We start from the raw sequence: 144,179 nt of genomic DNA, 5'->3' as shown, positions 1-144,179 counted from the left end.
CCTATCCTTCATGTCCACGTATTTATGAAAGAGCCTTATATTGTTGCATTGATAGCCATGCAATACGACATGACAGTATTGTATAAGACAATCCATCTGCGATATCCTAGGGGATTACTATCACTGTTGTTATATCCACCCCTAGAATATGCCATTGCAAAACTAAAATTAGGTCAGGAGAGAGAAAAGGTGACCAATCACATGACGTCGTTTGAAGATTTACAGAGAGCGACGCCCAAATTCAAAGCCATAGGAAATCAGCCGTGTATCATTATTGGATTGTTGCGTTGTACATCAACTGACCCAACTATACCAGCTCAGTTGTTGTCGCAAACAGAGCCTTCACTTTTAGTTTTATTTGATGTATTCGAGGGGTGAATATACTAACACTGATAATAACCCTATAGGGACAAGCCAACATTACACACATAGGTATGAGGAATTTTTTTTATATCAAACTTGTAAACAAAACTAATTGTGTGCTTGCTTTCTGTGATTTATAGGTTTTAATACAATTATGCAAGAATATCATATCTATTCAAACATATTTTTATATAATTTGATCTTGAAAATGAAACGAGTATAACTGTGGTTATATAGCAAAATGTGTCGTTGCTGTTCAATATAAAATTTATTATACACGAGTGAGTTATTTTTTAAAAAAAAGTTACAGATCAAGCTTTTGTAACTATAAAAATAACTTATGACTGCGAAATTAATCTCCTTTCCAATAACCTCGAGTTATGTTGCATGCTTCTACCATTTCTAAATAATCTATAAAAAGGCCAGTTTGAACCAAACGTTATTTGCCGGCATATGCAAATAAGGGACATATTGATAATTTCTTAAGTAAATAGGCACTCATTCACATTAACAAAAACTTTTCTTGCACAAAGAATGTTAATTACGAACCACAATTTTGTGTATTCCTACATAAAAAACAACATCTTTTTGACTCTAAATTTCTATAAATATTTGAACAATTAACTACTCGTTGTGAACTACATTCGAGCATGTTTACGAAAAAGTAATCATCGTACCGCCAAATAAACATAAAACGATTGTAATCAAGTTCAAGTCCGGTTTAGGTGCATTAATGTGCCATAGATCATGACTTTTGTTACTTTTGAAAATAACTCACTTGTGTGAAATAAATTCCATATCCAACAACCAGTTGTTGTGTAGCCTCTGAATTTCAATTCATGTACTTCATTTGATGTTTTACCCTTACAACAGATATATACAAATGTACAACTACCGAATGTCATATTATTGCCTTTTATTGCTCATTGGAATATAACATTTAAAATAAGATTAGACAATAATTGAATCATCATTTCAGTATCAAGATAAAAAAACACGTCTGGTCAAAAAAATCCTTCCTCTTCAGTCCTATTATTGTAATTATGTTACCTTTGTAACCGACTTAGTTCTTTACTTATACAACCTAAAATATCTTCATATGTGATCTAGTGGCTAGAATGGTTTGTTTGTTTTTTTATTTGTCCATCACAGACCATTTCTACCGTTGTTGGACGATACATCATGGGTCAGATCAAGCTATAACCGAGATATGCCAAAACAACACAAATGTACTGCTACCACTGCTCGTATATAATGTACACATCGCACCAGTCAAAACATTGTCAGCGTTATAAAAAATCTAGGTTGTAGATATCACCTTGGTAGATCCTTATGGTTTTGTGAATGTAACATCTTACGGGTTGTCCGCTCTCTATATCGCTAACTTTACCTTACCACCAAATGAGAACTGTCAACCGTGACATTAATGTTATGCAGCACATGGAATTCAAAGTTAGGAATTCTAGTCTTTCTACACCCGAATTGTTTAAACAACTACGATGTCATTAATAACATTTGCTTCGTCAAGAGTTTTTGATAAAAAAAAAAAAAAACCAAGTCTATTAGTATGAAAATTCTAGTATTTCTTCAACCGGATCTTTAAACATCAACGTTGTCACTAATTACATTTGCTTTGTCATGGATGTTGAATTATAAATTAACAAAAAAACTAGCTTAATTAATACGAAAATCAAAATTTAAAGGTAACTTTATTGAATTATGAACTGCGATTTTACTTCGAAATATTCCACGTAGATAATTTACGTTTTTTGTCAATAAATAAGTCACAATTAGAAGAAAAAAGGTGTACTTAATCTAATTCATATTGCAGGCTATTAAAATATTTATATGAAATCCAACGTGACACCTTTGGTAATCATCAGACATGACACCTCGCAGAGGGAACAAATTAATCCATTTTCATAGATGTATGAGGTCTTAAGTTCAGGAATAAAATGGGATCTTCGAAATACTTAAAACACGACGTGACACGTTAATGCAATATTTGATCATTCTTATGGCAATAGGTGTAATCCATATATATATACAACATCAGAAGAATTTAACATGAAATAACATACAGTTTACTGTGTTCATTATATTTTCATGCTGCACAGAGAAGTGCTAACAAAATCTGTTTTTAGTGATACGCAGCAATCAATTCCATAATACATTCCAAGTAAATTAGTATTTGTCCAAAATAAACCTATAGTTGTAAAGCATTATAGTCTATATGGAAAATTTAATTACATTTGACAAAATTTCACAAATCAATATCTATGCATATAATCACTATTGCAATAGCAGTGTGCAACAATTTCAAGTTTAAAAAGAACTGCAAATAAATTAAAACTTACTGAAAGTGATCATCAGTGTATAAAGAAATCAAGGAATAGAATAATTCATTAACTAATGTGCCAAAACTTCCATTTTAAGATGAATAATGTTTTCCCTTCCACATGCCAGCAGATACAGCAGCCTTTTTGGATTGTTACTGTTTTGGCGGGAAATATATTAGGCGTCATGTGACTCATGTGTTCATGTGACAAGTCATGTGACTTCAGTGGATATTCATTAAAATTCATCAAAATGAATGAAATAACATGTCAAGAATCATTCATGAAGCTTTATGCATAACTGATATTCATGAAAATTCTAAAAAATCAATGAAACGTTTTCACTCATTTTGAAGAATTTTAATGAATATCAGTCATGCATAAAACTTCATGGATAATTCTTGACACATTGATCATGAAAAATCATGAATGTTTCATGGATTCATAAAACTTCATGAAGAGTTCATGATAGTCATTTGATAAATATTCATAAACTTTTTTCATGAAGCACAGCTGCTAATATTCTGGAAAATTCATGAATCATTCATAAATATCCATGATATCATGAATACCATCTCGCAGGGGACGGAAATACAAATAGAACACCTTCCTATAACACGTGGTGACACAACCTGATATTAATGCCGGTTGAAATCAAATCATCAATTTGTTTTCGGAAGAATATTTGTATAGTTAATTACATTTGTATTTAAAAAATGTCAATTAAAAAGGTCACTGTTACTAAAAATAGACTGTTTCACAAATTTTAGTTTCCGAATGATACCTTCACACATGATAACATAAGAGATAACATAGCTTGGGATTGATTTTTTATCAATATATTTCGGCGAGTCTATGATTACTTTTTTTACACAAACTAAGACCTAGGACAAAAATATTGATTAGTATAATGGATGAGACCATTTATAGTCAGAACGGGTTTCGAAGAAGAGACATTGCATATTTGTCAGGTGCTACATGGTTAAACTATCGGCAATCGACTCGATCCAGAACTGTAATTTCATTTAACTCGCGCTATCTTTAGTCTATTGGTTGCTCTGTAGTATCAGCTGACAATCCATTTTCAAACATGTTAACGATGCCATATTTCACTGCTAATGTTACCTCGTCTTGAATGGCTTTCGCTTCTGATGATGGCGTTTATGTTTTTATTTATACCAAGCGTTAATAATCATAGTAAATCATACCTGTAATACGCGTATACATTTTGAGTACATCCAAAATATAAACATTATTCAAACGGACAGCATAAGTCATACCGATGTTTTAATAAAATATTCGGAGCATTCCATTCAACTATTCATTAGTTCTTTAATTAATAACATTTATTCAAATTAGTATATGTACATACAGTATGAAAATCATCTTATCTATGTAGTTGTAAGTAATCAGAATACCACGAGAATAAGTTATATGGTGAAAATTCTTCTGTTTATTTGTATTTCCTAGATAATATACCACAATAAATTTGATTTTTAGTCATTGATCATTAGCGGTTTGGTACAACGATGGTTGCGTTTTTAAAAACTGTAAAGCTGATTTAAACTGAGTGCACGAACGCATGAGACAATTTACACGACGGAATGTGATTAATGACATTGAAGCCTGGGGTGCGGTAAAATCTAACGTATTTAGATTTGTACGACAGTATCGCAAAGTGGTACGTGCGGCGAAAGGCAGGATGCAAAGTCGTACAATTGTCTGATGAAATAGGAACTTAAGTAGTGATAGTATAGTATTTGTAGCGGAAATACGAGTAACAAGTGCATTCTAATTAGAAAAGGATTGGAAACAAAGGGAATTCATTGCGTCATCACCTACGGAACCTGTATTGTAATTATATTATTATAATTACGTAAAATATTTGTTTTAATTGGTGTCAGAAGAAATTATCGATGCTTTAATAGCTATGGATATGAATAGAAGCACAATGTCATATTATCAGGCTATTTATTATGTTGTATTGAGATAGTTACCATGAAAATGATGACCATTGAGTGGTGATTTTTGTGTAAAGAAATAACATGAATATTTGTTTAATATGTACATATAGGTAAGCTTATATGCATTTTTCATATGGGGATAGGAAGAATAGTAATATTCTACTAGACAGTCTTAAAACATAGTAATTTTCGAGACTTTCAACGGGAAGAATAGCCCAACCCTCTTATCCATGAAAAGGCAAGGGTTTTATATCTTAGTTTTCATTATATTTTGTACGAGAACAACTACTGTACATCAATTCTTCAAACACGAAAATTGAGAGATATTTCTAAAGTAAATACCACTGTTTCCGTCCTTTACAATACTACTAATATGTAATTGATATTTCACAATTATCTAAGAAAGCTACGTTTATGTTGACGTCATGAAGTCAAGACATTTTCTTTCATACCTGCGGAAGTAATATTGGTTAACCCCATGCAATATACAAATGTCGCCTGATGTATTACATAGCTATCCATGCAACATTTTTTATATAAAAATCAGGCTGCTTTTACTATAAAAGATGCAAAAACAGGAATTGTGTTAAACAAATACCACTATTTTAATGCATGAAAAATTTACTTGCATTCGCGATTATCTACAATTTTAATCAAAATGGTGGGATATCATAATTGTAAAAACAAACGTCGAGTTATGAGATAAAATAGAGATATTCTTCCCACGGGATTACAAAATGTTGTGAATTCGACAACTTTTTTGTGAAGAATAATCCTATCCTTCATGTCCACGTATTTATGAAAGAGCCTTATATTCTTTCATACCTATGGGTGTAATACTGGCTTGTCTAGGGCAATACACTCATGTCACCTGAGGCTGTATTGCATGGCTACCCATGCAATACAGCCTCGTGACGTCACGGCGTCAACAAAATTTCTATTTCCACGGTAAAACTTTAACATTTTTTTCACAAATTTGACTGGTTTAACTATAAAAGATGCAAACAATGGGTTTTTTGTTGAAAATATCACGTAATTTTTCATATATGGAAAATTGACTTCCAGTCGTGAATTTCTTCGAATTTTTATCAAAATGGGAGGATATTATAGTTGTAACATTGCAATACAACGTCGAGGTATGAAAGAAAAATACTCTTTCATAAGTGGATATGGAGGATAGGGATATTCTACCCTCGGGATCACAAAATGTTGCAAAACCCTCGGCAAGCCTCGGGTTTTACTATATTTTGTGACCCTCGGGTAGAATATCCTCCATAGCCACATATGAAAGAGTCTTATATTGTTGCATTGATAGCCATGCAATACGACATGACAGTATTGTATAAGACAATATATCTGCGATATCCTAGGGGATTACTATCACTGTTATTATATCCACCCCTAGAATATGCCATAGCAAAACTAAAATTAGGTCAGGAGAGAGAAAAAGTGACCAATCACATGACTTCGTTTGAAGATTTACAGAGAGCGACGCCCAAATTCAAACCTATAGGAAATCAGCAGTGTATCATTATTGGATTGTAGCGTTGTAAATCAACTGACCCAACTATACCTACTCAGTTGTTGTCGCAAACAGAGCGTTCAGTTTTGGTTTTTATTTGACATATTTGAGGGGTGAATATACCGACAGTGATAATAACCCTATGGAGACAATCCAACATACACACATTTTTTTATATATATATAATTTGAACTTGAAAATGAAACGAGTATAACTGTGGTTACGTAGCAATTACAAAATGTGTGTGTTATTTTTAAAAAAGTTAAAACTCAACCTTTTGTAACTATGAAAATAACTTACAATGTATGAGTGCGAAATGAATCCCCTTTTCAATAACCTCGATTTATCTGGCATGCTTCTACCATCCTTAAATAATCTATAAAAAGGCCAGATTGAACCAAATGTTATTTGCCGGCATATGAAAATAAGGTACACTTCGTAACCAAATATGCATTCATTAACATAAAAAACTTTTCTTGCATAAAGAATGTTAATTACGAACCACAATTTTGTGTATTCCTACAAAAACACATGTTTTTAACTCTAAATTTCTATAAATATTGGAACAGTAAACTACTCGTTGTGAACTACATTCGAGCATGTTTACGAAAAAGTGACATCTAAGTACCGCCAAATAATCATAAAGCGATTGTAATCAAGTTCAAGTCCGGTTAAGATGCATTAATTCGCCATAGCTCATGACTTTTGTTACTTTTGAAAATAATTCACTTGTGTGAAATAAATTCCATATCCAACAACCATTTGTTGTGTAGTCTCTGCATTTCAATTCATTTATTTTATTTTATGTTTTACCCTTACAACAGTTATATACACATGTACAACTACTGAATATCATATTATTGTCCTTTATTGCTCATTGGAATATTAGACATTAATTGCATCATCATTTCAGTATTAAGATAAAAAAACACGTCTGGGCAACAACGTTCCTTCCTCTTCAGTCATATTATTATAATTATGTTACTTTTGTAACTGACTTAGTTCTTTGCTTATACAACCCAAAAGAACTTTATATGTGACCTAGTGGCTAGAATGGTTTGTTTGTTTTTTATTTGTCCATCACAGACCATTTCTACCGTTGTTGGACGATACATCATTGGTCAGATCAAGCTATAACCCACATTTGCCAAAACAACAAAAATGTACTGCGACCACTGCTCGTATATAATGTACACATCGCACCAGTCAAAGCATTGTCAGCATTATCAGAAATCTAGGTTGTAGATATCACCTTGGTAGATCCTTATGGTTTTTTTGAATGTAACATCTTACAGGTTGTCCGCTCTCTATATCGCTAACTTTACCTTACCACCAAATGAGAACTGTCAACCGTGACATTAATGTTATGCAGCACATGTAATTCAAAGTTAGGAATTCTAATCTTTCTACACCCGGATCTTTTAAACAACCACGATGTCATTAATAGCATTTGGTTCGTCAAGAGTTTTTGATTAATAAAAACCCCAAAACCCCACGTTTATTAGCATGAAAATTCTTTTTTTTCTTCACCCGGATCTTTTAATTTCAACATTACCACTAATTATATTTGCTTTGTCATGAATGGTGAATTATAAATTAACAAAAAAAGCAAGCTTAATTAATACGAAAATCTAAATTTAAAGGTAACTTTATTGAATTATAAATTGCGATTTTACTTTGAAATATTCCACATAGATAATTGATGTTTTTTTTCACTACATAACAAGTAACAATTAGAAAAAGGTGTACTTAATCTAATTCATGATTGCAGGCTATTGAAATATTAATATGAAATCCAACGTGACACCTTGGATAACCATCAGAAATGACACCTCGCAGAGGGAGCAAATTATTCCATTTTCATAGATGTATGAGGTCTTAAGTTCAGGAATAAAATGGGATCTTCGAAATACTTAAAACACGACGTGACACGGTAAAAGTCATGAGGCTTGTTATTGTTATATTTATTATCATTAATTACTTCCGTAGTTCCATTAAGAAAGTGAATCTGCTCCTATCTTGTCTACTAAATCATACCTAATGTATTCGGCGATTTCAATTAAACATCAGCTTCAATGACTCTGAAGATGTATTTTAGATAATATCGGATACGTTAATGAAACAATACGCGTATTTAATAAATAATAACGAGGCTATTAAATGATTTCATTACATCAGGTGAGATTCATTAAAAACTAGTAATTACAATAAGAGGTATTATTTTGCGCAAATCTGAAGTACTTTAACGATGAACAGACTGATTCTTTCTGTTGTTAAAGCTGCGACAAACTAGGGTTGTGAGATAGATATCGTTTTCAGTATTTTATTACGTGAGAGGTTAGGTATAGAGTGCCTTTGACAATTAGTTGAAAGATCTACTATAAAATAATAAAATAAGAGAGAAAAAGAAATCACGTTCATCTACTTCAGCTGCAAAAACAGGCACTTCACACAAACAGTCAACGTTTAGTCAACAGTCGATGATCTGGTACAATTCAAGATTGAAATGAAAGACACGTGAACGTCAATTGCATATACAACAGAACTTACATTTGTTAGGCTGAGCTTTTTACCGAAAACACTTTATTAAGGTTTAAGTGCATAAATATAATGAAAATATGTTCATGTTGGCACTTGGAGTTTACTAATTTGTCTCGGTGTCAATCAAACCGAAATGAATATACATATTTGTGTAAGACATTGTGTCTTGTCAAAACACACATAATTACAACGCTACAATGACGGTGGGTTATGAGTAATTGTTTTTACCATTAAAATATATAAATAGCTGACAGTACATATTAGGAAGCCCGTCTTGAGGCAAAATAGAAGGTAAGAGTGTCAGCAACTAATGTGTTTGGTATAAATTTTGTCATTTTATGGAACAATACTGAAAACAATCTTAAATGATCATTAGTTATTTGTGATGACGTTCCATTTGTTAACATTCTAGATTGTACATAACAAAACAACTGTACACAACAGTTTACCACAATGAACTAATCAGCTGGAGTCCGGAGGAAAAAGATTGTTCAAACATAAACGTATATTTATTAGTAGTTTGCAAGTAATTATCATATTCATTTTCTTTAAAACATAAATAATATTTCGGAAATAAATCGGTAAGAGACGATTAACTTAAATGAATCATCTGAATTAGCTTTAAATATTACACGTAGTACGTAGTAAAATAAAATGTTTTGTTATCTATTGTTGACACATATATATGGACATTCCGATTAATTTCAATAAAAATAATTATCCTGCTTAACAATAGACACGTGGGTATATAATTAAGACACATTTTTTTACTAGATATTTCAATTTGATACTATACAAGTTAATACTTATATAAATGTCTACATGTACATCATTACCATAACAATTGTATCATGTCCTCAGGTTTTTGATAAAGAAGGTACATCTGTGACGTCAATGATGTCAACCATGTCCAAAAAATCACCAGTGCATTTAGTGCATTAACATATTGCAATTACCATCAATGCGTAACATCATTGTTGACTCAACCATGTAGGTGATAATCAAAGTGCAGTAATGACGCAGTAACGGCAAAAAGGTATTTGTTATTATGATGTTAGTAACAAGCAGTATTGTTCATAGTGTAAAAGCACTTACAAAGTGCACAAATCCCTATAAACATAGGTGTCTATGTATATGATCTCATTCATAGTAATGACAGCTTTGGTACGTCGTTCAATAAGACCCTTAACACAAAGCTCTATATGACGTCATCCCATGTTACGTTTGAAAAGAAATAATTAACAAAAACATGATTCAAAATTTAACGACCAATGTTGAGACGATGCAGCATGGTAAAAATTAATTATCAGCGATTACCATTAACTATTGAATTAATGCTAAAGATGCTTGGACCTATTTATTAAGTAGAAAGCTGACGTTGATTTAAAGTCGATTTAAGCGCCCTATTACAAGTAAAGATCCCTAGCATGCGAGATTTAATCAATAATGATAAGGTATGCTACTGTAGTTCACTAGCTGTAGATATGTATCCTGAATTCGATTGTTCAAGTCGACGCCTTTTAGGCAGTTTCAATTATCCGAATATGATTTGGCTTATCCAGAATATTGGTGTATTTTATCCTTATTACAGCTGAACATGTGGCTATTTCTGAATAAGTATTATCACTTTAAAACGTATATTTACAGCGACTCATTTTTCGGTTTCATTCTTCATATACGTAGGTTAGGAAAATGAAGTCTAGAACGATTTTAATCATTCGAATGCAAAGGGATATATTCTGTACTTGTTTTTAATCACACTTAAATCCTCTTGATTTTAATTGTATCCGACATTTATATTGTGTGTGAACTAAGCTCTAATTATTTTCTGTAATATTAAAGTACAATGGTCATACTATGTCAAACAATGTTACGTTTATCTTGTTTTTACATCAACCGGATTTTAAGTTTACAGAATGGGTTTACACCCATAGGAAACCAGAAAACAATGCCAACAATAGATACACAAGACTATCATTCATAGACCCGGTAACATATAGTGCAATGGATTTTCTCCTTGGATTATGTGACGTAATTATGAGTTATCGGGTAATAACTCTACTCTAATTAAGTGTTGGATTATCAATCAACTCACACTTGTGGCAGGAAGGCTCTAAACAAACCACAGTCTCTTCCTTCTGTTTAATAAATATTTCTGTGCTGACCCCGGGGATGTAAGTCTAATTTATTAACTGAAAACCCTGTTAAGTACAGGTTCATATCCGGTATATCCCCATTGTGGTAAGTCTGATATTATATTATTACACTTCACTTAAAATGTTCTGATTGGATTTAACTTGATCACGTGACATTGAATAGGTAAGATATTTCACCGGAATTGGAACGCGAGGGAAATAACCCTGAATCTGGTCTGGCGCCAAGTACCAGAGAGCTCAATCCCTGAACAGGGGACATTTCGCGGATATGATATATTTGCAATTTTGCGGATCATTTATTTTATCGGAAAAGTTACCTCTGGAAAAAAGCCGAAATGATGTTCTTATGTGCTCATAAAATACATAATAATCCATTAATGTTTCTCAAATATTACCGTTTCTCGGTCGAATATTGTGCACTATTTAACTTTAACGCAAATACTCAACTGCACGATAATTCTCACGTTCAATATACACTTGTAGGATCTAAATATGTTGTGATATGTAACTTATGTCTAAGAAGTACTTGTTAAATTTTTGCGAGCCTTAGCGAGCAAGAACTAAAACTTGGAGAGGAATTTCATAGATATCATATGAGATGAACACTACTACACCTACACACTATATTTTGTAGAATTTTACTATGAAAATCAAACCGTCACGTCGTTATTCCCTGAAGTCACTTATTGAAATTTGTCATGATATCACAATTGATTTTCTTCACTACAAGGTCCTTGAACATCGTTCAAGATTATATTACGTTAGTGACATATTAATTAATCCTACACGAGCGAAATCACTGCATTTCAGGTGTCTCACGCGCGTACAATTTATATCTATGCTTTCATTACACAAATTATAACTTCATTGTTGATATTGCTTCCTGTCATTAAAACATAACAAAATTTATTGTTATAAATAATATTTTGGTGTGATAAAAATGATTAAATTCCCTTTTTGAACTACTTTAGATGGCAATATGTAAATAAATGAAATAAAACCAGAAGTCTTTAATCGAAAATATGGTATGTTTATTTCAAATAACTATTGTCGATAACATGTTATTAACTTTGCAATATGAAAAAGGTTCATTAAAAATGGTTGAGTAGACTTTTTATGTCTATGCTACGCTATTGCAACGTTTTCAAACACATTTTGTGAAATTTCTAACGCTATACACACGATAGATAGAAAGTATACGCCCTGGCTAATACACGTTACGCAAGACCTGGCTATCAAATTGTCCCGGAATTATACAAATTATCATCGTAACGAGACAATGACAGACACACGCCAACAAAGATGCACATTAAAATATCAATCTGACACCGAATTAAATAATAATATATGTGGCAGCAAAGGTATGACTCACAAATAATCATGTATTCTGATTTCATGACAAAAAAGTGAGACAGGGGAATGTTTTAAGTAATTCAAATATTTCATGGCATCGCCGTTTTGAAATTGAAACCATAAAAAATAAAATTGATTGGAAAAATAGAAAATATATAGTTTAACGTACTAAGCATACGTTTAAAGAGTTTAAATTATTTTTGGTATGTCATACACTTGTGCAATCAGAGTTTGAAAACCAATTGACCGATCGCCAGGTAGTATATAGCCACGCCTCGTGCTTGCAAACGCACGTCTTTCCATGCAACGTCGGAGCAAAAATCGTAGCATACACAATAGAAAATTCAAAGCCACGAGCGGTTTTATTTACAGCTAGCGATCCATCCATTGCATAATGTGTGTATATGTGTATTCAAAAGTAATGATTGTACAAACAGATATATATATGTACAAGTTCGATTATTCGGTTACAGAATTGTACCCGGTTAGCTTCCATACTTCCATAGTGCCAGCCTTTTTTATTTTTGGAGCACTTACAGCAACAAAGAGCACTTAGAATATCACAACAATGAAACACCTCCTTTTAAATCAATTTCTAGTTGATGACCAATGGTATCTCCTGAAATGAAAATAATAATAAACGAAAATGAAATTTTGATAAAAAGAAAACATGACAAATCACATATACGTATACCAGTAGTAAAATCATCAGATATACTCCTGCATTGCAAAACAATTGATCATGTGAGACTTCTTTTCAGGCAGCAAAGCGTCTGTAAGATTCCGCTATTCTAAATCATTGCCTGTAATTACGTTAATTTATTACGTTACGTTATTTGTTTTCTTTTGTTTGGTATGACGGTCATTTAATAACGCTTCATGCTTAGGAGAAGGAGGAAATCTGGAGTACTCAAAGACAAATCATCGCGATCATGCAATTGAAGTCCTCGGCGGGGCAGCTAGACACTCGCCCATGTTGGTCCCTAATAGTGGTGAAATATTATTTTCAAACTATCACTGATGATATATTTTTTTTTAATTGTTGAAATAACAATATTGGGTAACAATTTTATACATCGTTCAGAATGTTGCATATATAATGTTTATGTTTATTCATAATCAATAATTAATGTAAAAACTATGATAATACAGTTGACGGAACGCTATAATTTGGTACATGTAGTAACTATTTATCTTTTTCACGTTGAGACCGCGACCTCATGGCCCCCTCCTTGTCTGGCCATTAGTAAGTGTTCTGTGGGTATTTAACGGTTCGTTACAGACGTCTGAGTACGTGACTCATCACTAAGACGCTGTAATTTGTGTGGTGGGGTTTTAATAGCATTTGACGTGAAACACCTTGATGCATATAAATATACTCATAAACTGAATTGTAATTCATATTTTGAGCTATGTTTTTTTTTCTTTTCTTTTTTTTGCTTTTTAACGAAGAAAAAATAAACCATAACCAACGTAGAAAAAGAAAGCTAGTAATTATAAAACTGTTTTTTTCCCCATTATATTTTATAATATTCGGGTACTTTCAACGATAAACTCTATTAGGCATTTTGGTGAAATTGAAAATGCCCATCACTTCTTCTTTTTATGTCCTTTTAACCTTTTACAAAGAAATATTTTGATTCAAAATCTCAGAAGTTTAAACCTTGTAGATATCAATTAATCGAATAAGAGTACATCGAGAAACAACCGTTAACAATCACAATGTTATTTCAATCTATTTAATTGATTAAATAATCTTTATGTATATTTCAGTTATAAGCACCAGCTAACTTTATATATTTTTATTTTGTATGTATGTTTGGAGAGGGTTTATTTATAAGTTGTAAGAACTTGTGCCCAATCCTCTATGTCAAATACCAAAAAAGGGCAAATAAAATATGTTTGAATCAAAAGTAACTTCATTGTATAGTAGGCAGCTGATGTAATAAAAAAGCATCATCTTCATTGTATGATGATAATAAAAAAACTTATTGATTAAACATTGATGTCACTAGTTTGTAAATTCCTAAAGGTAAAATAACATTGTTGGCAAACTGTGTGAACCTGTGTAACGGATTCTTAAAAAAAGATGCTTACGATTATTTTTCATGATGAAAATAAACAATATTAACACCAATGCACATAAGTATTGTAATCGTTTAGATTCTTTGTTAGAATAAAATACGTTTTGATTTAGGATTATATTGTTTTCTCAATGTCTTTTTTCCAGATTAATACGCAGCGGCAAGTCTCTATAGAGAAATTAAGCGCAATACGCTCTTTTTGTAGTGGAAAAAAAAACCTGGCAAACCAGAAGGTCAAACTTAGTATGACAAAAAAGAAAAGATAATCATATCTATGTAATTTAAAGAATCAATTATCCCAATACTCCCCTGCCAACTACTGGTACCCAACTGTTCCTACGCTGCTCATTTTATTGCCAATTGGACCTTAAGTTTAGTTTCATTCTTATTTATTTTTAATTCTATTTCAAACTTTATTTATAAATTAAAGTTAAACCATATCCGCATTACGGATATAATTTAAACTAAATAACCAGGTTTTGAGTGCTGCAGATTGTATGGAACTTTTCTACGAATCACATAAAATATGTTGCGCATTTATCATGCTATAGTTGGAATTAGAGCATGGTGTATTCACGGAGAACAATTCAGTATTAATGAAAAACCTAAGTTAAACGTTTCCTTTCTTTGAGAAACTGAAATCTTCTTATTTTCTCTGGGTCAAAAATGACGTCACACTGCGAGCACATGTCCTTAATCTGGCCTACGTGACATCATGATTATACTCGACACGTGGGAAACTAACTCACTAGGTCAATTTAAATGGCTTCCAGTAACTGATAAATAAACAGTGTAAAACAGCTGATGTCTCACTTATGCTCACGCCACCTTTGATGGCGGTAAACCTCGTGTACAATTGCCTGGCAGGCTCCGACAGAGAGGTCAGGGGCTATGTGGACATGCTATACAGGTGACTGGTCCAAAAATTTCACAAAACCACAATCATTTAGGCATGTGCGTGAAGTTAATTGTATAATTTCACTAAATTAAAATGAAATTGCAAAATTGGAATTGCAAAAAATGGAATATTATCAACTGCAAAAGATAAATGCAGTTAATATACATATTCACAACGCTTTTGACTTCCATATAAGGATAATTTGAATTCGCTGTAGAATTTATTTGGAATGCTTCCAGTAATGTATATTTTATATTACATGCAATCAGACAAAGGGGAGCCTTCCTTTCCGTGATGTAATATCACATCTTTTGACAGAGGTCAGAGTTTCCAGCAATATAATACATTGGGAATTACACTGAAATAAGGATATATAACTAAATCGGCAATAGCGTAACATGTGCACCGTGATTTTAAATGTTTTTATAAAGATATGACCTTCCCTAAACTTTGTCCTCAATGAAATTTTATTAATCCCTTAATTGTATCCTTTACTATAATGTTTTTTTTTTAATTTTTATACTTGAAATCATTTGCCAATCAGTTGTTTGAATGCATAAAGACATAATAATATGTAGGCTTTATCATTATCATTCAAACCGTATCGATTAATATCGTAGTTTTTTATCAATTCTCATACAAATGATCAATTGAATTTTAATAATGCCCGATGCTGTTTTCAGAATTCCTTGGACGTGTTTTAGTATGTTGATTTCGATGGTATATTTGCAACAAGTCAATCACATTGCTTTACCTGTGACAAAAGAAATATAAATACGCGAAAGTGATAATGGCCTTCGCGACCCTTTCATTGAAAGTCACAACATGCATTTAAAACATGATAGTTAAAGAAAGCATGGTTGCATGATTGTAATCATTTGCTGAAAACCATAACTGTAAGATGTTAAGCGATATTTGTTGTAATTCTGATGTTTAATGTGTGTATATGAAAAAAATAGTACATAATAAATGAAACTAAAATCGAGTGAGGTTACCGGTGTCTCAGAAAAAAGAAGTAAACTAAGATATGAAACGGGCACATGCATACATCTGTCAGTACTTTATTGGTCGCTTTGCGACAATAGAACTTAAGCGTCCATCAATTTCCATTTCAACACACACACACAATTTGAGGCTATGATTAATCAATACAGAACATTGAACTAAATATGTTGTTTGCAGTATGACCCACTGACCAAATCTAGATAGGCCTATATAGTTAATTTGTAGTAATAACACTTAGCGATGACATATTCCGTCAAATGTTTTTATATTCTTGTGATATATGGTACACTGCCCTCCAAATGTTCTCTTACACATGCATTTTTTTTTGCAAATATACAGAAAGTACGGAAAAATGTTAACCTCGTTATTATAGGCTTTCCGAGATTATTTTTACGACAAGTTGACAGCAAATTTGAACAAATGTGACAGAACTTTTGGAGGGCAGTTTATGTATCTACCTTTATTTTTTGTTTGATGTTTTATTTTACCGTCACATTCTACCATGCATATGACTATTGCGCGAGTGAAAAAAGAAACCCTTTTTTATGTTTGCTGCAACCAACTTTGCAAAAATAACGCGCTTTATAACAATAGTTCAAAGTACGTTATTTTTGCAAAGTGGGTTGCAACAAACATCAAAAAGTAAATATACCAAATATGCAACGCAAATTAAAACAAACATTTCAAACTGCGTTTACATGTGCGTTATCTTATAAAGTGGGTTGGATTTAACTTGACCTTGATTTGACCTTGATTTGACCTGGAAATGTAATAGGGGTCATCAGCGATGTCACATGAATGTTTTATCTAAATCCTGTGTACAGAGCTTTGTTAATGGGAATTGTCGTTTTTACAGTGGATGTCGTTTTTGTTTTTAATAAATGTTTTTTTTTTTTGGAATGCAAAGAAAACAATTAAATATCATTATTCTTTTCTTCGCGTTTTCATGTAATTATATTTCTATTCACATGGCGATCTGATGCTTGGGTTTAAATTGCTATTAACAAATACGTGCATAAGTGTACGAGGGAAAAAATCGAAAAGTCATCATTTATAAACCGCCTACTATAGCTTATTATAAAGACTATGACGCAAGGAATCAGAGAAAATAAATTAAAAAAAAAGAATAATATTGATAAAACCCAGCTAATTCACACGTCAACCTATAACTCAGGAAAAGTATTAACATGTTTGTACTAGTATAATGGTAATATACGTAGTAATGTACTCTAGAAGATAATTATCGATCGATAACGATAAGATTGTCTTCTCTTTGACTCAAGTCCATACTTATTGTCTCCAAACGTCAATCAAGTTATCTCCAGATAGAAGAGGAAACTTTTGTGACGGATATGGCCAGTCTCGGTGTGATGACGGAGAAAATATGTGCGGTGAAGAGAGGAGTGGCTATGATCTGTTCCTGTTCCGTGTATAACACCCCATCTTCATCACTTCACGTTGAAAATGCTGAGTAGAAAAAATATCTTTAATGTAACATATTTTTGTTGTTCTTCCAAAACTTATTGTTGACATTGTTGGCGTTCTTACAACTTCATAGAGGAAGGGCTTAAGAATTGTATATGGTGCCTGATCATGATAGTATGATAAAATATCTACTTAAGGACACTGTATGGTTTGGTCCCCGAATCCGTCTTTAAACCTGATATTTGGTGATCAAATTTTGCAATTTAAAACACATCGAGTACATCCCTGATGCAATTAGTATGATAGTTGTGTTTCATGGGGCAGATGTAGTTGCCATAGAAATACATTAAGCAAAAAAAAGTGGATAATGTTTTAGAAAATGTTCATCATATACATTGCATTGGGGATGATAGGCCTTTTGTTTTGTTCTTTCCTTGTCGTCTTAGTTTTCTTAGAAATACGCGCACGTCGGTATTATCCTTTTACGGCCTGCAATATTTAAAGGACAATTCACTCTGGCTAATTATTTACTAACAAGAAGCAAATCTTTCACCGTTCAAATTCCATAAGTAGCCATTGATCAATACAATTTTGCAGGTAAATAGTGTAAAAATAAATTTCGTTGTCCTGTCGTTATCGTCTCGTTAGTTTCATTGTTATCGTCTCATGTTTATGTTCATCGCCATGGCCTACTTAGAAGTGTAAATAAGATCTATAAATAACAAATCAGTGAGATGAAAAGCATTATTTTAAAGAACAAAACAGTAGAACAATTGTCATGTATATGGTAATCATAACTTTATTATCATTCACAGAATAAGTAAATGACAGTTCTGAAACGATAAGATGTTATTACAAAATAGATGATTCATATCTTAATTCCAATCTATGCAAATAATTCGACATTAACAGAGGTGTAAAAACTATAAATAGATTTATAAACTTCTCTATCATTTCAGCGCTTGTCACTTGTCATAAGTCACTGAAACGCTTGACTTGTCAACTGCCTTAACATGCTTGTGTATATATGCATCTGCCATTAGACACGACCACCGTCCATTGTGTGACATATCGTATACATATTAATCAACAATAACGGCGTTGCTATATATAGAAGTTCATATTTAGGTACGAAATTACATCCTACAGGCTTAACTTGTGAGTATATATCATGAAAGGTTACTATAGTTTAATGTAGCCCCGCCTAAATTTAATGTTCGTTTCGGTATTAATAATATCCTAAGCTATTACTTTTTAAACGTTTTGGAAATAAAACAACTTTTTTTTGCCTCCGATTAAATGTTTATCGCGGGAGAATAGGTATCGCGGGAGAATAGGTATCGCGGGGGAATAGCGGAAGAATAGGTATCGCGGGAGAATAGGTATCGCGGGAGCGGAGGAATAGGTATCGCGGGAGAATAGGTATCACGAAAGCATATCACAGCAAAAGGTTTTCAAACCGTACAGTAGATGGTTAGGGAATTAAACTGCAACGAAATAGTAGCAAAATAAAATCGTCATGAAAACAAGTAAGTTTACTGTAAAACTGTAATACTCAAAATTAGTTAATATTCAAAGCATCAATTTTGTTTACTCGTTTTGGACTTACTGATGAAAGGGGTTTACCTTGTGAAAATTAAGTGAACTGTGCAGACAAAAAAAACTTAACATGACTGTGATTTAGCAAGTGGAAAGTGGCGACTGGGACGAAATTCAACTCCCTATTTTGTATTTCTAATATATTTCCCTTTCCTGTCTATTGTTCACAGATAATCCATCCATATCCCCATGTCTTACACATCCTTGGTTAAATACCTTATTATACAGTATTATTCTCAACTTGGACTTATAATACCTGCGCCGGATATAGCAGTACCTGCAATAATGTACACAGGCGCTACTGTCAATTGTAACACTCGCAGAACAATAAAATTTGTATTCATTTGTGGTGATCAATGCCTTTCATATGCGGCACGCAAGCAATGGAATGCGTATATATGGTGATATTACGTATATCGATGATCTGGTGTCCGGTTGGTAGATGACAGATGTTGTTACGGTGAAAATGACAAATTGTGACATATTTTATGACAGTTGCGTATTGGGTAAGTTGTATAGTATATTCCATACTTCACACTAGCTATCCGAAACCGATTGTCCCTGTATGAGGTATTTTACCGCGTGGAGAATTTTACAATCTATGTCAAAGTAGCGATATGGTAAACCCTATTATTGAAGGAATACTCTTCAGACTAATCAAGTGAATTAATTGTTTTACCACATAGCTTATGTAAACAAAATATTTGAAAATACGAGACATTTATTAGTGAACTTTAATCGCTTCAAAGTTGAGTTAAACAACAACAAGAACTTGTGTTAGTCATAGCAATTAGCGTATGTGCAATAATATTGATTTGTTTTACGGTTACCACTATACTAACAGCCTACACACTTGCTGACCACCTGGTTAGGGGAACTTTGCGAATACTTGAATTGTCCGTTATCGCCGTGATTTGTCATGCACGTCCAGTAAGCATGACACCAGTGTGTCATCGGAGACTGGATAGAGGTAAAACGTGGTGACTAGACAATTTATTACCAAGCCGATGGACCGAGGACACCATGTCAACAAACCGCAGGCGCTGAAAGCAGCCCCAGCGACCTTCTTGTTTTCTTCTACAGTACATTGCTCCAGACTTGGCTCTCTTCTCTTAGTGTATCATACTTTTACAGGATAACAATACACATTTCACAATAGATACTGATATTTAAGACAGAAACTAGTCTTACTACATTTTTTTGCTATTTTTATTTTTGTAATCAAACAGAATTCAAAGGCATACTTTCGTAAGATCCTTAAATAGCTGCTGTGAAAAAGTTATTGTTTGCATTCGTCTCTTGCATTGTTATTCATACAAGTGTTTTATTGTATGCTTCGTATACGACGTCCTAGTGCATGTATACATACTGTTTGCGTAGATATTTTATTTTACAAGACTCTCTCTCAAAGTCACAATGTAAATGATATTTCAAAAAATAGTATGACTGAAGGCAAGGCCTTATAGGGCGCCGCCAGATGCTTTAGTAACCATGAATTATGCACTGTTAAAAAGTTCAATTGATGGAAATAACGGAGTCGTATTTTATTTTTATTTTTTATTCATATATTCACACTCTATCCTTGTCCAAAACCTAAATTTGAGAAGGAAATCCATATTCGGTCAGCTGATTATATTGGAAGGTGGTCTGCCTTTGAACGCTTGCAAATAAAGAGTAAAATAGTACTGAGCTTCTGCCGGATGAAGATTACGTTCGAAGGATCATAAAAGCGTTTGAACAGCTTTGATTACATAATGAGCTAACTTCAAACCATCACATTCACGTTAATGGGATTTTTTTACAATGGGTAAAAAATGGCGGCCGCAAACTAAAGCTGTCAGTGTGAAGGATTAAATTTTGAAGATTGATTTTTTTCTTATATGTTCATGTATGTGTTACCTTAGAATTTATCAATTAAGAATTCAATTAATCAAAGCTCGGCTCTTAAGTTGTATCTATCACATTTTAGAGTGTTTCTGTTACATTGGCTTTCCAAACTCATAGTTATTATAAGTAAATACATACAATCATTCACGGAATAAGTACATGCATACTATGGTAGACGATCTGTTAGGATTTAGAAGAAACAAAAACAACAGCAACATAACCGATATTTTGTCGTGAATGTCAAGGCTAGACGACCATAGGTCGGTCGCTGGCTACTTGTGATATAGATGTCATGCTATTTTGTTATTATAAGGTGTAAGAATTATCCGCGGGGGACAAGTATAAAAGGGGTTGAGAAAATGCTTCTCTTCGCCGGAGTACTTTTAGAATAGTCAGTTTAACAAACGGATCTGTCATAGCTCTTGTTTACTTCGCATTTAAAAAGCTTGATTAGCTAGTGGCTGTTTCCGCACTAGGTCCATTCTTTATACAGAACAATGCATGTAAACATCCAAAATAGATGAGCAGTTCTCTCACTGAAAATAAAGCAGCATCTGAATCAAGTCCTTGTAGAGAACATGATGCTTAACCAACTTAACTCGATATGGACAGCAATAAGTATTGAGGAAGTGAAATAGAATCGTTTTCAAGTAGACGTCATGCACATATGTATTTATTGTTTTGTTTTGTTTTGTTGATTCTATGATTTTAATTACAGTTGCTCTTTATTCCCAAATGACTAACATTATCTCAAAACCATGATGTTGGAATGATATATAATGAACACATTGATCCTTTGCCATAGAAGCCTTTATCACACCTTTGTACATAAATAATAAAATTGTAACTTTATAATACTTTTGATTTTGCATTGTCTCTAGTGTCTTCGCTATCAAGCCCGGAGTTGGCATATACCTCAAAGGCATGTTATTTAGTATCTGTTTCACCCATGTGTTACCGATAACAGCACAAAATCCAAACTTGTGTGTACAATCATGACCTGAGTGTATCCTGTTTAAGTATATATTCCGTGCAATAACCAATTGAAAATGAGACTTTCTAACATGTTCTATGTCTACAACTTTCAGCTAATATAGAAGCCGAAAATCTTCTCTATTTCCTGGTTAAGACTTCCAACCGTAATCCTACAAACCACCAAACTACACGTATAACAAAATGACTGATTGTTTTAATGGACTTCATTCAGACTGTACTTGATGTTAAGCACAATGCTATCCTAGTATCGGTTGGTGATTGATCCCGATATTTCTATATGTTCTTAAAGTAGTATTTTGTTTATATCATGTAATCGACTGAATTTTTAAGAAGTAATTGTTTTTGTTGTTGTTGCGAATGTATAAACCGCATGTTTCATCTGATTTTTTTCGTGATTTTGATGAAGTTTGAAAAACAAATCCTATTGTAAATCATACAGAGATAGGAATAAATCGAAGACAAGATGGGCGATAAGGATTCGGATATCAAAATCAAACAAATATTGAACATAGTGGATCCCACTTTCCAAACACGCATTGTAACGTCGTTGTCGAGAACACCATGTGACTACCGTAACTACATAACTCCGAACTCTTCCGAGAACGGGTAACTAACTTTGTACTTTTCGACGGGGTCGAATCTAACTTAACTTTTTGCTGCTAGGTACGTATAGTAGCGTATAGTGTGACTAACAAATATTCAAAGTCTAAATAATCATTAGCGTAAGTATAACGTTCATGTCATTTTCAACATAAAATCGTTTGTAATATTATATAGCAACTTACAACGGACATGTTTTGGTCTTTACATTGACATGACAGATGTACAACGGCCTCGGAATGGAACTAGAAAACACAGAGTCAAACATTACTATTATAGTACATTTTAATTTTTAACTGCAAATGCAACGTAATGGGATATTGCCACTCCTGCAAAAATCGGTTTCTAACCTGATTTCCTGTCTACTGCAGTATGCTGATGTATATTCTCGGTCCTTTGCACTGGTCCGATGTCCTTTTGAAATATTACTAACCATTAATCATTTGAATATTTTCTTAATTATTAATCAAGGGACGTAAGAAAATATATAGGATAATTCAGAGACATGATATGTTGCGCTAGTTCTTCAAATAATCCGACAAGTAGTGTGAAAGAGTACAATATCATTCTTTGCAATTATGCTACATGACAAAGATTTATTAAAGTTAACACTTATTCAATCTCCCGAATACAACTCACGAATTTCCTCATTTCACGAGATACTTTTTAAGGTTGACATGTGTGGATCATTGAGAAGCGACGTTTCAATGAATGACGTCATTGTTTTTACCGTATTCCGTTCAAAAGAAATAAAAATATACATATCTGGTTCTTTGCTTTTCCAAATTGTTGAATTTGATGAGCGTAGTTACTTATATATATATACTATTCGTATCGTGTGAAAACCACTTACGGTCCCTATTAAATAAATTATTTCAATTTTGCGGAACAATTAAACTTCTATTTGGTGACATATGGCTTCTTGACACTTTAATGATGAGCGCCTCTCGATACAAAAATTACTCCAGTCGCCAAATTTACAACCTGTAATGCACATTGAAATTCCAGTTCTACTACCAAACTCGGAATACCTGTACTGAGAGGATAGTACTCTCATGTAAACGCTTTGTGCTGCTGTGAATGTAAAATATTTTGATTGAATGATTACATTTGATAGCAGCATCATCATACGAATAGATTAAACGAATCTTTCCACCACAAAGAACACTATTGTCCATTAAAGTAACGATTTCGTCTACACCAGTCGCCAAAACACTTGTTTTAAAACTCTAGTTTATTTACAATGTATCGAATTTTCGTTTCACAAGTAAGTGTTAGTATTGATGACGTCACATATTCATCAAAAGCTTGCGTGTGACAGATGTTTCCTTTCCCTTAGCAGGTACGGGTAAAGCCTCTAGAATACAGAAGAGAAAAAATACCTTAAACGCAAAGAGTGATGTTTGTTTCTGTTTGATACATGTCAATTATCTTATATACACATCATAATATTGGAATACAAATATTTAAACCATTACGTTTTATGAGTTAAATAATCAAATTATTTTGCAATATATATTGAAAAGTAATATTGTAAGTCACACTTTTTCCACTATCATAGTTTTTATTTTTCAAATCAATGTACCAGCGCTAAAGAAATCGCTGACATATAATTAACTAATCGACCCTCGAACACACCTTCGAAGACATCCTGATCCAATTAACGTATTTATTAATATGATGATATATATCTCAGTCATTTTCATATATTATCATATCAGTTTCAGAGGATGTGATGTATTCGATTCATCACAATCAAATTACGTATGGCGAATTCTTTTTCTTCCTTATCAATTAAAGTGTTCTTCGCGGACATGATGGTTCATCCATCATGGCCTGCAAAGGAAGGCTTTGACGTAACACATCAGAGGCAGAAAGGACTAATTGGTGTTACGTACTGACGTGTTACAACATTACGGATTATTCAATCAACTTCATTATCTCTTGAATTTGTCGTTTAATTAACCACATAAGATAAATGAAACCACATCAGCATTTCATTATTCGAATTTAAGTCATCAATCATTATTTGATTTAAACTATTTTGCATGGGATACCCTGGTGCAGATTTCCATTAAATGTGATTTCAGCAATTGTCTTAGAGTGTTTTTGTTAAAGAAATGAATTATATAATTGATACAATGGACAGAAAAAAGAAACTCACAATAACACTAACATTACATTTACGTCATGTTCGAATAAATTTAAATGGACTAAAATATTTCACTACTTTTTTTTCACTGAGCAAGACGTTAAATGTCAGGAGATGAATAATGTCAAAAGAAAAGGTAAACGTAGCACTGAAATAAAAGAGTTTGCGTTTTTTATTTTTTATTATTATTATTTCTAAATCTTATTTATTTCGACAGCGATATTATGTATTAAATGATATGGTCAATAATTGGAATCAAGACATCAAGAAACACCTCTAAAACGCGTAAGCATACGAAATATGTAGTAAAATATTATAGTCTACTTTATGTCAAATGCGTAGCTTTAATGAGAAGAGGTGGTTGAGCTGTAAAATGTAAATTGTGATAATATTACACTTTGTGTGTTTTCTTGTTTTAATTTATCCGATATCCAGATCACCATAGCAAATGAACTATTGTTTTTATTTCAACAACATATCAGCAATAAATTTATCATTGCATTGAGTTTTTTATATTCTCTTCGAACAAATTCGAAAGACGAATGTTCAACGATTCGATTAAAGAACGTTAAAATAGCACAATAATTAAAAGTAGTCAAAAGAATTCTTTATCTGTAGGTTTACCTATTAGCAAAGTAAATTTAACTCGTACCAAAAGTTACTCGAACAAATACTTTTCTCTATTTACAAATCGATAAATGCTGTTATTCTATATTGGTTTCAAATGACCAAAGGTCAAAATTACCACAGTGGTACACCAACATGTACAAGTCCTTCCTTATTACACAGTACATAGTAGATTAGGGTTTTAACGCCTTCGCCAATTACGATGATGATGTGTATTTCCTAGTTTCGCGGTGCTTCACAGTGACATTCTGAGGTTAGTTATCTGAAATGAGACATATGCGGAAAGAAACCTTGCTAGGAAATTCTCTCACTCGCAAATAAGCCAGAGGAAGGGTGACGTATTGCACGACCGTCATTCTCCTGACAAGCCAAGTTTTTTATTCGTCAACTGGAGGTTCTGTGACAGGTGCTCTATGACAGGCGTATATAACTGGAGCCGTCAGTCCAGGCCTGTGTCCTGATGTAAGAGAGTTGTCCTGAGGAGAGGGCACAGGTAGGCAAAGTAAGCTCAAGCAGTAGGCTCATACACACTTCACAGTGTCTGGAGTCAGCAGGTTTTGGGCTGAGGAAGAACTTGTGATCTCGATACCTTCGAATTACATCACCTGAGTCGGACTTATATGGAAGTGTAAAAAATTACGAAATCTTCACTGTTGGTAAATTTTGCGCGTTTGGAACTGACATCGGAGAACGCTGGATTAATAATTTGTTTAATTACTTTTGATTGAATATTTCGCTTGTGAAACCAAACTTGAAAATGGATAGTTGAAAGAAAATTCAATTGACCCTCTTGAGAACATTATTGTTTTAGATGTGCTAACATTCTCTGGATTTTGATTACCCTTTTCGTAAAACTGGAATTGTAGAAAGATAAAAAAAATGAAAGCCAAAGCATCAGCAGAGAGTAATAACAATGCACTTCCTGGTCGTCGGAAGCCGAAACATCAGGGAAGGTAAGAGCAAAGAAGGATGTGGAGGGAGTAATTAACGACCAAGTCCCCTAGAACACGGAACTAAAGCTTACTTTATACACGTATATGGTTTGGTTGGCTCAGCACCAAAGATTAATTTCCTGTAATTTTGTTACATAAATTTATATTTGTCATTTCAATTCTGAACAATAAGGTATGAAATGTGTGAAATCTTTGATACTTTTCCGTTCTTTTTGATGCATCCGAAAATTATGATGTTTCGCTGCAATCATCGTAAATGATTCAATTTGGCGTTACATGTAATAATGTTGCGTGTTTTTTAAGTCGTAGGCAGCTGTACATTTTTCGACCGACTACTGAGTCATGCTATATCTGTGTTTTTGTGTCAGAGAATATGTAACGATAAAGGTGTATCTGGTGATCGTTTTAGAAGACACTGCCAAGATGTCTTCGCGTTACATGTGACAGGTAGTTTTTTGTGACATGTATATATCTGCAGTGTATAATTTCTACCTTTCAGTTATGGCGCATGTTTGTTGTATTGACTTTTCTTGGTGGTAACGGTGGGGTTTGTATACCTGAAGCGCAGGACAATGATTTTTGTATTTGTATGCATTTATGGGACAAGGAAGTAATTCCAACCTTGTGGACAAAACAAAAATGTCAAATTTTCGAGGCGATCTGCCTCTTTAACAAGACAAACAAAACGAACACGATTACATTATATGCATTTACATGTATTTATGCATCAATAAGGCTACGCGTGGCGATTTCCTGGTGTAAGTGTATTCTAATTCCATGTTTCAGAGATGGAATATGCAGGTAGTCATTTTCTGGGTTCTTAACGTTTAGAAAACAACTCAATATACATTTTTGCAGTTTTTGCTAGTTCTTCTTATAATGTGTTCTGAAATCTGTTGTACAATGAATGCATTTGTATTTATTTGCAGAGCCCTTATGAATATGTCCCGGTTGTCTTCTAATGAATCCTAGGTGATATTTCGTAATGTGCTGTCGGAAGTAATTTAATGAGAAGTTACAAATTTGGTCTTAGTGTTTTGTAATCATCCGTTGTTTACGAGAGGACAGTATTTTGGCAGCATACATTGTACTGGTCGGCATTTTCTTTTCTATGATGTACAGTAGTTTATTTATTGTCATTGGTATTTGTGGTGTGTCAGAATTTTCTTGCTGTAGCACAATTTTAGCAATTCATGGCTTAGTGGTCTGTTTGAAGTGGAAGGCAAACGAAATGTAAACTGCATATTTTCTCTCGGTTATGGTTCACGGTAAGCATATTAACATTGTTCCGTTGGTGTATGGTGGTATTGCCTTGTAAGGCATGTTTCGGGCGGTAATTTGTCAACGCTGTAAATGTGCAGTGGATTGTACTGTTAGACGGTCATTTGTGGCGCTTTGACATTAATTTATCTAGAATGTAGATACGTTGTCTTGTTGGCAGCATACCTGGAGTACTATAACTATGTAGAAGACAACATGGCGTCAAATTAACCAGAAGCATTTATTTTCTCCCCTGTGCATAGGGAAATTGTAACAACGCTTAGCTAGTGGGTCGTTTTAAAAGCAAATACAGATAAATTAGAAAGATAAATAGTCAACTACGCCTTGTATGAATGTGGCGTTTTTCTCATAGAAATTTTGTATATACAATGTGTACCAGTTATTAAACGACGAAATGACTCTCATACAACAGTTTTAGTGAACAATACGTCTTTGTAGTGTAGTGTTTTGATAATGTTGGACAGGCGTCATTTTATCGATCCTTTATGATAAATACAGATTTACGTCACCCGTGTTATGGTGGTAAGTGTTTAAGCGATTTACCTTTTCATCGATAATATTACTATATATAACTTGTTACTGATAGTGTTATGTAAGGAAAGTCATACACACTGTAAGACATTTGTTTTGTATAGGGTGCTTGAGTTCACCTTTTTTGTCCTTTCTGACGGTAATATCTCATCGATTTATTCTACAGTAAATTCTTTTCCATTTTGATGTGACATGTATTTTATCCCTATGACCTTAATTTACAGGTATTATTAAAATACACCTCTTTCAGTCGATTATTGATTTTCCGTATATATTAATTTCAAAATCAATTTCATCCATAGTTCACTATTGCACGCACTGCATAAATTTACAATAGCTAAAAACATTGAATTCATTCATGTATTTTTAGGCTTTCTCATAACCTTAAAATTTATCATCGAACTCAGTCTAAGAATAGGTTTAAACAGATGAATTTTCTTTTATTAAAATTGTATTGAACATTCAGATAACTCTGAGAATAAGCATTTTATGAAAACTGTATATAAGCAAATCTAAGCCTTTTTTGAAAATGCAGGTTCGAAAACATGACAAGTTTTTTATTCGTTTCATTTTGAAATAAATGAAATAAGTGCGACATAGTAAACATATTATTATTTATTCTAAAATAATTAAAACTACGTTCGTTATCTTCTGGATTACTTGTAATTTCTTAACTCTAGCCTTCGTTAATATTCTATTTGATTGCTTTTGAATAAATGTTTACATTAATTGAAAATATTTGACGTTTAGGCTTACGAATGCTCATTATATATGCATTTCAATTCTAAATGGGACAAACGAAATAGATATAAGTTAATTTAAATGAGGACATAAACAATTAAATGTTGATTAAATGTTAACGTGGCTTTTAATTAAAGAGCCCGTCTGGGCAGACGCCATATTTGTGTATTGCACACTGGAGTCGTATGCATGGTGTGCAGTGGTAGCTGCGGTTAGTTCATGCTTTAATGATAAATTAACTGTACACTATCATCAGAACTGACATATATGACACCCTGAATAGACACATCTAATTCATTATAACTAGTTAATGTACATACAGAAATGTGCAGGCCCACAGAATAAATTTCGTTCTGACAGCATATATACAATATTAAATTCCAACATTGAAACAGAAAAGGGGAAAAGAGAAAATATAATTTAATTCTGGGAGGAAAATTGTCCTAAGGTGCTTGCGTTAACATGCCTGGACACTTGGAAGGAAACGTTCATCACTTACTGCTATGAACTACTGTGTTCCAAGCAGCAAAGCGGTAGACACGTGAACCGCACGTAGACTATGTCAAATGAAATATGTAAACCTCTCTCTTGTCTTGTTAATTTCACAACTGAATGCGTCCATGATAATTTACTAGACATGATAAGGTATAACTGTCTCTGGCCTTAAAAGGTTTTGTTAAATTTATTATGTCCTTTTTTGAGGGTAAAAGTATTGAAGACCGTGATGACATTCCATTGATTATACATACTAAACCAGGAGACAAATGTAAGAAAGGAAGAAAATCTTAAGGACCTTAAACGTTCAGAAATTATATAATCATGTATATAGCGGAAGATAAAATGTTGTAACATAGCAGTAAGGACCGTAATGAGGAAAGCATATTAAAAGTTGTCTGTTAACAATGACGTACAAAAAGATATTAACGGACAAGCATCAAGCTCAACATAAAGCCTTAATTAAGAGACGAAGGTTTAAGTATTGGATATCTGGACTGTACGTTTCTATTTGTATATTAATAATCTATATTTGCCTTAATTTACCTGTTTGTTTTTCGAAGGAAGCACGCATTTTTCTGGTATAAGTGTATTTATAAATCCTAACACCTGGTTGGCTGCTTTATGTTTTTGAAGTGGATGTTGACCTGCCATAGTGAACTTTGGCCTGTAGTTGTTTTTATCTTTCGTATTGTTGATGCTTTGTGAACTTTGACCTGCAATGTCGTATGCCTTTGAAGTAGACTAAGGTCCATATATATATGCTGTATAATAATCAACTGTGACCTGAACTGTTTGTTGTAAATGCAAAATGAAGCTATGAAGGTGAATTTGACCAGTATTGTATGCACATTAAATAAAGTAAATGTTCCATGTTTTTGGCTAAACTAATTAATTAAATTTTGATCCGTAATTGCAGATTCAAGAAGCGCCTAGCTACTATCCTTCACACCCATGTAGCCCTTATTGTTCTGTGCACTCTGGCAGTTATGGACGCAGGTTGTGTCATCGGTCAAATTATCAGCGACATCTTAATCATGAAAGGTAATGTCAATCACAATTTCAGATCTCTATTTATTCCATGTATCCTGTACTCTGTCAGTTTTGCGAAGATGGTATTGTCATGATTTTTTGGAAATAATGAAATTGACACGGATATGATCCGTGTGATAATAGGGAACGGAATATCATCTGACGATTTTTGGTCAAACCGCAAAATTATAAACTTATTCAAGCTTTTTTGAAAACTTTATATTCAAATTCATGAAAACGTCGAGGTTCAAAATAAAAAAAAAAGTACAGTTTTAAACGAAGCAAATAATTCTTTCTAGAACTCTATGAGATATAAATCTAATATAACAAAACATATATATACATATATATGTCATATCAAAACAAAGTAGAGTAAAACGTAGTATTTGTAGTCATTAAATTACACGGAAGTTACTGGGCGATACCAGTCAGAAACAAGTGAACCAGACTTACCATTTATGTTATCGTTATAATACCGTCAATGATGAGGCCTCGTGGCCCAGATAATGTATATTAAGGTCAGGTTGAACGGCTTGTTCATGTGTATAATGTGGATAGCATGCTAATAACGACCTCACAATCACCCACATTACAATCAATCATCGTAAATATGCGTAAAATTGCCATACCGTTGTCATTGACACGTGCCGTCCCTACACTTCAATACGCCAATACGTAGTTCGATCTGCGAGCAAACCTGTCAGCATATTTCATGTGCCCTGTCACAAGTCTCAATAATGACTCCTATTGTTCTAACCACTGTTTAATGTGCTATTGATGACCCGGTAGGCCCTGTATATATTTGGCTGGCTTTTTTATTACTGGTGATCATGTCCGCGGTATCCGATCTGACGCGTTTATGCACATATATTGATCGGTAACCGAAAAGTTACACAATAGTAACACTACCTTTACATGTATCCGGTTATGTAAACCCCAGGTATGGTAGTGACACTGCCATTAAACGTTCATAATGCCACTGTCACTTCCTTCAGTGGAATGCAGTGTGTATCAGACATGATATCGTTATCTGATATTAATGATAGATAGCGATAAATGTCCTTGCATAAGCCTATAATCCATCATATCATCATTTATATGAAATAACTTAAGAAATCCTATTGATGATTGTTACAAATAACGTAGTCTTAGTAAAATCGAACTTAGTAAACATGTAGTGAATAAAAGCTGTACAGAGATACCGTCACCTCTTGCAATTTGATAGGAAATTGTGATAAAATCCAGCCCTTTTTATTTACGTTTATTCACCATATTCAATGCCATGAATATATATTATATAAGACACTACTTCATAGTAAATCATTTTTCTATAGTATCCACTACAATTATTTCCAAGTATATTTCAAAATCTAGATCTGAATCCCGAGCCTTTTTTATATATCACTTTCTATAATATACATGACTTATTGTGGTTTTAGACGAACTTCAGGAGAAACAGCAGCTGGAGGTGTATACGAAGGATGTCCTGCTAGACTTATTCCCAGTTCGACTCAACAAGACGAGCTGGGATAAAAAGCCGTTATCCGATATTCTCGTCATACTCAGGGAGTGTTTTGATGACGTAAAGGCGACCGACATCCAGGAGAAGAGATTAGCGCTGGAGAAACTGCTCTCCAATACTACTCCTCATTCCCTGCACCACCTGGAACATGTGAAGGGACGCCACAAGCGGGCCGCAGGAGGAAATCACCAACACTCCTTCCAGGACAAAAACAAATATATCCAGCACCACATTCTCCATGAACTTACACACGCCTTCCATCTAGGCAGTATGGTCATTCTAACCATTTTACTTATAGAGGTGATTACAAACTTTATAAAATTGTTTCACACCTGGCTAGGAAGCAGTAAGATATATCTCTCGTATTCTTATCAACGCGTATGCCTTATATTTAATGACATCATAAGACTTTATTCTTAAATGCCAAAATATATTTTCTTCAATGGTAAAATAAGTTTTAAAACAAGGTATTTTTGTAAAGCACAATAAATCATTCTGTATTATACATTTAACTGATCTTAATTATAAATAGTATGCATTTAAAATTCGGATCTGGAATTCCTGTAATGCTGCCAACAAATATTTCGAGAATGTTTTATGATAGTTCCCTAAAACCGTCAAGCTAACCATGCATGGTACAAAACAAACCTGCTTTGTATACATAACGGTGAATGGAATTATAATTGTAGACATGGATAGCATATATAAATGTAGGCGCTGGCCATAATTGCCATCATATGATTTATAACCACGCTCCACCTTTAACCGTAATTCGAACAAAAATGCATCTTAATAGAAAATGTATCAAAAATTATATCGAAAAGGTTAACTATAAAATAATATCAGAAGATAGGTCCATATAATAAATGAAGGAGAGGTAGGTCCTGAGGCTATAGTTACGGAAGCTTTTGGGCATATTTTGAATAAAGGTGTATATGTAAATGTGTTTTATGCATCTCCATTATCAAATATGCATGGGCTAAACATTCTCTACTTAGTCGCCATGCTAAATTTATTAATTATCTAATAAAGTTTGTTTGACCTTTCAGACCTTCTTTAAAGTTTTTGCGATGGGAAAGAAATTCCTCTCACATAAAGTTGAGGTAAGTTATTCTAGGTCAGGTATGAAGTAATCAAAACAATAATTCACGGGAAATACAAACAAAATTATGTATCTTATGATTTTTGTTTTAAATGAAGCTTTGTTACTAGTCCTTCATTTTTGTTTCGAGTTCATAGCAACACACACATGTTTCCTTTCTTTCTAATATTTTTTATTCGCATCAACCTGTTCTTTGGCAATAGATGATACTGATGTGTTTTTTTTTTTTTTTTTTTTTTTTTTTTTACTTTTAAAGGTATTCGATGCATTTGTCATCACTGTTTCGTGGGCTCTTGATGTTATTTTCTGGGAGGGACTATGGGCACATCCAGAGACAGAGGCTGCTCATATTATGATCTTTATCTTACCTTGGAGAGTTATAAGGATCGTTAACAGTAAGTATCATTTCTCTTATGGTTAAACACTATCAAACGACACATTTATTAGACGAAATGTTTCGCTCCATTGATAATGTCACATAATTACGTTTTGTATTTGTTGTTTAGAAAAAAGTATCATTGAGAATGTAACATAATTATTTTTTTTCTATTTTTTTTTTGTTCTGTGAAAAAAGTATTTTGCTACCATATATTTGCTTTATGATGATATTTATATGTCATCTTTCTATTTTACTAGGTTTCGTAATGGTCATTCAAGAAAAAGATCATTTACAATTGAAGATAGTTAAACAGCAATACAGGGGATCTGTAAAGAGAGCTAGTGATATGAAGATGAAAGTAGAGTTATATAGGGTAAGTTCTTAAGTACAACAATCAATCCCGTGGTTAAAACTTTTTGTTTGATAGAAATGTCACTGTTAACTATGTTTATCAAATATTTATCCTACCAATCAGACTTTTTAATGACCACTATATATAAGTTATTCTGTTCAAAGAGCATTAATGACAACAAACTAAACTGTAAATGCTTATTTGACATACGTTCAAAAACAATACGTAGAAGTAAATTAGAGATAATACAATCACTGTAGCTATAAAAAAACATCACAATTTCCCATGGGAATAATCGGATTATCAGCGTATAAAAACATTTACGTTGTAAAGACATAATAAACACATGTTAATATTAGTCTATATGGAGACCTACGTCTTTTACATCTGATCGTATGGGAGTAAAACAAATACAGCGAAATCTACTTTATATTACATTAACACGAATGTTTCTCTCCTGGTAAAAAGCTTGACCTCACAACGATGAGTAGGATAATCATGGTATTACTGTGTCATAAAAACATACATAAGCTATCCGTGCAAGGTGAAACCTATCGGGGCCTGGGGCAATATCACATTCTGTAATTTGGCGCTCATACAAAGTATCATTTGTCACTTATTTTAGTCATTGCACCTAAATAGCAATTAGGTAGCCGAGGGCGATGTTCTTGCGACAATCGATGACTGCAATAAAACGATAGACGAACTATATGAAATCGCCTTTTGTTGTTATCAATGCTCGTAAATTACAGTTCGGTAAGCTAGGTAATCGTCATAACTTCTCGGACATATGAGAGAAAAAACCCACAAATAATGCATTTGACAGAGGTATTATACAAAAAAATGTTATGTCTAGCTAACTAAATCCTATCACAACAGTCTTGACGGACTGATCTTTGAGATTTGTCTTCACTCTCTAATTAACACTAATATAATATGTATCAATTTATGTTAAAGATAAAAATCGTTATTAGGTGATGCAAGATCAATTATTTATTGAAAGCTACGTCTTCAAACATTTGGATTTGTCTCTAGGGAGTAATATTGATTCGAAATTTGAAACATTATGCTTTATATCTGGAAATATTTTGAGTCAGCTACTCATACAAATGTATTCGACTTGTTTACGTTTATCATTTACCTTAAATAATCATTTGATTCTCAGATTGAGTTGAGACAGCTCCAAAGTCTGTGCAGAAGACGAGGTGCCACAGACCGTGAAATCCAGCAGTGCGCGCCGGAAGGTATGTTACGACAGACATTTCTGACAATTTTACACAGGGCTCAACTGAAGGCTGACCGAACTAAATTGGTCCGTGTGAAAAACACAAGTGTGGGAATAAATCACTCATATCGCGGTGTCTGCTAAATATAAAGTTACATAGCCTAACGGTCTATCAACTTGGCCGTGTCTGTATTTCAACTAGCAATCACTGTGTCCTCACTTACAAACAAATATTCGTGATATCCATACTCTCAAGGAATCGTCATATCAATGTACATTTTTTAAACTTTAGAGTCATATAAAGAAGTTGATATACCAAAAAAATAATTACTGAATTAGTGTCATCAACTATTTTGTATCCGGTCGTATTGTATGGCTGAAGCATATTTTAGGAATCATAAAGGTCTATTTACAACTTGGTTTAAACAACATTTATTGATATATCGATATTTGTATGTGAAAAATATCATATTTGGGAATTGAAACTACACAAACTTACACAATTTCTTTACATTGATGTTCTTCACCGACATACGTTTGTATTAAAAACATTTGTCAACATCTTTAAATATCACTGAGTTCGTGTAATATTTTTATTTACTTTATCTCAAAATGATTATCATAAAATCGTCAATCAAATGCTATTGTCTTTTATTAGGTAAGAGAAGGAGAAGCAGTCTGTTACCCGTACTGACTAGATTAGCTTCAGTTGGTTTACTGGGATCCGTCAGCAGTTCTACAGATTTGACGAAAGACGCAGCCTCTAACGACACGTCGGACGAAGAGGATTCCGCTGTAGACCTGTCTAGCCGCCCCAACAGCAACTACAGCAATTTCAGTAGTGATTGTTTAAGTCTTGGCAGAACAATATCGACCGCTAGTAGCATTTCAGCTGTAGCGTATCCTAACACACAAATTAGCACGGAAAATCTAGTAAAAGATAATCCCGTATTTGCCTCCGATGAGGAACCGCCTAATTACAAGGAGGTGGCGGAGACGAAAGACAGCGAAGAGGTGAGATTATAGACTTACAACTTATCGTCTAGAATCTAGTCTATATCGTCCACCGCAACACTTTGAATTTCTCCAATGTACATTAAACAAAATGTTCTTTATGTAGACGAATCAATGCTTAATAAACATGTAAAAAAAGTTTAATTTAAAAAAGCCAATGCAAAACATGAAAAATGTGATTGCTTTACTTGTAAATATGTTGTTGAATGTGAAAATTCAATGGCCACCAAGTAATTTCTATGCAACACAATACGTGCCAAGTTCTCGCCATTTTGACATCTAACGATTATGTATTTCATATTTAGTAACATTGCAAACGTCAACGTTAGCGAAATATATTGAATACTATACAAGATACGTCGATAACGGACAATCATGTCATTTTCAGCTCTTGTACGATGTCAATAATTTGTGTATTTATAGATTTCGACATCATATCATAAAGAAATTCATTTGTTCGTCCACAATCATTCTAAATGTATGCGTCTCAACATAGTTATCATTAATCGTTGGTTAACATTGAGATGTCTCATTTATTTATACTCATGCTTATCTCTATGTGTCTGCTTTCAGAGCTTTTTCACCAAGCTTTGAGGAATGCTTTTTGACCAATCTGGGAAAATCTTGCTTACCGCAGAAAATAGTGCTAAAGTCAAATGGCAATGGAAAGACGATCAGAGCTCGCTCTTTGAACTTGCTTAAATAGTTTTGGGCAAAACACCATAGCGGTGATACTCGCAATACCAGTATAATTTCGAGAGCTTGGGTGTTTTCGTCATCATTCAAGAGGGATGGAGTTTCTGTTGTGTGAAAATTCGTCAAGAACACTGCGTGTATAGAGTATGTGGACACATATGTGTTTAAAATTAATGCACACGATGTTTGCACACATTATTTACTAACACACATCAGTGGTAGAGGGTCCGTAGCCACGGCTTGTGCCTAACACACTTACTGTGTGGCTTCTTTCTGTTGCCCTAGCAGTTTCTTTTTCGCTCACAATAGTGGTAGAGGTTCCGTGGCAGCGCCTTGTGCCTTACTTACATACTGTGCAGGTCCTTTCCGTTGCCCTAGCTGTTCGTTTTTCGCTCACTATTTGCTCATGTTTTCTTTTTCGAAATGCATTCTTTTAACATTACAATCAACAATGTTAATCATTTGAACAGTTAGGAAACATTAAGTCCTTATTGTAAAGATTAATTGGTTTCTTTAATTTATTGTATTTTGTTTCATTTCTTTCATTTTTTTTTCTTTAATTAAAATATTATGCAGTAATGAGAAAGCTAAGAATAAAAATAAAATAGCGGGTTACTTCTCGTTACTTGTCACGCGTTACTTTCAATTTGGGGATTATCTTGCTCAAAACCTTTGTTGGAAAATAAGCTTGAGAATAACTCTAATTTTAATAATTTGTACAGAGATCAAAGTAAACTGTGCCAAACATGTAATTGACATTATCACTTATAAATCCAAAATGAAAACGTTTATTTAGCCCCGTAAAAAACAAAACGGATTCAACGTTGTTTTTTTCTGCAAAAAGATGAAAAAGACTTATAGCAAATCACAAGTTGTCTAAACTTGGAAAAGCATTATAATTTCAAATTGTATTTTATGTTTTTCATTGTTTTTTTCTGAAGTTTTGTCTGTTCCATTTTGTTCATATTAATGTCGAATTCCATCATCTTCCCATCATATATTCATTTTATCACAATAACGTCGACCGGGTTTATGAAACTTATATTTTGAAAAGTGTATTTTATAGATATTATTCATGAGACTAGATTGGCTAAAGATAACATGAAAAACGTTGTAATTTTGTGTTTCCTGATTGTCCAAACAAGTATTATAAAAAAAATCCCCGGTGATGTATTAAAAGCTGATTATGCTATCAAGTAGTGAGCGACATTATATCATTTTGCTTAAGATCCGTCTCAGGATATCAGTCTTTATTGTTGTTACATTACGAAAGAATAACACCGGTTGGTTAGGTCGTCGTAATGTGATAATCGTGAAATTAGATAATATATTTTGGCAAAATAATCTTATGTGATATTAACTGTAAATCTCATACAGATAAAAAAAAGCTTTAGTTTTCTCAGAGGCAATCAATAATGATATGCAAATTTAGACGTTATGTAAATGACCGGTGTTCACTCTTTGAAAACTCATTATGTACCATGAAATAATTGCTATTTTGTTATGAGTCTGTGAGAAAACGCGAGAGTCCGAGTGAGTAACGTAAAAATGAGTAGATGTTTTCACTGTCCTACCTTCTGTTGTTAAAGTTTATAGTGCGTTACCTTAATTTATAATCAGATGTATCAATAGGAAAAATAAAAGTTATACATCTACCAATTGTTGATTTTTTTCTCCTTTTTTTAGATTTCAGTATTTAAGTTTAACCATGACACATATTGATTAGTCTGTAAGTAGAAAATATTGATTGAAGTTTATACAAATGTGTAGCTAAAATCGAACTACATGACCAGTACTGTTTTCTGATATTCTTGTCGAAGCAATACGCATATCGTTTCCTAATGCCTAATGGCTAATTTAATTTCACAAGTCCCAGTGTTAAGATTTTCAAATTATAGTTGTGATTGAAACTTATCCAGAAAAGCCTGTGTTCTTGTATAAATAAAAACACAAAATTTTATGGAAAGTGAAAATATTATTTTCTGTAGATGAGACAAAAAAAATACTAATAAACAAGAAATTTTCATTTTATTTTGAGTATATTTTATATACACGTAAATTGAAACGTCGAAAATCTGTTCTTTTCAATACGCCGATTCCGGGATACAAGGAACTCTTCTGGGTAGGAGGTAAAAACGTTGATTTGGTCATGTGACCGCGAAAAATTTAGGGCACATTTTTTCTGTCATGGCGGTGACACTTTTAGGCAGAGATTATCAATGTCCGGGTAAAGGTCATAGTCGGTAATACTTGCTCAATAACGGAAACAGATATTTGCTATTATTTGCTATTGATTTTTGTAAAAATGCACCCAGGTAAGTTATGAAATATATGTGAGTGAGACGTCAGCTACCGTTGATTTCCAACTGCTAGGCGACAGCTCCATTTGATGCCGTAATTTACATGTCATTTCCTTATAAAGTGTCCAAATTCAATTTTCGTGCATATTTAGATTAAATTTAATACACTTTGTTCTGATAATTAATGTTAAATGTTCTGTCATGATATGTAATTTTCCACATATGTAAAATCATTACATATGCCGCCATTTTGTTTCAAATGTGCCCTAAATTAAGTCACGTGGTGATGAAAGTCACATGACTAAACTAACTGAATGTTGTATCGCGGAATCGGCGTATTTGAAAGGACCATTAGCAATTGCTAATATTGATTTAGCAAGAACATATAAACAACACACAAACAACATATAAAGGAATACCATGAAGTAATAATCTAGTAAACTCAATGTTTGAATTAATATTTTTCATGCATTGATAATACTTCAATAATAAAACTTTCTTTTACAATTTTACATAACGATTATGTAAAGTGATAAGGCTGAACGATATTGACAAAGGTAGTTACAACACTTCAACATTGATACACAGATTGAACAAGCTAACATCAGTGTAGGACATGCTAACGTATACAGTCATACATGTTTTAAGATGTTAGCCGGTATTGTCGTTCTCGTGCACACGCCTGTATGATAAAAGGCAAGGTGTTGATAGTTGACCTTTCCGAGTGTTATACATAGAACTATTGACACCGAGCACGGAAACGAAGGGCATAAAATACAAACAACGATAAAATACTAGTAAACCCACTGTATTCTTGGCTGATTGATCACCAAAAACATCTTACTTCGTATGTAGAAGATCAAGTCTTTACCCCAATGTCGCTTGATCTTGGAGAGAAAGTGACAGCTTTATGATTCGTCTGGTGTAATAATATGCCAGGTGAATACACGGCGGCACACAAAGAACCTAATTTGTGGAGATGATCATCAGGTTTAATACATTGGTTAGATGCTCCAATTTTCACTTATAATTTTTTTGGGAACACAATGGACAACTATTGTGAAATGATTGAAAACTGATTTGATTGAATGTTCTATCAGATACTGTGGTTTACTTGATTATGCATAGACTAAACAATAGATAATCGTTTCCACAAGATATGTTACTTAAATATTCAATTTCTGAACATTTGGTATGTATCAATTACACTATACCAAATGTTGATATTGCCCTTTAATTACCGTATACTCCCGAAAAGTTCCAGAGACTCGCTCAGAAATCAACACAATTTCGAATGTATACTGTATTAACTTCCATATACAGATGTGGAGCAAAATTAAAACACTAACTGTAATGCAGGTCAATTGATATACAGATTGAAACAGACATTTTTGTTTATCTTTTATCATTTTAATTACATTTTTTTTATAACTTCTCATAAGTGTTCTAAAGGGAACGAAATCTAAAATATACATAACATAAACTGTCTCTTCTCCAAAATGCGAAGCCTTCGCCTCTTTTTGTTTGTTATTTAGCTCTCTACGAAGAATTTATTTGATCTTTTTCTCTCATTATATTTATGTATGAATATATATGCCATCTCGGATTATATCAGAAGACAAAAGGATGACATTATCAGTTATACTATAAGATTAGGTGTAGCTGAAAACCCTCTGCGATTTACGAACTTGTTAACACCACAAGACGTCTGTGACTGAAAAATAAAATAAACATTAGTTGTTTTTAAATAACACTGAAAAGTGGTGCTCTAACAATGTCACCACAGATAACATAATCGCCTCCGGTATGTCCATTTCCGCCTGTGTCGTTTGCCCTGATTGGCTGCGTGTTGTATGAAACACTGACACATATATGGCTAGTGTTTAAGCCGCGAGGCATAATTAAGAAAATTGTCTAGGTATACTACACATTACTTTGTCAAAATTTAATTACCAGGGATATGATTAAGATTACCTAACGTGGTTTCCATGACATGATAAATACAGTACGGATTTTTAGCAAGGCTAATTGATTAAAATATTTTAATTGCTACTACTGATATCTTTTGTAAGAATAATAATTACAATACTAATTAGGTCAACAACCACTCAGAAAGAATAAGTGAACTTTTAAAGCAAAGACAAAAAGTGAACATCTATACGGTTAGAGTAATATTCCTGTTGGAAAATTTCAACACAGAATAAAACACAAAAGGGTTGATGACATAATCCGCCTGAACCACAGTTAAGAACCAAAGATATTATGTTGTCGGAAAACAAAGTCGCTTTCGCTGGTTTTGACGTATGAAGTTTCGAAATGCAGATTTTATAGTTATTTGATAAGCTTACCTTACGTTTGTGTTAATTCCGTGATATTATGAAACTCGTATTGAAGTTTTTATTTTTTATCGCCAAGGTTCGCTAAATTTTAAACATGTTTAATGAAATTTCAATAAGAAATAATACACCAATTTGACTTCCTTTATATATACATGTGAACCATATATTTGGTGGGTCAGTCTGACGAATATCCCTAATTGATACATGAACTTCAATGCCAATAGAATATTGACAATCAATTTATAAAACCATCTGCAAACAAATGTATATGAGAAGCAACATTGCGTGTTCATTACTTTGAAAGATGTTTTTTAAGTTTCATAAATGTTAAACTTTATTCGTTCAATATAAACATAATTTTCAGACATTTCATAATTTTCTGTACAAAATCAAATGCTTCATTATGCTTGATTTCTTGCCTTTTCCCTTTTAATTTCATGTTCGTCCATTTATCAAGCTGAAATAGTGGACACGCGGAAATTACCCAGTAGCAAAAATAAAAGGATTTCCCTATTTTGCCCTCGTTTCTACTTATGCCCGAAAGGACAACATGAAATCCTTCAACTTGATGACGCGGATTTACCGGACATCGTACTACATTTCCTACAACAAAGTGATAAGTAACGCCGAGGACAAATATCTAGAGTACAAATATACCAGAAACTTAGATATCCATAGGGAAGCATCATGGGATTGTTTTTTTTTAATCTATAGCTGTGTGAACCCTAATATACAATTTATCATTACCACCATCTATTCATGCAGAACTTGTATACGAACAAATATATTAACAATGTAAGCCTATCCTCTCTTTATTGATAACGCAGATTATTTTATTTTAACACGTGAACAACGATTTAATTTATTTAGATAAAAATGATGTAACTCATATAAATTTCAATTAGAAAAATAGACATTTAATCCTACGAAATACATATATATTAAAGTGGTACAAAAACACAGACTAAGCCTGTAGAAATCCTTCCACGTGTATAAGAGACAAACTGTATTGTACATAACCTACGTGATCCGTAACACATTGTGTTTTTTTATAAATAACATTTTAAATAGTGTTATGTTAATGGAACGTCTTGCCTAACGTTAAGTACGGGTTAATTACTCTATTTATAATAAACGTAGTAACTAAAACGTGCTTATCATTTTAGAGGATGTATTATGAATTATCCTTATGTCTTCATCATCAAGTTAGCTAAGGTATAAAATACTTCTTATTAGGCTTTACCTTGAAGGATGATACACCTATCACCATAGTGCAGGAACACAAAAAAACGTTTTGTTGTTTATAGCTCCTCCATGCGAGTCAACGATAACCTATTATACGTTGTCTTGTTATTATGGGAAAGTAGCAAAATCCTATGGATATGGGAATCTACACATTCTAGTGCTTAAGATCCGTTTTATGTGTTTATGCGTACTTTGGTTTTTATTTACCGACGATTACGAGCGGCAATCGATTGCTAGATAATCGGACATAAATAACAGATTCATCAAACTTTTTTTGAAGATAAAGAGAGCGTTATCTTAGACAAATATGTTTATATATTCCTGATATGGTCGGTCTTCCATCATGTCCCTTTATTGTCAATTATATATACGATATTGCAAATAAATTGATATAGCACTTATAATACGCCCAAATATGCAAGGGAGTAGTAAGTGAACTAAACACATTAATGTTTACGACAGTGGCTATGTCACAGTAACTGCAGGTTCAGTAAAACAATATTTGAATCTATTAATCGTAAAAAAATGAAATGTGCATGTTATTGTGTTCACACCGTATCCCATGGTTACTAGTTTCATTTATAATCGGAACAACAACGTTTAGTCTGATCTCCAAGCAATAAAAGCTATTTCTAATCTAGTATTGGTAAGGTCTTTAACCTTCCTGCCTGGAAAACAATTCGAAGCAAACATTTATTCTAAGAAAGGTGTCCCAATGTTTTCATGAAGTTTGAGTAAAATCAACACAAATGAGCTTGCTAACTGTTGGCGTTTCGTTGCTAGGTATTCCTACAAGAAAAGGAGCAGGTCCTCAATGTATGAAAATGTATTGTAAAAATGGTATCAATAGGCAAACACGAGATAATTAAGTATTGTTCTATTTGACATTATACTGATTGTGTCAAGTAGTCAATGTAGAATGAACTAAACTATTTTAAACACTATGATATGTTTATATACATCGACGTACTTCTTCCTTTTGATACTATTACAACCGCAGGTCCGATGGACCAAATATGGCGATATGTGTTATGGGAGTCTAGGAATAAAATATGAATATAAGAATTAAATATTTATCCGTTATATGATAGATTTCTCACATACTTGACTATATACCACATGTTGGAAATGAATGAAGGTTATGATCTAGCATCACTTCATCCAATCAAATTTTTCGCCCGGAAAATGTAGAAAATAACACTCGTTTTAAAATAAATATCTATCATACACAATGATTTGAAAAGAAGAAATATAACTGTTATAACTGTTGATAGAAACAGGACAAACAAGCCAAACAGCGTGTTTATGTACAATAAAACTTTTTTTAAAAGAAGATGATTCTCGTTGATGGACAAATAGACGATCTATCGGGAGTTTGAGTTTGTGGTCATCGTACCTGTCACACACGGAATATCGGGCAATGTTTCTTCTGATCACGTAATCCATATTATTTACATCGTTATAAAGCGTACTTAGTGGTGAAAACTGACGTTTCTTTGTCAACTATTTTATGAAATAATTATGCGGAGAATAGGATTAAATTTTGATTTTTCAAATGATGATTTAGATAAATTGAACGTGGAGGAGATAAATAAAATAATAATGGATTACCGATATATCCTATGGTCGCATCATACTGCTATTTCACAAATGTATGATTATATATATATATAAAGCTGTATTTATTTCACATAGATTAGGAAACAAGTTTAATATACAATTTATGCAAATTACTTTCGACGGCCCGGATGAAAGCGCGCGAGGGGTTTTAGAAAGGGAGGAAACCGGAGTACCCGGAGAAAACCCACGACCCAAAACCGTGATCGGGTAGATGACTCCTGACCTTTTTCACATCTGTGCCATGGATTAAACCCCAGCGAGTGACTTAACCCTACACCATCCGATCAGACATGCGGAGTGATTTTGCGGCTAAAGCATAGCCACAATCATTTTAGTTTCGTGTCAGTGTATAATAGGCCTACACACGCAAACACTTGTCCATTTTACACTTCGTCCGACTCAATGAAAATTTAGTGTATAACTCCGATCTTAGACCGATTTACATGACAAACATTCAGCAGCTCAACGGTCATACCATGAATAGGCTTTATCACAGTCATTTCCTCGGTGAAAATCAAATATGGCGGCTCGCTCCACTTCGGACCGCATCACTACCCTGACAACGATACATACCGGTAGTCGTTCCGCCTTGGTTATCTCAATTTTTATTCGAAATGGACATTATTAATATATATTATCAAATTGAAAAAAAATATATGTTGAAAATAATTGAAAAGTGTCATTGTTGTATTTCAAACCCAACTGCAGCTATAACATTCAACAATCGGAACTATATCTTCGGTCATCCTGACTACCGTAGTTACCCAACTTAGCAACCATCACCGTTTTAAATTTTACGTAAAAGTAGATTTATTTATGTAAATATATAGATTGAACAGTGTTTTGATTGCGTTAAAGGTGGTATGAACGCAATGGGATACAGACATATTCTACATGTAGCGCTAACGCGCTACATTGAATATGTCTGTATCCCATTGCGTTCATACCACCTTTAACGCAATCAAAACACTGTTCAATCTCTATATAAAGCGTACTTAGTGGTGAAAACTGACGTTTCTTTGTCAACTATTTTATGAAATAATTATGCGGAGAATAGGATTAAATTTTGATTTTTCAAATGATGATTTAGATAAAAATACTGCTATTTCACAAATGTATTATTACGGAATATATATATATATATATATAAAGCTGTATTTATTTTACATAGATTAGGAAACAAGTTTAATATACAATTAATGCAAATTACTTTCGACGGCCCGGATGAAAGCGCGCGAGGGGTTTTAGAAAGGGAGGAAACCGGAGTACCCGGAGAAAACCCACGACCCAAAACCGTGATCGGGTAGATGACTCCTGACCTTTTTCACATCTGTGTCAGGGATTAAACCCCAGCGAGTGACTTAACCCTACACCATCCGATCACCCGTGCGGAGTGATTCTGCGGCTAACATCCACAATCCATTTTAGTTTTTCGTGTCAGTGTATAATATAATGTCTTTGGGATAGAACAAAGATTACTAATTAGGTTTTCGATGATCCCCTGTTCTTGGAATACTTGATGTATAAATGTTGAATTATGAATATTCTTTTATCACTTACGTTAAAGTTTTATTTTTCTGTGGAGTTGGAGCATCATGATCATGATCCTGATACACGAAGACCATACTCTTACCATTATATAGTAAATCCATTTTACTGTTAGAGCTTGGTTTCAAGCAATATCGCTTGACACCTGGAGAGGAAACCATTTTATTGGTGCATATTTATATATAGTACAAAACCTTTTTATTGACATGTTTTTCTACAGCTTACTATATTGTATTTTAAAGTTTTACAGACAGGTATCCTTTGGATAAAAAAATAAAAAGTCTTGTTAAAATTACTTCCAAGAGGAAATCATTTACCTTATATTTCTTAAGGAAGCGGTATGTTGACATAAAACATTGATATGAATTTAATTGTTAAATACACGTTGATAGACACTTTTTCTGTCATGAAACACATGTATTTAAGGACTGAATCTTGCTTTGGTCGATTTCATGGGGTGATGAATTGAGTTCCTCTTGAAACAAGCAACTCAATTCATCATCTCATGAAATCGGCCAAAGCAAGATTCAATCCTTATAATTCAATTCAATCGTATTAGAGTTTTGTTGATTTAAAAAAAAATGCGAGTTTCTGGGCTTGTGTAAGTCTACAACGAGAGACGTAAGAAAATATTATCAATGTAATCCAGATGAAACATAATTTTTTTTTCAATAGATTAGAAGTGATTGTAAAAATGGTCCGCCGAAGATGCGGAAGAATAATGTCTAGACTGTGTGATACGGTTGTCTCCCGCTTCGATTCAAAATGGAGTCACCGTAACGTGATGGGAACGGAAGGTTCTAGAGGTTTAGCCTTGAAACAAGTTAAACGACTGATTAAAGGTAAATCAAAACTCAATGACTTTTATATAGTTTTCTCTTATCGCCGTTTAGGCTTCATCATTTGTTTGTAACTGAGACGTTCTAACGTAGTTTCGACACACATCACACAGGGACATGGCACATTTTATTTTTCTGCGGTAGGCAATGTTGCTGATTCGAACGATAAACAAGAGTCAGCAACACGAGAGTTCATAAAAATGCTTTTAAAATTGTTGAAATCTTTGCGTAATATTTGCACTTAAAAAACCACGCTGTTTAGATATATGCCTAGGCCTTATAGGAAGCTAAGCACCTACATGTACGCTTCTTAGGCAAAAGTATAAGTCTAGGTAAAATATTTTCTTGCGCGAAAACCGATGTTAAGATACCCAAGTTCATACCAAAGTTCATGAGGAAATGAAACCGGATTTTTAAGTAGTTTCATTGAATCCAGCTTCAGTGAAAATTGAAATATTGAGTAATAAATGTTTTGTTTTGTACTAAGGTGAGTAATGGGCAGCTCTTATTTGGATCGTCCTAGTGGTTCTATGGGTAAGATCTGGTGTGTACCACTAGGAGAAGTGAGTATATGATGGCGATACAAACAAACCAACACAGAGGAAAAAGACATTACAATTTATCATAAGGAAATGATACGTGGTGTGGCTTAAAGTGGTATTCCAGTATAATAGATAAACAAAAGCGTAAATCTGACTTATCCATTGAGATATGAACAGAAATACTGTTGTTTAATCCTTGGCTGCTTCCTGCCGTAAACGCATATATGACATTTAAGTGACAAATCTAGTCTGCTTCTGCATCCGTGTTTCAGATATCGTAAGTATGGAGACAACAGTATAATCTATCACTAATTTCTGTAAATGTTGAACATACTCAGGTGTATTAATTTTATCACAGACCCAGTAGGCACATTCCAGTTGAGACTGCATGTAGCTGGTGTAACTCAACTGCAGATGGTTTTCCATGTGTTGTCCTTGATGTGAAATTAGTGAAGCTAGCCATGTGGAAATGACACTAATGTTCTTGTACGAATGTGCAAGTGCGTTAATGCAACACATCTATTTCATATTCTATACATGCATATGCCCGATGGTGAATCGGCCAAGGGCCAAGTATAACTGAAGTTACTAAATGCGTAAGTAGTTAATTTACTTAGTTTGTTAGTTATGGAATGTATATGTAGATATACCACTTAAAGTACATATAATATTTGTTCCCGGCCATTTTGATTAATCGCCAGCCGCACTGGGCCATGTTCCATGCTAATATATATATGGAGAGTCTGGATTTGTAAGTGAACAACCTGTCCGTCCACCGCCCTGTAGTCTAGCTGACGTTTATATATGACGGTGTTGTTTTAATTTTAAGGTAAAAATCCTTTCGTGAACTCGAAATCTTGGCAACCATGGTTATGTATGGCTATGGCTTTTTGTGGTTAATTTATATCAAAAAAGGAATAAGCGTCTATAAATGGACAAATGATGGGGAAAGAGGGAAGATATTGAAGCTCATAGTGTAAATCAACTTTACTTCCACTGCCATTTACTTTCGCGATTAAGGATAATAGTGTTCTTCAATAAGAATTCACTTTTCGCGGCGTCTTTTTTTTTTTTTTTTTCCTTTTTAAATTGAATCATTGTTTGTTTTTGCCTTATTTATTGTCAACGTGAAATATAATCATCGCACACAACATTATGTTTGTTTACAGAATATGATATTCTAGGCCATATTTCAAAAACAGAAATAGTCATCTGAAGTTTTAGAATTAAGTCATCTCGCAATAAAACACAAATATTAAAGGATATATGGTTAAAAACTTCTAATATAATAACAACAGAGGACGATTGATCTAAATAACTGAGATTATTATTTAACTAAGTAATAGGAGACAATACTTAGAGGTTATTATATGATAATTTTGATATCGCACCCTTTATCAGCCCGAGACCGCCATATCAGCCCAAGGGCCGCAGGCCCGAGGGCTGATATCAGGTCAAGGGCTGATAAAGGGTGCGATATCAAAATTGACATATCATAACCTTTTTATCACACATTTTGAAAAAAAAAAGAGAATTTTTTTTAACAATTTAAAAACATGTATTAAAATGTATTGATCGACCGATATTCCACTGGTCATAATAGGCCAATTTAATATTGAAACAGTGGAAAAACTTCATTACATGTACATGTGTATGTTTTTAACAAATACATAATCCCCGGTTAAATGAACGAAGTGAAACATATATTTTAAGCAAAATTAACAAGATCCTATTGAAGGCTAACTATCACTTAAAAAATGATAATGTTCAACAAATTCCGGCAAAGCGGGTTCATTTCAGAATTATCAGTTTTACAACGGACATGAATTATGAATTCGACGGGAAAATTAAACTACACGTATTAAACTGTCTAATTTATTCCTGTGTCTCTTCTTGTTGACAAACGCATGTCGTTGATTTCATTTATACCGAATACATTCTTTTCGTGTTATAATTATGTGAATTGCGATGCTCAGTTTTCGGCACTGTGGACAAAACTCATTTCAACCTGATCTTACTTAAGACAATATCTCCAGTAAAATCTTCATGAAACAGACTATTTCTGATTTCTGATATCTTTCTCAATACGTTTATCCGAGAGCTATTTTGAAATTGAAAATTGTATCCGTTATTCAACTTATCGTCTGTAGGAAACTGAATCAAAGCGGCAACTCTAAAATCCGGAGTGAAAACCCCGGATGACGTGATATCAGCCCGGGCCGATAACTGATATCAGCCCGGGCCGATAACTGATATCAGCCCGGGCTGATAACTGATATCAGCCCGGGCTGATATCAAATTATGACGTCATAATGTGATATCAGCCCGGGCGCTGATATGACGGCACGGACAACACTAATATCGCATGGGCAAAACATTCATTATCAAAGACAAAAGTGTGATAATATTTGTTATATTTACCGATGCATTCATTTCTTGATATTATAACAATTATAGCGCTTGTAATCCATTGACGTTGCGCAAAGATATTTCTGCAAATATTACTACCGCTTCACGGTTTATTTATATCATACCCTGTTATTGTACAGAAGGGTATTTTCACGGGGATGATTTTGGATCACAAAAAAATTATCCTTGAAATATTACGAAATGATTGATTTTTATGTAACTTGAAAGCCAGATCACGAAATTTTATAGTCGCCATTTTTTTCTCGTTTTAGTTCAATTTGCGAAATGTTTTACTCGCTTTTCTAACCGACTATATTGTATATCTCCAGAACATAATGGTAATCCAATATAATGCTAAATAAAATCTTAGTACGTACACAATGCACCGTGCATATATATAGTACGTTAATTAGCTAGTTAAAAAGTTATCCGCTGCCAAATGCCATAAGAATGTCCCAATAATCAGGCTGGTATTCTAACTAAATTACCTGTAAAATGTCAGTGTCGTCTGTACATGTAATTTGTTGCTATCTGACATTTATTGTTGTCTTTGTACCATTTGTAATGACTTTCAAGTGTTCTTTATCGTCATACAACTCCTTCTCCGATATTGCATAACCCGTTTGTGATTCATTTATGGATGTTTTAGACAAACTAGTTAATTAGCAACAGCTTCGTGAGATACAAATTTTCCCGTATTTTTTCACCAAATATAAAAAAGTTAAGATCAAATAATTAGTTTTTCTTTGTTTTCATACCAAATCTGGCTTTCTGATTGGCCAATATTTTTTTTTGCATACCACTATGAAAAAATATCCGAGAATGGCGCGAATCCCCGACGTTATCGTGACGTCACAATAGAGACATTGACGTTGCGTATTGATTCGGAAAAAAAGAATCCCTTGAAAAACCACTAGGAACCTATAATGTTACATTTAAACAAACTTCATTTTATCAAATAGAGTATAAAATTAATTATAAGTATTTATGTCGCTATTCTTTAATTTTATCGGGTTATGAAAAAAAAAAAAATGTTTGCAATCCGCTACGCGGATTCACACAGTTTGCAAACAATTTTTTTTAAATAGTGACATCAATGCTAAATGAAAAATATTGCTAGAATGACCATAGTTGCAAACTACATGAAAGGATAATTTGTTAGGTAAGTTTGAAATTCCAGGAAAATGGTCTTTGGTCATTTAAAAATATATGATTTTTTGTCTTTCATTTAAGAATGAAGTTTCGTCTACTTATCAGGCTAGTATGACTGCTGTATCGATGAAGAAGAAACCCGTTCTAATTGGTAGGGAAAAGAAATTAGTTGAATAGATTTTCAAAGCCAATATACAATCAGATTACCAAAGATAGGTCATAGGGGAATTTAAATTGTAAAATACACATTTACGGAAGTGACAACATACAAAACGTACATTGTAGGCCAAAGGGAGCTAATCCAGATAACATCAAAAACTGTTTTCAGTACAGTAGCTATACGGGCCTTCCCGGAAATGACAATCTCGGTAACTGTCCACTATTATATAGCTAGTGGATGTATACTATTATATAGCTAGTGGATGTATACTATTATATAGCTAGTGGATGTATACTATTATATAGCTAGTGGATGTATACTATTATATAGCTAGTGGATGTATACTATTATATAGCTAGTGGATGTATACTATTATATAGCTAGTGGATGTATACTTTATATAGCTAGTGGATGTATATATTATATAGCTAGTGGATGTATACTATTATATAGAATAGTGGATGTATACTATTATATAGCTAGTGGATGTATACTATTATATAGCTAGTGGATGTATACTATTATATAGCTAGTGGATGTATACTATTATATAGCTAGTGGATGTATACTATTATATAGCTAGTGGATGTATACTATTATATAGCTAGTGGATGTATACTATTATATAGCTAGTGGATGTATACTATTATATAGCTAGTGGATGTATACTATTATATAGCTAGTGGATGTATACTATTATATAGCTAGTGGATGTATACTATTATATAGCTAGTGGATGTATACTATTATATAGCTAGTGGATGTATACTATTATATAGCTAGTGGATGTATACTATTATATAGCTAGTGGATGTATACTATTATATAGCTAGTGGATGTATACTATTATATAGCTAGTGGATGTATACTATTATATAGCTAGTGGATGTATACTATTATATAGCTAGTGGATGTATACTATTATATAGCTAGTGGATGTATACTATTTATATAGCTAGTGGATGTATACTATTTTAGTAGTATATATAGCTAGTGGATGTATACTATTATATAGTAGTGGATGTATACTATTATATAGCTAGTGTGGATGTATACTATTATATAGCTAGTGGATGTATATATTATATAGCTAGTGGATGTATACTATTATATAGCTAGTGGATGTATACTATTATATAGCTAGTGGATGTATACTATTATATAGCTAGTGGATGTATACTATTATATAGCTAGTGGATGTATACTATTATATAGCTAGTGGATGTATACTATTATATAGCTAGTGGATGTATACTATTATATAGCTAGTGGATGTATACTATTATATAGCTAGTGGATGTATACTATTATATATAGCTAGTGGATGTATACTATTATATAGCTAGTGGATGTATACTATTATATAGCTAGTGGATGTATACTATTATATATATATAGCTAGGATGTATACTATTATATAGCTATACTATTATATAGTGTGGATGTATACTATTATATAGCTAGTGGATGTATACTATTATATTATGGATGTATACTATTAATAGCTAGTATATATTAGCTAGTGGATGTATACTATTATATAGCTAGTGGATGTATACTATTATATAGCTAGTGGATGTATACTATTATATAGCTAGTGGATGTATACTATTATATAGCTATATAGCTAGTGGATGTATACTATTATATAGCTAGTGGATGTATACTATTATATAGCTAGTGGATGTATACTATTATATAGCTAGTGGATGTATACTATTATATAGCTAGTGGATGTATACTATTATATAGCTAGTGGATGTATACTATTATATAGCTAGTGGATGTATACTATTATATAGCTAGTGGATGTATACTATTATATATGCTAGTGGATGTATACTATTATATAGCTAGTGGATGTATACTATTATATAGCTAGTGGATGCATACTATTATATAGCTAGTGGATGTATGTTGTTGAGCTCTACGTTATATCATTTACATGGTCACGCTTGAATAATATATACTAGAACCTAACCTATCAAATAGGCTGGCAAATTAACTTTAGTATGACATATATGGTAAATATAATGTACAATTGATTTAAACATACTTCATTGCAAATGTGCAATGGGATTGGGCACAAGTTGTACAATTTATATAAAGCCCGTTCCCGAGACACAGAAAGAGGGAGTGAGAGAGAGGGAAGAGAGAGAGAGAGAGAGGGAGAGAGGGAGGGGGGATACAAAATTATTTTATAACAATGCACGCAACGTTTACATATAACGAAGTGATGATCATGACGTCACGTAACTGTCTTCAGGCTGAAAAGGTTAGCGCGCGCAATCTGTAATACCCTATGGTTTGTCAAAGAAATCTCTCACGTCTAAAACCATTGACAAATCAGTGAATGTTGGAGAAATCATAATCAATATTACATTTAATTAATCTACCAACGCGATCTGACTATTGAAAACGTAACTCTCAAATTTAATTTTTAGAACACACTAATAACTTCAAATTAAGAGATAGTTATGATCTTTGCAACATGCTCTTGCCTGAATAGACACTATTTATATGTTTAAGTGAAAGGAAGAATGCTATTTTCTCTTGATTGTTTTATAAGTCACGAATTCCTTATTTCAATTACGTCTTCAATAATGGAAGTCTTCGTAATTCAATATCAAAGTAGAAAATATGAAAAAAAGAACAACAAGAAATCAATGAAATATAAATGTGTTTGTGAAACGTCTACTATGTATTGTTTAAAAGTACATTTTTTTATGTATGAACGCTGGACATTCTAGCGTTATCATCACCAGGTATTAACGTGAGAGACGAGCCTGATAGCATTCTGTAGGTCGTGTGGGAGTCCGAGCACCACAGGTATGTCAGTCAGTGTGTGGCGGTTCTGTGTCGTGCTGCACAACATTCAAAAGTCCGTTCGTTAGTCATATATGTATAAGTTCTGAATGTTGAATGTCGTATGTCGAGCTGCACATCATTCAAAAGTCCGTTCATTGATTAGTTATATAAAAGTTTTGAATGTTGAATGTCGTGTGTCGAGCTGCACAAAATTCAAATTTTGAAAGTTGAATGTCGTATATTTAGCTGCACAACATTCGAATTCTGTTCTCGATGGCCAGTTATTGATTTTGAATGTTGAATCTCGAATGTCGAGATGCACAACATTCTAAACTCCGTTCATTAGTTAGTTATATAAATTCTGAATGTTGAATGTCGTGTATCGAGCTGCAGAACATTCAATAGTCCGTTCGTTTGTCAGTAACACATAAAGTCTGAATATTGAATGTCGTATGTCGAGCCGCACATTCAAATTATGTTCTCGTTATTGGTTTTTAATGTTGAAAGTATGTTGAGCTGCGCAACATTCCAAATTCTGCTCGGTGGCCAATGATATATGAATGTTGAATGTCGAATGTCGTATATCGAGTCAACTTCACACCTAGATCATATCTTAAAACATGGTTCTAAAGTCATCTATTGTTATAGCTTGAGGTTTAGTCGGTGCAAAGTCTACTATTATCACCTACTACTGTGGAATAGTAACTTTTTGCTGGGGAATAGTTTGTGAACTATTTCACAGGAAAGGGTAACTATTCCAAAGTTGAAAGTAAATGTAGAGACTGGTGAACATGGCATATCATGTAGTCAGAAATATATCCCCATTTATTAAATCCACGGAGAAATGGATTAAAGATTAACTTAGGTACTTGTCAACGTTTTCGTGATGTATTTTCATAATACCGATATATACAATTTCCATCCCTTCATTCCAAAATATATTTCATCATTTCTTTCACAGCCAATGTATCCATAAACCAGAAAAAATCAACTTAACAAATAAAGAAGAGAAAAGATTAAGATTAAATTATATTGGAAGGATACAATTTGTTGTACGGGTTAACTCCCTTATATATTTTGTTTTGTATGGGGTTACTCACCTTAGTTACGGAAGAACTTATTGTTAATTGAAGAAATACTATAAGAATATTTATCTTAATTAACATATTTTCTAATATATATATATATATTAGTTATTACAGTAAGATTATAAAGTAAATTAAGCACATATTGAAAAATCAAAATTTAAGAAAATAAATATAAATGGATCTATATTCATATGTATAAAGTTGAATTAAAATTGTTTAAAAAATTTGAAATGGATTACCAATTAAAAAAAATAGAAAAAAATGTATTCTTCAAATGTCAATCAATCTAATAGAAAAAAAACTTACTATCATCACCTTCCGTTGTAGAACAATTAGAATTACGCATTAGAATATATATATATTACTATGTGCAGAATTTCAGTTACTATATGAATGTAGAGTGAATGAGAGAATGAGAAATGAGAGGAAGGGAAAATACCATTTGTACGTACGAGTTGTTTCCCTTATACAATCCTCTTTGTAGAAGGAATGATCTCCCCTTATTTGTTATCAGTGAATCTCATTTATTTACATTAATATCAAAATTATGTCTTAAAGTTTACTTTTTCTTTAATTATAATTCAGTATATCTGCAGTAATTATGAAGAATACAATGTAAAATAATACACCTATAGAATTTGATGATCAAATCAGCACAAAATTAATAACTCAAATTATGATAAGTACGATGATTATATTAAGATATAAATGATTATATTGAGGGTTGTTGAAAGAAAGGAAAGATAAATAGAAATATCGAAATGTGTACGAGAGGCCTTCTGTAGAAGGGACACTGTGTTATATTATGTAATGTTAAATAAAAAAAAATGAAAAAAAAACCAAAACACATATTTCGTGTATCCAAATCACTTCATATTCAAAAAAATGGCATTTATCAAACTTTACATCCCTGATATTTCATTAAGATAATAATTCCGAAGGAATACTTTCAGAAAATATACTCTTCTGCCACATGATATAACTTTTTGTGTGTATATATACCGGTAGTATAATGATCCAAAATATTGGGGAATATTTTGTTGGTTTTTCTTTTTCTAAATTTTTATTAGTTCCATCTAAGGCCTGTGTTTCACGGGGAAAATTTGTGCCAAAATCACTTCAAATTTATATCCAGAAATCATCACTTCTGTGTTAAATATGAATACTGAGCTACATATTTATGGTCCTCCATGTTGAACAGAGTAAACTAAACTGAGTGAATGTTTCAGTGCGAGTACCATATAATACCTGTGCATGGATCTTTCAAAAAATCATGCAAATCATGAATCTTGTTCTTCGAGTGGCAGATAATGAATTGGATCATGAATAGGTCTCAAGTTTAAATAGGTAGTTAGGGTTTATCTGGAGCAGTGGAATAGTTAAACAATACCCAGTGTAATAGTGGAGAGTACCAGTGACATTCAGTGCCATGTTTTAAGTATGAGAAAATGTGGAATAGTCAAGGTAATGAATTGTTCAAAGCCCGTCAGGGTTTCTCCTATACGATTATGGCTTATATGAAGAAATCATGAAAAGGTTCATTTTATGTACTTTTGGGAACACTGAACATGATTATTTTGAAACAAATGTCCATCCGCTGTATTTGGATAAAAGCATGCAGATTAAATGTAATTAAAATCATAACTTTTTACCTTTTTCTGATAAGTATTCTCACTCTGCACAGACGACTTTATAACATTAAATATGTACATAGGTTTCATTGGAACGGCTCCAAATATGCCATATTTACCGGATACATTTCCCAACCGCCAATCTTTCAAAGGAATAGAAGGAAACCTTTCGACCTTAATCAGCGTTATGCTCATTCTTTGATAGATCTGCCGTCCTTATCAATGCCAATTGGGTACTGGGATCAGCATGTGACGTTTAGGTTTGATCTAAATGTCTTATTTTAGTATTAAGTAAGAGGCAATCTGATTACCATTAGACTTGTAATTCCGATCCACTATGATGCGGTACGAAACGCTTTCCAATACAAGATCTAACAATTCCATGTTTGGAGTCACCTCAGCATGACCCCTGTGGTTAGCCAATCAGCTTGCTGTGATCCGAGGATTTGTCTTAACAATGTAACCACTACACGAACGAAGGCACAGGTGACAAGACAATGTATTTTTTGTTTAACATTTATTCTTAAAACAATGATTAACATCAAGATAAAGCCATGAATAAAGTTATATTAATTCATACTCAATTTTCAAACAATGAAGGAAAGAAAACAGGCGTACTGTTTTCAAATATTACACCATTAAATCAAACAAGCATTCTAAAATAGGTTAAATTACAATGATATGCGAATGTATAAGATGTATGTTTGACACAGAAATACAGGCCAATGTTCATCACTGAGACATGGTTTATATAAGCTTTATAGTAAAGGTTATTCGTGTAAATAAAGGACGTAGCCTTTTGGACTGAACAGCGTAATGCCCATTCTGTGATAGATCTATCGTCCTTTTATATACCGAATGGGTACTGGAATCACAATATGACATTTAGGTGTGTTCTCGATACATTCATTTCAGTAAGATGCATTCTGGTTAAAATTATACTTGAAATTCTGACCCACTACGATTCTGTACGATACGCTCTCCAATACAAGATCTAACAACTCTATGTTTAGGGTCACCTCAGCATGACCCCTCTGGTGCGCCAATCAGCGTGTCGCCTATAAAATCTTCGGTGTAGTTGAGTCACCGGAAGTATAAATGGCCACTAGAACACCCTGAGATTTTTCCATTCTAGGTCAAAGGTTATGCCGATGTGTCCCCGAAGATAGGTTTGTTAGATCTTGTATTGAATCTATCGTAGAGCACCAAATACAAGTGTAATTTTAATTAGAATGGGTAAGATGGTTTCGTCATTATCTCCGGCACGTTTTCTCAATAATAGAACCACTACAACAAGGAAGGAGCAGGAAACAAGATAATGTATTGTTTGGTTTAACATTTATTCTCTAAATAATCAATGGGATTAACAAAAATATCAATCCATTTATACTGTATCATTAGCTACATAAAATGGATTAATAATTTTGTTAATCTGATTGATTGTTTAGAGAATACATTATCTTGTTTGCTGTTCGGTTTAACATTAATACTGTATCATTAGTTATATAAAATGACCCTCGGAATTTTACATAAATTAAATAATGCATATTTATTCAAGCATCAAGTGATATTATTACAATGTATGTTGACAAGAAACATAAAAATCGTTTATAAATAACTATATCAATTCATATTGAATTTCCAAACAGCGAAGGAAAGAAAACAGGCGTAATGATTTCAACTAATACAACATTTAATTAAACAAGCAGTTTATATAGTTTGAATTACAAATATATGCGAATGTATATATCTGTATGTTTGACACAGAAGACTTTCGCTTTAAGGATGTATTCTTCTGAGCTTTCAGTCCCGTTGAAGTCTCGTTTCGACTAAGATCAAAGAAGTTATGAGATTTTCAAATACAATCAGGCCCCGATTTTTTTATACGGGGATTTAAGAAATGGCCCAGCATCGAAATTGTTTTTACTTCCTATTTTTAAAAGCTAATTTTTGCTTTATAGTGAAGACTTTCCGCATTAAAATGATTCAACTTTTGTTTTCACTTTTTTTTTTACATTTATTGGTAAATTTGAGCACATAATTTTTTTGGTTACTCTAAAATACTGAATAAAATAACAAATATTCATGTGGAAGCTAAAAGTAAGCACCCCGGGAACCCCACCGATTTTCTGCCTGATTTTGATAGAACATTCCCCTTTCCCTATTGTTTTACAAAAATGTATTAATCTAAAAGTTTTTATTTCCAGTAACTTTTACTTGTTCTATATTCATGGCTTAGATTTGCCAAAATATTGAATGTTTTAAATGGTGCTATTGTGTAGCTCATGTTTACAGGGGGGGGGTTAGGGGGGGTAGCATATGTTGTTTTTTGAGGCGTAATAAATTATTAGTCTTTTTGATCAATTACTGGTTTATTTTTAAAGAAGACATATGGAAAATAATATTTCTGACAAAACATTAATACATATCAAACACCGTCATTTAGGTAAATTGGTGGCTTTAATATATATGTGTGTATATGGGTCAAAACGGCAAAATCTCCCATAAAATCCAATATTTTTTTCTAACTTGGTATCTTTGAGTGACAAGTTGCTCAAAAAAAGCACCTCACGGACAATCTGTTTTTTATTTCATTTTCTTTTCATGGTATTGAAACTACCTATTTCCAAAATATTTATATGAGTGGAAAAAAGTTTATTACAAGAAAGTTTTTGACTTTCTCAGGAGGAATGTAAATTTGATCACTACTTAGTATAGAATGATCATCAGATTCATTTTAATTTTACAAATTTATAGCCACACATATACAAGCCTCCTAGTCATTGACAAGTCGTAATTAGATTTCGAACATTACGGTTTTAAGTTGACTTTAAGTCACATGCTATTTAACGAACTTTTTGTTTTTGAGCATTGATGTCTTTTTTTTAATTTCATCGTGGTATGAAAGAAAGTTTGTTCAACCAGAAAGCCAAATTTAGTATGAAAACTTAAATATTGTTATATGTATTTGCATCCATAGTCCGCTAAAAACCTGCCTATATTATTAGGCCTTTTCTGCCATAATAATGCTATATGCTACAGTCTATATATTACACAAAAACATTATAATGATATAGGGCAGGTTTAGCAAACCAATATATCCAGTCATCTTAATAGACACATGTGAAGACTAAAAAGGCCTTGTGACAATGTCTGTTGTTTTGTTATCTTTTTATATAGTATTACACATATCTGAAGTCTATATGTCTTTTACATCACGTATAATTAAGTACTTCAATATACATGTATGTGCTATATGTTGCTGTAATACATATCTAATGCATAAAGGATTTTAATAAAATCGATTTTAAAATTTTAGAAATTTTAAAATTTACCTATTCTGATGGTTACTGTTACATTCCCCTAAAATTTCCGTCGTTCAATATCTTTCGTACTTGTTCTATAAAGTAAATATGTTGTGAAAATTTCGAAGAAATATAATCTACCATTTCTTCTAAATTGATATTCGAATTTGTCATTTTTGAATAGATTTTATGCATCAAAAACATGCATATGGCTGCGGCAAAATCGCCCGAAAACATAAATCAAAACGAAATGTTCTATTATATAGGTTGTGTTTAATTATGTGATATATAATACTGTTTTTAAAGCTATATGTGCCGTATTTTTCATAGTCACGAATCAAGATGAATTAATATGTTATTCAACTCCAAAAGTTACCAACATTTTGAGAATTACAATACTTTCAATGCATTGGTTTTAATTTTACAACTACAAAAAAGAGCTGAAAATGATTTGCGGCAGTACTGCAAAAAAATCATTATATTAACATCTTCAGTGTAGTGAAATGAGTACATACGGTCAGACCATGAAGCAATATTGTTGTCCCCAATTTCATTGCACATTTTTACAGTATTATTAGTAATTGTAAAGTGATTTCTGAAGGTATGTTTCAATCTAAATATGTATAAGGTATAAAAAACAAGAATTTTACAGTGCATAACCTATTTGTTCTAACTAACGTTTATAAGGCATTATATATGTTTTTCTCTCCATTTGAATGATTTTCACAGCTTTATTCATTAAAACTTATGGTTTTTAACAGATAATTGAAGAAAAAAATAACATGTCCAAATTCTCGGCCAGTTACGGCACATATAACTTTAAGTTAAACTGCTTTACTTCATGTCATTATTAATTTTAAGTGGTGATTTTTGGTGGAAACGAGGTAAAAAAAATGCGTGTAAATGACCTTAAACATATCACAAAAATAGAATAGATACAATTGTGACGTTAGATTATAGTGCAAAAATAACATAATAAAAATTGACATGGTTGCTTTTATCCAGTCAATATTCATGAAAATTGAAACACAATTTCCCAAGATAAAACTGTTTATCTTCATTGAAACGGACGTAATTTCCCCTATATTATAATCTTTATTACATTCATTGTATGTTTTCCTTTTACAACATAGGCTAAATGCCAATACCATTAGTTTTAAAATGAATAACAATGTTAAATCAATATATATTTTAGCATAAAATATAAATAAAAGGTCAGTGGGATTTAATGATTGTTATTTTTAAAAACTGATAAAATAAATTATTCATTACTTTAAACTGCATAAAAGGAATATCAATAAGATCACGGCCATTCAAAACGCTAAAGAGCTTAAGGCACTGTCAAAACTCAAGCGTTTGAATGAAAAAATAATAAGCTGTCTCCCTAACCATGATACTTCATTCTTAAAAATACAAGTAATGAGTGTAGTTACATGTTATTTATACATAATTATTCTTAAAACAATTTAACAGCAAATACATTAAACAAGAAATAATCAAATAACATGTTCATCATAAAGATAATCAATACAGTATACTTTCTTTAAAATATTGAAAACACAAAAATATGGGGGGTTGAGAGTTAATAACAGTGAATTAATAGGTGTTTCACATTTGTTCATATTTTTTTTTCTCTGTTGGCCATGACCGTTAAACATATTTTTTGTTTTATAGATACCCATGAGATAGGAAATCATGATATGACTGATACTTATGGTCAGGTCAGAGTCCTTTTTCTTTCATACCTACGGGTGTAATACTGGCTGGTCTAGGGCAATACACTCATGCCGTCTGAGACTGTATTGCATGACAATCCATGCAATAAAGCCTCGTGACGTCATGGCGTCAACAAAATTTCTATTTCCTCGGTTAAATGTTAATATTTTTTCACAAACTTGACTGGTTTTACTAAAAGATGCAAACAACGAAAATTTTTGTTGAAAATATCACGTAATTTTTCATGTATGAAAAATTGAGTTTCAGCCGTGGATTTCTTCGATTTTATTTCAAAATGGCGCGATATTATAGTTATAAAATTGCAATAAAACGTCGAGGTATGAAAGAAAAATACTCTTTCATAAGAACATATGAAAGAGTCTTATAGTATGTTTAAAGGGTTTACACAGGAGGGATATTCTCTATTTCGTCCAGTTTTGCTGGAATCAAATGATATTTTGGAACAATTTTTCATGAATCACAAATTGAAGTTAAAAATTAGTGTCAAAAAGAAGGTCACAGAGACCTAATTTTGTAAGTGTAATTATGCAAATTAAAATGGTAAATAAGTCTAATACGTTATGTAATATTATCACATTATATTGCACTTCAGCAAATTATATTATGTATGAGATGAGATTCGTGAGTGGAAGCAGGGGAAAGGGGAGTGTTTTTTTAACTGTTTTGAATATGGAAATAGATATAATTGTGACGTTCAATTATTATAGAAAAATAATATAATAAAAATAATGGCATTGTTGCTTTTACCCAGTCAATATTCATGAAAATTGAAACACAATTTTCCAAGATAAAATTATTATTTTTTATTGACACGGACGTTATCAGAATAGAGTTATTTACCCTACTATATAATCTTTATAATATTCACTGTATGTTTCCCTGTTACAATATAGCCTAAATGTCAACACATTTAGTTTTAAAATGTAAAACAATGTTTAATCAATATATATTTAGCATAAAATAACAATATAAGGTCAGTTTGATAACTAATGTTTGTTATTTTTAAAAAATGATAAAATAAATTATTCAGTACTTAAAACTTCAGCAAAGGAATATCATTAAAATCACGGTTATTCAAACGCTTGAAGTAAAATGCTTAAGGTACTGTTCATAACTCAAGCGTTTGTATGAAAAAATAATAAGTTATCTCCCTAATCAGGAGTAATGAGTGTAGTTACATGTTATGTATACATAATTATTCTTTTAAAAAATTAACAGCAAATACATTAAACAAAAAATGATCAAATAACATGAACATCGTCAAGATAAACAATACACTATATACTTTCGATAAAATATTGAAAACACAAAAATGGGGGGGGGGGGGTTGAGAGTTAATAACAGTGAATTACTAGGTGTTTCACATTTGTTCATATTTTATTTCTCTGTTGGCCATGACCGTTAACACTGTTTTTTGTTTACAGATTACCGTGGGATAGGATATGACTTATAATTAAGGTCCCTTGAATGTTATTGAGGTTTAAACAGGAGGAAAATTTTCTGTTTTGTCCAGTTTTGCTGGAATCAAATTATATTTTTGAATGATTTTTCATAAATTATATTGCATTGACATGTTGAAAATAAAACAAATTGACATAAAATTTAGTCTCAAAATGTAGTTCATAGTGACCTAATTTTGTAAAATGTCAGTTATGCAGATTAAAGTGGTAAATAAATCTAATACGTTATGTAATATATCATTAGATTGCACTTCAGCAAATAATATTGTGTATGGGATGGAATTTTGGGAGTGGTAGCAGGTGGAAGGAAAGTGTGTTTTAAACTGTTTAACCCCCCACCCCCCCCCTCCGTGAATAAGCGTTTTTTATTTAGACAAATATATACAGATTATGTCCACTAGATTGGAATATTGTTTTGCAGAAATAACATTTTTTGCGATTTTGCGCAATTTGTGAATTGATAGGATAACTAAAATGTGGTCAGCAAAATATCAAGCAATGGTTGAATTATATATATATCATGCAGGCCACATCGCGAACATATTAAGTCGCCATTTTTTTTTTTTAATCGCAAAAAAATCATCTGCGTAAAGATTCTTCATGTAAATATTTATCTCTTGTATTACAATGTTGACACTAGCCATTGTATACTACTGACAACACACCAATGCGTTACGGACAAGAGACAAAATTATGTATAGTTTGAGCTGACGTTGCATTAAATATTTAATTTATTTAGTTTATTGATAAATATCTTAATTTTAGTTTAGCATCATACTCACTTCTATATATTGATAAACAGCACTAAATTACCTATTGTGTTACCAGGTTCCCAGTCATCTATCACGGTAATACGGAGCAAGAGCAAAACTCATGGAGTAAATATTCCTATTTATCTATATACATCGTCATCAACATGTATATAATCATCAACGGAGTACAAATTCAAGAGGAAATTCAAATTAAACCTTTGGATAAACAATACATAGTGCATATGATACATTGTGTAAAGAAATTATAATGTATCAAATAAATATAAATATATGCATTCATGTACATTTTTATATTCATGGCACAAGGATGAATATGTACAATATGTATGTATTGGCTTATGTTTTTCATTTAAAGAGACATGAACCCAAAATAATATCTATATATTTAGATACAATTTTCAGATGTTTATTGATGGTTTCATTACAATGATTGGTTATCTAAAACACCAGGAAAACATGGGGAACACCAACCCATAATATTATGAAAAAATAGACTGGAATATATTACAAAAATAATAATAAATAAAACAAAGAATGAAAAATAAAATTGTTGACACGGCAAGGAACATTTGTTTATCATAGTCTTAGAAGCTTTTCAAATTTTCGATCTTTGACATATGATTTGTTTTGCGTCAGAATGATATAAATCGAAAATCAAACGAGAATTTTCATCATGTCTCATGTATTGCTGCGATAGTGACCCTTGTACTCCATTTTCTATCGGAATTTAATTTGTTTGAGGTCGTTTCACCACGTTTTTGATGTTCATTATTTTCTTTACATTTCCTAAATTTGTGTACATTATGGGAGGTCACTAAAGTTCAATGCTATTATCTTTTATCTCACTCAGCATAGTTTCTCGACCAGGTCACTCCGAAAAATAGAAATATGGAGTTTCCTTGCTAATTATTTAATTTGATATATTTGTACAATAAGTGTACTATATTATTTAATAAGGTATCTGGCGCGTCATAAATATGTCTTTTTCTCAATCTTTCAAGGATTAATTTTATATGATAAGGAAACAAATCTTTAAAAAATAAATGAATTCAAATACAAAGACCATAAATGTATACAAAGGGTCGCATAAATGTATACAGGGTCGCTATAGGAACTGTTTTACCAAGTAGATATACTCGATGACCACGTACGGGAAAATATATAACCTTCAGGTAGGGTATACACCGAAAAACATAAGTATTGTAAATAAATTATATATAAATATCATACAAAAGTAAGATAACATAATTAGACTGTCTAAAATGTCCTTTGAGTAGTATATACATAGATATAATAAAAACGAAGTTGACAACTGGGACCTGATCTTGCCGATAGCATATGCCATGCAGGCTAAGAAAAAAGACTTTCAGGCATTAACTGATCCTCAATGCTCCAGAAGTTTCTATCACTGACGTTATATCCAACCCTGGACTAACTCATAGTTAAACTGTGGGACGTTCAGAACAAACAAAATCCCTGGCCAATTAAACCCTTGCCAATTACAGGCCTTCCGCGACTTCCTTTGATTGATTACTGTGAGAACTACAACAAATATCCAAAAGCAACAGTCAAACCACGTGCACATTGTACCATTTGTGATGACTCAGTAACTCCGTACTACTTACATGTGAAGCGACTATCTATACGCGGAGTTATGCAAAAAAACAGAATCTGAATCTAATTGTTGATGCAGATGACCATCACGAAAGGAGCTACATCATTCTGTTCATTTACCATGCAATTTCATGATAAATCATATGAGCACACCGACATAAGCTGTTGTTATACGATTATTTAATTAACCTTCAGTGATACCATTCAGCTCTGCTACCAAGCAGTCCGCAACTCTCTGACACAGTCCTCTATTCTGAGACATAAACGTGTACAGTCGTTTCTTTGTCCTTTCGACCAGGGAATCCAATCCTATAATTCAAAATAAAAAAGAATGTAAGTAGGAAAGTAGGAAAGAGGAAATAATTACTTATAGATATATAACAACAAAATAAATGTCTGACTCAAAGATGGAGAAAATTAAATATATCAACTAAAATAGCTGAAACAAATAAATTACCCTAATTTCTAAAATTTTGAGGTTCTGTCATTTATCGATGGCACCAGTAAGTATGAGTAATCAAATGCTTAAAACTGAAAATATTAAATTATATCGAATATCTATTACTAAATGCGGATATCAAACCGAATGTGAAATATATCCATTGGCTTTTTCGAGAAAGGCAGACATTGTAGCCTTACCCATTAAAATCTTACTTAATTTTAAATCAGCCGCATGAGAGGTGACACATCATTATTAGTACAATCTTTGAAATTGTAAATGCCATGACTTGCCAAATGTGTTAAGGATCTACTTTGGTGAAAAGTCAAAATTCTCTGATGACTAACTTTTTTTCTCATATAAATTTTTGCAAATGGTAATTCTAATAAAGGCTAAAATAAAATAAAAATGATATGGTGGTGTGTTTGAATTTGAGCTATAATAAGTCAAAGATTGCTATTTGACGTAAATTGTTATTTTACCGGAATTGTACTGTTTTGAGCCTACACACGAGACACTTAAATAATATTTTGCAAATTATTGAAATAAAATCACACAGTCGACCCATTACATTTGCTCAGAACATCTGTATATGTTACCCCTACCCCCTAAACTTTGAAGAGGAAAATACCCTGCATTTTTACAATTTTTGGCATATTCAACGCTTCACTGAAAAAGGTCTGATGACTTACTTTTTCTAATTTTGCAGGTCAATAGAAGAAAAGTTGCTGATTCTTACACTATCCTAAACATAGGGGGTCAGTGTGCTTGATGTTTTGTCCCGATACAAAATTTCAAAACAAATAGGCTTTCATTCCAAGCTGAAATGCTTCTAATTTTCATCTCAGTGAACCAAACAAGATTTACGGCAAAACTTAACTTTACATAGCTAAAAATGTTAGCACTGGCGAGTTAAGTAAAATATTTAAGTGAAAAGGTATGAAATTCAACCTTCTACAAAGTGTAAGAAATGCACCTTTTTACAATGGCCGTCAAATTGGACAATTTTTAGATTTGTGCATAAACATTCTACAAACGATAGAAGTCTAGTTTTATCCATATGACTGCAAATTGAGAAAAAAACAAAACCCTTTGATCAATGTTGAAACGAGACTTCAACGAGACTGAAACCTCACCAGAAGGGATCCTAAACACGTCTTCAGTAATGTAATAAAAAAACCATATTTGTATGACTAAGCTGTGAAAATCATTCTAATGGACAGGAAAACATAATACCGTATAAAGAGTATTTACAACACATAAGTTATGCACTGTAAACTTATTGCTGTGTGGCTTATGCATGTTTAAATGAATACATACCAGCAGAATTCACTTTAAATTCACTTACTACATTGTATAATGTGAAATAAGATTGTAGACCTTAACCTGGCTTCATGGTCTGACCCTTTGTATTAATTCACTGTACTGGACGTAAATGCAATGATTTTCGGCGGTAATGCCATAAAATATAAAATGATTTTCGGCGGTAATGCCATAAAATTAAAATGATTTTCGGCGGTAATGCCTTAAAACATACAATGATTTTCGGCGGTAATGCCATAAAACACACAATGATTTTTTGCGGTAATGCCATAAAACATACAATGATTTTTGGCGGTAATGCCATAAAATATACTATGATTTTTGACGTGTAATGCCATAAAAATACTATGATTTTTGACAGTACGATGGTTATAGCAGTACTGTCATAAATCACTTATTTTTAAGTGTAAGATTAAAAATATTGTAAGCATTGCAGTACTGAATGGTGGTGGTTAAAAAATGTTTTTGATTCATGAGTATGGTTATTACGGCATATACAGCTTTTTATCACATAATCCGCCTGACATCCAGTGATTTCACCCGTGTAATATTTATGCGTATGCCATTAGTGTTATATGACCTGGGGCGACTTTCATTGGCTAGAAATGCATTGTGGCGTCAGACAGAATCAATAAAATGACGTCAGGAAAAATACCTTGACGTCAGGATTACGAGGACGGCGGGACAAAATGGAGGCCTCTGCTGGATTTTCGGAATACATTTTGACGTGAAATATTCTTTGTTATGTAGGTATTTGCAGTTATCTGATAAAAAGTATCTTAAGTTTGTGTTCATTTCATACGAGATGGTATGAAACACGTCTCAAAGTTTTTAATTTTTGCTCGCCAAGGCTCGCAAAAATAAAAACGTCTTAGACTCGTTTCATAAAATTTCATATGAAATGAACACTCATGTAAGATTCTATATATATGAAATTACCCTGTATAAAATAAAGATGCAAAGTGGAAGTTCTATTGTTATACTTTAGATGCATTTCTGCGTTCCCTCAGGCCATTATACCTACATGGAAAGCGTGGTATGAAGCTTACCGTTCAAAAATGTCGACGGCGTCGATCTGTCGTGAATGTGTGCTGTGTGATTTTCTCCAAATAAGTAAGGTTTGAGCACGGCCATTTTCTTCTTTACGACACAAGGATAACTGAACTTTGTGTTTCCAGCCCTTTCTTGTGAGCTTGCTAAAGTCACCTGTAATATAAATAATTTAAAAGTCTATTTGAAACGTCTTGCTACAAAACCAAACCAATTTGAATTATCATGAAATTAGTGAGATGATAAGCAAAATTCATTTTGCTTGATATAGTTTAAACAATGCTAAGTACTTTCCCGATATAATAGTTTTTCCTCGAATGTGGGTATAAATATTTTTAAAAGTCTATTTGAAACGTCTTGCTACAAAACCAAACCAATTTGAATTCAAAACTCATTTTTGCTTGATATAGTTTAACAATGCTAAGTACTTACCCGATATACTAGTCTGTTCCTCCAATGTGGGTTTGGAATCAAGGATGCTTTTAAGTTTCTCCTGTCGTTTGGTCATTATCACTTCAGATAGTTTTCTCAGTCCTTCTGTCTGCACCATCGCATGCACATTGAAATCCTTATAATCAACAAAAAAGTCCAGTATCGTGATCACCGAATCCAACAGAATGTCTGCTTTTGTAGTTTCTACAGTCAACGTATTATACTGAAGCTCCAAACGCATTGTGCCGCTCTGGCTATCGTTCCACAAAACAAGCACAGTTTCGAACTCATGGTCCAAAGATACATGATTTACCACAGTGCCACTTCCATCTCCATCGTGTTGATAGGTTTGTTGTATATTCAGGTCTCTGAAATTAACGAGGTGTCTAAATACCAAATCAGGAGTTATCCTTGAAGCCACTTCTGCTTTAATGAATTCTAAAGGATATATACTGTTATCAATCGCAGATCGAATGTGCTTGACATTTTCTCTCAAAATGCTTTGCAAGGTAGAGTCTTCTTTTAACAACAAAAACAGTGGCACGAAGTTAATAAAACATCCCATTTCGTTTTGAAGCTCTGGGAAATGAATCCTAATGTCGACTGGTGTAACAACAGTTACACTTTCAGTACAGAGCGCTAAACCAAGAAGGGTTTGATAGGCTGTAACTATCAGCTGAAATAAGCTGATTTTGTTGTATTTTGCGAATTCTTTCAAATTCGAGAGAAGCCGGTCTGGAATCTGACGCGAATCGGTCAGGAAATGTTCTGTGTCTAACTCAACACTCGATAATGAAAATGACTGCGGCATAATGTTGGCTGGAATCTGTCTCTTCCAAAATGCTTTCAATGATTGATTTTGACTATGAAGACGACTTTCTATCAGTGATGCTGCATCATGTACCGTTGCTATCGGTTGCATTATTGATTCTGTGTTATAAAAACTTTGAATCTCCTTAAGCAACAGAATAACAGAGGTTAAATCGAATGCTAAGTGAGAAAACACAAGCCGAATTAGAACACTTTTCTCTTTCTTCTCATACAGAAGTCTCAGTGGCAGTTCAGATCCCGGGTCAAATGCGTACATTCGTAGGTCTGAAGGTATGCGTTCATCTGTTTTTATGGTTCCCTTGCAAACCTCCCTAACATCTGGTTCAATGTTGTCTTGCGGTAGAACTACTTTGGTGTACATCTTGTTTGTTTCGCAGTCATCCATCTGGTTTGCTTCGCTGTCTTCCATATTGTTTGTTTCGCAGTCCTCGTTTACGAAAACAGTTCGGAGATGAGGATGTTTCTCAAACAAGCATTTAAGAATATTTTTCCAAGCTTCGATCTTTGAAACATCCCCAGTTGTTTTGATGTCAACATATATAAATAGCCGGAGGGGGACTGGGCGTTTGCCACTAGCCTAAGGAAGTCCTTCTCAATGTATGTCAGGCCCTGTGTGTTGTTGAGGATGTTATTTCTCTAGAGTGAACGTTTCTTGTTTCCTCCACATTCTTTTCAACGATGTTTGCTATGTCTTGTATAGTTGTTTCATCACCGAAGAGTGACACGATAGGGACTGTGCAACCCGTCCTCCCTCTGATGGTATTCACAAATGTCATTGCCACCATCGAATCCATTCCTAACTGTGATACACACGTGGATTCGTTGATCATGTCGACGTCTATAGCAAGCACTTGTGATGCTACCTCTATCACAAAATTGGTGATAGCTTCTGAACTGGTCAGATGATGACTATCGATATCACTTGTCTGGTAATGTGTGTCCCCTAACTGTTTTTTAAATCTTTTACGCACTCGACTTTCCAATAAGGACCAATCTACCTTTACAACTCCTATTTGATTACATTTCGACATCAGCATCATTTCAAAGGTGTCAATAATCGTTGCGATGTCGATGGAAAACAATCCACTTAGCTCTAGTTCTCTCTTTTTATCTGTTGCCAGTCCAATGGATAATGGTCCCCAGTTAATGCTCAATCCTGGCAGTCCTCTTGCACCTCTGTAATGTGCTAATGAATCCATGAAGGCATTCCCAGCGCTGTAGTTGGTTTGGCCCTTATTACCGAAAACAGAAGCAATAGAAGAGTGAAAGATGAAAAAATCTAATTTGTACCGCCTAGAAATAATATGAAGATTCCAGCTTCCCATAACCTTCGGTAGTAACACTTTTCTGAAAGCGGAATCATTTTGCTTTATGAACCAAGCGTCATCTATCACAGCACCTCCATGAAGTATTCCTCTCACATCTAGCATTGGAAATTCGCTTTCGATTTGGGCAAAAGCTCCAAGCAATGATATGCTATCTGTAATGTCAACTGAAACGGACTTTATTTTTGTTGATGTTCTTCGCTCAAGTGCTTGGATTTGTTCCAGTTTATGAGTGTTTGGTGTTGATCTTGATAAAATAGCAATGCCCCCAGCGCCTGCCTGAGCAATGTGTTCGCAAATTTCCCATCCTAATCCTGTCAATCCACCTATGATGATATAGCAGCCACCTCTTCGTAAAACTTGTTTTCTGTTTGCTTTGAGTCTGTTGTTTTCCTTTTTTGCTTTGTTCAAATCAAGAATTGATTCATTTTCTGCTCCCTCCTTGATATGTGCTATTGTTGTCAAATTCTTCCGTAGCCATTTGACTACCATGGGAACCGTTTCACTGAGACTTTTTCTACTCAATAAATTTTCGCTGTTCAGACAGATGAGTGTGACTGCATGCGGATCATGTTTTCTCAATTTCCAGTCCACTTGTGTCACAGACATGTCGATGGACACAATCTTCTTAAACCCTTCAACTGTCTGTAGTATGTAATCCAATGTTTTAAAATCTACTGCAGTTAGGATAACCACATTATCAGCTTTGAGTCCTTTTTTATCAGGGGAATGTAGCAGACTTTTGACGTTGATCATAGTGGTCTGACTTCTAAGAGATTTTGAAAGCATCATTCTGAGTATCCCGCCGGAAAGCCCATTTTCGGCTGCGATAACTAGCGTTTTCCCATTGACAATGTAGTCCTTTATTTGCCATAGGAGAGCAGACATCCTCAAAAGTCCTGGTTTATAGTCAGGGAAGTCATCAATTCTCATTAAGCAATTTTCAGGCACTTCAACGATACTTTGTAAAATGAAAGGAAAACAAGCAACATATGAACCTTCCATTCGGTCTTGCTGACTTGGATTTTCTTTGATTGGTTCCATGACTTCACCGGAAACTTCGAATGTGACAATGTCGAATCCGTCGCTGTTGTCATCAATCCATACTGGAATGTCTTTCTCTGCGGCTTGCAATGTCAATGGATATAAATTCTTGTCATGCATGACAGCAGTTTCCACTTTTAATCGTAGTTTACTGTCTTCGATTTCCATATTTTGCTCTATACAAAATGTATCTTGGACATCGTCCGGATAATAAGATTTCAGTTGAACATGATCAGACGAGTTCAAATATACCCATCTGTATTCTCCTGGCTGGTCCTGATTACCTCTAAAGTGGTTCGCGTAGACATGGTTTCCTCTAAGTAACAGTTCCGTCTCAGAACAAAGCTGTGGAGACTTAAAAACTAAAATATCCTTAATGACTGAAGAACACATTTCCAACGATACGTATCTGTCAATCATGGTTATCTCTAACGGGTATTCGAGAAGAATGGTCCTGGCCATTCCCCATAATTCTGATCCCAGAACATTTGTCACATGATTTTGAACGGTACCCATCGATTGTGTTTGTTCAGTTATGACAAGAAGCGGTATTTCTTTCTTTATTTTCACCATGCACTGACATACTTTGAGGAAGACAGAAGTGTTTTCAGATACTTCACGCATTATTTCTTCTCCTGTCATTTGATCAATGTTTTCCCTCTTTTCTACTATAAATAAAACCGATTGAATGGCTTGTTCCTTCTTTTCTAGATGGTTTGAAAGAATTCTTGCGTTTTGTGTATCTTGCACTGAAACGTAAGAAAAAGACATCTCTTTGATTGCCGTAGAAAGTACATCTGCTTTGTCAAGATGGCGAGCGATGACTATCGAGTTGATAGGTGTGTCTGGAGACTGCATTTCAGTCAGTTTGGTGTCTTTCCTTCTGATTTCTTCCCATTGTATCTGTAAAAGGTGGGCGTGTTCATCTATATCTGTTGTTCCAACGCGAAGAATAAAGAAGTGTTTAACTTCAGCGATAACTTTTCCGGTCTCTGTTAAAAGCAAAGCGTTGTATTGAATTCTGTCTTTTTCATCCGACGCCAAAGAGGTAAAAACCATCATTTTCTTTTCCGGCTTTCGGCGAACGGTAATGTGTTTTATCCCTCCTGGAAGAAACATAGTACCTGTGTCTTCTTTTAGGTAAAAAACGCCAATTGTCTGCACAATACCATCACATATTGAAGGATGCAAGTGCGTACAGACTGTGTCTTTGAACACTGAATCTGGTACAGTTATACGGACAAGACACTCATCATCAGATTTTACTGAGTCCTCCAAAACCTTTAAATCTTTGCCATAAGAAAAGCCCATTGCATTGAGATTCTCGTAAATTTGTGATGCCGTTTGGTGTGTTTTACATCTTGCACGAATCGATTCCACGTCCACCTTGTCAAGTATGTTTGCCATTACTATTGTTATCTGACACTTGGCGATAATCGCGTTCGTTTTGCGTATGGTTATTGATATTTCGTCCTCGAATCGCTCGGCGTAAGCTACTGCTGTGCAGAGTTCGCCATCTTGTAGAAGGAGGGGTTTAACGAATTCTGTGGCGATACTGAAATCTTCCGGTGTTCTGTTATTAAAAATGGATTTACCGATCTCCAACGCAACGTCGGTGTACAATGCACCAGGGACAGTTATCATTCCAGAAACTTTGTGTTGATAAATAAACCAGGTTTCTGATGGCGATATATTGATTCTGAAATCAATTGTTCCACTTCCATTATTGACAACTTGTTCTACAAAAAGGTGCCTTTGGCCGGTTGATTTTACTCCAGCATTTTTTAAGGCGGTTACGTCGGAACGAAAAAGCATTTTCACCGGATTGAAGAACTGTCTTGGAATATCAGTCAAATTGCCATAAGAGACAATGTGTGACCAATTAGGGGTTAGTCCATGCCTATAAAGTTCCATTATGGAAAGCTGCATCATTCCCCATTCTTTTTTCACGTTGATAGAGGGTAGCGCAGTAGCATTCTTAGTTCCGACTATATTTCCTAGGTGAAAACGCAGTATAGGCTTTGGTCCTATTTCTAAATAAACGTTGAATGTTTTCCCTACATACGCTTTTGTGATTGCTTGATCAAACAATACTTGTTCTCTGACATTTTTCTTCCAATACTCTGGTGAAACCATATCCTTGCCGCTTGCCATCTGACCAGTAACAGTTGAAATTACGGTACAATTAGATTGTGATCCTTTCAGTCCGGAAAGCTTGTGCTCTAATTCCTCGCTAGCAGCCGTCATGTGGTGACTATGATATGCACATTTTACATCTAGGCGACGTACATATAGTTTATCCTGACATTTTTTACTAAGAATGTCAATGATTTGTTCAACAGCATCTGCATCTCCCGATAATGTACACGCCATCGAACTACTCTTGACAGCTATGTTGACTTTCCCTTTAAACATTTCGCAAACATCAGCTACAATAGATACGTGACAGTTGCTAATTACAGCCATAGTTCCACCGGTAGCTTTAGCTAATATAGCTGACCGTTGATATATAACACTGACTGCATCTTCCAAAGATAATATTCCAGCAGCATGCGCAGCTGCTACTTCTCCAACCGATTGTCCAACAATGGAATCAGGAGGTATTCCGAAGTGGTTCCAAAGCGTTGCTAGTGCCACCTGACAGGTAAATATTGCCAAATGTCCTTTAAACGGATCCTGTGCATCGAATCCTTGTTCCAGTGTCTTCAGTATTGACCATCCAGCTAATGGAGCAAGGATACTATCTATTCGTCTAACAGTGTCTTGAAAAACGCCTTTTCTCTTCAGTAGGTCTTGACACATCCCCGTCCATGTAGTGCCTACACCGCAGAATACAAAAACTACATTCGGTTTAGAGAAACCAACTGCTTGTATTGAATCCAGTTCTCTCATCTGTTCCTCGCACTTTCTTACTGCGTCTTCCTTTGTTTTGACCTGTATGGCGACTCTGTATGGGTAATGATCTCGTCTGCATGTTGACGTATAGGACACATCTTGTATGCAGTACTTTGCCTTGTGTATGTTTTGTTTTAGATGTGCTAAGCTTTTTCTCAGAGATGTTATATCATTTCCTGAAATAGCGATGATCTCATCTTCAGGTGGTTTCAACAGCTTTCTACATGAATTGCCTTGGTACTGTTTGATGATAGCATGGCTGTTAGTTCCTCCAAATCCAAAGGAATTTATACACGAGAGTCTTCCTCTTCCCTCTGCAGGACAGGGCCATGGGGAAATCGTATGTGGAATTTTGAGCCTATATTTCGCGAAATCAACATTCGGATTGGGCTTATCAAAGTGGAGTGAAGGAACGATCTTACCGTGCTCAATCATCAAGAGAACCTTGATGAGCCCTGCTACCCCAGCAGCAGATTCCAGGTGCCCGATATTAGTCTTTACGGATCCCAAGTACACATTACCCTGACACGTGTCGTTGAGATTTTCAGCAAAAAATTTTCCAAGCGTGTTGGCTTCCACAGGATCACCTACTGGCGTACCTGTTCCTGAAAGTGCAATGTTCAATAAGTATTTTAAATTTTCAAATTACTATTTTATCATTGCAACATTTTTATGTCTGTTTAACCATGAATTTTAAAAACAAAGGCGTACTGACAACACACAATCTCAGGACGATTGATAAATATTTGTGTGATTTTCGTAATCAGCAGAAGTTGACTAACAGTAATTGTATAACTATAAAGTCACTCAACCTTGGTCTGTTTGAATATTTAGTAATATGGCACATTGTTTTCTTATATCGGACGTCACTAGGACCGGCATATTTGGCCGTTATACAAATGTAGGTTCTGGATTATTAGGTTTTATCACTATACATGTACAGTAAGTACCACGATATACAATTACACTACGACCGGTATTGATTGCATTACGTTAGAGTAATAACATAATGACAACCACACAATACACAGCTTATGAATAAAACAGAAAAATCTATATAACAAACATTTAAAATGCTAAAGAACGATGAAGAGGCATCAGGGTCAAAATAAATTATAATAAAACAAAGGGTATGTATCTTAAACCATGGAAAAACAAAGAATCAATAATCAAAAAAAGAACAAAAGGAAAATGTACAAAAACTGCTGTAAAAATATTAAGCGTTTTTCATGGACATGTGATAGATAATGATAGGAAAGAAAAAAATGAAAAGATACAAAAATGTCTGCAAGAAAAACTCTAATCATCAAAGCTTTTATTATATTCTTAATAAAATTTAAGAAAGGAGAAAGAGGCATTCCGGATGAATAAGTACATGAAATAAACAAAATATATGCGAGACTATATATGGGATGGGAAAATCTGAAGTTTGTTGTAATGGTAAGTTGAATGAAGGAATTGAAATGATAAATATGACAGATTTTATAGAAAATATACAACCAAAAACAGTTTACAAAATGCTGCACACAAAAACTGAGGCACGTGATACTATTCGGAAACACTACAAAAAAATCGATACACTATTTGAATCACTAGAGTATCTGATGTATGGGATGAGAATAGGAAAAACTTTATAAACATTCAAGAACTTTTAAGGAAATTAATATTAAAACATAATTGGATTGCCGAGATTTCCAAAATAAAGAAAGCTAAACCTAGAAAATATATTGCAATTATTCAAGGTCAAGAACCAGAACCAGAATATAAACAGCATGTATATATTAACAATGAATCAGATATATGTGTTTTTAATGTAAGTCATTTTAAAATTGTAAAGCCAACATAACTTAAATTGGAAACCCTACGTTCTATAACTACGCCAGTTATAAATGAAATAGAGTATTCAGAAGGAAATAGCTTGGGAGAATGTTTGAAAATAATAGAAAAAAATATTGACATTGCAATTACAAATGAAATGGAAGAATTTCAATGGAGAAGTATGTATAAGGTAATACACTGTATATACTCAAATTAAGACTAATGAATTGATCTGATGGAAAATGTCATTTGTGTAGAATTGAAAATTAAACTTTAATCCATTTGTTTTTAAGTGCATATTTGCAACACAATTGTTAATTTAAAACATAATACATGATAATCTTTACAATAATGAAAATTTGACACCGTGAATATTATATGGAATATTTACGAAGAGAAAGTGATGCTCGGTGACTGTACTGATAATGCAATCGCCATCACAGTAATAATTACAACTAAAGGGGTTATATGGAATATAAGAAATATTAAAGAATATCAAAATAAATCAATATATCCTACATCAGCATTTCAATTTTTAAAAGAATCCTTTAAGATGATATGTCATTGTAGATACAAATCCAACAAAATGGTGAAAAAGGAAATCATAATTTCAAAATGCGAAGTTTGTTACTGTGATTTAATATCTATTTATAATTTTTAAACATAAATCAAGTACTATTATGCGAAAGGAGGAGTGTCAATTTGAGCCCTCTGCTGACCATGACCGAGGGGCAATTTTTTTTTTATTTTGTCCGTTTCGTTGGAACCAAATGATATTTTTGAATGATTTTTCATGCATTATAATGCATTTATATGTTGAAAGAAAAAAAAATGGAAAATATAACTCAATGTTAAAAAATAGGTCATAGTGACCTTTTTTTAAGATATCACTTATTCAAGAATAAAGTTCCTCTGGTGCCATAATATACCAGAAAACATGTTATATTCATTATAGTAGATTGCATTGAGCAATATGTTTGCATATTATAAACTTCTATGCCTCTTCGTTATTTTCAAGAAGTTGAACATTTTAGCCAATTTGAACCCTGTGACCTTGAATGAAGATCAATGTCATTCATTTGAACAAACTTGGTAACCATTCATCCCAACATGTCATGGGCCCAATTCATGTATCAGGTCTATAAAGAATTCATTCATTTTGATAAATATGGTATCCCTTGATCCCCACCATGCTACAAGTCCAATATCGAATCTCTAGGCCTCTTAGTTATCCACAAGAAGTTGTTTAAATATTTTTGCCTATTTGACCTATCTGACTTTGAATGAAGATCAAGGTCATTCATTTGTATAAACTTGGTTGTCCTTTATCAAAGCATGTCAAATATCATTTGGCTGCAGCAAAATTGGACAAAACAGAAATTTAATCTCCCTGTTTAAACTCACATAACTGACAAGGGACTCCAACCTGGCCTTAGCCATTGGTCATACCATAATGTCCGAACCCCCGGGTATCTGTAAACAAAAAATAATGCTTATCGGGCATGGCCGCCACAGGGCCCAAATTGACACTCCTCCTTTAAACCGTCTTGATTCCTATCTGTAACAATAGAGGGAATGTGTTTATTCTAATGTCGAATTACTTTAGGATGTTATTTTGACGGCGTCTACACATCAGTGTGCCTATTTCTAGTTGTTGTTTTTTTTCTCCCCCGATCATCCATACTAGTAGACACGTATGCACATGTACACATCCGCGTACATACAGCTGTCTAATGATATAATTACTGCATAATACGAATTATATATTTTACATCAGAATCTCTATTGCCAGCAGGGTATGTCTCTTATCGATGTAATTTTATCGCATTACGCACACGATTTCTTTCACATTATTCGTACATTTTATCATCTCCCCTTCTGGGCCTCTAGGCGAAGCGTGACATTTACTGGATCATAGAAAAGTCATTTTATATGAGATTTAAGTTAAATTAACAAAGTATGTGTAAAGATTTTGCCTGGTAATAAAATTCACTGTTTATATTCATAAGAGTAGCAACAATAAGAAGATATTTGTCCGGTAAAGCCTGGAATTATTGCCTTTGACCCTGTTAACCCAATTTTCTCTACTTGATATCTGACTGGACTGCAAAGATCACGTGACATTACTTATGGAATGCCCACGCCAATGACCAGTTTATTTGTTTCGAGATTCGTTTTAGAAAACCAATGCCTGTGGAGTTATGCAACAGTATCTGATACCATTTTTATTGATTGTCCACCTATGAAGCCACAAGAAATGCATATCCTAATATATTTTCTGGTTTTTTGATTAAAAATAACGTCTTATATACGCGGGAACCCAATTTTAATCTGTACTTGAATATTTACCATGTGCTTCAATGTAGGAAACATCCTTAGGATCCACGCCCTGATCAGAATATAATCTCTGCAAGAGTTGAAGTTGTTGTGTTCCAGAAGGAGCAGTGATAGGCGACATTGTACGTCCGTCCTGATTACATGCTGTTGCTATCGTAGCCCAGATTTTGTTACCATCATCTATGGCCTGAAATTAAGAGAGTAATAATAAGCCACCAAGCCTACTATATGTTTTACATGTGAAACAAAGCAGTTTATTACATTGTTGACATTGGTGTTAATTCTTTAAAATAGAAGATGATTCATCAGAGACAAGATAATAGTGAGCATATGAGGAAAAATGGTACTCATGCAGATAACATTTCGCAAAGTTTGAAATCCTTATCCGTCTTTACACCCTTGATGTATTATATCATTGATTGCGTTCCGAAGTAATTACATTTCATTTCAAAACTTACTGAATTCATCACTATTTGCTCATACGCTAATGCAACCACACAGTAGCTAATTTGCATGTGGTAGGTACTAAATATAAGTTATTTCACTTAATGTTAAGACAACGTAAGAGTAATTCCTATCTATCATTTTCGATGGACTCTTTAAGCATTATTTTCAAAACCATTTCGGGCTATGAAGTCACAGGCAAATAACCTTTTTAAACGCGAGAAACTCCGTCTGTGTTTTGTCTATGAGTCTATGACGTTTTATCAACCAGCATAAAAGATATAGGAAATAATGATTATTATGTAATCGTGTTCGTTTTGTATGTCTTTATAAAGGGGCAGATCGCCTCGAAAATTTGACAATTTTTATTGTCAACACGGTTGGAATTATACTTCCTTGTCCAATATTTACCATTTGAAGTAATTCGTATCCGACAGACTTACGTTTGATTGGATCCCGTGTCATCTGGACAATCCTGTTGATATTACTTCTTCGATCCTTAGAGAATAGTGCTTATATTTTGATTTTAATAACTCAGAGAGGTATTAATTATTCATCTACTTACTTTTAATATGACAAGAAATCAATGTCATATCTGATACCATTTCAGGTACTACGGTTACTGTTACCGTAACATCCACGTCAAGTGTTAAATGTGTATTTATTGTTTACTTCACAAAATACCTTTTTTGACGTTACGATAAGTTTTAAAGAAGAAAAGTTTTTTTTATTACAGATATAACATATCTACATTGGACAGCGTAAAAGACAGTAAAAATCATATCGGTTAGGAATAGTTCAAAGATAAAAAAGCGAAAATGTTTTTGAATATTCAAAGGGAAATCAGTGCTACATCACTTTAAATTTGAAGTTATTACAATGAAAAAACCGAATTCTGTTCGAAAGTTGAATAGTATCAAGTGTACGGAAGAAGATTAGGGCCATGTGTATACAAAATTTAAAAAAAAAATGTAAATAACTCGAAAATTTCGGTTTGCTAACTCGAACTTTCGTGATACTAGCTCGGAAATCCGATTTATTTACTCGATATTTCGAGTTACTTACTCGCAATTATAAGGTGATTGGTCATTTTCATTCCGGAACTGTTTACACGACGCGCCGGTTTCATATATTAGTTTCACCGGGAAAATCGCTTTTACGAGGGGGAATAGCTTTTTACAAATGGGGGGATCGCTATTTCGCTATAGCTTAAGGAATGTTCGTTTGTGTGTTGGGATTTTTTCTTAATTTGAGATAACTTGTTATCCAAACATGTGCGCGACGGAACATTGAAATGATCCATAAACTTGTTTCCATAAGTCATTAACGAAAACAAATATAGTTACTAATATGAATAAAACGAACATATTGTTATACGCAAGGCCCTTACCCTCTTCCCTACAAGTATGTATACCTTTTTCTTAAAAAAATATATATATATGATTGTAATAGGGTTAGATTGGTAATGGAAATATTTAGGAATGGCGACTTTCCAAATACTGAAATTGTTACAAACATATTTTAGACGGCGGCAAACAACCTAACTACTTATACACATTCCTTATATACCAGATAATTTAATGTTACAGTAAAATAGCGTTTGTCATTGAAATCATGCAACCAGATAAATATGCAAATTTACACTTTGTGTACCCACAATTGCTTGGAAAGGTGTTTGCAGTTTCGTTGTAAATAAATTCAACAACACATGTTTGAATCCTTAACTCTTAGTAGTGCGTTCTGTAGCTCCCTTGACATGCCAATACATGAAAGAAATCGCTGAGTGGGTGGTTTATATTTTTCCCTTGCCTAAATGTATATACAACATACCCGTTTTTTAGTTTTCAAAATGACAATTCCACACCCTTCTCCTCTCGTGTACCCGTCGGCTTTATCAGAAAAAGCTTTACTCTGTCCTGTAGGTGAAACCATCCGGGCCTTGCTAAGCGGAACAAACGTTTGAGGGGTTAGGATACTGTTGACACCGCCACATATGACGGACCGACACTCACCTTTGGTACAAAACAAAATCACACATAATATATTATTTTGGTAGGAACATCCAATGAAAGTCATTACTAACTTTTGTTTATATGGATCAGATCAAACTTATACAAATAATGAATTACCCCGTAATCATTGCAATACCTTATGTAAGCAATGTGCTTCGTGAACAAAAGAAATAATAACTCCTTGTAATGGTATGAAATTACAATGTAGGTTGAGATTGTTTCGCCAACAATATTACAATTAGCATTCTGATTAGATCGATGCATGTTCTTATTGACCAGAGAATTATTTGAAAAGGCTGTTCACAATATACGATATATAGGTATGCTGACTAAAGAATATACTTAATAATCAGATATCCTTTCACATGCAATGATTATTACTTTACGAAGCACGTTGTTTACATTAGGCGTTATTGCCTTCAGTCAATGTTCCAGATTACTGTAAATGCGTTAATAACGCGAAATCACTCTTCAACGCGTTATATTGTCCTAATGTACAACAAACATGTGTTGCTAAATGCCAAAGGGTCTATATCTTTCGCGATAAAAACACCGCCGCGATAGTTTAATGTATTACACGAAATCAATCGCTCTTGAAAATATCCACCTTTACAGTGTTAATTTACATGTAGGATATTGTAACCTTGTTTCGACGATTTCATGTAGCAGGATTTAAGGTTAATGTAAATCAAGGTTTAAAATAATTTATGTACAAAAGAATTGTTATTACGTTAACCTGTTTTTATATTCGATGTAAGACGATATCTTTTAAGATAATGATAAAATATTTGTTTCTTTCCCACGTATACCATTTTGAAATAAGCATTGTACACTTGATTTTATTTTTTGTATACGGACGTATTAAACAATTATCAACTATTACTATTTATTACATTAACGTATGTATTTACATATCATGAATATATATATGTCATTATTCAGTAATGAAATTGTTAAAAACATACTTAGTTAAATGGAAGAAAATAAACCATTAAGTAATAGGTTCAGAAATCCGATAAAAAATGAAGAAGTAAGCCACAGTACTATTCAAGCATAATATAAAAACAAACTTTAAAAATAAACATGACCTGCATAAGACGCTTTCATCCTAGGGTCATATTGGCTTGGTAAAATGCATAGCATTAAGTCATATTCAATGAATGGTATCATCTAGGTTTTCAATATTTAAAGCAAGTGATTAACCTATCTAAAACTGCTTTATGAATTAATCACAAGCTACACTTGTATTGCAATTAGGATATAAGGATTGTGCCTGCTGCCCCATTACATGATTGTAAAAGGTGACTGATTCTACATATACAAAATTAAAATGACTATGATGTCAAATACTGCGTTGAACAGGTCACAATATTTTTGAAGGATTACCACACTATATGTAAGTAACCAATATAGTCCAAATGTCCTCGATCGGTGGTGGAAATTCATAACAGCTTTTCATTCCAGGCAGCCAATTAGATTGCAGTGGATGTCTCGCTCATGCATAATGCATGAGAAAATGGCATTATGAATTTCCACTGACGATCGAGAACATTTGCGTGTTACTACTTGGTGAAAATGGACTGCAATCATCTTAGTGACGGCACTTTGTATAGATGTGTTGGATGTTTTTAAAATGCAAATTATTGCTCTTTGTGAATACCTGTAAGAAATGAGATCTTTAGCCCCTAAAGCTAGGTGAGGTAGAAGATTTGTCTTGGGAAGCTTTCCTTCCTTTGTATGTATAATACAATGTAGAATAGGATTTTTACCGAGTTTTGATCTAGACCCCTAAAACGTCTAATAATGGTCTACGGGTACTCTAGTGGGTCCATAATTGTGTAAAGTGTAACTAATACTCAGATCCATGTGAGGTTGTAATCATGTAAAATGCCTACCTGATCTGAGTGATTGCGAAGCGACGTGAATAGCTACTAGGGCTGAGGAACAGGCGGTGTCAATAGTCATGGAAGGTCCCCGGAGATTGTACGTATAGGATACCCTGGATGACACGATGCTCCCAGCAGTCCCTGTTACAGTGTAGTTGTTCATATCTCTGAGGTCGTCGCTTGTACTTCCCTTGTAATCATCGTTCATCACTCCTAAAATCAGATTTTATATAAATATACTAGGTATACCAGGTATATTTCTGACAAAAACAACAACTTCCATCGAAGATTTGAAAATACTTGTTTAAATTTATTCTATGACGTCATAAATACTCCAATATCAGCTAGAATCATTCTTACACTGTTGTTCTGCTATAGATAAACTATTTAAAAACTATCAAGTATCTAGTTCAAAAATTCGTCAAGAATTAAGAACCATTAACTAAAATTGTAAAAAACATATCCATAGAGAATACATGGTTAGTATCTTACAATACAAGGTTTATTTTGGTGCGAGACTTAGCCATCTCGGTTTTCCGTGTCGACCACCAAAATAAAACATATATTGTATGATACAAATCGTGTATTATGTTTACCTTGCAACCATTAAAACATTTAAAACGAAATCAAATTGCTTATTTACTTGGTTTCGCTTTTAAGCGAGACGATTCTTTGATGCGCAGGAAAAGATTCATTCACTAAACCGAATGAGAGTAAAACCTTTTCACTATCGTGGGAAATAATTAGAGTTGTTTCTTGATGATTACCATAAGGCCAGCTGTACTACTTCGAGTGAGGCGGAAGGCTTGTTTTTTTACGAGTGCAAATCAGGATTGAAAACATTAAAGTTACCACCTCACGCATTTACAGAAGACCGTCACTACGTATGTGTATACTAGTTTTCAGAAATTGGACAAGATTCAGAGAGTGATCATGTCGAAATCCAGAAGGTGTCAGAGCAATATGTTACTAATGACCATAAAGAAAATGACAAACACATAGCAGAAATTTCCGAAGAAATGGTAAACGTATTACCTAAGTAAATAAAAGAGCTTTGTAAAGTCGACAGGCTACATGGAACGATGCTTAAATTCTTTCAGCAAGTGAAACAAAAAACATTTCCGCTTGACAACATGGCGTTTGTGTCGTGGTGTGAAGTAGTAAAATGGTTCGACAGTAAGTCAGCAACTATGATGCTGTACTCGAAGGAAACTAAACTTTTTTGGAAGCTGGATGGCGAATGTTTGGTGGGAGAGTTTTTCATTTCGTGGGAGGATAAAAAAGCCAAGGAAACACTCTTGAGAAGCGATCCTATCTAGGACATTATTCTCCAGATGCTTTAGAGATAAACTTTGCTGTACCAGATGAAAAAAAAAACTTAGAAATTTTAACCCATATGTTGTTCCGGGGGAACGAGGACCTGGCATTGTTGTGGATATTATGTCTCGCATCAATGAAAACATGCAAGCAAAATCTGCATGCTTGCCTTACGCTGGAAAAAAGTTGAAGCAAGGGCTTGATGAAACCTCAGGCGATGTGGACCTTTTGGGGTTTGAGTTGGGTGAAACTTTACATGAAAAAATATCTCCTCCCGACAATACATTGCAGCAAATATCCGATGCAAAGGCACGAATAATGCTTGAGGAATGGGAGCCTTTCACAGACTGAATCGCCGCGTTCCATTCCCTCTTTTTAATGACATTCCCTCAAAAAGGCTTCAAATTATTTCACAGAATCTTTTTGAAGCTAAGGAACTGCTTAGAAAGAAGGAGTATTGCAAAACAAAATTGGTGGAGGTGCGGTGGATTGGTGGAAGGGAAAATACGTTTGCGCAATTAGCGCAATTATTGCATTTATTCACGACGACTTCATTAAGAAGGCAACATAATTGAACAAGAAAATATGCAAGACTTTAGCTTTTAAACAACTCTGTATACATTCCTTGAAACTGCATTATCTTAGAAAGAAGCGATAAGTAGAAAAGCTTAGGCGAGATAGCAAACGAATTGCCGCAAACATCAACTGAAAACAATAGGTTAATGCATCAACGATCTGAGGAGTGGTTTGAATACAAAGGTTACTGGAAGCACACTATTTGGAGCAGTTGGATATGATGGACTTGCCAAAATGAAGGATCACTTTGAGAAAGTGGTTTCAGGTGTGAAAGAAAAGGATCTGTAGCCTTCCTTGAATGAAAAATGAACAAAGTGCTGTTGCAACAATCGTTGAAAAAGTTATATCAGCTTTTTTTCCTATCATGATATTCTGTGAAGAAGGATGATTTGCCATTGAACAGAGTTACCGAACGGGAAACCATTCATGGTATTATCTTAAGATGGGTATCTTCGCACAGATGTTGACTTTTCATCAACCAGGTTTGCAGTAGAAATAAAATGTCCTATGCAGAATGTACTCTTAAAAATTCCTGCGAGATACCTTTTGCAATGTCTGTCTGAAATAGAGGCCCTGGATGTAGATTCTCTGCTCTATGTATCATAGACACCACTTGAGACCACCGTCTTTATTTGAATCGAGACAAGGGGAGGCACTTCAAGTGGCATCAGACATCTATAATGCCGAGAAGCCTAAGAAGCCCACAAAATTGTCAGATCGACTGCGCAATCTTAAGATAAAGTTAGCGAAAAATCAGGGAGCATCAAACTTCTTGGAAGGAGTAAGGCTTCCCGTTTTAGCCATTCACAACAAGCCTAAATCGACTTTAAGAACGAAAATTATAATTTGGTTACAACAACAACCACTTTTGCAGATGTTCTTCCTGATCATATCAAGGATATCCACAGGCATTACTGGTGATGTGTTAGCTATGTCATATCCAGAAGACCTGGAAGTTGAATCGTTTTCATCCAAAATAGACAGCACTTGTTAGTAAGAAGAACCGTTGTCGCCAGAGATAGATACAAACGTGAAGTGTTCCACAGAGAACGCTGATCCACATGATCCAAAAACGTCACCACGTTAGACAGCTGAACCAACTCAATCAGGACAAAACGGATTCGACCTCAGTGATGCCATGTGCATTCTTTCTCTTTTTAAAACTACAAAAAATTGTAACAAAAAAGGGAAATGGGATAACGCTAACCAGGCTCGATTTCTTCTCGTCCGACGAAAAGCTAAATCAGTTTTTAGACGTAGAAGTACGGGTTGTGGCAAGATATCTGAAAAGAACTAAATATATTTCTGTGAAAGATTCTTGTCCAAAAAAACAAGATACGAAAAATATGCGACGCACTGAAGATAAACATCGGGTGCAAAGTGAATAATCGAAAGAGAATGTGGGTTCAGCAAAGAAATCATTGAGAAAATCTTCACCTAAGCTTTTTTCAGAATTAGCAGCTGATGTCCTGAATAAACAAGTTCAAAGTATGATCTAAAGGTAGCCTTTGCAGAGTTCTTGTGGCCTGAAAAAATCAATAATGGAGCAAGGATGTTTCGTACGTTACCCTTCACGGACATGACATTCAATGGATTTACAAACCAGACTACAGTGAACTCCGAAATCAGTATGAAGTCAGATGCATAGATTCAACTCATTTGTTAACAAGAGCTCGATGGCAATCTTCCAAAAGTGGACTTGATGGATTGGATTGTCTAATAAAGGTTGGATGAAAGTAGCAAAGGAGAAGAAAGCCCTCCTGACCCCAATTATGGTAAAAGAGGTCACTGATTCAATGTTGTGTCAATGGCTGCTACTCACTTCTTTCAGTCAGCATGAGGGCAAATGGAGATGTAGAAAGCGCAGAGCTCTGCAAAGATATTCGATCTTGGTGGCATTCGGAAGACAAACCTGGAATACCACTTGCGGAAAGATTAGAATTGACAGAAGGCCTTCGGAATCGGCTTTTAAATCATATTGACTTTGGTGTGTTTCCTCCACTTACTATGTACATAATTGGATGGCCAATACAACTGTGCGAAGACTTACTGGCAAGTATTCAGGCAAAGGCATGGTTATACTGTCTTTGCCGTGGCTGCGCATAAAATGTCAGGACATTTTCAAGCATGTTAAAATACCCTTAATAACGGTGGATGTATAGTCAACTATTGTCGCCAAGTAGCCACTTAAAAATCCAAAATATTATATTAACATTTGTACCATTAATATTACGTGTTTTATCAATATTTTATTAAACTTCCAACATATTAAGGTTTCTCAGACTAAATTTAATTTGAATGTAAAATTATCTGATGTAGTTGTAAATATAAAGTGTTGTATTAATGTTAATCAAATTCAACACTGACCAAATCTATAACTAAACCAATACATTCTTAATGTTTCTATGCTCTAATTGAATTACTTTATCAAACATAATATAATACATTGTATTATCTCAATTCTTTATTCTTACAGTGAAAATGTGGACTTGCTTATTCATGAAGCTCATTTTATCAAAGATAAACGGTTTCCTTAGCAAATATATATCATTTTTCTCTTAATTATTTAGCATTATACTGCTGAGTAATATTGAAATTTAACAAAACAACAAATTACATTTCTTCATTGAATTCAAGTGAAAACTTTTAATGTGTTGTAAGTAATTTTTAATTACATAAAGCTATAGTATCGCCTAAAAAAGAATAACAAAGACATTAATTTGTGCACACCCTTTCAAAGCCAGTTTTCAACCCTTTAACTGGTAGATCATGATCACATCTGCTGCACTTACTGTGATATTGATCATCCATTTATATAGAAATTATTAAAGCTGGAAATGCATGTAAAAGAGAAATTTAATTTAAATTAAAAACAAATTAGAGTACCTGTATTCCGGCGCGCTCAGCGACCCATAAATAAAGCGCGTGAATCGACACACCTACACTCGGTTTATACATGTATTTCTATTGTGTAACTGGAATTTCTCTTTATTTTTTTTTTCGTTTTTAGATGTCAATTCCCTTACATTTAGTCATGGTCTGATCCTTGTGTTTACCTATATAAACATCCATGTGTGATCCTTGTGTTTACCTATATAAATACCCATGTGTGATCCTTGTGTTTACCTATATAAATACCCATGTGTGATCCTTGTGTTTACCTATATAAACACCCATGTGTGATCCTTGTGTTTACCTATATAAACCTCCATGTGTGATCCTTGTGTTTACCTATATAAACATCCATGTGTGATCCTTGTGTTTACATATACAAACACCCATGTGTGATCCTTGTGTTAACTTATATAAATACCCGTGTCTGATCCCTGTATTTACCAAAATAAACGCCTGTATCTGATCCTTGTATTTACCTATATAAACACCCGTGTCTGATCCCTGTATATACCTATATAAACACCCGTGTCTGATCCTTGTATTTACCTATATAAACACCCGTGTCTGATCCTTGTATTTACCTATATAAACACCCGTGTCTGATCCTTGTATTTACCTATATAAACACACGTGTCTGATCCTTGTATTTACCTATATAAACACCCGTGTCTGATCCTTGTATTTACCTATATAAACACCCGTGTCTGATCCTTGTATTTACCTATATAAACACCCGTGTCTGATCCTTGTATTTACCTATATAAACCCCCGTGTCTGATCCTTGTATTTACCTATATAAACCCCCGTGTCTGATCCTTGTATTTACCTATATAAACCGCCGTGTCTGATCCCTTGTATTCACCTATGTAAATCCTCGTGTCAGATCTGTTGTATTTACCTATATATACTCCTGTTTTTGATTCGTTGAGATCCTTCTTTGTGATTCCACCATCCTCCATAGCCATGTGGACACACTCCAATACGTAACGCTGCTGGGGGTCCATTCGGGCGGCCTCCACTTCATTAATGCCAAAGAATTTATGGTCGAATTCATCAAATCTGAAGATGAAATAAAAGTAAGATAATAGGAGACCATTACGGATACTAGGTATTATTATAGAAGACCCTTACGGATACAATGTAATATCCTACGAGATCATCATAAATATCATGAAAATCATCCTTTGGTGATACATATGTTTTACACCTACCCAGAGGACGGACACAACTCATGACACACACTGTGAGGACACACATCATGACACCCACTCAGAGGACACACATCATGACACCCTCAGAGGACACACATCATGACACCCACTCAGAGGACACACATCATGACATCCAGGGCACACATCATGGCACCCATTCAGAGGACACACATCATGACACCCACCCAGAGGACACACATCATGGCACCCACCCAGAGGGCACACATCATGGCACCCACCCAGAGGACACACATCATGGCACCCACCCAGAGGACACACATCATGGCACCCACCCAGAGGGCACACATCATGGCACCCACCCAGAGGGCACACATCATGGCACCCACCCAGAGGACACACATCATGACATCCACCCAGAGGTCACACATCATGGCACCCACCCAGAGGACACACATCATGACACCCACCCAGAGGTCACACATCATGGCACCCACCCAGAGGGAACCCATCATGGCACCCACCCAGAGGGCACACATCATGGCACCCACCCAGAGGACACACATCATGGCACCCACCCAGAGGACACACATCATGACACCCACCCAGAGGTCACACATCATGGCACCCACCCAGAGGGCACACATCATGGCACCCACTCAGAGGACGCACATCATGACACCCACAGAGACACACATCATGCACCATCAGAGGACACACATCATGACACCCACTCAGAGGACACACATCATGATACCCACTCAGAGTACACACATCATGACACCCACTCAGAGGACACACATCATGACACCCACCCAGAGGACACACATCATGGCACCCACCCAGAGGACACACATCATGACACCCACCCAGAGGACACACATCATGACACCCACCCAGAGGGACACACATCATGGCACCCACTCAGAGGACACACATCATGACACCCACCCAGAGGACGCACATCATTACACCAACCCAGATAGGCCATGGGCTAGGTTTGTCCCATCATGTCCAATCATTGGAAACATATTTTTGTTGCGTAAAGCCAAATATGAAAAATTTGCTAAAAGATTACCATTTTTGAGCTTAAAATCTGATTTTTTTCATTTCCTGCGTAGAAACCACTACATATATTGGACTTTTTGGTCCTGATATGCATTTGATATTCTATTGTGGTCATTTCGATACCTCATTTGTCTACTTCGGTTGAAAACTGTCAATGTTATGACTATTTTTCAATTTTTAGTGCAATTCGAGATGGCGGCTACCTTGATGACGTCAAAAACCGGAGGTTCATCCCAACATATGCAATGTTAACATTTTTATTTGTGATCAGTGGGTCATAAGGGTTCAGAAAAAATATTGGTTCGGAGGTTTCGAGGGGGGGTGTTTGCATATGGAACGCTCCTAGTCCATGGCCTAAGAGGACGCACATTATGACACCCACCCAGATGACACACTACGAAACGAACCCAGAGGACACATTCCACAACACACACCCTTATATCTGGAGAAACATTGTAAATACTTGGAGCATTTCTGCATAGCTAATTCTTCCCTACGTAAATTGTTTTGATGCTGACACCTAAACAGAGGAAGAGGTTATCTGGTCACAGCGACATGTGCCGTCCGTTTTTGAAATCGTGATAAAAAGCCCAAAACAAGGAAGATTTTATCTGCTATTACTCCTATCCTACAACCCTTAGCAACGCAAGTCCGGCTTAGTCTATTCAACAGATGAGGAAAAAAATATTGACACACCATCAAAGTCATACCTAAACCACCTGTGAACTCTTTGGTGAAATCAATGCATACCATAGAAGGAGAAATGGCAAACTTTTTACTCCGTTGGACGACAGGATGACCTTGTACGATCAAAATTTGAGGAAGTATATATCTAGATATCAACAATATGAACATAATGTGTGTAACTCAAGATAGTGACTGCCACCGATTTCCCAAAAGTGGAACTCACATGTAAACTTTCCTTACAAACCATACCAGAACATACCAGAACAGCAGCTCACTTTAAGACAGAGATGTTGATGGATAGATTAAAACATGTTGTGAAATGGAACAATAGAGGATGATTCGGATATAAAGGTGAACCAATGATTCCAGTTTCAAATTTTAACTTAGAAGATATAGTTGGAAACGCTATACGTCAAATATATCTTACAGTAAACATGTCAATCCACAAGGAATTAGTGCCTTTTTGACAGCTCTCAGGGATAGGAATGACACCCATAATTGGATAAGTCAAAAGCTACCTCAACTCCCTTACATCCGATGCATGAGATGAGACTATATAGATAACCCCCTTTGAATACATCTCAATCTTTCCCTTTATCGAGACTCTCCAGAGTTACCCCTTTGACTACATCTCAAAATTGATACTAAACATCAAGTCTCCTATCTCCAATACATATGGACCAGAAAGATGGTATTGAGGAATGTAGCTATAACACCTTTACACTACCCAGTTCACGGTCAACAATTCCAAAAGAAACAATGTCAGATATATTGAAATGGAAGAAGTTTAGGTCGATGGATTAGTCAATAATGTATAAACGTCATCAAAGCATTCACGTCATCATCACAATAAATGACGAAACCAATGAAAAAACAAATTGGTTATGGTTTGGTCAGAAATTGTCCAAGGGATACTTTCTGTTCGATGGAAGAAAGATGAAGTTAAGGTGGTCATCAACAACATCTAACTTTACGTGAGAAAAGCAAAACTTAGTTCATCAGTGAGACTAGCCCATGCAAAAGCAACGATATCACCTGCCAAATATCCATCAGCAGAATTGCAATGAAAGTGTTTTCAGAGAGAATTAATAATTTTGTTAAAGACCACCTTTTCCTGATTGGTCATTGGATGTATTGATAGTGATGCATATAATGGACTCATTACGAAGAAACCTTTTAATTTTAAACATTTTGATATCAACTTTGTTGCCTTGAATGTGAATGGCATAACAATCCCCACTACTACTTTACAAACTAACTTAACCCGGCAACATTACATGATAAGCTATACTTCGTTATTTACCACTACTGGCATACTGAATATGGCACTGGCTTTACATTTTTACAATGGATTTTATTTGACCCCTTATCTGTCTGTGGGAACATTTCATTTTATAAAAAGAGGTAAAACGTCTCTAGAACTTCATTTTAGGCGAGCTTATACCCATTAATATTAACGATGTTATGTATTCTCAATTGACAGCATCATTCTATTTGACAATTGAACTGATCTTGGAATCTTTTTCCCCTCATTTTTGCTAAGGTATATGCCAGAAATGATTTCCCTATGTGTCTTTAAGTGCCCCTTGTATGGTTTGTAACACAGATCCAGATACCAGACGGGTCAACATTTATATTGATGTAGAAAGGCATGGAGAATAATATGATCCTAATGGAATACCTCCCTTTCGTTTTGATTTTGATATTATTTAAACGACAATGATTAATTTGGAGTTCAAATCCCAACAGAGTACAACATGTGAATTCTCTCGTATGTGGTCAACATGGTATGCATAGGTTACACCACGAGTTGGTGCAGAATAGGCAAAAGGAAACACCTAAGCAGAAGGCTAACTGTTGGGTAATTGAATAGAACTTAATTGGTTACACAGGTAAATTATGCTTATTTATTGGTCTAACGAACTCATACAGGTAAAGTTTAAATATAGTTACGGTACACGTGCATTCCATTCGTCGTAGCATAGTCGCATGGCCATTCAGTTATAGTGATAACTAACCATTTATTACTTACTTTCAAAAAATTACCTGAAATTTATTCGTTTGGATATCAAATGAAAAAAAAATAATACTGCAATATCCAGTTTTCAATTATCTTTTCGATGAGGGAATTATAAATTCCAAATGAGCAAAAGAATCCAAATCATGATATAGAAAAATAATACACCTTTAATACAAGATTTGCATTCGACACCGTGGTAATTCACTTATAGAGAAGTGAGGTGTCATTCAAACACAAAGGAAATTTATTATAGCCCCATTATGCTTTTGTAATAATTTTGCGTATAAAAATACAATATTTTTGCCTAATGATAGAATTATATCCAAATGGCAATATTGTTATAATTGATAATCAGCTTTGTTATAAGCGAAATAGTGGGAAATTGCACGCGATGTCTTTGATATAAATAATAAATCCATCTCTATAGCTCCTGTTATTAACATTAACTCTTTCATTCAACACCCATTTGACAAAACTAAGTGTTTAATTATTAATTCATTATATTCTTACAACTAACTCATTTTATTCCAAACTTTGATTAGTTGTCTCCCCTCTATGTACACTTTGCAATTCTGAACCAGAATCAATAACTTATATTTTATAGGAGTGTAAGGAAGTGCAAAAAATAATATATAGTCTTGATACACTATTGGAAGCCTTTTAACCCCCTTTTCAGTAAACAAAGTTTTCGTTTTTGCCTTCTTCATCATAATATTGTCTTCGGTAACATAGTAGATAATGAGATTTTCATAATCATCAAACAGTGTATTTACAGAACAAGATGTTTATACAATTCATTGAATATTAATGCTCTTGTAAACACATTAGAAGACAGGTATACAATTCAAAAATATATTGCCCATGGTAAGGACAAATGCATTCAGCTAAAATTTGATAAAGAATGGAAAAAAATGGAATTCACTTATTAATTTGTGATACGTGTACTTTAATAATGTGCATTTTACGGTTATGCAATTTTTTTACCACATTTAGATTTAAGTTTGTTTACTTTTTATTCTTCTTCCTTCATAGCAGTTATACCCCTTTGTTCATATTACCAGTTGATCTCAACAATTTGAAAACATTCATAATTCTATTTTAAGGCCCATTACAAAAACCGAAGTATTTATGCTAGATATTGATATCTGTCCTTCAGTTTCCAACGTTTGTTTCTTTTTGCTACCATTTTGACCTTTTCTTATCTCTCAGCCTTTTTTTTATTTAATTTCTTTAAATTTCTTTATCCTTATCTAAACTCTATTTCTCCCCAAACATTGCAATTTACTTAATATGCTCACTCTGGCATTTACTTTGGTCTTTTTGTATTTACATGGATGCAATTTATATCTTGTAGATGTGTGGAAGTGGGTGTATGAGTGCTCGGAAAATTGGTGCGTACTCCTTTTCTCTGCTTTCTACTCAGTATCAGTGTACATATGAACCTACTGCAGTGCAGTGACTGTGTCAATTTATAACTTATAAAATATGTGTGTATATAAATTTTGTATAGATAAATGGCGACGCAAGCACGAGTTTGCACAAGCGAGTATGTGATCCTGTCTTTTATAGAAATAACAATGTATGAATCATGGGTTAGTATGTATCAATATACCTCAACTTTATTTACACTATATAAAAGTGAGTTGGTAAAATTTACAATCTCACTACTTTTCCCAAAAACCTCGCTCATGTGTGTGTTAGTCTTTCGAACTAACACACCCCTGGAAGCTAGCACACACCCGCACTCGGGTTCAAGGTGGGCGGTGCTTGTTCCAATCACGCCATCAGTTCCCAGACGACCTAAAAATTGGGTGGAGCTAGTTTCCAATCTCGCCATCTCCGTTAACGCAACAAAACGACGGTAGTATCGGTCGGAACTTGTTACGTCGTCATGTTTATCTTGTAAGTGAAAAATTTGTGAAATATGTAATGGGCCCCGTGTACAATACCTTTTATATGTACATGTACGTACATGTGTGGTTTTGGCTAACTGTACAATTGGTTAGGCTAACGTCTCGAAATTTCAGCAGTAGAATTACATGTATATAATATCAGGATTATGCCTAGTGGCAGAAGATGTTGAAATATTGAGAAATGAAAGTGAAACCAAATTTAAACCTGCAGTTTGAATACAAAACGGGCATGGAATCACAATTGTCATCTCGGAATAATTTGAAATGTCGAATAACTCCGCCTCGGAAAATAGACATGTCTCGGGAAACCAGAGACTTGTTATATCCCTCATCCCCATACGGTAACTGTATACTTTCTGAACTATTTGTTTATTTGTTTTTAAAATAGACGGGTTTCTTTTTTACCTGTTATCAACCAGTTATACATTGTAATAGAGCAGAGTGACGGAGTCAATTCTTGCTTAAAAATGGTGATGCATGCATGAGCAGGTACAAATGAGTGAGCAGTTCTGTTTGTTTATGCAATATAAGTGTAAGTGTGTATGTATTTTCTGATAAAGGATTCATGAAATCATGTACATCTAATACATAGTGTAAAAATCAAGTATCGTCCATACATTGGTCATGATGTGAGTTCAATCTCACTGGATCTGGAAATAAGCTCTTAGTTATTTAACAAGAACATTTTTCAAAAATGCTACTGAAAAATGAACAAAATATATATGAAAATGTAATGGAACATTAGATACCAATAAAAAAAATTAAGCAGTTGTGTAATGAATTCATAAAAACAGTAAACTTTTCGAAAAAAAATCAATGCCATGAAGAAAAATTTTTGAAAAGGAGAGATGATACTGACGATATCACTGGTAAAAAAAAAGAAAAAATAAACAAACACTATACAAATAAAACTGACGCAGCCAGAATACGAAGTAGAAAAGAAGAGTATGAGAAGAATGAAAAGTCTTGTAAATATTCTCAATACTTTTACAGTCTTGAAAATAGAACAGCAGAAAATAAGCTATGGTTCAAGGTTAAGGAAAGAGATGGTACACTTACAAAACGGGAATTAACAATATATTTGAAGAACAAACAATACTTTGTTCTAACTTATTCAAGACAGAAGGATGAGATGAAAAAAAGCTATATTTTTGACATATAGAATTAAAGATAAACTATGATATGTAGTATAATTGATCTAGTCCGCTAAACCTGCCTATATTATTGGCTTTTTCAAAAAAAATTAATTAAAAAAAACCTAATAATATAGGCAGGTTTAGCTGACTATAATTGATCAAGCAATACAAGAAAAACAAATCACAGATGCAAACAAAATATTAAAAAAAAAAAAAAAAAAAACATCACCGGAAATGGACAGTATAATAATTTTATCATTTTTTTTTAATTTGAATAAACATAAAATAACTCTCTTCATTGAAAACATATTTTTTAGAAAACGAGCTATCAAGCTTTCAAAACAAGGAGTTTATCAAACTTTTATCTAAAAATGGAGATAATTTTGTATGAGGAAGAATGAAACCAGGTAAAACACGATTGTATAATAGACTATTCCGTCTTAGCATATTAAAGAGTTAGCTTCCTTGCGGGTAGGTATCAATTGTTACTTCATTATGTTGTGAGTGCAATTCCCCGAAAAAGTATGACGTTACGCTCGAAAACACATGACGTCACAATCAATACCTACCCGCAAGGGCAGACAAATCTGTGATATGCAAATACAGAATAGTAATATGGGAAAGCCAGGTTGTGCAATGTATTTTCCTTGATACACAGAAAGCGTTTGACAGGACATAAATGGGAATGGGTAATGAAACGTTTGAAGAATTTAATTTTAGTAGGAATTTTCAGAATCGGATTTGTATGCTTTTAAACGACTTAAAAACATGTATTCAAAGAATTTTTTTACTTGTAAATAATTAAAAATAAATATGTTAGCGAATGACACACAATGTTTTTAATGAGAAAGAGAAATAATTTATAAGACAAGCATTTAAAATACTTAAGGCATACGAAAAGGCTTCAGTAGCAAAAATTCATCAATAAAAAACTGAAGGCTAAATATCGGGACTTCAAAAGATAGAATTCCAATTTTGGATGAAATAAAGTGAACAGAAACAAATGTGACTTTTGGGATTCACTATGGATATTCTTTATGTGGTGAAAAAATGAAAGAGACAATTATCAAAATACAAAACAAGAAACCTTATTTTAAAGGTAAAATGTTAAAAATCCAATCACTTGTCATGATGAGTGCCCAAATCTATAAATAAATTTGGCAGCCATCTTGGACTATTCCATTCTGGGGGTATACTACACATGCCATATCAACTTCGGATCCTACATTTCGTGGTGCCTTTTAAGTGAATTTATTGGAGTTCATTTTTAAAGTATAATGAAACCATAATGTACGTATGTATCGATTCAAGTATCCAAATTGCAATTTTACAAAGGAAAGAGTAATTGTTAATAATCGAGATGAGCAACATTTCTATTAAAACAGATTTCTTAATATGCTGAAACAAACTTCTTCAGCTAAAGTACTCTTGTGAAGGCCTCCTGATGATGATCTTACTTTCAAAGAAATTTCGACAGTCTTCAGTGAAGACACATTATTTTTCAAGGATTAGCTTGTATCTTATGGAAAAAAACCTCCATGTAAGCTCTAAAATTAGTGTTCCTGAAAATAACTTTATTCTTGTTTTCTTAATTAATTAATACATGTTTAGGTTAAATATCCAATACACTTTCTGAGCATTGAGAATTCAATATAAAAAGTTAACTTAAAAATTTAATCAATTAAGCATTGATAGTAATATTTGTAAGTTTTTCAAGATTGATTTTACACACTCTATCACTCTTATAAATTTTAATCTTGTTCTTTATACCGTTACATATAACAAGGACAAAATGATTGTATAGTTACACATTAAGAAACAGACTATAGTTGACAATTTTACAGGCAAGCGTTTTTCTTGATATACAACATGTGCTATTGGATTGAGGTTGTCTCCCTTCTACCACATGATAGAAGCAGGTAAACCAATAACATTGGCTTTTCGGATTGACGAACATAATTTGTTCAGAGTGGTTCTTTTGGTTATGAGTATATTGTTAATTTTAGATATTATAGCTACTATATAATGTATACTTAAGTAACGTGTACTGTACATAATCAGTCCGGTGTAGACAATAGTTACATGTCTTTTACATATCTTACAATTTACACATTTTTTTTCAATGTTACTGTGAAAGGATTGATATTGTTGTAAACCTGATGAACGGCGGGTTGTGTATCAGTGCGAAAATGTGATTGGATTTGTTTAATTGTAAATATTAGTGTTATGTTATGCTTAATCGTACAATGTTTATATTTCTGTCTATTATTTACTACCGCTGGTTTCTATTCGTCATCGTAATTTGGGTACTTCCTTCTATTTTGTAACGTGTAATGCCATTGGGTAAATTCGTCCCATTGTGTAATTGTGTATTTAACTCCCTGAACTTTTGCGTTACTAGCACTGGCCTGCTAGTAGGCTCACACTCTTTTTTCTATCACGTGTCTGTCTCCGTAATAACGTCTCTGGGGTTGAAATTATATGTCCTTCTATAATTAGGCTATTTGTCCAGTGTATAATTTCATAGTATAGCTGAAACCAGCGGCTGGGATCTCCAGTATCCGTGTATATACTATGTTGCCGGTAACTATACATTTGTGATGTTGGTCTGTTGATATCTAAGCATATGCGGGTGCAATAAGTTACCCTGTGCATCATTTATTTGTATATATTTAATAACCACTGTTTGTGTAACCTCTGTTAATTAGTTCTTGAAAATCCTTTAAAAACTTAAACCACTAAATGTAAGCTGGCAATTTGAAATAAGTTAGAGAAAGAAAGGTTGAAACAGATGTATTTGAGATAGTAATGTTTACAAACAACCAGAGCAGGGGGGAATGAATAAATGAAACAATAAAAACATAAATAATGCTAATATATATTGTAACTGATTGCATAGATTTAGAAGATCAGAAAGTGCGACAACAATACAGATATGAACGACATTGAAAGGAACCATATATACACACTTTTAAGAACACAACATTTTATCTTGGCATCCGACAGTGTACGTTTCTAGTCAGTGGAATTCAAACGCTAACTTTCATAAGTGACTTTCACCTCTCCCTAAATATCATTACGCTAGTACATGAAGTTCTCAAGTTTAGTGTTTTATCAAATTCGTGATATTAAAAGTACAATGATGATTAATAAAGGTAAATGATGATGCATTGAAATCTAAACATAAACACGTTTTGAGGCGTCCCTTTATATCTGGCGTAATGATACGCAATGGTCAGGGTTCTGCAATCGGCGATTTCATTCTAAAAATATTATGTAAAAGAACTTCCGAAATGAAACTACCGGTAGATACCGGAAAATGGAGAGGGTTACAAAGGAATGATAGAATATGTACATTGTGTAATATGGGTATAGGAGACGAATTTCATTATTTATTTTTATGTAATAATACTAATGTTAAACAACTAAGATCAAAGTTTATTCCATCCTATTATCAACAAAATAAAGCAAAGTTAAAATGGAAGGAATGTTCATAATTTCCAATAAGAAGTTTTTAGTTAATATTACAATGTAGTTCATTTATTCAAAAATTGTCTTTACTTTTATAAAAAAACGCTTGTTATGTTGTACTTTTTTGTCTCTAATACTAAACATGTATAATAATTGCAAACAATTGTCATGTTCTATATTGTATATGTGTATATCTCATGTACTACACTTTGTATGTTTATATCTCTATATACACGTGCCTGTCATGCACTAAAACTGTATCATGAATTGGACCTCTTGTCACACAGTTACTGTATCTGAGTGAATAAATAAATCTTGAAATCTTAAAATCTTGAATTTTTTTCAAATGTTGATATCATGAACATTATTTTAAACCATTAATCGATATTGAAGGATTGGTAATACATTTCAGCAGTGCTTTGGTCATATGTTCATATTTTTTGTCTGACCATGTCTTTTGGTATATTAACAACTTTTGGGATATATATTTTTCAAAACGATAGGAAATGATAACTGTTAATTAGTTTTCAAACTGAAATTTTCTAATTCAGCAAAATTTTTTAATTGTATAATAAATAACATCTCCTGTAATACCGTTTTGTATAGGATGTTAAAGCCTATCTTCTACAGTATGCTTATTACTCACATCAGCTAGAGTGACATTTTTATATATGATGTTTTAATATATTTCAACACATACAGGGATGTATACTTGATAACAATATTTATGTAGGAATATTTCATCAGACACATGGACTTATAATTTTCAACAATGTGTTTACATATACACCACTGTTTGCATGTATACGTCAGTAGGTTTCATTTATGGGGTAGGTATAGATCCTATACTTTGAAAAAATATTATTGTCTGACTACAAAATTGAATTTAATTCTTTTTGACCTACATGTACTGGTATTTTAGCTCCATTTTTTAAATGCAATGTAATAGATTATCGGGTCTAGACAATTTGAGCTTTAAATAAAAAAGAATTAGATGCCAAAATACTATGATTAACTCAATATTGAAACCACTAAAATTGTGTGTTATTTGTAATCATAAATGGAAGCTAAAACATTTTTCCATGTATATTATTCAAATCAAAAATTGAATTCCATTTCTTTAGTCGTGATGGTACAATATTGGTTGTTATAAGACTTTTATAAAACACTTTAGAACTTTTAAATTCCCTAAACATCTGTTCATAATATATTGGGATATATAAACCAGGTTCTTCTGTTTCAGGAAAACCTGGATTGCGATTGACTTATTTTACTGATGATATAACGCTGGGATACTGAAGAAAGTTAGTCTCCATGTGATATTTTGACTAAATTCTTTAAAAGTATAAAATCATCCAGAATCACAGTTTTTGTTAAATCTTTTATATTAATTCCCTTGTTATACCAGTCTTTAATGAACACCGACTTTCTTCCATTAAGTATTTTGTCATATATCATAGCGGGGTCTTCAGAAAAACATGCTGATCATCCAGATCATTTTCCTTTGCCAAGGTCATCTTTTTACACGCTCTCAAAACATTTAATCAAAACTCGTTTTTACACTTCAATTCACATTCTTTATATGGTCTGAACCGGTCTGAATCAACAAAACGATATTGACAATAGTTATCGGAATAGCCGGAAAATCATATTAAACAGAATTCAATTTACCTATATCTGTTTCATCTGTGTTTGGTAATTATATTAACAGATTATTAAACTGTGAAACTAAAATAGATTTAATTCGACCCACGTCGATCATTAAAACATTCATGGGATATCATTTTCCTTGTATACAGCATAACCTCGTAAACTAGTCTAGTATTTTCACCTATATGTCTGCCTGAATTCCTGTCAGGTCTTTATCAATTATTGTATCTTAAACTGTCCTTATTCTGTTTGTTATAACCTTTACAGACAACATTTAGAAGTATAAAAGTCTCCATGCTTTTTTATAAAATGTCTGGGTTAATCTCCCTTAGAACGAACCAGAAAATTAAAACCGATTATACTGCAGAAATCATACTTGTATCTACATTATTTTCCTCTGAAAGGCATATTTTATCAAAAACTTGGCCGAAAAAGTACAAAACCCGGTTATATAAAAGTCCATGGGGAACGGGAACTACATTAAAATTATCCAGATTCAATAATAGGAGAAAGACAGTGTATATATGTAACCAAAGATTATAAAGCAACATACTATAAACACTAGTTAACATAATGGCATGTTATTTGGTGTCGACTTACTAAACTGAAATGAACATTTTTCTGCATACTTTGCCGAAATTTCTGCTGTGTTAAATGATGTTTGTTATGCATGTATATATATATATCAATCCGTTACCTTTTGAGTAGTCCGGCATGTCGAACATATGTCTTCCCTGGTATATCCGGGTCCTTGTCATAGAACGCGTCGAGTTTCCATCTTTCCCGCGGAATTTCTATCACGTGATTTTCTCCTTCACTCAGTACGCGCCAAAATTCGTCTAGATTGTCAGCTCCAGGGAACTTGCATCCAACACCAACAATCACTATCGAATCGTCGTTATCCATCGTCTAATAACGATTCCTGAAAAAAGTAAACATTCACTTGATTGCTGTCTTGCCTTTGTGATTTTGAATACTGCTCGGTTGTTGGTCCCCCTGGACCAAAAAAATATAAAAACCTATAGACAGTTTTCAAACCATAGGTACAATATGGAAGTTAACTTTAAGGACCTCTCCTATCCAAACAGAATCAATGCCTTGGGTATCCAAACGCTCGAATTCAGAAGGCTAAGAGCAGACATGGTAGAGACTCTTTAAATGTCAACAAAATCGATAGTGTTACCAATGAGAACATGTGTAAACGAACTAGAACAAGTGGGCACGAAAAGACCTCTTCAAAAAACCCGTTCGACTAAATGTAACCAGGAATGTTTTCAGCAATAGAATAGTGGAGACTTGGAATATACTACCTCATGGTATGGCCAAGATCGACAATTTGAACATTTTTAAAAATCGACCCATGTCACGAATTGACAGCCATCAACCAAGGAAAAATACATGTTTATCATTTATACATATCTAGGATATTACCATTTAAGAAAGCTAAACAATCACGAGTTTTAACTTGTTTACCATTTATGTAAATATTACAATATATTGATATAAGCCGTAAGGCTTTCCATAATTATTGGACTGAGTACCTGATGGGAAACAGAATTTGTATCCGATGTATTGTGCCCGATTCCTCTACAATAAACAGACAACCATATAAAAAACTGATACTCACTTATTATTATGGGTGAAATACTTTTCTTGAACTGCATGTACATACAAATTAAGGGGGGGGGGAGTGTTGCATGTTTATATAAACAATAGCAGGGATACAATAACCCAACAGCCGTGATACGAAGTTCATCACCACAATAATAACTTAGTATGCCCGCAAACTGATTCCAGCAAAATTAATATAACATCATGGTATTCCCCTGGAAATCAACTGTTTACATAAAGTAATACTTCAGCGTCACTCATTAAGTTAACTGGATCTTGGATTATTTTGGATAAATTTTCTCTGGACTAAACTGGAGGTAAGTAAATTGTATGTCGCCTCAGTCATTAAGTGTTTGATTAAGATTCACAACATTTGTCACATAATATGAATAACTTCGGTCAATGAGGACAAAATCTGTTGCTAATTATTCTAATAATTGCACACATTTTCTTCGTTGTTTTAAATTAGTATAGATCATTAGGTCATTAAACTTTTAAGTTATATCTAATTGCAGATTGTATTTGCTGTAATTTGGTTGCCACGGCAATCATCAGTGAAAATGAATATACTTGAATATTGTACTTGTATATCCGTAAAAATCTTAAATCGGCATCAAGATAGAAAATATTTTCCTTTATATTTGTTAAATACTACTGCCAACTTGTATATTTAAGAGAATAAAAGGTTTTGATAAATCTAACCTTGACCTTGTAGTAGTCATGGAAACCTATGACTATTTTACATGAAAAATAGACCGAACATGCATTCAACAGGTGTCGTCGATATAAGTGAAAGGCTAAATTACGAAGGGAAGAGATAAGATTATTATCTTGGTACTAGTTCATAATATACATGTATATTCATTAGAACAAATAATAGAATTACGGCCTAACACAGACTGGGTTATGTTAATGTTCAAGGCCATTACCTCCTATACTACATGTGAAAAAAAAACATTAAGATCATCTTTTTCTTCATATCAATTTCGAATGCTATCTGCCAAATATTTTAGAGCAGCCGTTATGAATAGTTCAATTAAAAACATTGTTAATATACCATTGGATACAGACCGGACATCTAGCCTGAGTATGGTATAGCCGTCCCTCATGTTTTATTATTATTATTTTTTACATTCTATTAACAGCCAAGGTCAGTTAAATCTTGCCATGTTGAGAAGGTAGAAGAAAGATGGGTTCATGTAACCTGGAGCAAAATCACCGACTTACAGTCAGTACATGTCAACTACTCAAAATCAAACCCAACCCGTGAAAGACTAAAAACTAAGATTAATTAGGTTTAAAACAAAAAGTCAATTCTTTTTTACAATTTTCACTGAAGTAAAGGTTGTTTAGATATAGTCTTAGTCTTTTTAGTCACGTGTTTTTTTTATTAGGAATCCTGTATATATCTCGACTTTATTGAATAGTTAATTTGCCTTCCTAGTTTATGTAAGCTAACACCTGTAAAATTCGGAACCTTATTATTAATGAATTGAATTTCATTGTTAGTATATTGTTAATCTGTTGGTACATGTTACAGAGCATTATTATGAAAACCAAAGGAAAGAAACAGAGCTTGATAGACATATAATAAAAGGTATAATATACTTGTATACAACTGTGTGTATCATGTTGATATCCAATGAAATTCACTGTACAATGATATATACAGCATGGAAAAGTAATGCAGTTTTAACAGCTTAATGAGGCTATACTATAATAATAGTTCATTTATATTTAATTTGTAGAAATATAAGTGCAGTAATTTCCATTTGTTCATATAACATAAAAAACAATAATTAACAAATCACATGGTAAGCTTGGAGAGAAAAATAAACATGAATATGGAATACATAATACAATGGATTCGTCCAAGGTACGGTCGTGGATAGTTTGTAAAATTATGGTTAGGATAAAGATGCTTTTTAGCCACTAAAATTATAAATTAAATTTACCACGATAGCTGTAAGATTATTTTTTGTAATGTAAGTGCCATGGATATAACGACAGAAATAATAACCCCTGGAATACTGAGGATAATCCAAGGGTGTTTATAGTGACAGTAACATTTACCCCTGGAATATCGAGGATGTGTCCTTTCGAGAGCAATATGATTGCTTACCTTTTCGACTGACATCTTCCCTGGTAGTATCACTTTGTTGAAACATAAATGTAGACTTAACTTCAGTTAAAAAAGCGATATAAGTACAAGGGGGCGATGTAGCTATTGGCTCTTTCACACCTCAACATGCACACACAGGACGTCAATATCATTGGTAGTATGGTCTGTCACTCGTGGTGTATGCATTTTAATTAAGTACGGCTGAGTCGTAACTGATTGGCAATCAGTATGAAGTTACGCCTTGTGCTCGCACAAATGGTCAGAAAATATCCTTAAGTAGTCAGCCGTGAGACCGTTATTTGGACTTACTCACCTTCCTTATGTAAGTATCATCACTGCCAAGCTGTTCAAAAGGTGATAAACCTGATCACTTGATTAGTGAAATTTTCATTTTTCTTTTATATCTTCACTAACATCAGTAAAAATGTAAAGAATTGAGATCGTAAGAATCTTACAAGAAATCGTTTTATCTTGATTTAAACATTGTCGTAAAACGTAAAATGTGATACGCCTTATTACCTTTTGAACAATTGAGTCTTGATGTTTTAAACACAAATGTTGCATGGTAATTTTCATTAGCTGTATTTGTTGTTGGGGATTGTGCCCTATGTCTCAATAATACGTAGTCAGGAGATGGTCTAGTATGACTAAAGTTTTACTGTTGTTTACAGAAAGATAACTTCTTAAAGATGGGTTCCCGCATATTTGCTCTTATTTTCAATTTTTTTCTTTATACCTCAAGCAGGTTTTGTAGAAAAGGTATGCACCATTGTCATTATAGCGTAACAGTTACATCATCGTTATGTCACATTTATAAACTGTTATGCTGATGTAAATTAAAAATAAAGAAGATGAGGGATACATGTCATCTGGATACGGCTGATAGTGCTGCTACATATATAAATATGGTTTCACTATCGTTGTGAGGATTCTTCCTCTACCTAGGTTCAACGTTATCCGCTTTTCGAGGTCTAGTTACATCTTCTTCTACAGCTTGTATATATGTATTTTCCATTACATAGATATGAAAGATTGAAAGCATGTATTTATCCAATTTGATTTGTGTTATACCGTTGTTTACATGCAGTTAGTGAGTTGCTAGCTTGTCTCTCCGATCGTTATACGAACAGTTATATACGTATACACATACTCGTATATGCAGCTGTCTTATGCAGATCTATACTTGTAGAAGGTAAATAAAGACCATACTAATACTTCTAAGAATGATATTTCGTTTTTCCTACTGTCAGTATGTTATCAAATTACCCGTTTTTAGTATTATATGTACCGTTTGTTGCCTTCTAAACGAAACGTGATATCTACGTGATATTATCAACGTTTAAATTAACATAGTAAATGTAGTGTAACACTGTATTCAGGTAACAAACAACCACCCACTGTATCCTGGTAACAAACAACCACCCACTGTATCCTGGTAACAAACTATCACCCAATGTATCCTGGTAACAAACTACCACCCACTGTATCCTGGTAACAAACTATCACCCACTGTATCCTGGTAACAAACTACCACCCACTGTATCCTGGTAACAAACTACCACCCACTGTATCCTGGTAACAAACTACCACCCACTGTATCCTGGTAACAAACTACCACCCACTGTATCCTGGTAACAAACTACCACCCACTGTATCCTGGTAACAAACTACCACCCACTGTATCCTGGTAACAAACTATCACCCACTGTATCCTGGTAACAAACTACCACCCACTGTATCCTGGTAACAAACTACCACCCACTGTATCCTGGTAACAAACTACCACCCACTGTATCCTGGTAACAAACTATCACCCACTGTATCCTGGTAACAAACTACCACCCACTGTATCCTGGTAACAAACTACCACCCACTGTATCCTGGTAACAAACTATCACCCACTGTATCCTGGTAACAAACTACCACCCACTGTATCCTGGTAACAAACTACCACCCACTGTATCCTGGTAACAAACTACCACCCACTGTATCCTGGTAACAAACTACCACCCACTGTATCCTGGTAACAAACTACCACCCACTGTATCCTGGTAACAAACTACCACCCACTGTATCCTGGTAACAAACTATCACCCACTGTATCCTGGTAACAAACTACTACCCACTGTATCCTGGGAACAAACTAACACCCACTGCATTCTGGGAGCAAACTACCACCCACTGTATCCTGGTAACAAACTACCACCAACTGTATCCTGGTAACAAACTATCACCCACTGTATCCTGGTAACAAACTACCACCCACTGTATCCTGGTAACAAACTATCACCCACTGTATCCTGGTAACAAACTACCACCCACTGTATCCTGGTAACAAACTACCACCCACTGTATCCTGGTAACAAACTACCACCCACTGTATCCTGGTAACAAACTACCACCCACTGTATCCTGGGACCAAACTACCACCCACTGTATCCTGGGAACAAACTACCACCCACTGTATCCTGGGAACAAACTACCACCCACTTTATCTTTTCTTACTGAAATCTCACGGGATTGCATGGATTGCGTGACATAGATAAATGTCGTCATGATTCGCTAGATGCTTCAAGATACACATGACAGACTTTATAGCTGTGAATTCATTCTGTATCAATTGATACCATATACATTTAATTGCCAATGATATGCGCACACTAAGTTAAAATCTGATGTTGACATAAAAGGTCATAACACTTCGCAATACATCATCAAACACTGACGAACATCGTTTAATGCTATATAGAGGTGTTTATTTTCTATTCTAGTAAATATCATATGTCGTGAAAGAAACTGTCACTTTCTAATGTGGAATGGAATCATGAGTTTTAGCAGCGTGGCTAGGTTTTTATTAAAAATATCGATTTATATTCCGACACATTTTATCTTTTACTATTGAAACACTATATAAATATACACAGTCTTATCTTGGGATATGATCCTAGCGAATGACCCTAAAGTATGACCCTGGAGTATGACATTTCCCTTTTGGCCTGAATGAAAATAATAATAAAAAAATATCATGTGTCACCCCGATACCCCGATGGATCGCCTCGGATGATTGATATTCCGACACGGTCATCGCCTAATACATGTAGTATTTTTATGATGCCTAGTCTAGACACAAAACTAGTTTTCAAGAATTTGCATTTCATTACAATTTTTAACTATTTGTAGCAAAAATTGAAATCCCATTGTCGGCAGTAAAATAACAAATAAATTTATTACACTATGTAAAGTCATGTGCATAAGTAGTTATAGTAGACACATCACATCACTACTAACGTCATTGTACCAAAATTGATACAAATACACGCAGATTTCTTTATATGACGTTTGGTGCTTGGTGTGTTTCACTTTATTTCTATTTTGTTTTGAAGAAGTGCATACAAACTTTGTTTTGATGCGTTGTTTTTGCTATCACAGTGCTTATTTTTACTGTTAGAACGATTAATAACATATGTCGAAACTTCTAGATTTGTCACAAGATATGTACCCATATCGATACCCAGCAAGAAAAAAATGTGTAAATGTAAGAAAAAGTATTATCTATTGATTATTTGTGTTTGTTGTACTGAGCTATACTGAATATGATAGCATGTAAAAAATTGTACGAGTGTTAACAACAGTACCTGCGGTAATTTAGTAGCCCCGTAAGACCACGTATTGACTTATGTCATATTTCAATGATTTAAATTCAGTTTTCTGTGGCATTCACCTAAGCCTATATTGTTCCTTTATGTTATATATGTCATAAAAACACTATCAATAAATTTTAATGATTTTTAGAAAAAAAATCAATGTAAAAATACTACAAACATAATTATGGATTTATCAAGTTACATGATGCATGTCACAGTTTTAGTAAAAATCAAGACAGGGAAATTACGCTATACAAAGAGCAATTTGCACTTTATTTAATAAAAATAATAATGTGAGACAACTTTATTTTTCTGTTTCTGTTGAGTGTTCATATCTTATTTAATTATTTTCATTATTTAATACAATTATCTCTTACGCTTTGAAAAAAACTCGATTATAGTACAAATAGTAATTGTCGCACGGGCATTTACAAGTTTCAGACCAAGTTATCAATTTCAAAGTTATGTTTCAAAGAAAATGACAGAAATAGTTGCATAAAACAAAGCATATTTTATCAATAAATGATGCATCTTTGGTGTCATCACTGAAAATTGCAGTAAACTTTATCAAAACAAATGTTTCAGCTATTTTCTCAATTGGGGAATCAATTTTAGGTACAGTATCCATTTGGGTACAATGGCGTTACGCTTCCAACTTAAAATTGAAAAGATTTTTAAGTACATTTTTACCTCCGTGCATTAACACGTGAGAGAACCTTCCCATAATTAAGTGAAATATGTAAAATGTTTGTAAGTGTAAGTAAAAATAGTATATATAAATACAAGGAACCTCTGAGAATTGTGATGAAAACAATAAACATAATTCATGAACATGTCACAGGAGAGGAATCGTAATGTAGCTGATTATATCTAGCAACCAGTGATTTTAAATATTGTAAAGTATAGTAGTAAAACATTATTAGCAGGGTTATTAAATAAAAATATAGCATCAAAATTATTTTAACTTATGAGTTGTTTGTTTTGGTGTATATATGTGTGCTATGTGTATTTGTGTTGTCAACTCCATGTGGTGCATGTCTGTGTTTTAGTGTAAATTGTATATGTGTGCTTCAAAGTGAATAATGGTATGTATTTGTTCTCACTAAGAACAGGTAAGGTTCTGGGTAGTGACATAGCCATGGCAACACAGTAATATTATTTTGTGTAAGGAAAATCAGTTATGTGTTACAAGTATTAACTTGTAAATGAGATTGTTTAAGCGTCAGACGATATTTACGATTAAGATTGTTAAGATTGTGATCCATAAATCAATCAATTTAGATTATATTATTTGTTAACTGACATTAGGTAATATCTATATTACAATTGCCGAAGTATTTTAACAAATCAGTTATATCAGTGGAAATTTGGCTATTTTGATTTAGAAGTTTCTTTAGTTGTGTAGATGATTCAACGTAATACTGTACCCATCCGGACGACGGTAAATTTAGTAACGCTCTACAAAAATGGTGACGCTGATTAAAGTCAGATTTCGCATGCCTCAGTTTACGTATTTTGCGATATTTTAAAGGTTTTATTTTGTATATTTAGAATGGGCTACCATTTTGACTAAATGTGATTTCGTTAATCATTTCAAATAATGTTTAATTTAAGTCCCACATACGCTGTGAGGCATTAGATTATGATTATGTTTTCATTCTAAAACCGTATTTATGATTGGCCGATTTTTCTCATACCTCTAGAAAAGCTGAACATTTGGATGGCTGTTAGTATTTTCAAGTTTCAGATAGCAAAAATATTTAGAATTATTTATATGTAAATATATATATGTCTCAAATGATTGTAAATAAGTTGTAAACTATCGATATTACGTTCATTCTCCCTATCTATTCATCTACAATGTATCTATTTCTTTCTTCTCTGTTATCTGTTCCGCCTAAAGGAAAAGAATTTTTATAACTGACCTCTGTCAGAGGGCCTTACGCCCGTCCACCCCAAAGAAAAGATCGTAGGACGAAGACAGACACAAAGGTAATGTTTACATTTGACATCCATCATTTTGAACAAAATGGTAGGACGAATTAATTTTTTGGTTGCAATGAAGGCACTCAGTTCTATTGTTATCAGCAAATATTCATATATCAAAGTGGCCAATGGAGTTCCGAATTGGAAAAGTCAGTACACATTCAATATTAACCTGTTCCGGTTTCAATTTCAATGAGTTTATATTTATATATTCTATATTCTAACGTTTCCCATCCTTCTTCTTATATTGTATAATTTGTCATGAGATGTGCCTATACGTAGGCCTTTTTTTAATCTTGCAGCCAATAGCTTTATTGATTCTTATAGATCATTTTGAGCTCGTGTCGATTATTCCAAACAATATCTGCATATTCAATTACTAGTCTAATATAAGATAAATAAATAGTATTAGGTTATTTACTATCAATTTTATTCTTAAGCAATCTTATTACATTTTTAAAAGCTTTCTCATATACAATTAAAAATCTAATGTCCATTTAGCATCATCACTAGGTGTGTATGTGATTTTTTCCAGTAACTGGATTATTATAAAAAAAAATTTAACAAGTTTTAACATTTTTCCTGAAAAATATTAGCAGGGCTACATTTAAACATTGTTTTAAACAATTTAAAGTATTACGTATAACTCCATTCGCTTACAACTTGTAAAGCAGACCATCATGCCAAACTCATGTCACAGAAGATGTATCTTCTTTCTTTATTTTAATCTAAGCAACTAACAAGAGTATGGTAAATGGACAATAATTGATTTACAGTTGAGTCTGGGAGTAAAACCTATTTGGCGTTTAGTTATTATTTGATATGTTGAAAGGTAGTTATATAGATATTTAAAAATTCTGTTTTCTCACATTTTACTTAAACATGAAGTGACAGATATAGGCCTGTAATTAGAAATATCATTTATAAGACCTTTACCTTTGTAAACGACATTAGTTAAGAAGCTTGCCTGTTTCAATTGAATTGTTATAAAGGAGAGTAAGAGGGGAGATTTAATAAAGATGGTTGTAGTTTTATAATTATAGGAATTATGATATCTGATCCAGTAGATTTGCAATAGCCATGTTAGTATTTATAGTTTTATCAATGACAGAGTTCCATATGTACGAATATCTAACATGTGACTCAGGTCTATCCATAACATAATACTTTAGTATCATCGCATTTATCTAAAGTTGGCCTGAAATTATGAAGTTACAATCCCTTTTTCCCACTCAGATAAGAGAACTATTGAGCGCAAGCTGCTTATCATTCTCGTTTATTTTTTTTAACTTATTGTTTTATTGTTGTCTCAATTCACTTCATTCAACATAAACATACATACGCTCATACATACGTACATACATACACGTACATACAAACATGTTTTTTGTTTGTTCTTAGTATATTAAATCATATCGCTACATACCAACGACATAAAACATTGCTCGACCCCTATAGTAATGATTGTGCTATTATTATTGTTAGCAGCCAAGTATTACGTTTTGTACGACAGTACACATATATAGGTTACTGGGCAAAATTCCAGGTTACATATTTCCTAGTATTAGAAGCTATGTGCCATGTCGGTAGAGTCATTACATATAAAAGCTAATCAAGACTGTCGTATCGCCAAAGTATCACAAAACAAGATGAGATTAGAAAAACTTTAAAATATTTGGTGAGTTTATTTTATATTGTTTATTTTATATTATTACGAATGTTTGTCGGATGCGTCTATGCTAATCAATGTAACAATCTGTGTCTATGCATATTGCTTTCGGGCACCTGTATGTTAAGGTTGTAGTAGTAATTTGAAACATAATATCTTGTTAAACTGAGTATTTGTAAGATCACGAGAAACATGTCAACATTAAAATGAAAAGCCTATTATCGGTCATAGCGCTGCCGAATGGGTATGACATAATGGTACACGTTGTTCAATGGTGGAATTTTACACAATGTATTTTAAGTAGTAAAATACTTTCCTGGTTAGATAACATTGCACATGACCATGACTGGTACCACTTCTGTTTAGGTTCCTTAGCAACCTGTTGTGTATAACAGCAACTGAAGAAATATTAAGATAAAAGACATGTTCTAGATCACATTGTCTATAAGTGACAATATTTTCTTTGTAGTATATTAAGACACCACCACCGGGCCCAGTTTTTTCATTTAGCATATAGATATTTTCAGAATAACCAGAGATTTTAAGTTCAGTATTAGGAATTACAGGGATAAGATGTGTCTCGGTAAGACGTATTATGTCGCTTTCGCTAAATTCTGTCTCAACAACATTATTTTATTTTTTAAAGATCTTATATTGAGGTGTAAAAGGAGGGGTATCACTTTGAGCCGTTTTATGGCCACTCATTGATAAGCAAAATATTTTGTATGAAGATACATTAGTCAACTGCATATTGTATGCTATTTAGAATATCTTATTTTTTCTGCGCTCATGGTAATTGCAGAAGTCAAAGGTCAAAGGGTTAAAAATTCACATTTTCATTGTTTGAGTCATAATAAATTAAATATTAGAATAGAGATAACATTTTTTAGCAGAATTTGCCTGTACATATTGGGTTTGTGAAGTTCAGTTAAAAAAACTGATGAAAAGTTAAAAAAAAGTATGTCACGGTGACCTAGTTAAGCATTTATTCTATTTTAACAACTTTAATTATTTTTGCTGAAAAATAGGATTTCCCACCGATTTGATAGCTTGAATTTGATGTTTAGTACTGCATAAAGATCTTTACATAACATGCTTAAGATGATTACATCCTATAGGGTCACTATGGCTAGGTCACGTGAATAAATTAGGTCATATTCAATGAATGGTATCATCTGTCCACTAAGCATATGCTGTTTTCCCATGTTTAAAGTAGGATTTTAAATTATTTAGACTTGTTTTATGAGCTTAATTTCAAGCAACGCCTTCGCTGAGGTATGATGTTAGACTTATGCCTGCTGCCCCATTGCATGATCGTGAAAGGCGATTAAATTTGGATTTTTTTTTTTTTTATAATTGTTTTATTTTTCAAAAGTTTTTTTTACATATATATTAAGATTGTACATATATAGAATTACATACAAAAAATAACATGCAAAGTGAACACACATACACACACTCAGCCTGCACATTCATACATCTTATTATAACAGATTAATGGTAGGTAACGATACAAATAAAAACAAAAAGAAAAATTTGAAGACCAGAGACAGGTAAACAAAACAAGAGTATACAACATCTATTGACACCATCATAATGATATGAACAGGAAGAGTAAACAAAACAGAAAACATGGACGAACAAACAGACAGACATTAAAACAGGATTGACAGACTTATATTGTACGTGTAGTATCAGAATGACAACTAATAACATGGATGGACATAATGACAAAACATGGACTGACAAAAGAAAGGGGGGAGACTACATACTGTGATATATAAACACTTCATTTCACAACGATTAGCCATAGCGAAGCTATCCAATTTTAAGAATAGAGAGATCTCACAAGTAATGGGAAAACATACAGTAATAAATAACATGTGATCAGGGACCTCCCAAAAAATTTGGTGCTTTGCCAGGGTATGGACAGACATATAAAAAACTTTGTATTTTATAATAATATGGATATGAGGGACATATAAAAAATTTCATAAAAAAAAGAATAAAATTAAATGTCATATTCCTAACAATGGCAACCATTTTTTCCAATCATTTTCAAATTTCATTTGAAAGGAATCGCTTTTATTAAAAACTATATATTTCTGGATACTGTAGTGATCTTTTATAACATTTACAAGTGCATTGATGTTAAGTGTTTTATGGAGACATTTTGTTTTATAAATATAGTGCTTAATAATCAATAAGATTTCATTATCAGCCACATTAGCTTGTGGTGAAATTACTCCAAATAGTAGAGTGTCTTTATTCATTAAGAAGGGAATAAACAGGATTTCAAGTAAATAATCAAAATTCTCAAATAGTGCTTGGACTTCAGTACATTCCCAAAGACAATGTACTATTGTTTCTCTTTCCCTGTTACAAAATGAACAAATTGGACTAGGGTGCAAATTAATCTTATATAGAAAGGTATTTGTCAATTTGGAATCTTAATTTCATAGTTACCTCGATGAAAATAGTTTCATCCATTCCATAGCTTCAGAGTCACGTTTAGAGCTTTATTTAGGTTCTATAATTATATTGTTAAGATGATGGCAGCTTATGGTCATATTAGCTGGGTGACGGGGATGAATTAGGTAATATTAAATGAAATATATATTCTGTCAATTGATTGTATCTTCAGTATTTTCTATATATAAACAAATGTTTACGCTATTTAAGTTTGTTTTATGAGATAATCTCAAGCAACACCTGCATTGCAAGCAATTTGTTAGAATTAAGCCTGTTGCTCCATTGCATGATCGTAAAAGGCCACTTAACATGGAAACTGGATCTTTCCCAAATTTGTATGTTCCCTTAGGACCCTAGTTATGCATATTTCATTTTGGGACCGAAATCGCCGATTTGCTTGATTTTTCTAAGACTAAAAATTAAAAGGATACATCTCTTTCCTTAATAAATGCGTTGAAATTATAAATTATATGATATTCATATTTCAGCTATGAAATGGCGTGCAGGGACGTATATAGCAGAGTGGAAAAGGCCATCGGAAATGTATTCGCCAGGTATGGTGTATTCGTTGGTACATACCCATGGATAGTTTTGGTGGTTTCTGTCCTTTCGTGTTGTTTACTCGGAATAGGAATGATCAACCTTACTTCGGAGTCTGACGTTGAGAAGGTGTACACTCCGATAGATAGTCAGGCTTCTAAAGATAGAAGTACTATCAGATCCCTCTTTGGTGACCATTCTGGATCTAACTTTTACTCATACAGCCTTACTGAAGATAATCTATATGGCAGTGTTATTTTTCAAAGCAAAGACTCCGCAAATTTGCTTACTCTTGCTTACATACAGGAGATGAACACAATTCGCGATCAAATATGGTCGAACGTTTTAGGGAATGGGATGAACTATTCACAGCTTTGTGCAGTACGGAGTTCCACTTGCGTTGTGGACGGCGATATCGTGTTTACTAATGACTTCAAACAATTACTGCAGAATAACAACATTACGTACCCTATGATTGGTTCCACTTCAGTCGAATCTGTGTTCGGAGATGTGGTTGTTCAGAACGGTATATTACAATCAGCGAAAGTCTTAAAACTCGTTTTCAATTTAAGACAAGATAGCCAACAATTCGTAGACAATTCTAAACTATGGGAGACAGATTTTCTTTCCAAAATGGAACAAATCAGATCGTCGACTCTTGACGTTGCATATGCCCATTCCTCTTCACTCGACGAAGAACTATCAGCCAACATCTCAGGTGATATAGTGTTCGTGTCACTCACATTCACACTGATGATTGTATATGCAACCTTTGTCGCCATCAAATGTGATTGTCTAATAGACAGACAACATTTAGGGAGAGCCGGTGTGCTAGCTACTTGTCTTGGGATCTTGGCTGCATTTGGGATAGGTAGTGCCTGTGGAGTAGAATTTGTGTCTATCGTTGGAGTGATGCCTTTCCTTATATTGGGTACGTGTCTTATTTTTATTATTTATTTATTTATTTACAGTCAACTCTCGTTAACTCCTAGGATCCCCAATGGCCAAGTCATAAAATATGTCTCGACATATTACCATCAGCCCTCCACTATCGGGTTTCGAGGTTTAAGTGGGGCAGTTCCCAGTTACTGACCTCAAATAAGTGTTTTTGAATTGATGGTGAAAGGTTTGGTCCAATTATCAAAACGCTCCGATCTATAAGCAGGGTGTTCGAGATATACGAGGTGTGCATTTTTGTTTCCAAACAAAAAATACATATAATAATCTCAGTTTTAGTAAAACAGATTAATTCCACAAATCCGTTTTAACCACAGTTTTGTAATATTTACAATTTGCATAATTTCATCCGAGTGAGATTTTAGCCATGTGATCTTTCAGGCGAACAGTTTTGAATACGCTTAAGTTAATGACCTTTCTTTATCAATTTATTATATACTTCATAATTATATGTTGTGAGATCGCATAATTTTACTCAGTTATATGGCTAATGTGGTAAGTTGGAATATTCTTGTCTTGGTAAAAGAAACATAGTCATTATCAATATGCAACAGTCCTATTAACCGTCACAAGAAAACATCATTAAGTACGTGCCAGGTTTAGAGGGCGGAGAAAGTCAGTACCTGGCAACTTCCCTACATGGGATTCCAACTCGCGACCCAGAGGTGAAAGGCTTGTTGTAATAAACGTCGAGACTTTATGGTTAAGGACTATTGGACTTGACTTGGACAGTTGTATACGGCTATATGCAAAATGCATTAAATGAGACTTTTAACCTAAGAATTCCAATTTTTTTAGCACAACATATCTCCAAAATCACGTAATGAACACAATGGTTTGTCAGAAACTGAATATATTAAATACTTACTTTAAACAAAATTTCAGAAATGTACGAAATTCTAAGCCAGTACTACATGTAATGGTTTGAAATATCAATAATTATCCTATCATATAGTCAATCTATGTGTATTTTCTTTAAGGAAGAATTCAATGCTAACACAATAAACTAAAATAACAGATCTAAACTTAAGTCGAGTATATGTCAAAAATGGCTTCACGAGGAATGCTGTTTCCATTAGAATAGTTTGTGTGAGGACATTCAGGATAGTTGTCGTAAAGAAATTATAAAATATTACAATAATCATATTTTCTAAACAACGATGAAAGTATTGATATAGTTATTGGGTTGATATGGTGCAAAACAGATACAACAGCAAAGGTGATGTTAAAAAATGTACAGAAACTCCCTACAGACCAATTTTCTTTCAATTTACATATCCAAAGTAGTACTCGGTATCACTGTAAAATACTCTATTTGTTTTTTTTTCTATAATTTTAAAAAGACACATTGGGCCTGAAATAGTTGTGTTCAATTTTATTAAAACTACCTGCACGAATGGGACATTCTTTGCTAGATAGTCTACATTTTTATTCGTATATCATTTGAGTAAATCGTATACCTGATATCTGAGTTTTTTGAACACTTTTGGTCATGATGGTTTATATCCATAAAAATAAGAATATACTATTGACATAGGGGTAAATGTCGCATGAAATATCGCACGTATTGAAAGAACAGCCACAGTCAACGGCATGCTTCAAACTTTTGGGTAATATCGGAAACCGATAGACGCATCACGTGACTGACATCGGATATTTTCTGTATTTTGAGAACGAGGCGTCTAAGTGCACGTTCTTCTGTTTACGTGTTTTCTTTGACCGATATATCTATTCTGGCTTGATGTGCTGACGAAGTGTTAATAAATATCAGCTCATGTCGATTCACAATTTGTTAACTTAAATCATCGAATGCTTACGAAACAGTAACAGTACGGAATACAATTGATAGCTGGGCAAAAAGGCAAGAGGCCCATTATGGATAAAGATAACAAATATTGAATTAAATAAACAATCTCGGCACTATCGCGACCCCGTGTAATTATCGTGACACAGATCGGAATAGATCGGAACGACTCGTAGCCTCCTGAGAGCTATTTTCAACGTGAACACGCAACAACTTGAGAAAGTCATAGACCGAATAACTTTAAATGGGTGTGAACCTAAACGTACATTCGAGACAGTTCGGTTGTACTAGCGACTCCGTGTCTCATCTGACCTACTCTAAATATACTCTATAGACTAAAATATCACTCAAATGTGTCCGGCCACAACATTTGGCTTCAAAACTATTCAGATACATATATTGTACCATCCATCGGTTACTGCTTAATAAACAATGGTAAAAATTGAACATGAATGACGGGACACATTAATTAAATTGGCATTTTTACTTTACCTACCGTACAGTACCAGCATATGGCTTGGCGTGTGGCTCTATGCGTGGACATACATGTATGTACGTGGTATTCACGACCAAGCATCTTTTCAGTCTTTGATATGTGTAAACAGTCGTTATAAGTTCAATTGTGATATTTCAATTCAAATTTATTCCAAATGCCATGGTATTTAGGTTTACAAAAATACATATACAATAAATCATCAAAGTTAAATTCAGGAAAAGATATAAACATCAAACAACCAAATACTACATATGTACTAATATTTGACAGCAAGCAATTTCAAACTAAGCATTACTACTAGAAAACAATTCTAACAATTTGAAAACTGACGGATGACAATCAAAATAAGCCTGCTTATATTTAACCCTTGATTCTAAACAGGTAGCACAGCACAAAATAAAATGAAATTCATTCTCAATATCGTTATAATTACAAAGAGTACATAGTCTATTGGGATTGAGGTATAGCACGATATCTCTCGATTACAATGTTTAACGGGTGTGCACTCAACCTGTATTTAGATAAAAATAGTTTTATTTTTAATGTCAAAGGCTTGCCTAGATATATCTAAGTGACAAACTGGCTAGCAATATGTTTATATAAGATATATTTAGAGGAGCTGTCAAAATTACTTCTCAGATCTTGAATGAAACTATCATATAAACGTTGTTCAAAAGGTAACAAAATTAAGGCTTTTCGTTTTGTACGTACTGCGAGAACCATACCTTACCAAAACCCGTTGTACATAAATCATGTTTCAAATGAAAAATCCAGTTTTTCTTACAATTAGGTTTTCATATTAAGCTCATAATAACAAGCCCTTAATAAACAGTTATCGTTCTTTAATGATTTTAACCAATATTTCACGATAGATATCTTTCACGTACAAGCTAAAAACCATAGAATTATTGACATTTCTTTTCACGCCCAAAAAGGATTTTACAAACGTCAAATTGGGTTTTTCTACCTGTGGCGCAAGGTCGAAGCCCCAGATCTCAATGGCATAATCAAGAATACATGATATGTAGGTATCAAATAATGAAAAATTAGCATTTACATTAAATATGAATTTCTTTAGCTTGCGATTTAGAAGATAAAAAGCCTTTCTACCTTGCGCAGCAATAGTACTCCGTGCAACTGAAAATTCACAATTATAGCGTGATATAATATGAAAATCTCCAAATTTAGAAATTTGATTTTTTGGATTAAAATGTATTGCATGTGTATATACAAATGTATTGCAGGTGTATATTTATACAAATGTATTGCAGGTGTTTATTTATACAAATGTATTGCAGGTGTATATAAGAATGTATTGCAGGTGTATCTTTATAAGAATGTATTGCAGGTGTATCTTTATACAAATGTATTGCAGGTGTATATTTATTCAAATATATTGAAGGTGAAAATTTATACAAATATATTGCAGGTGTATATTTATATACAAATATATTGCAGGTCAAATAATGGTTCATGTAGTCATGTAACCCTTGAAATATCTTTAAATCGTGGTTTTGTTTAACTAGGAATTATCCGAATACATTCACAGTTTGCACTGACATGGACTCAATAACGATGCTTTCTAGTATTATCATTATCGGTGTATAATGTTAGCACAACACGCGCGGCGATTCTATTACGTGAATAGTCGATGGCGTAACAACGTAGATACATGACCCCACTTTTGGCGGGAACATATGAATGACTCGATTCCAATCAGCTGTTCAATCGAATTCGTTGACGATGAAGGAAGAGAAAAAAATATGTGTATTTTAATAAAAAAAATATGCAACTGCCGCAGGAATTAATAATATTCACTTACTTGAAAAACTGTAAATATAAGGAATAAATGTTTATTTTGTTCAGGTTATGAGGGTATAATGATAATGGAGCCCGTGTAAATTTAATGTAACCCGGCTTCGCCGGGGCTACATAATTCACACGTGCTCCAATATCATTATACCCTCATAACCTCAACAAAATAAACATCTATTCCATCTCCAAAGTGTTTTTTAAGTTAAATAATTCCCCAATATCAATCCAATCTAGATATAAATAAGAAACTATATTGAAAACAACAATATGGTATAATGCAGATATTAAAGTTGGAAATAAATGTATATTTTTTCAAAACTGGTACAATGCTGGTGTAGTTACCCTCAATGACCTTATTAAGAATCCTGTCAGCTTAATCTTTTTCACTTTTAAGGTGTTTTCAAATATTTTTAACATTAATACTTATTTTCTCCAGTTTCAACGTCTTGTGCCTGCAGCTAAGAATTTCCTTCGAAAAATTGATGTACAATTGCATTTGGAGACACTCTCTCTACCCGCTACACATCTTGAATTTCAGATTTTCTTTAATAATTAAAATGGGTCTAAAGATGTTTATAACTGTTTGATTACTCCTGCTGTTACACCAACAGGTACAAGAAAGTGGAACCGTGAATTTGATTATGATAAAGAGAAATGGGGAAAAATCTATAAACTCCCCCTCCACCGTCACAAAGAGTTCGAAACTACAGTGGTTTCAAGTGAGAATTATTCATAATATCCTAGTGACTAATACTTTTCTCTATTAGATTATTTTGTATTCTACTCCAATTTGTACATTATGGAACAGGGAAAGAGAAACAATATTACATTGTCTTTGGGAATGTACTGAATTCCAAACACTTTTTGAGAAGTTTGATTATTTACTTGAAATCTTGTTTATCCCCTTCTTAATTAATATAGACAAACTTCTCTTTGGAGTAGTCTCACCACATGCCAATATGGTTGATAATGAAATCTTACTTAGTATTAAGCACTATATTTACAAAACAAAATGTCTCCATAAAACGCTCAATATAAATGCACTTGTAAATATCATAAAAGATCACTACAGTATCCAGAAATATATAGTTTTTTAATAAAAGCGATACTCTTCAAAGGAAATTTGAAAATGATTGGAAAAAAAGGTTTTTTTCTTTTTAGTTAAAATCCTCATATCCATAGTTTATATATCCATACCCTGGCAAAGCACCAAATATTTTGGGAGGTCTCTGATCACACAATATTTTCTTTCTTTTTCCATTAGTTATGAAACCCCTCTTCTTAAAATATATAGTAATCGTGGTGTAATATAGTGTATACATATATAAATACAGAAGTCCCCCTCTTAAAAAAGAGTCTTTCTTCTTCTGTCTGTTTATTTTTGTCCTTATATCCATCCATTCTATCAGTTGTCATTCTGACACTACATGTGCATTGTTAGTATGTTCAATCCTGTCTGTCTACAGTTTTATTTTCACTTCCTGTACACCCCTTGTGTTTGTGTGTCAATACATGTTGTGTACATTGTAATTTGTTTTGTTTATCTGTCTCTGGTCTTCATTTTTTGTATCGTTAGCTACCATTAATTTGTGTCTGAATTTGTCCTTCTTGTATATGTTTCCAAAATGTTTTTTTTTTATATGTGTGCGCATACTTGTCCTCCATATAAGAGTGATGTGTTTTATATATCCATGTATGTCCATATGTATAAACTGAGTATCTAAATTTTGACAAGAATAATGTGAGTTGGTGTGTGAATGCATGTATGTCAATGATGGTATGTGTAAGAATAGGCCAGAGATTAACATTTTGTTTGTTATTCATAATTCAGAATAAAAATAAATTGAACTGGCTGTATGTAAAGGTGTATGAGTGTGAGGCTGAGTATGTGTGTGTGTGATGTATGTATGTGTATTCCATATGTGTACCATCTTAATATATGTAAAATAAACTTTTGAAAAATAAAACAATTATATAATTAATTTATCCTTCATGTACATATGTATATGTGCATACTTGTCTTTCATCTAAGGGTGTTGTATTAATATACCTATATGTATGTGCATATGTGTGTACTGAATACAACGAAGGGGAGCATGAACATATGTATCTAGCTTTTGACAAGAATGATGAGTGTTGGTGTGTGATTGCACGTATGTCAATAATGGTGGGGGTGAGAACGGGCCATGTGTTAACATTGTGTGTGTTAGTGATCACTAAGAAAAAATAGATTGAACTGGATGTATATAAAGGTGTGTATTTATGTGCCATCTTAATATCTGTAAAAAAAAACTTCTTTTGAAAAATAAATCAATAATTATAAAAAAAGGGAAAAAAAGAACGGTATAGGTCAGTAACGCGCGCGCAATTCGGAAAGCAGGTAAATATAGATCGCTTTTAAAAATATTGGTAACCATGGTTGGTTGATTATTAAGATATTGTCTGATTTCAGTGAAAAATTGTGTATAGTGGTTATGAAGTATGCTGAAAACCATGGGAACACTTCCAAAATAACGATTGGTTGAAACCTAGATGTTTTAGATACACGCACATGTATATGTATAGGGGTTATGAGCTATGTTGAATACGATTTTAAGATTGTCATGATAGAAAAAATAAAGGCCCCTGATTGGTCAAAATCAAAATTGTTGCCTTTGTAATTTTGTTTCGCTCTTTCATTTTTTTAGTTTAATTTAAAATAATTTGTATTTACATAAGTGGGAAGGATAATCTTATTTTGTATCATCAGAGTTTGAGATGCTAATTGAAATAAATTTCTTTTTTTTAATTTATTTTTTATTCATTTTCAAAAGTTTTGTAAATACAAATACAATACAACATATATGTAAGATATATGTTGGAGTTAATTAATTTAAAACAAAAGTAGTCATGTATACTCATAATATACATCAATCACTAACAAACTCACTGATAATTTATAGAGGATAAGTTCACAAACATTGATATTTTTAAGGTAATATACATTGTTAAGTATCGGAGATATGCAGGACACACATACATACATACAAGGTACATGTACCTCTGTCGAACCTAGGTCAAATATTTATTTTACAAGTTTTTATTGGTTTTGTATATGTTTTTAAAATTTAAAATTGGAGCCAAAGTTGTATTTCTGTTAAGACCTGTTGTTTATTTTTTTATTTTACTATTGGTTATTAATATTTTATGAGCTTTCAGTTCAAATTTGATTTGTTTTTTTAAACCAATTAGGCAAAGATCTGCTTCAAGACATTTACAGTTATAAATATATTTGTTTGGTTAAAAGTAAGATTAAGTTGTCTAAATAAAAAATGTGAATGTTTATTGTTAACTTTCTTGCCAAATATAAATTCTTGTTTACTGAATCTAAGTCCTAGATTTTTTGTAATAATTGCTATTCTCAGTTGTTCTATCAGATTTCATGTTTTATCACAGTCCCATAGTATGTGTGTTATGGTTTCGGGAGATGTTTAACAAAATATACATATGTTATTATCCGCTTTACCTATTCTTAGTAAAAATGTCTTAGTAGTCAGGATTCTATGATTTATTCTATATTGTAGCCACTGAAGTTTTGAACTTGTACATGTGTTAAAAGGGTGTTTATAAATCTTTTTCCAATCTTCTTCATTTATATTAAAAGTTTGATTCCATTTATTTTGAGCTGTAGGTTTAACTTGGTTTTGAATTTGTATTGAGCTCCTTTTTTAGAATTTAGAATGACTTTGAGATTTATAGGTATATTGGGTAATTTTACTTTCTTTTTTGTGTCGTAATTTTGATTATTGTTTCTAACAAAATGTTGAATGGCATTTTTCAAGCTTTGGTATTTTAAAAAGTTAGTCTGAATACTGTATTTATCACAGAATTCTTCAAAACTGAGAAATGATTTATCTGGTTTTGTAATGTTATAAAATAAAAAGAACTCCCTTTTTATACCATGTATTATTAAAAATTCCTTTTCTATATATATTGATGTAATTATTAAACCATATTGGGTTTTCAAGAATGTTTGTTTTATATATTTCACTTAAATTCAGAGTTTTACACCAGGCGTTTAAAACATCTCGCCAAAAACTATTAGTACAATTATTAGCTTTTTGTTTTAAATGTTCAATTCCTGTATTTGCCAATTTATGTTTGTTTAATAAAGTTTCTAAAATGATGTCCAAATTTCCAGCCTTAGTATAGATTCTTCGTATCGAAATTGCTTTAAGAGCCGTTATAAATGACTTCAGATGTATCATTTTTAGACCCCCTTCTTCATAACTTTTGATGATTATGTCCCTTTTCACTTGATCAGGTTTACTATTCCACAAAAAGTCGTAACAAATATTGTTGATTACATTTATATATCGATCGTCAGGATTGGGAAGTGAGATAAATAAATGGTTAAACTGTGAAATAAGTAAAGATTTAATAACAACTATTTTACCTATTGGTGTAAGGATTCTTTTTTTCCAGGCTGAAATCAATGATTTGAGTTTTACAAGTTTCTTGTCAAAATTTAACTTAATTATTTGACTCAAATCTACATCGTATTCAATGCCTAATAGGTTGAAGCTTGTTGACCCCCATTTCAAATTAAAATTATTATTGAAATTGTTATTTACATTTCTTTGCAATTAATATTTGATATCTAATATTAAAATAAACAATTTGCTTCACCTTTGAGCTGATGAGAATAACTCTAGTTGTAAAGATTTCGCACTGTGTAAAATGCAATATGAATGCACTAATTTTATAAAACATAAATGTATGTATGCTTACAAAATTGTATCACTTATTGCTGTCTTATAAGTATCTATGGACAATTGCGAATTAACAATCATCCCGGACAAATGTTGATTTTTTTTTTTAGAAATTAGGAAAATCTCATAGGTTACATTTCAGACTTTGAAAATTTTGTTTCCGGATTTGAAGAGATATTTGCTTAAATATAATAATTATGACCTATTTTAGAAAAAGTTTAGAATTGTGGACATAATCGTGAACATGCCGAATATTTGGAGCAAACCCAAAACTTTTCTTTTATGCTGTCAAAATGTGATTTTTGTTCGTTTCGAAAGGAACAGATAATGCAGTGGGCCGTTTTAACTTGTACATAACACAGTAGGCTATATTGCCGGGGCCATTTTAACTGGGGCGAATATTGGAGTCGATTTGATCGTACATTGTACTTCTTTGGGGGAGACAGCTTTTGACTGTAATGGCCAATTGTCTTGAAGTTTGTTTTGAGGCAGAAACAGCAAGAAAATTAATTGTTTATCTATAGGATTATGCTAAATTGAAAATAAAACTTTTTTCACCGTTTGCACTTTGATACCTAGAATTAGAACAGACAAGAAAAATAATTCAATAGCTTGTATAGCAGAACATAATTATTCTTCATAAGTTATTGTATACGAAATAATAGGCTAATCATTCACCCCCCCCCCAGAGAAATATTGATAATTGAATATTTCTAAAACTTAAAACTTGAATAAAAAAAAACTACCGGGTTCAAATCTCTCCCAATTTCATGATACGACTATGTTTAGCGATCATCAAAACAAATTTTTTTAAATTATAAATGTTTTGTTTTGTACTTTGTACGTCTATGCGTAATACGACTATTGTTATTGTTATATCAATTTCTAAGACAATATAATTGAGGGGAGATCGAAATGTTTGTATTCTTGTATAACGAAAAATAGTCAGTGCATAATTCCCGATAACTGCTACGAACGTGAAGAAGTTATTGTGTTGGTTATTTCCTTTGTTACAGGAATTGGGATAGATGATATGTTTATATTGATGTCCGGCCTTGCTGAAGCACCATTGGACCGAAGCATCCCAGAACGTGTAGGGGAAACAATGCGTATCAGTGGAGTTTCTATAACAATCACTTCCCTGACTGATATTCTGGCGTTTGGCATTGGAGCTTCCTCGAATTTTCTTGGTGTAAGAAACTTCTGTATCTATACAGGTATGCTGTTTTAACTCATATGAAATAGTATTAAATTGCTGTACCTACTTCAACGGACATTTGTAGACTAAAAATAAAAGACAGATGGTCTTGGTAATAATACATTTTCCCACTTCACTTTAATCGATTAAAAGGCACATGTATTCCAAATAATTAACATATTGCAATATGTTTATCTTTCATTTAACACATCACTCATTGCCAACAAACTGGAGTGAATAACACACACGTCGATGCTCCATACATACTTTCCTGACTGAAGCACTCTTTATATAGACTTTATACCCATAACTTCCCACACACATCTTCATACAAATCATCCTTAAACACCCACTTCGTTACACATCCCTTCACCCCCTGTACCCTAACCCCTAATTACAAACCTGCCTTACACACACCTCCCTCATAAAGAACTTCCAAAACGCAAATATGCTTACATCTCAATATACGCCGTTTCCGGAATACAACGTTCTGTCAGATTAGTCATGCGACTTTCATCGCCACGTGACTTTATTTAGGGCACATCTGAAACAAAATGGCGTCATATGTAATGATTCTACACGAGTGGAAAATATAATGAAATATTATGACAGAACATTTAACATTAATCCCCAAAAATATTGTATTTAATATATTCTAAATAGGCTTGAAAAATGAATTTAGACACTACACAAGGAATGACATGTAAGTGACGGCGCCATGGAGCTGTCGCATAGCAGTTGGAAATCAACGATTTCTAACGCCTCACTCACACAAATATTTCATAAAGCAATTACAAATAGGAAACACATACCATTACAGTTTATCTTAGTTCCGTTATTGGACAAGTATTACCGACAATGACCTTTACACGGAAATTCACCTCCATGACGGAAAAATGTGCCATACATTTTTCGTGGTGTCATGACCAAATCAACGTTTTCTATCTCCATCCCAGAAGAGTTCTTTGTATCCAGAAACCGGTGTATTACAATCTTCACCATAACTCCCCTATTGCACAGTACAAATATCCGTAACACACACTTCTTAATTCCCATTACCAAAGAAGTAACAGATATTCCCTTTATTTTAATACTCTATATACCAGGTACACCAATATAGAGGAATTATAAAAAACACAGTTACAAATACATTATGTTATGTTGTCTCCCCTTACCTGACATATTATATGCACAATGTAAATTAATTATTTGAAATTACAAATATCAATTTATTTTGAATGGATATGAATGATTGAGAGGTAATTATGAATAAATGATGAATATATCTGTAAATAATGTGAAAGCGGTGAAAGTTTGTGTTCAAGATTAGAATAATCTATTTAAATATGGAAATTTGTGTGCAAGGCCTTCTGTGAAAGGAACATAATGTTATTTATATGTCTATTGAATAATCTTTTTTTTTTGGAAAAAAAATAATGTTATGTTGTTGCCTAGCATCAGGCCTGGCAACGAGTATACAGTATTTGCTCAAACAAACATTTTAGTTGACTTTAAGAATTTCTTACATGTATACCAAGGTAAAAACATTAAGAAAGTTAGTTTGTATTGTGTATAAGAAATCATCGATATCATTTTATTTTTGATAACACTTGACCATATAAGAGCCCAAAGATATACCATAGGAACCATTTTCTCGTCCCAGCAATTATTCTGATATCATTTTAATGTATACTTGATATTGTTTATCAGTCCATTCCTCTCCCATTCTCCCTGTTCGTCCTTATTTGTTTTCCATGTTACCCACGTCGAGTTCAGATGGATTATATATAAATAACATTAGCCGTGCGTTCCATTTGCGGATTCGTACCAGTTACAATGTATACCGATACACTTTGAACCTTTTTGGGCACTGTATTGCATGTACATCTATCTAACGTTCTTCAGATAGAACATAATGAGTTTTATTGAAAATGAAGTGTCTTCATATGGATGTTGCCTAGTTAAAAAAAATCAAAACCCGTCCCGTTACGCGGCACCGTAGCTATTCAGTACGACTGGCACGAATCCGAAACAAAGAAGCACAGTAAGAGATAGGATTTTTACTCTTATGGTGACGAATATACTCTGTATAACAACGACATATTCACATACTGAAAGCAGCGTAAATATTAGAGTATGGAACTTTACCTGTATAAAAACAACCTAAGATATGTGTGATTTGACATCAAACAGTGTAGTTAGAAACAAAACACTAAATCGACTGTTACTAACTAGGAACATTCGCTGCATTGCGGCAATTTATCTAATACACAGCTAAGACAATACATGCATTATAAAGAGTCAAACTTAATTTTCAGGTACTGCTGTCCTGTTTTGCTACATCAACTTTGTGACTTTCTTCATTGCTTGTATCGCCATCAACGAGAGACGAGTAGTTAGCAACAGACACTCCTGGCTTTGCTGCAAAATAATTCCGATGAAGACAGAAATGATTAATGAATCTCCATTGAGACGATGTTGTTGTGGCGGAACTGACCCTTCCCAAGTTGAAGACCAACGGAGCGTACTGGAAAGCATACCTGGCAAAGTGATTGCTCAATTCGTTAGCCGGAAGCCTTTTAAGTTGTTCATTCTGCTTGGTTTCGCAGCTTATCTAGGCATTGCAATATGGGGTGCAACAAATTTTAGACAGGACTTTGATAGGACAAACCTTGTAACCGATGACTCCTACTATTTTCAGTATATCACAATTGATCAACAATACTTTCCTCAGAGGGTGCCGGTTTCTTTTGTTTTTTTCAGGAAACTCTTGATTATTCTCAATCCCAAACAGCAAGTGCGATCGACCAGCTGATTACAAATGTCCAAAACGACAAATCTGTGAATAACAACAATTTGGTCATCAGCTGGTTAGATAGTTACAGGTCATTCAGCAAATTATGACGATTCATCCGAAACACAATTTGTAAACCAATCTGAAAATATTTCCTCACTTCCAATGTACAATTTGAAAATGACGTTAAGTTTGACAGTACCGGCCTCCGCATTGGCTCGTCTCGCATATTTATTCTCACTAACAATTTGATTGACTCATCCGTAACAGGGCGCGTTCATGGTACGAATGAGAAGTCTTGCTGAAAACTCAGTGCTAGACGTTATCGCCTATGCACCATCAGGGTTTATTTTTTTTGAGCAGTATATTGCAATACTCTCCCAACTAGAAAATCCATGGGACAGAAGGTGTACCGATCGTAGCGTTGATTATTTGTAATAACTAGCTCTATTTCATGCACAAAGAACCACTGTCCTAATTCTGTTCCGCAACCGTTTCCATGGTTGATGATAATGACAGGTTACTTTGGTTTACATGTCAATTTCTGGAATTCTTAAACGTTGAGTACTATTAATATGATTCATATCAACATGAGTGTGGGCGTTCCTCCTTAGGATTTCAGCACCACCCCAAATGCACATATCTGCCCACGCGTTTTTATGTAACAGTGGTGCGGGGAAGTCTCGGGGACGTTTAAGTTTGCCAAGCAGTCATTCGATCATGGAGACCCGATATGGAATGGGCGCAAATCTCTTTCCATGTTATAGGGATTATTATGTTGGTGTTCTCAAGAAATCATACATTATCTAGAGTCAATTTTTCAAAGGTTCATGCTACTTGTTATTATAATGGGGATAGAGTGACATGTCTCTGTTTTTATATCCATGCCAGTACTATTATCGTTGATAGGTCCCATGGAACGCTCAGCATCTAAACCGCCTAAGACCAGACGAGTGAAATCTGCCCCGCCTTACGTAACAAACCACATAAAAGTCAACGCTTTCGAACCAAGGAGATCGTTACCATTCCTTAGATCTGACGAACTCACGCCTAAAGTAAATGGTGATGTTTTCACAACAGAAAGATCAAAATCAGCCTTAAATAACTCATCGGTAAAAGTTTTTATCTATCAAAAGGAATCATCGTCATCAACCCCTAGCTATAGGCCTTTTGAATTTTAGTGCTTCATGTTAGACATCATTTTCATTTTATTTTTTATTTATCTTTTGCATATTATACACAACACAAGTACATGACAGACAAGTACATCGATACTATATACATGTATGTACTTCAATAAAAAAATTAAATCACATATATCATGATATTCACAAGTATCTTATTAACATAACAATATACACAATACATATATTTATCACTCAGATACAGTTAATAAAGTAAATTATATTTGTTGTCACTTAAAGATCTATCAAGAGTTAATTCCCTTCATTACAGTGTAGAACAAGAGTGAACTAGGGGAGATCAGTTTTGAAAAAGCAAAAGGTTACAGAAAAATGGTTTGGTACCTTGGACAAGACAAACAAAAAAACAAAATACAAAGACAAAAGATAAAACATAAGTAGAGTAAACCTGTGTAGGATATCTTTAAAGAACTTTTAAAATGTTACTATTTAAATATATTACCAATTTTGTAATTTTGCGAGTGCTTGTAGTTTACGCTTTAAATTAATATTGGGTATTACGATCTGTTGATATTTTAATTCAAATTTAATATTTTTTAGACTGATTAAATTGAGTTCCTTTTCAAGACATTTACAGTTGTAAATGTTTTGTTTCACTAGAAGAAGTATTAAATTATCAATATGATAATTAGTATATGCACTTTCTTATGTGCCAAATATGTGTTCTTTTTTTCAAATTTAAGACCTAAATTATTTACAATTATAGAAATATATCGGTTACTCAAATTTGATACATACAGTTCCAAAATATATGCGTAATTGTCTCTGGATTTGTTTAACAACATGCACATAGATTGTTGTTTTATTTGCCAATTTTTAATCAAAATACTTTTGTAGTAAATGTTCTGTGATTTATTCTGTATTGCAACCATTGAAGCTTGGAGCTAGTGGTAGTATTAAACGAGTGCAGACTGTTTATAAATAGTTTCCAATTCGTCTGGAAAAATATCAAAATTGTGATTCTATTTACTTTGAGCTGTAGGTATATGAATAAGTTCATTTTAAAACCCATATATTTTGAGCACTTTTTAACAATTCAAATTAATTTTAGATTTATTGGTACAGTTGTGTGACCGCACAACGTACCAAAAACATCGTGCATACATCGCCGTGCATCTGCGCGGTGTGCGATCCGTACCGCACAGCTGTGCGATTGTGCGATTGGGACGGTCGGTCAATCGCGAAATAGTTCCGTAAACGGACCGTGTTGATGAGTCGTATTTGCATGTACTGTATTTTAGTGATATTTAAATCAAAGACTTAATGTTGAGACATATATTTCTGCATTTGTAATATTACATCATAATATTTGAAATATTTTGTGATTGATATATGATTTATTCATTGTATTGTTAGTTTGAACGATATATACATGCAATGTATACATTATATAAACATGAAATATATTGTGATTGATATATGATTTATTCATTGTATTGTAAGTTTGAACGATATATACATATAAATTATATAAACATGAAATATATTTAAGGATTTGTTTTTGTTTACTGGTGTAAGCTGCATTTGTTGGACATATATTTTCAATGAGGCGCGTTGTCCATTGACAATTTATATAAATATTAGTTATTTTGATAAAAAAATTGCTAAAATGGAACTTAAACAAGTGTAATAAACTTTGTATATAAAAAAAAATCGTTTTCCCAACGTTATACGATTGATGTGACGGCTGGTCAATGGATGGAATCCGGAACAGCTGGCTCCAATTTGGCGGGAAATCTTGTCAAGTTCAGAAAGTACACAAAATAGAGTTCAACAATAACATTACATTTTTCATTCCATTGATGCACTATTTCTCAAACACTTTTGTTCTGGAATACATTGAAATGATTTATATTTGAAGAAGTAAAATGCAAAAACAATAGAAAAAAAAAAAAAAAAAAACGGAAATGTAAATATATTGAAATAAAGCAAAATGTGCGTTTAAATTGCAGAAGGTTATTAACTATATTACAATCATGTGCAAAAATGTCATATATAATTCAACTTGTCAAGAGACATTTTAATTATAGATCTGTTTTAGTGTTCACACATAACAATTCAAATTAATTTTAGATTTATTGGTACAGTTGTGTGACCGCACAACGTACCAAAAACATCGTGCATACATCGCCGTGCATCTGCGCGGTGTGCGATCCGTACCGCACAGCTGTGCGATTGTGCGATTGGGACGGTCGGTCAATCGCGAAATAGTTCCGTAAACGGACCGTGTTGATGAGTCGTATTTGCATGTACTGTCATTTTAGTGATATTTAAATCAAAGACTTAATGTTGAGACATATATTTCTGCATTTGTAATATTACATCATAATATTTGAAATATTTTGTGATTGATATATGATTTATTCATTGTATTGTTAGTTTGAACGATATATACATGCAATGTATACATTATATAAACATGAAATATATTGTGATTGATATATGATTTATTCATTGTATTGTAAGTTTGAACGATATATACATATAAATTATATAAACATGAAATATATTTAAGGATTTGTTTTTTGTTTACTGGTGTAAGCTGCATTTGTTGGACATATATTTTCAATGAGGCGCGTTGTCCATTGACAATTTATATAAATATGAGTTATTTTGATAAAAAAATTGCTAAAATGGAACTTAAACAAGTGTAATAAACTTTGTATATAAAAAAAATCGTTTTCCCAACGTTATACGATTGATGTGACGGCTGGTCAATGGATGGAATCCGGAACAGCTGGCTCCAATTTGGCGGGAAATCTTGTCAAGTTCAGAAAGTACACAAAATAGAGTTCAACAATAACATTACATTTTTCATTCCATTGATGCACTATTTCTCAAACACTTTTGTTCTGGAATACATTGAAATGATTTATATTTGAAGAAGTAAAATGCAAAAACAATAGAAAAAAAAAGAAAAAAACGGAAATGTAAATATATTGAAATAAAGCAAAATGTGCGTTCATATATTAGAAGGTTATTAACTATATTACAATCATGTGCAGTGTCATATATAATTCAACTTGTCAAGAGACATTTTAATTATAGATCTGTTTTAGTGTTCACACATACACATAAAATACAATATTTTTATCATATGCATACCTGTATCAAGGATGTATAACTACGTCATTGAACATATCAATTATTGTAATTGTTGTTCTTCAATTAGTAAATTTAGTTTATACACTTAATCATATCATTATTACATGTACGTAGATGGCCATGGATATACCTAATGTAATTGGTACAAAAGTCTGTCACATACTGATATAATGTACTGTACATTGTACATGGGGATAAAGGTATACACTTTACCTGCATAAATGACCTGTGTACTGTAAACTCTAGGCAAACAGGTCTGTCGTTATGGCCACTAGCCCTAGAGCCATTGTCTTCCTCTTTCCCCATTCCAACACCTAAGGTGAGACCTTAATTACCTGAGATGATGATCAGTCAGGTGTCACAGGTAAGGAAACCTATTTTCTTTAACCCCAGGGGGTCCATTATAGCATTCAATTCAATTTCTTATTTTTCATATTCCGATAAATTAAAGATTGTAGGACAAATATAGCGTCTACTGTTAAATGAGTATTTCTAAAACCAAATCGGACATCAGTTACTTTATTATTTTTCTTATCAAAAGCCATAAGTCTATTATTGATAATTGTCGTAAATAATTTTTCTTACAACTTACTAGAGTAATGCCCTGTAATTATTAACATTATTTGGATCTCCTTTCTTAAAGACTAGTACAATATTACCTTCAGATTCCGAGTCCGTGACATTATAGAAAATTCAAATTTAATTTCCAAATATTTTATTGACATAAGATGTTATATGTCAATAGGATTAGAAATCAGGCATAGCCTATCTTAGTGTTCTTTATGTTTATCCAAAAGAAACATAACGACCATTCTTAATATCTACTTAACCACTCAAAGGACGTCAAATTCATATTTTGTAGACTTGTATAATTTTCCTTAGAAAAGATCACCATTCACATTTATATGTGAAAAACATAATGTCTCGCTGTGAATTTGATATTTTATCAGGTTCAGTTTTATTTCCTAGTATGTAAGTGATATCAAACAAGTAAGATAAAATGCATACAGACGTTTTAATATTTGCTTGCACAATCATTACATTGCTCCATTAGCAGGATAGGCACCAATTGTAGCTCTTAAGACGACACCATTATCTGTCTTAAAGTCTTTTGAGCTACAATATTGCAGCTAAGTGTTCTCCTGATAATGGTGGTACAAACAATCAACTATAAAAAACATATATACAAGGGGCGGTAACTCCTTGGTCAGGAACGATATAATTTTTGAACATATTTATTGTAACTCTATATATCAACAGTTAATTTCCATTTCTAATATACTAACCGAAAGTTATGACATGATTCTAAAAATACTTAATAGTAATGATTATAAGTTTGTATATTTTGTGATATCGGTCCTATTCGCGACAACAGATACAGGCTATGAAGTCCACTTATAGAAAATTGGTCTGAATGTTGTACTTACTGCGAAATTCTTCAAAACTATTCATGGATTTGTCTGTTTTCAAAATGTTATAAATAAAAAGTTCACCCTTTTCATACCATAACTTATAAAAAAGAACTTTATGATCTATATTGTTTTCACCATTAAACCAAATATGGTTTTCTAGAATACTTGTTTGGAAATATTTCTTGCACTCTGAAATCCTTGTCGTTATTGATATTATGTCTGATGAAATGTTATATATACATAATACATAATTAATCATACAATGTACCTGTTTTGCTATGCAAAATGTAGTTATAAGTTTGTCCAGCACTGTCTGCATTGTAATATTGTATACATTTATCTGAACGCTCCTCCTGTGAGAGCACATATGTGTGTTTTGTTGTTATGCTTATTACAAATAAATATTTATTATGAAAAAATAAATCTAAAAGTTGTTCAAGATTAACATTATTTAGTGTAGTGGTGTCTTTATGTATTGTATAGAAGTTTTTATAAAAAAATTCAGATTCCACAACATTTTAATTTCTTACTGTCCCATCCTGTTTAGTTATGTATGGAATAATTCTACTGGTGTAGTGTAGCTGCGAGACTCTAAGTTACAAAAAATATAACCCCCTCCCCCCATCCCCTTATCGTACGTCTTATACAGTTTGATCTAGATTGTACCATGCTGCTATTTATCTTATGCATTCCTATTTCTTCTAATTCCTTATTTTTTATGTATTATTTGACCCTGTTTGTTCCAATACCTATTAGTTAAAGTTGTTTTACCTTCAGTACACATCTTTACTGTTTGACTTGAGTATGATATAGTTTTACTACTACGAATTTTCATTATTAGTGTTTCCAAACAGAGTTATTTATGTTAAATACTATATGATTTCAAGGTATCTCCTTTATATTATCAATATTGTATACGTATACTGCATACTTTGATTTGATATCTTTTGATATACATTTAATAAGATTTGAAGAGAAAAAAAAAAGAGAGAATTATTTTTTCACAAACCTTTTCAACATTTGAAATTATTGACCATTCGTTCACAATAAAGACTTAAATTCCCATTATGCCTTTGACAGTGTTAATAAACGCTCTACAAACTAAACATTAATATTTCTCATAAATTTATCTGCATTTAGTTTTGTTCAAATCTTCACAGTTTCGAAAAAAATAAAAATTGATAATTAATATAAAGATAGAATTCGTACATAGGCTAGTCTAAAAATATCCTTTTTGTCTGTGTGTCCTAGGATGATCACCAGGTAAATCTGACCGAAAACGGTGGTGGTGGGGGCGGGGTTCGGAGCGCTGATTTATTTCTTGTTTTACAATGTTCATCCTACAACACAAATTTTACTTTTCAAAACCAAAATTTTTTATTTTAACAGAACAATTTACCACATTTTTTACGAATTTAAACGCTTCGTTGCACGCAAAAACTACAAAATATATCGTTTCAAACCTTATTCAATGCTATCATAACAAAGCAACACATAACATGTAATAACTCGCCATAGATTAGAAAATGTAATTGACGGCAGTGGGCGAGTGTTGCTTGCAACACTTTACGATAGCAAGCTTGTTCATTTTGAGACACTACTAGTCTACAAAATTTCAAACATGAAAACGGATTATGTTAAGAAACTGTGAAGCCCCACCTAGATATTCAGCCAGCCTTGAATTCAATATTGTTAAGATATGAATCTTCAATAGCCAGTTCTATTTTCAGGAAATTCTGATACACCAGGAAACTGTTGTGTTGGCGATTAACATGCATGTAATGAGAAATCAATATTTATCTTGCATCTCTATATATTTTATTGGGTTTTTTTCACTAATTATGACGGGTGCACGTGAAGTCACATAAAGTTCCCTCAATCTCCACAGAGCCAAATTTGACAAGAGTGATCCCCTGAATGATGACGTGACATTGTTTTATCGATAAATAAATTTTATTTCGCAGAAGAAAAATGCTTTTTGAAAAGTCGCATCATTTAAAGTTAATTATTAGGCACACTAATGTCTATAATTGTATTAAATTTGTATGCTAAAGTATGTTCCTTTTTGTTCAATTTTGACCAATTGCATGCCATGGCAGCTATCTTGGTTCCTGGTCTGCAAAGGATGCTCATCTACATGTCACCAAAAATGTATAAAATACAAAAATATTCTCTCTCTGAACAATTACTCCATCTTTGCATATTACAGAGTTAGCTCCCTCGCCTATAGTTATCGGTTATAACGTCATTATTTTTTCAGAGCAATTAACGTCGTTTTCTCTTAAATATACGACGTTACGCTCACAAACACATGACGTCACAATCAATACCAACCAGCAAGGGTAGATAAGTCTTCAATACGCAAAAACAGAATATCTCAGGTTAAAATGCTGCTATTCAGCTTCTTTTTTATTATTTTTTTCATTTTTTTTTTAAAAGTATAGCAGTTCCTTTGGAATTAGAGTTAAATGGGTTAAATACAATGTCAAATCCGCATTTAGAATGAATAATCTATCCCTTATCAAATGTAAAATATCTGTCCTGGAGGCAATAGATATAATTGTACTTTTTAGTTTTATAATGAAACAAAAATTGTGTTTTCGTTTTGAGAAATCACCAAGATCCCGGTAGTTGGCAGATAGAATCTTTAAGATTTAGCAGACAAACAGACATCAGAAAAGAACTGACGCTAACATATAGGGATTGGATTGCGCTTTTATGTTAACAATGTTTGTATGGAGCAATTCCTCTAAAAATATATATTCTATGGGCGCGTTATATTGAATATATTCTTATAGAAATGCTCCATACAAGCATGGTTAACATAAAAGCGAAATCCAATCCCTATATTTACACTCAAACGTCTTTTTAATTTGTATTTTAATGCAATAAAATCGTCATTTGAATGTGACGTAATAATTCAATAAAAGTCGGTCAAAAGTTAGAGGAGCTTACTCAATTGAACAGCAAATGATGACTCTTCACGTAAGGTAGAATTATTCATCCGCGACGACAAAAAAAGTTAATTTCAGAGAAAATTTTATTTCATCAGATCAGAATTTTAAATATATATTCAATTTTGCTAAAAATTAATATATAGCGTAATAACATAAAGAATTTGCACTTGGCCACATGTGTGAACTCGATAACCGTTTTGTGTAGCGAGGCGAAGCTGACTCACGCTTACACACTGGAGTTTGCCGAAGTTGCCAATACAACGGTGTTCAAGTAGCTCAACGTGTTTGAAATTGTCGTCTGACTTGACGATATTACATCATTGGGAGCCACTTGTGCTCGATGGGTGCAATGTATTTGTGGTGACGCGTAACTGTCAACACGTGGATTACTAGCAGTGCATGTTTTAAAATAATACACATGATTAAATTCTCAAACAACAAAGACAAGATGATATGTTTATAACTGACCTCTTTCAGAGGATCTCATGCCCGTCCACCCCAAAGACTCGATTGTAGGACGAACACAGACACAGAGGTAATGTTTACATTTGACAGCACTGCATGTCGCCCCGGTCGGGATATTTTTCCCGTTTCTTTATAAAATTGTTAATTCAAAAAAATGTTGGTATCATATATAAATTTAAAACTTATATGTGATGTTTACATTTTTCCAAAATTCTATGAAAAACAACAATATACACGTAATGTTGCGTCAAAATGTAAACAAAGCCATGTTTTTCTTTGTTTTTTTAAAAGTAGCCCCTTTAAGTTGAATAGAACATTTTCATACGCACGTTCCAAAGTTCAATGTTACCATGCAGTTATGGGTAAACAAAATCGGCTATGTGATTTGCGTATTAGTGAACAAGCCTAGCAAGTGTAGATTATAAAACGATAGTGATCGTTGTTGATATGAAATTTAGAAATTCAAATTTATTAAGTAAACATGCGAAATGATGATGGGGGTTTATTGATATTGTATTGACGACATGGTTTGACGTCATGGTAAATCTAATAGCGAAATATAATAGGCCACTAAAGATAGGGTTGTATACCCCCAAAGTAATTTGCAACAGAATATTTTCTTCGTTTTTCATACAGATCTGACTTTGTTTTTCAATACAAGACAAAAAGTCGCCACAAATACATATTTAGGAAAGTATTTGTCTTGACCCCAAAAAATTCAGAAAAATAGGGATATTTGCATAATTTGCTAACTTTGAAGCCAAATATAAAGTTACATGGTTGTCATGAGATACTAGAAAATTAGTGTATGGCAAGAACGTTATAAGGACAGCACAGATTGCCAAAAACATAAGTTGAAATCAACACAGGGGAAAAGTATGACAACATGAAAATTGCATAAATATGTCCTTGCTTTTGTTGTATTGTTAAGATAAAAAATTGTTATTATCAACAATACCATTGATACTCATTTTGGTGGAATCTTTTTGGATAGAACTTGTTGATTAAAGGCTTTAAAAGTAAAATATTTTACTTTTACTACCTGAGATAACATGGTTGCTCAAAGTTGGTCTTTTGGCATTTTCCAAGGATATTTTTGAATAGTATGTCTTTTTATTCAAGAATTATTCAGTAAGCACCGTCTCAAGGGTTCAGATAGTTATTAATTCAGATTTTATTTAGGCTATTCTCACATAAAAGAGGCAACTATATCAATATATCCCCAAATATAAAAGACGTGAGGTCGATCAAATCTTCATTTAGTGCCAATTTGAGTAAACGTCCTTAGTTGAAATATGAAAAATGGGAATATCTTTTTTGTGACTAATCAGATTGCAAAATCCTTTGGCAGATATTACCACCGTTATGGTACGTTCTTTATAAAGTGGGATTGAAGTTTCTTTTTGATCAAATATTTGAACAGGTCAGTTTTTCATTTTTCCATAATAGAACCGGATGGAGGTTACATGATTTTCAATGAGATAAAGGAATACAATAAAAGTTCAATTTCAATTTTATAGCTGAAAATCATCACAGTTCGGATTTATTTACTGGCAAAATTTTAATACAAACCAAGGACGTATATGAGAAGGATTAGTCACACTGGGTTTTGGGGAGTCCAAGGCAGGCGCTTTTGTGTCTGTGCACTGACCGTGACGTTGGGCGACGACTGCTTTTCCTTTGATATCCGCCGGCGCAGCCTTTGATGTAGCTTGCGGGTGCGAGGGTTACCGTCTTACTTTCTGAAGCGGGCCGTCATTTCATGAGCTGTCGTATTTCTTTAACGAAAATTTAAGACATATCCTTTACATCTTCGTCTTCCGTTCTTAAAGCAAATGATATTCGTTTGACTTGATAAGACAAGTATTTGTTGAGAAAAAACGGTTTTTATTCCCGGTTCATAGGCGTCTCGCGTGGTGTTTAGTAGTGTAAAGAGACAGTCACGAATCCTTCTCACTTATAAATCCTTGTACAAACCAATAAGGCATATTCGAAAAATTAAGATTTTTGTATTGCAGATTTATGGACTTTGACGTATATTGGTATTCAGCCAAATTAACATGATAGGAAGTTTTTACTACTAAATAAGATGTGCATATTTATACCGTTTTTTACAACACATGATCAAAATAACACGTACACAATATACAAAAAAGGATATAACATAATTGGAAGCATTTGCTTTTTTATTTACCGATATATAAGCTACCAAAATGGGTGTTTTGCCAAAAATCTAATTATAAAAACACTTAAAATTGGCACGATCAGTCAACTTGACAGGTTAATATTTATATTTTTCTAGCTAATGTTTTATCGATCATGCATTAATATCAAAGAAAACGTAATCCTTTACGACATAAAACATACACTGATATTGTTCAGGGTAAGATTTTATAAATGTTTGCATCTAAAAAGAACAAAAGCGGTAATGCTAGCTAAATTCAAAAGGTTTTGAGCCATTTTTATTCCTATTTATTTCTTGGATTGACTGAAATTATTGTATCATTTCAACTTCTTTGTATACTAACCTAAAGTTTGTCTTACTATATACCCGATTTCATATTTCAAGTATTGCAAAAATAACAGATATTGTACTTTAAAAGTGGTCAAAAGTGTGATTTCTTTATATTTTCTTATTTTTCGAGTGTTGAAAAAACGACTTTCCGAAGATATGATTTTTGGCGACTTTTTTCATGGTAAAATACTAAGATCCTCCAACCCAAAAAGCAGAAAAACAAATTCTGTTGCATTTATTTGGAGGTTAGGCTTCTATTTTTCGTACATTTGTATTTTTACTGGACTATAACGGATATCAACTAATTAATAAATATGTATTTTGCCGCAAGTGTGCCGCTACTAGTCATAGAGTTATGCATGGATTGCAACCAAATTTGGCCAGAAACATCCTTGGGGGAAGGAGAACAGAGTTTTCATAAACTTTGGCTCTGACCCCCCGGGGGCGGGAGGGGCGGGCCCAATAGGAGAAATAGAGGTAAAACCTCCAAACCGACTCTACTCATATGGTTCTACATGGATTGTAACCAAATTTGGCTAAATTTGGCCACAAACACATCCTTGGGGAAAGGGATCAGATCAAGTCTGTATAAATTTTGGCTCTGAACCCCTAGGGGCTGGAGGGGCTGGGTCAAATAGGGGAAAATTGAGGTAAATCCTTCAAATCGCTACTTGTTAAAGAGTTCTGCATGGATTATAACGAAATTTGGCCAGACACATTCTTGATTAACGCGACATAAAAGCGCTTCGCTAATAAATTCTTAAGTTTAAGTTTAGTTTAAACCATTATTTATTTTTAATTAAGTACATATAATCACAATATATTATAAACTCATAAAAAAGTTAGGATTCATAAAAAAGTATAAAAATACTTTTATCCTGCAACTGCCGCACATACTGACGGAAAACTATTTGCCGGATAAACTTGTGCTTTATCCGTCAATACGAAATGCTTTATCCGTCAATACGATGACGTGAATTACCTTTCGGTGAATAAAATGTCATTCATTCCCGCTAAAAATTGTCGTCACATTCACCAGGATGACGTAATTTTTTCACATTCACCGGGATGACGTCATTTTGACGATATCAAAAATCTCGCATGGCGGTGTCGTCTTTTTCTTCGCTCACGGCAAAGGTATGTATTGTAAAGTAAATCTTTAATGGGTAATTATTATTTTTTGAGTATTTTCATATTGTTTCAGTGATATTACACACTGAATAGAATTGCTAGTAATGTTTGCGAATGCGCTTGCATATTTCCCACGACAGTAAAAAAGGTGTGCACACTCATTCGGTTTAGTGAATGAATCTTTTCCTCCGCATCAAAGATGCGTCTCGCTTCAGGCGAATCCAAGTAAATTACTGGCAAATTTCTGCGTTTTGAATGTCATAATAGATGCAGGATAAACAGAATACACGTTTAGTATCTTACAATATCAGTTTTATTTTGGTGCTCGACACGGAAAGCCGTGATGACTCGGCAAAGCCTCGTCATCTCGGCTTTCCTAAGCCTCGCACTAAAATAAACCTTGTATTGTAAGATACTAACAATGCATTCTCTATATATTGATCTGTCTACATAGTATATACATATATAGTACTAAATAAAGAACTAGCTAGGTATTTAGTATCTAATTAATGTTCCTAATATGGAGAAAAACATAGAGCAAAGGAGGGGAGGAAGAACGAAATAATAAAATAAGGAGAGAGGGAAAGTGAAGACTTTGTAAAAAGGGGTAACTCTTAAACAATGGATACGATATAGTTTTAATTTGATTGCTGTCAAATATTAATACATGTGGAGTATGCTTTTGTTTGGTGTTTATGTTTAAGATGAATGTAAAGGTGATTAAGAACTTAGTTTTGAGTTTTTCCGGGGTATTTTTTTCTGTGTTTTCGCTTTTTCAACAGGTCTTTAGCGTAGGTTTTAACTTTAATGATTTATTGTAAATAATGTATTTTGTCAACCTATAACGTCATTGTACCAAAATTGATACTGTACCCAAATTGATACCCTAATTGAAAAACTAGCTGAAACATTTGTTTTGATAAAGTTTACCTCATATCTCAGTGATGAAACCAAAGATGCATCATTTATTGATAATTACGCTTCGTTTTTTTTAATTCAGTTATTTTCTTTGAATCATAACTTTGAAACTGATAACTTGGTCTGAAACATGTTAATCCCTAGAAATGTGGCCGTGCGACAATTACTATTTGTACTACATTGTGTATAATCGTGGTTTTTTTTTTAGTGTAAGGTCTCCTCAAAGAAAATTTTATAAAATAATGAAATTTAAGATATAAAAAGATATATATAAACACTCAAAGGATATAGAAAAAATATAGTTGCCTTACATTATTTTTTTATCTAATCAAGTGCAAATTGCTCTTTGTATAGCGTTATTTCTCCATCTTGATTTTTACTAAAACTGGTACTAGATTCTAGTATCTTGTACCTTGAGTGATCCATAATTATGTTTGTAGTATTTTTACATTGAAATGTTTTACAATCATCAAAAATGATTGATAATGTTCTTACGACATATACACCATATTGGAACAATATAGGTTTAGGTGAATGCCACAAAAAAACTGAAGTTAAATCATTGAAATATCACATAAGTCATTACGTGGTCTTACGGGGGTACTGCATTAGCGCATGTATTGTTGTGAAAACACTTGTACAATTGTTACAGTAAAATGTGTAACTGATTTCAGTATAACTCGGTATAATATGCGCTTCCACACCCCCTTTATACAGTAAAATCACAAAAATCCATATATATTGATTTTTCCTATTTTTATATTTTTTTCTTGCTGGGTATCAATTTGGGACCACATCATGTAACAAAACTAGAAATTTCGACACATGCTATTAATCGTTCTAATAGTAAAAATAAGCACTGTAATAACAAAAACAAAGCATCAAAATCAATTTTGTAGGCTCTTCTTCAAAGCAAAACAGAAAAAGCTGAAACACACCAAGTAACAAATGTCATATAGGAGAAATCGTCGTGTATTGGTATCAATTTGGGTACAATGACGCACGTTATGCCTTGGCATTTGGAACAAATTGAACTGAATGTAACTTTTATAGGTAAAGAATGTTCTGCATTGAAAAAAAAACCGTTTACAATAAAAAGGTGTAAAGAGTTGCAATAAACCATTGTTCAAAACAGAATGCCAAATCAATAGAGCATAATTCAATAAAGCCGGCCAGATATCATAAAGTTGAAAGCTCTGTTAATAAAAATTACCTAAACAGAGCCAGTAAATTATACCGTAAACTGTGAATAGAAATTACTGGAAATGTCATGAAAATATGTCCAGAGAACTTAGACAAACTGCAAAAATGATTCCAAAACATTCTGAACATGTTATATTGTGTTGTCATTTCAATCAACTATACAAGTATTTAAAAAAAATGAGACGGATCACAATGAGGATTTTGAATGAGATACTGTTGACGAAATTAGATTTACATTGACAAGTTTGAAAAAAACAATCAAGCTTCTGGTGA

General features: G+C 33.3%; 3 protein-coding genes across 3 annotated transcripts; 2 read left to right on the top strand and 1 right to left on the bottom strand.

Annotated features, from left to right (window-relative positions):
• Positions 1-25,972: 25,972 nt before the first annotated feature.
• On the top strand, positions 25,973-38,490 carry LOC138329492 (uncharacterized). The gene is made up of 9 exons (XM_069276516.1): positions 25,973-26,461; positions 30,429-30,553; positions 31,981-32,363; positions 33,113-33,166; positions 33,422-33,560; positions 33,802-33,917; positions 35,062-35,140; positions 35,780-36,135; positions 36,709-38,490. The coding sequence occupies exons 1-9, from the start codon at positions 26,388-26,390 to the stop codon at positions 36,727-36,729; spliced, it is 1,347 nt and encodes a 448-aa protein (XP_069132617.1). The 5' UTR covers positions 25,973-26,387; the 3' UTR covers positions 36,730-38,490.
• A 30,099-nt stretch (positions 38,491-68,589) lies between these two features.
• LOC138329743 (phthioceranic/hydroxyphthioceranic acid synthase-like) lies at positions 68,590-104,972 on the bottom strand. Its single transcript, XM_069277033.1, has 8 exons — positions 104,873-104,972; positions 101,837-102,061; positions 88,924-89,084; positions 83,247-83,450; positions 81,170-81,351; positions 78,908-79,082; positions 70,085-75,345; positions 68,590-70,053 (listed from the first exon to the last, which is right to left on the bottom strand). The coding sequence occupies exons 2-8, from the start codon at positions 102,043-102,045 to the stop codon at positions 68,605-68,607; spliced, it is 7,641 nt and encodes a 2,546-aa protein (XP_069133134.1). The 5' UTR covers positions 102,046-102,061; positions 104,873-104,972; the 3' UTR covers positions 68,590-68,604.
• Positions 104,973-105,065: 93 nt separating this feature from the next.
• LOC138329491 (patched domain-containing protein 3-like) lies at positions 105,066-129,279 on the top strand. Its single transcript, XM_069276515.1, has 4 exons — positions 105,066-105,194; positions 115,132-116,114; positions 126,023-126,223; positions 128,523-129,279. The coding sequence occupies exons 2-4, from the start codon at positions 115,139-115,141 to the stop codon at positions 129,017-129,019; spliced, it is 1,674 nt and encodes a 557-aa protein (XP_069132616.1). The 5' UTR covers positions 105,066-105,194; positions 115,132-115,138; the 3' UTR covers positions 129,020-129,279.
• Positions 129,280-144,179: the final 14,900 nt, after the last annotated feature.

The sequence above is a fragment of the Argopecten irradians genome, chromosome 8 (genome assembly GCF_041381155.1).
Source record: "Argopecten irradians isolate NY chromosome 8, Ai_NY, whole genome shotgun sequence".
Classification (NCBI taxonomy): Eukaryota; Metazoa; Mollusca; class Bivalvia; order Pectinida; family Pectinidae; genus Argopecten; species Argopecten irradians.
The sequence above is the reverse complement of the archived record's forward strand: the minus strand, read 5'-3'. Positions and strand labels throughout refer to the sequence as shown.

Bases quoted from the DNA above. Each gene is read 5' to 3' on its own strand.
- LOC138329492 (XM_069276516.1), top strand. From the start codon at position 26,388: ATGAAAGCCAAAGCATCAGCAGAGAGTAATAACAATGCACTTCCTGGT. The intron at 32,364-33,112 runs GTGATTACAAAC...TTGACCTTTCAG, and splicing joins TAACCATTTTACTTATAGAG to ACCTTCTTTAAAGTTTTTGC. The intron at 33,167-33,421 runs GTAAGTTATTCT...TTACTTTTAAAG, and splicing joins TCCTCTCACATAAAGTTGAG to GTATTCGATGCATTTGTCAT.
- LOC138329491 (XM_069276515.1), top strand. From the start codon at position 115,139: ATGGCGTGCAGGGACGTATATAGCAGAGTGGAAAAGGCCATCGGAAAT. The intron at 116,115-126,022 runs GTACGTGTCTTA...CCTTTGTTACAG, and splicing joins GATGCCTTTCCTTATATTGG to GAATTGGGATAGATGATATG. The intron at 126,224-128,522 runs GTATGCTGTTTT...CTTAATTTTCAG, and splicing joins AAACTTCTGTATCTATACAG to GTACTGCTGTCCTGTTTTGC.
- LOC138329743 (XM_069277033.1), bottom strand. From the start codon at position 102,045: ATGGATAACGACGATTCGATAGTGATTGTTGGTGTTGGATGCAAGTTC. The intron at 89,085-101,836 runs GTAACGGATTGA...TTTCATCTTCAG, and splicing joins CATGCCGGACTACTCAAAAG to ATTTGATGAATTCGACCATA. The intron at 81,352-83,246 runs GTAGGCATTTTA...TTTGTACCAAAG, and splicing joins TTCGCAATCACTCAGATCAG to GTGAGTGTCGGTCCGTCATA.